Here is a 143,062-nt window from a genome sequence, read left to right as displayed (position 1 = left end):
GTGTGGGATATTCCAGGATCAGGGATTGAACCCATGTCTCCTGCATCAGCTGGCAGATTCTTTACCAATGAGCCACCACCAGGGAAGCCCCCAAGGCTGTTGTTTTTATATCACAAGGACTTTTCCTTTTGAATTTAGCTTTACTTCTTGATCCCAAGACTGCTTTACAGATGCAACATGCTCCATGGAAAAAGTGGCCTCAGGAAAGTGTAGCCTCCTCTTCCTGCCTCCTTCTCCAGATGATCACGTAAGAGGATTCCGTGTTCAGTCACCTACCCCTGCCTTGTTGTGTGATTTCTGGCCCAGGGCTACAACCTCAAAAGCTTCAGTTGCTTCCTCCATAAGGTTCAGTTCGTTCAGTTGCTTGGTTGTGTCCAACTTTTTGCAACCCCATGGACTGCAGCACGCCAGGCTCCCCTGTCCATCACCAACTCCTGGAGAGAGTAGCTTCCAGTTCAGTCGCTCAATTGTGTCCAACTCTTTGCGGCCCCATGGACTATGCAAGTCCATGGAATTTTCTAGGTCAGAATACTGGAGTGGATAGTCTTTCCCTTCTCCAGAGGATCTTCCCAACCCAGGGATCGAAGCCAGGTCTCCCGCATTGCAGGTGAGTTCTTTACCAGCTGAGCCACAAGGGAAGCCCTCCTCCATAAAGAGGGGACAGTAATAGTGCCTGCTGGGTCTGGGCCAGGATAAGAAAATATGGCTGGTGAGCACAAAGCACAAAGCGGAGCACACATCTGGGAAGGCCCGTCCTTCCCCCTTCCCGAGGGAGGAGACCATGCCTTCTTGCTCCCCTTGAGAGCCTCTCAGACCCTCCAGAGGGCAGACGGTGTGTGGTTCTGCACTCTGCCCTCCGCCCTCTGGGAGGGAGTCCTCTTCCAAGTCTCTGGATTGCTGCTGGAGGCAACATGGCCAACTTGTGCAAACGTGTGTGTGACTTGGGAGGAGCTCCAGGGATACTCAACCCACCTCAGGGAAGGGCCCTGCCAGTCAGCACCTCCTAGAGCTCCAACCTTCTTCCTGCTTCCCTCTTGGCAACCCCAGCCTCCAGCGCTTCAAGTCTGAACAGTTCTCTTCCCCGCTTCCCTCTCCCTTGCCCACCGTTTCCCCCGATCCCTCCTCCCCTCTCCTGCATGCCCACTCCGTCAATAGTCTGGTATGAAGTGGTGTGGCTGGGGTCTGTGATGCCTCTGAGTCTCTACCCAAGCTGGGTCCCCTTTTGGCCTCTTCCCAGCTCCTCCGTGTGGCCAACTCCCAGTTATCCTTCAGCTCTCAGCTCAGCATTGCCCCTTCTGGGAAGCCTTCTGGACGTTCACTGTCCTCACCACGTTCCTCACCCTAGAGGATTTCCCACTCCTGCCTCTTTGTCACCTCTGATGTGCCACTGCTACGCCCCTCCCCGAGGGAGGCACTCTGTACTTGTGGAACAGATGAATATGTGAGTGGAGGGATGAACGGACACTTGGGCTATTTGCATTTTTACCACTGTGAACCATGGGTTTCTCTGACCCTTGTACCCTCCATACTGGCTTGTTGTGCAGTCATACCTGCTTCTGTCTGCCCGAGTCACATATAAATGCCATCCTCGCAGCTCTCCAGCTAACTCAGCGCTGTCAGAAGAACTCTCCATGATGATCGGCACTGTCCAATACGGCAGCCACCAACTGCACATGTCTACAGTTCAGTTCAGGTCAGTTCAGTCGCTCAGGCGTGTGTTCAAAGCCCAGTCCTGTGTATTAGGAAAGTTACTTAGCTCCTCTGTGCCTCACTCTCCTTTATCTGTACCATGGAGCTAAATACCTGTACCTAGGGTTATTGTGTGGAGGACATGAGTTTTTATGTACAAAAGTTTTAGAAGAAAGCCCAGTACACAGGAAGCTCTCAATAAATGGCACTTATAGTTAGTATGTCTTACTATGTCAGTGACAGGGTCATCCATGCTTCCTCACCATCCACCAGTCCTGGGTTCAGCCTTAACAGAGACTGGTATCTTTGGCTTCCTCTCTCTTGAAGCCTTTACCTTAAGGGGACTTTTGCTGCCATGGAAGAAGTTCTGGCTATCTTGATAGATCTCAGGGAGAGGGTGAGTGACGGGCCCTGAGACCACATGGAGAAGGAGAGAGGTCCAGGCCCAGCGCTCCTGGGGTCCCAGTCAGCTGCCAGCAGATTCCCAACCACGCCCGAAACCACACACAGTGAAAGCGGAGGACTGACCCACACAGCACTGCAGACCCACAGAGCTGAGCCCACTGAACCTGCAGACGTGATCAAAATGGCTGTTGTTTGAAGTCACCAAGTCTTTTTTTTCCATTTAATAGTGTTTTTTTAATTTAATTTTTATTTTATATTGGGGTAGAGTTGATTGACAATATTGTATAAGTTTCAGGTGTGCAGCAAAGTGATTCAGTTATACAGATACATCCATCCATTCTTTTTCAGACTCTCTTCCCATTTAGGTTAGCACGGAATATTGAGTAGAGTTCTCTGTGTTGATTTTCTACTTTGTATATAGTAGTGTGTATATATTAATCCCAAACTCCTAATTTACCCCTCTCCCACCTTTTCCCTTTGGTAATCATAAGTTTGCTCCCTATGTCTGTAAGTTTGTTTCTGCTTTGTAGATAGATTCATTTGTTCCATATTTTAGATTTCACTTATAAGTGATATCATATGGTATATGTCTCTGTCTGACTCACTTCACTTAGTATGATAATCTCTAGGTCCATCTATGTTGCTGCAAATGGCATCATTTCATTCTTTTTTATGGGTGAATAATATTCTATTGTGTATATGCACCACATCTTCTTTATCCGTTCATCTGTTGATGGACATTTAGGTTGCTTCCATGTCCTGGCTATTGTAAACAGTGCTGCAATGAACATAGGGGTGCGTATATCTTTTCAAATTACGGTTTTCTCCAGATACATGCCCAGGAGTGGGATTGCTGGATCGTATGGTATTTTTATTTTTAGGTTTTTAAGGAACCTCCATACTCGTCTGCATAGTGTCTGCACCAATTTATATCCTACCAACAGTGTAGGCGGAGGGTTCCCTTTTCTCCACACTCTCTCCAGCATTTGTTTCATGCAGACTTTTAAATAATGGCCATTCTGACTGGTGTGAGGTGGTACCTCATTATAGTTTGATTTGGATTTCTCTAACCCACTCCAGTATTCTTGCCTGGAGAATCTCATGGACAGGGGAGCCTGATGGGCTACAATCTGTAGGATTGCAAAGAGTCGGACACAACTGAGCAACTCACGCACACACACACACAATAATTAGTGATGTTGAGCATCTTTTTATGTGTTTTTTGGCCATCTGTATGCTGAAGACACTGAGTCTTAGAGTGGTTTGTTACATATCAATAAATGATCTTTTTATGTGTTTTTTTGGCCATCTGTATGCTGAAGACACTGAGTCTTAGAGTGGTTTGTTACATATCAATAAATGATCTTTTTATGTGTTTTTTGGCCATCTGTATGCTGAAGACACTGAGTCTTAGAGTGGTTTGTTACATATCAATAAATGACCAAAACTCTTGTGTATGAAGAGCTGCTTCCCTTCATATTCCCCTTGCCCTGTTCGCTTATGCATTGGCCAGTTTTTGTCCCATTTTAAAAATTGTGAAACACCTACTTTTTGGATAACACCTACTTTTGTTCTCACATCTACTCTGTTCCTCAACCAACAGCTTCAAAAAGTGGGCAGCATTACTGGGTACTGGGCGAGAACATGCGCTGACTAGCTGCTGACCTTACGAGCGGTGTTTACCAGAGGCTGGAGGGCCGGCCAGGAGACAACTTCTACTTGTCCGCTCTTCCATATTAGCAAGGACATAGAAAGCAGGGGGTCAGGCTTTGTGGTTCCAGAGTGATGCCAGAGCTTCTTGTTAAATAGCACTGTTTACTAAGAGGGAGGGTGGAGGTTTGACATGAAGACAGCCCTGTGAACCACTGCACCGCCTCTAACTGCCTTAGTAAATGTATGTCCTGTGGGGTATGCAGACTCAGCCCCCAAACCGAAAGAACAGAATGAGAGCCTAAGAAGGCAGGGACTGACTCTCATTAATCACTTCTGTATCCTCAGAACTTGGCATGGAGTCAGTGTAAGTTCCAAGAAGGCACAGAATAGTTTTCCTGTTTGGCTCACTGCTGCATTTTCAGCCCGTAGTTGGTGCTAAGGAAATGTGAATTTGAGGATGCAGGAACATTGTACTGCCTGCAGCCAACACTGTGGGTTGCCTATTACAAGCCATTCCCTCCTTTTTCCTTGCTCATGGAATCCTGGTATGATTCAGATGGCAACATGCTCCTCAGGGGTGACTTTTGATGGATTTAAGGAACTTGGGGCACTGCTGTTCCTCCTTGCCAGGGACTGGACTAGGGGAGATCATGGGACACGGTTCCACCAATGAGACTAAGAAAAATCTGCTCAGATCATTACAGGAAAGAGTTTTCTCTAGCACAAAAAGAGAGACAAGTGTTAAAAAAAAAAAAATGCCTGCTATGTCCCCATCTTATCTACTTACTTTTGTGGTTATTCTGCAAGGACATGATTGCTGGAGGGAAGGCAGTCGTTCATAAGCAAAACTGAGCAAGCCCCAGAGTGAAAAACTAACCCTGTGAGGAAGGCACTGTGGGAGGTGGGAGCCTGGCGAGATGACCCAGGTGAGCTTCCGAGCCCCCACGCCCCCCCAGGTGACTTGATGTCTGACATAAATGCACGTCTTTGGTGTGTCAGCAGATATTCTGTTATTTTCGGCCAACACATCCTGTATTAACATGTCATTGTGCCTTCATGATATTGTGGCAGGCTCGGCTGTGCCCCTCCCCAATTCATATGTTGAAGTCCCAACCCCTAGCCCCTCAGAATGTGACAGTGTTGGAGGTGGGGCCTTTGAGAGATGATTAATGTAAAATGAGGCCATTGGGGTGGGCCCTCATCCGAACTGACTGGTGTCCTTTTAAGAGGAAAAGTGGACACACAGAGACGCTGGGGGGATGCACACATCCAGAGGGATGACCAAGTAAGAAGACTGTCTACAAGCCAAGAAGACGTCTCAGAAGAAATCAGCCCTGCCGACACCTGGGCTATGGAGCTCCCAGCCTCCGGAACAGTGAGAAAATTACCTGCTGCGCTACTTTGCGACGGCAGCTCTAGACAATGAATATGGAGCTCTATTGTAATGATCAAGTTATTATCACCCTTGTAAAAAATCCTTTGTTTCACCATAACATTGCCCTGAGGAACAGTTGGAACCTGAATGAAGGTTCAAGAACTGGGGTTCTTCAGTGTTCTGTATCTAATAAGGCCAACATATCAACCCAAGATTGGCCCTCTTGGGGTCCTCTACCCATTACTTTGTTCAGTAGAAACCTAGCAAACATCCCTCACTCACCGGAGCTGTGTGAAATTGTCAAGAGTGTGTATTTTGAAGTCAGACTTCCTAGTTTTGCTTCGATCTCTTAGTAGTTATGTGATCCAGGGCAACCTGGTTGTCTTCCCTGAGTTTTCTCATCCCCCAAATGCTGCTAAGAACACTTATGTCACTAGATTATTATATAAGGCCAGAGCAAGCCAGTACATGCAGAGTGGTTCACCAAGTGCTTGACTCAGAAAATATTCTCCATGGATAGGGGCCATTGCTTTTCTGAATATACAAAATGGACAAGGAGAACATGCTCATGTTTTCACTTTATAGCTTCAGTCTGATCCTCTCAACAAACCCCATGACTTGGGCATTGCCAACCCTTTTGGCAGAATAAAGTGAGGCTCAGAGGGGGTCGTGTGACAAGTTACAGTTTTTAAATCATAGAGCCCAAGTCTTCTGATCCCCATAAGCCCTGAGCTCTTTACTTCTGCACCAGAGCTGCCGCCTTTGGCAGTGTAATTTTTTCCCAAATGCTCAATGTATGCCAGACATTCTCCTTTATTCCTCACAGGAACTCAGCGTTCACAACCTAGGAATAAATAACTCTGACATGGATACACGTGTTTAAACCAGACAGCAGAATAAACTGGCAAGTTGTTGTGGGACTGAATGGAAAATGTGGGTCAAACAGAAATGCCTTCGGAGACAGTGGGGAAGAAAGGACCCCCACATTGACTGGGGGACAGGGGCTTTTGCTAGACTCTTGACTCTGAATAACCTTGAGATTTTGATATCACTATACCTCCATTTATAGATAAGGAAATGGAGGCTCCAAAAGGGTACATAATGTACCCCAGAAACAGAAAAGGGAGGAACATGAATCTAACATCACTGGAAACATGTAGCGTCTTTCCTTGGTCCAGAGTTTCTTAGCAGCTGCTGCACAAGTGAGAATCTTCTGGAGAAGCTGCAAGACTCCTGAGGGCTGGGCTGCACCTTCAGAGACTCTGGGTGGGCCTGGAGTGGGGCCCAGCATGGGCACTGCTAAAGCTCCCAACCAGGTGATTGGAACGTGTGGCCACGGTGGAGCAAAGCCAGGCCAGGCTGCTCTCAGAGCTGAGCTCTGCGATCCTGAGACAATCTGGACCCAGCCCTGACACTGCTAGACCCAGCTGGTTGTACAAAGGCCAGTGCCTCTCACTTTTCTCACTCCACCCAGAGAGGGAACAGTTGGTTCTTTCTTGAAGCAACGTAAGTGAAGGTGAGGTCAGTACTCATCATCCAACATTCATAGCAACCTGAGTGTGGATTTCCGGTGATAGCATCACCTCGAGATTCAGAAATGCAGAGGAACCTTCAATACTATTCCTTACCGTTCGTGAGTAAAGTTTTTGGTTCCCAGTATTTATCGTTTAAAAGGGTACATGAAACATTTTACATTTACTTCTTCAAAAAATGAAATATAATTAAGTTGCTCTTTACATATGATTCTTTTTCTTGCTGGGAGGTAGGGGGTGGTGAGGAGACTCAGGGACCTTTAGTCAAAATAAAACAAAACGGTTTTCCCTAAATGACCTTGCCAGCTTTTTTCTCTCATTTTTATTGTAGTATAGTTGAGTTGGGACTTCCCTGGTGGCTCAGTGATAAAGAACCCACCTGCTGATGCAGGAGATGCAGATTTGATCCCTGGGTCAGGAGGGTCCCCTGGAGGAGGAAATGGCAACCCACTCTAGTACTCTTGCCTGGGAAATCCCATGGACAGAGGAGCCTGGCGGCCTACAGTCCATGGCGTCGCAAAAGAACTGGACACAACATAGCGACTAAAGCAATAGCGTAATATAGCGTTATGTTAATTTCAGGTGTACAGCAAAATGAATCAGTTATACCCATACAATATAGCCAATCTTTTTTTTAGATTCTTTCCCATATAGGCCATTATAGAGTACTGAGTAGAGTTTCCTATGCTATACAGAAGCTCCTTGCTGGTTATCTATTTTATATATATTAGTGTGTATGTATCAATTCCAATCCTCCAATTTATCTTTCCCCCGATCCCACCAGTTTAAACCCATCAGGAAAGTTGTTTGTTTGCTTGTTTCTTTTGGTTCAGCCAAAAGTGGAAGTGGAAAGGGAGAGCTGGGGACATAATCGGAGGATTAAAGATTAGCTGCGACACAGGGCCGGGGAACTGACCTTTGACCAAACATAAGTCACGCCAGCACAGCTTCTCTCTGTGCAGGAAGAGATCCCGGGCCCTCCCAGAAGGGACAGCACCGGGAGAAGCCAGTGCCATCTGAAGGGAAGGAGACGTAGAGGAAGCTGCAGGGAGGGAAGACAAGGAGGGGCCAAGAGCAGTCCCTGAACACGGACGAGCATCTGTTCACTGTTTGCATCGCTCTCGCTCAGAGCCCTGCACGATGGAAATAATATTTGGCAGAAATAAGAAGGAGCAACTGGAGCCTGTGAGGGCCAGAGTAACAGGTGAGCGTTTTGTTTAAACCACGGGTACTTATATGTTTAGATGTACACTTTTTTTTTTCCTGCTTATAAAAGTAATGCTTATTGTAAATCATTTTTGGAAACTCTGGAAAACTGTAAATAGAGGAGACATGATCCATATTCTAGGCATATTCCCTGTGAAAATCTCGGTGTGCTTTTATGCATTATAACTCAGTTTTCAAGAGGAGTCGGTGGTTCTCACTACTTCCAGAAGAAAAGTCCCAGGACGACTGCTATTGGCTCATAGCCAGTGAGATTATTCTGCAAACTGTGCTCTGTCCCCAGGGTTTGGTATTTGTAGAAGTGTCTGCATCCTAAATTAATTTCAAAATGATACGAGAAGTGTGTGCGAGGGCCCCATTCCTACGCATGTGCGATGCGGGGTGGGCACCGCAGAGCCAGATGAAATTTCCTCAAAGGTGTGGTTTCAGGGTGCAAGCACTGCAGAGCAGATGAGACAGCTCCAGGGTGGGAGCTGCCACATAACCCTCCTTTCGTAGCTTTCTCCTCCTCTTCTGCATGGCCACTTTCCTGGGACCATCTTGTTTAGACTCTACAGGGCAGAGAGTGGTCTGCACTCCGGGTCCCAGGAGCTGTGCTGAGAACAGGGAAGGGGGTCAGCTCAGGCACACCACTGTTTTGGATAGATGGGCAGTTTTCACAAGGACAAGACAGCAGTGCCCTCTGAGAGGCAAGTCACATTGGAGCTTTACAGCAGACGAATTGCCTTGGAAGGCTTTTGGAAGAAAGAAATAGCGTCTATGTATATTTTTTCTGATTACAGAGGTAATGTGCAACCTATATGTGTATGTATATTACACAGTTATAAAACTTGGAAGTGCAAATGAGAACCCAGAGGGAAATAAAAATCAGCTGTATTTCTTCTGTCTCTCAAGGACTATTAATATTTGAGTCTATTTTCTTTAAGTTTTTAAAAGAAACATCAATATAGATAGTATATGCATGCGTGCTCTGTCTCTTCAGTTGTGTCTGACCTTTGCAACCATATGGACTGTAGCCCACCAGGCTCCTCTGTCCATGGGATTCCCCAGGCAAGAATACTGGAGTGGGTTGCCCTGCCCTCCTCCAGGGGATCTTCCCGACCCAGGGATTGAACCCGTGTCTCCTGCATTGCAGGTACCACTGAGCCACTAGGGAAACCCATAAGATAGTACAAAGATAGATTAATCTGTTGATAGGTAGACTTTATATATAAATACTTTTTCAAAAAACAAATGTACATTTACTATTAACTTTTTATTTTTTAAAAAGTGGATCTGTGATACCCATCATTGTATGCTCTGGGGTACGGTGGGCATTTTGCCATTATACTCCCTTACAGCTCATGTTTATTGACTGCATGTCAATGCTTGGAAATTTTAGAGAACAAGAATCCCAGGACCTGAGATGCTGAATGAACCTTTAGATCTAAGTCAGTTGTTTTCAAAGGATGGTCCCCAGCCCTGCAGCACGAGCACTCCCCAGGCTCTTGTTAGCATCTCAAATTCCTTGGACCTGCTTCAGACCCTCTGAATCAGATGCCCAGGGGTGGAGCCCAGAAATGTGTGTTTTCAGAGCCCTCTGGCTGCATGCAGGTGGGAGACCACTGCTGTAAACTGGGCCTCCTTCCTTGACAGGTGTGAAGCTGCGGGACAGGGAGAAGCAGCAACTTGCCCGAGGCCAGGCGGCCAGCAGAGGACAGGCTCCAGCCCAGAGCCGGCCTCCCTGCAGGGTCACGTCTAATCCACCAGGCAGGCGGCTCACTACACACGGTGCTGTGTGGCCACATCTGTCCAGGGAAGCCAGGCCAAGGCTCTGGCCTCACATCTGGCTGTGCACTCATGACTGATTCTTCCTTTACAAGACACTTGAGCATTTCCTGACTCAGTTTCCTCGTATGGCTAATAAAGTCAGCACATACCTACCACGTGGGATTGCTGCAATGACTACATGATTTAATCTACTGCAGCACATAGTGCTCAGTAAACCTTCTTCTTAGGGCTTCCCTGGTGGCTCAGCTGGTAAAGAATCCGCCTGCAAGGCGGGATACCTGGGTTTGATCCCTGGGTGGGGAAGATCCCCTGGGGAAGTGCATGGCAACCCACCTGGAGAATCCCCATGGACAGAGGAGCCTGGTGGGCCACAGTTCATGGGGGTGCAAAGAGATGGGCATGACTGAGCGGCTAAGAACAGCACAAATGTTCTTCTTTTGACGTCTGGGGCTTTACTTTTAAGCTGAGATTCATCTTTCCCTGCTCTGCCTCAACCTGCTCCTTCTCCTGTGTCCCAGGTCGCTGTGAATGGTCACACCCAGGGCAAGAGACTCGGCTGGCACTTTTTCAGTGTTCCCCTCCTGGTTCCCCTACAATTCGTCAAACTCTAAGTCCCTTTGTTTTATCAGTTTCTCCCTGTCCCACTGCTACTATCTTCCTCCTCTCTCAGGTCTTCCCACCTCTCTTTAGCTTCTCCTCCCACCCAGAGTCCACACCATAGCCAGAAATAAATTTTGGTACCCCAAATCTGATCACATTCCATTAGTATGAGAAGAAGTAGGTCCTTAGAGACAGAACGTGGATTAGGAGTTGCTAGGAGCTGGGTGGTATATGAGGATTAACTGCTAATGGGCACAGGGCTTCTTTCGGGGGTGATAGAAATGCTCTTGGGTTAGTGGTATGGTTGCGCAACATTGTAAATATACTAAAAAACAAACAAACCAACCACATCCTGAACTGTATACTTTGAAATGATGGATTTATGTTATGTGAATTTTATCTCAATTTTTTAAATTACCAAATAAAAAAAATTAATCCTATTATTCCGTGTTACACCATCAAAAGTGTCCCTTTCTTCTAAGCACCAAATCAAAGCTAGGTATGGTCTTATCGACCTTGGCCTCTTGGCCCTACTTAAACTTGCAGCCTCAATACTTGCTATACTCTCACTTGAAAGTTACAGGCCAGCTCTTACTAAACAGCTTGCACACTTCTTGGTCTTTGAACCAGTGTCTGGTCTCTGGGTTCAGGTTTCTCCAGAGCTAAGAATTCAGGAGTAAGTCATTTATTTGGGATGTGCTTCCCAAGGAAAACTGGGAAGGCAGCGAAGGAGGCGTTGTCAAGCCATTGACCACCAGGAGTCACTGGAGCTGGATCCTCCGGGCAAAGTATAAACCACCCCTCACATTGTGTCCACCGAATGCAAGGAAGAGGTGACCTTGGGCCCACAGCACCCCATCTATCGTCGGGTGAGAGCAGCTTCCAGGGGCATTAACACTCCAACGTGGTTCTGGCTTGTCCATGTGTGTGCAGAGCTGCTCCACAGTGAGAACAAAGCCCTCAGGTGAAGAGCTTTAGGTATTTGCAGAAAGCAGCCTTCAGGGAGAGATGAAAGCCAAGGGGACGTGGGCAGGGCGCCAAGAGCATGTGCAACACTGTCCCAACAGCCATGGAATGCCTGCCTCATGTGTGATTTAAACTTTTCCAACAGCCCCGTACCAGAAAGTACAAAGAAACAGATGACGTTAATTTTAATAGTGTTTTTCATGTAATGCCACATATCCAAAATGTTATCAGTTCAACATATAGCTAATGTTTTTAAATTGCTAATGAGATGTATTACATTTTTTTCTCATCCTACGTCTCTGGAATCTGGTGTGCATTTCACAATTACTGTACATCTCAGTTGGGACTAGCCAAGTTTCCAGGACACAGTTCTCCTACATGGGACAGCACAGCTCTAGAATGTTCTTTCCTCATGCCTTTGCAAGGCAAACACCAACTCTCTCTCAAAACTCAACCAGGCCACCTCCTCCAGGAAGTGTTCCTCACCCTCCTGCTCTCAGCCCGCCTTGGAGTGGAGTTCTGCTCCCCCAGCACCCTTGCTGAGTCTGTTGCATTGCCTCTATCCCAGTGTATTTTGGGTGTTTTCCTTTGTCTCTGTCTCTTAACGGAGGAGGAGTTCCTTGGAAGAGGTGTGCATGGGTCGTGTCCAACTCTTTGTGTCTTCATGGACTGTAACCTGTCAGGCTCCTCTATCCATGGGATTCCAGGCAAGAATACTGGAGTGGGTTGCCATGCCCTCCTCCAGGGGTCTTCCCAACCCATGGATGGAACCTGTGTCTTTCATGTCTCCTGCATTGACAGGTGGGTTCTTTCCCACTAGCGCCACCTGGGAAGCCCCACTTGAAAGCAGGGATGATGCCTGTTCATCTCGGTATCCTCAGAGTCCCACATAATGCCAGGCACATTCTTTCTGGAAGTGAACAGATTCCGTGAGTGGTACAGGGGCTGTATGGCTACTTCTGTGAGCTTTTTGGTTTAGGTCCAGAGCTGGAAACTAAACATTCTTTCTCTCGTCAGGCAAGATTCCAGCCTGGCTGCAGGGAACCCTGCTCCGCAATGGGCCTGGGATGCACACGGTGGGCGAGACCAGATACAACCACTGGTTCGATGGCCTGGCCTTGCTCCACAGCTTCACAATCAGGGATGGTAAGAGCACTGCATGGTTTGCCGTGGGTGCTGTAACAAATGAAAACCGATGGAGTAGCTTAAAGCAACACACAATTTTAATTCTCTTCTGGTTTAGTAGCTAAATCATGTCTGACTCTTTTGTGATCCCATGCATGGTAACCCACCAGGCTCCTCTGTCCATGGGATTCTCCAGGCAAGAACACTGGAGTAGGTTGCCATTTCCTCTTCCAGGGGGTCTTCCCGACCCAGGGGTCCAACCTGCATCTCCCGTGGCCCCTGCATTGCCGTTGGAGCCCTTTACCATTGAGCCACCTGAGAAGCCCCTAAAAGTTTCTAGTGGGTCTCAGACTAAAACTTTACTCTCAGAGGTAAGCAGCTGTTTTCTGTTCTTTTCTGAGATGGTCAGTCAGGTTGCCAGTGTTGGTGCAGCACAGCCTGGCCTGGTCTCTCCTCTCCTCTAGAGCTCTCAATGCCTCTCTTGTATCTAACAGTGGAAATATAAACAAAAACGTTAAGTACTTCTATACACAGTTTAAGAGGGCACACATAAGGTAATCAGGGCCCTCTGATTTGCAGGTAACATAAAGGCAGTACTTCTGAAAAGGTGGTCTGTGGATTTCTGCATCAGAATCCCCCAGGACGCTCATTTAAGCTGTGCATCCTGAGACCCTGCCCAGGGCTCGAAGGGTAAAGACAGAGCATCTACGTTCCCAGATGACCCCGAGCACACTGGTGGTGTGGGCCTCAGGCCTCCGTGATCTTTAAAACCAGGCGGTTCTAGTGCAGTTAGCATGAAGAATGGAAATTAGTGCCAAACTGGGAAGGAAAGAACCGGAGTAAGAAAGCAAAGACAGAAAAATGGCTCATAGCCCTCAGCAGAGGCCACTTGAAGATAACACTTTCAAACGTTAACAGAGATTTCAATAATGAAGTCCTAGTGGAGATGCGGAAGAGTTATACAGGAGCGCTTTCTTCAAGTCTAAAATTCTTTCAAAATTAAATTTTTTTATAAAGCAGATATGGAGATGAGTCAACCCAGGTCCCCCCTTAGCGATAGATTTGATTGATTTCCAATAAGAAACAAAGTCATCATCCCATGAGGATTCGAACGTGTGAATTCCAAGAGTCAAAGTCACAGAGATTTTTTTTTTAAATTATAGCTGATTTACAGTGCTGCGTTAGTTTCAGGTGTGCAGCAAAGTGAATCAGTTATACATATACATGTGTCTACTCCTTTTTGTTTTGGAGAAGGAAATGATAACCCACTCCAGTACTCCTGCCAGGAGAATCCCATGGACAGAGGAGCCTGCTGGCATGCTGCAGTCCATAGGGTCGAAAAAGAATCGGACACAACTGAGCGACTGACCAACTCTTTCTTTAGATTCTTTTCCCATATAGGCTATCACAGAGTATTGAATAGAGTTCCCTGTTCTGAACAGTAAGTCCTTATTAGTTATCTACTTTATATATAATAGCGTATATATGTCAATCCCTGGGCAAGAATTTCCTGAGATGCAGTCTCTCTTTTAAGCCCATCATTGTGACAGTGGGTATGTGATGGGCATTTCTCTAATGGGAACGAGGTGTCAGTATGTCTTGGGCCCTACTTTTTGGCATATTGTAATTGCACCAACCATGGAAGCATAGGTTAAACCACAGCTAGGAATGTGAAAAGTCAACATAATTTCATGTGCTAATTAATGGCAAAAAACCCCCACCAAACTCTAGAGGTTTCAAATTATCCACCAAAATGAAGGTCCCAGGCCTAAGTATTCACAGCCCTGAAGACCTAGTGGGGTCCCCACGGGTCCCCCCAGCCTCATCCCACTCCTGCTGCTCTCCATCAAGCACCTAACTGGTGCTTCAGCCGGTGCTGACTCAGCCCTTACAGGAAGTGGGCTGTGCTCCCCAACCCCAGGTCTTGACTTACAGACTCTGGGGAGACTGACTGGGAACATCTCGCCCTCTTTCCTAGCCCACCTCCCCGATTCGTGGTTCAATTCCACTCATCCTTCAAGGGCTTTGAAAACCTGTGGCAAGGGAATCAGAGATCAGAGTGACGCAGCCACAGCCAAGGAAAACAGGCATCTCCTAGACTCTCCCCGAGAGCTCCAGGAGGAACCCGTCCTGCTGACACTTTGATTTTTGCCCTGAAAAACCCACTTCAGACCTGTCTTTCAAAACAGATAACAAATTTGTGTTTTGTGAAGCCACTACATTTATGATAATTTGTTACAGCAGCCACAAGAAATTAATACAGGTCTAGAACCATCTAGTATATTTTCAAGTTGGTCTTGGCAGACTGGTCAAGCGAGGGTCCATGCTTTTCTGGAATGAGTGAGATTCTCTCCAGTGTCATCAGCACATGTGCTGACCTTCTCCTGTGTGCAGAATGGGAATAAGAGTGCTCCCTGGTTGCAAACAGAGTACGGCAGAAGCCAACACAATATTGTAAAACAATTATCCTCCAATTAAAAATTTTTTAAAAGATTTGAAAAATAATTTTAGTAAGAGCAAAAAGTCTTCTGTACCATTAATAATTAAAAATAAAACCATGTTTATTTCAATTACAAAAATGTCACTCCAGGGGCTAAATTGTTAATGTAAGGCTCCCAGAACTGAACTGGGTCCTTGGGAAACCCAGCCTGAGTATGGGGCCTTCTGGATCAGTCCTCCAAACCTGGACCTTACCTGGAGGGATTCCAACATGGTAGAAAGCATGGTCAATGGCCTGGGCCAGCAGGTCTCTGGGTGATGCTGGACAAGGCGATGGAACATTTCTGAGCCTCAGTTCCGTCATACGTAGCTGGAGCTGGGACTAGGAATACTTACCTTGCCAAATTGTTGTGAGTCAACCTTGCCAAAATGCGTGTGAGAGTTCACACCAGTGCTTGTTGTATCCAGCACACACATTAAAGGGACGGTCTCAGTAAGCCAACCCCACCCCATCACATCCCTGGAATGGCTGAAATAAGTTCAAATAAGTTTCAAATAAGCCTGGGATGATTCTGCTGCTTCTCTTTCAGGCGAAGTCTACTACAGGAGCAAATACCTGAGAAGTGATACCTACATTGCCAATATCGAAGCAAACAGGATTGTGGTGTCAGAATTCGGAACAATGGCCTATCCAGACCCCTGCAAAAACATATTTTCCAAGTAACTGTCCGTTTTGTATCTAGTCCTGCTTTCCGATATCCCTGATGGTTGAGACAACCAGCGTTTGCTCCTCTGACGGTGTGTTTAGGGTGGATGAAAAACTTCCCGTGATGGCCTTTGACCATGCAGCCTACGTTCTTCTGGATCACTGATAGCAGCGAGGCAAAGAGCATCTGGCAGATTGTCAGATATTCTTCCATATGGCTGCTGGGAGAGCACTTTGAAATCACCTATCAATATTACAAACACACATTTCCTTCAGTCCAGAGAGGTGCTTGCTTGTTTCTGAAATGACAAATGTACAAGGTTACTCATGGCTGAATGATTTGTTATGATGAGGAACTGAAAATAACTCAGGTGATCACTAACAGAAGAATGTTAAATAAATCGCAGTAACACTATACAGGGAAACACCAGGCAGATATAAAAGCCCTGAGGATGGTCTCTATGTACTGAATGGGAGATTTCCAGGATATACTGCTAAGTGGGGAAAAAGGAAAAAAAGTAAAGTGTAGAAAGAGCATATAATATGCTGTGATTTGTGCCATAAGGCAGGGGATATCTAGGTTTGTTTTCGAATGTGCAGAAAGCCTGGGAGAAGGCATGGGCGAGGTAGGGAACCAATGGGAGGAAGGATGGGGGAGATTTTCAGTTGTATACATTTAACATTATCTGGGTTGTGATGCATATGAATGCTTTACACGTTTTGAATTGTTGGCCAGGGAATCAGGCCAGTGGTCATCATCTCCTTTCTGATACGCTTTAGACTTAGAAGCGGTACATCAGGGGTAGACTGGCCTGGAGACGGAAGCTGGTTTCTACTTCTCCAGAACTGACATCATCTCTCCAATCCCAGCTTCCAGCGCTGGGGGTCCGGCAAACAGCAGGCTGGAAACACCCATTGCAGACGGGGGAGGAGCCAGGGGGCAGCGGGAGGGAAGGAATTGAAAACCGCAGCTTGTGCGGCATCCTCGCTGTTACAGTGATTGCCAGTAGGGGGAGCACTCACCAGTACACGGGGCCAAGTCTTCCTGCTTTTGTGTTTGCCTGCTTCCCTGGTGGCTCAGAGGTTAAACCGTCTGCCTGCAATGCGGAAGACTTGAGTCTGATCCCCTGGAGAGGGAAATGGCAACCCACTCCAGTATTCTTGCCTGGAGAATCCCATGGACGGAGGAGCCTGGAGGGCTACAGTCCATGGGGTCGCAAAGAGTCACACACGACTGAGCGACTTCACTTCACAATAATCAAATGATCAGTTCTTAACTCAGTTTACTTTCCTTTTTCAAAGAAACGAATTTCTTGGACAAAGTTGAGGTAACGAGGGTGGACTCTCATTCCTGCTCAAAGCAGAGATCAGCTGCTTTTCTAGTTTTGGGGGAGCCATTATGCGTATGTGTGTGATTTCTATAGAGCTTCTTAAAATACTTGAGAACCGTCCACCAGCTCTTGATGGCTCTGGTGGGGGAGACCTTTGGATGTGGGGAGCTGGAGAGGGCTCAGTGGGCAGCCTTGCTGTCCCAGCTGACTCCCTTCTTAGCTGATTGGATGTGGTGGTGCTTTGGGTTAACTCGATCTCTGGACTGTCAGATTCCTCAAATGACCGGTTGTGACCCAGCACTTTCCCTCCCTTAGTTGAAGTAGAGTGTTTTAAGTGGTAGGCAAACTAAAGCCATCTGGAGTAGAACCTTCCAGCTGAGTGGACACAGTGGTTGACTCGCTGACTTGCTTTCCTCCCCAGAGCTTTCTCCTACCTGTCCCACACCATCCCCGATTTCACAGACAACTGTCTGATCAACATCATGAGGTGTGGAGAAGACTTCTACGCGACCACAGAGACCAATTACATCAGGAAGATCAACCCCCAGACCCTGGAAACCCTGGAGAAGGTATCAATGAATCTACAAGCAGGCTCAGTGCCTGACTTAAGGAATGGACCCTCTGCGAGGAGGCCAGAAGGCTGCAGGCACTCAGAGAGGAGCCCCCTCTGATCCCCTCGTCTCGGGCATCTTAGCACTAGATTCTAAGCTTCCTGATGGCAGGACTCTGCCCTGTCATCTCTGTGTCTGAATTCGTTCCTAGTACTCCCGTGACAAAGGAACACAAACTAGGTGGCTTAGGTCAACAGAAATGTATTCCCCCACAGTTCTGAAGGCTGGAAGTCTGAAATCAGGTGCTGGCAAGCCCTGTTCTCTCTGAAGCTTCTAGGGAAGGAAACTTCTTTGCCTCTTCTTGCTTCTGGTGGTCGCCCCTTGGTTTACAGATGCCTTGTTCCAATCTCTTGTAAAGATACAAATCACCCACCCTATTCCAGAATGACCTCATTTTACCCCTGTTTCCAAAATACAGACACAAGCGGTTAGGACTTACTTCAGCTTGCCTTTTTGGAAACTCCAGTTAGAGCCTTGACAGTGTGGACAGCCCTCAGCACTGAGTGGACCCGCAGTGGAAATGTGAATGAATGACAGTGCTGGGCTGTCCAGGACTCCCAGCAGCCCCGAAGAGGGATGCGTGGGGCAGAGAGCATGGGTGCACGTCAGCGCCCACACGGAGGCCTTTCCTGGGCAGAAGCGGGTCTACATTTTTGTGAAGATCAGTAGACCCACTTCAGTTTTCTCCAGCTGCCTGTTCAAAGCCTTGATGTCTTTGCAACACATCTTAACGATCTGTTAGAGGGAGTGCTTTATCTTAGCCATGAAATCACATCCAGCTCCTCTGAAGCTAGGCAGGATAGGCCCAACTAAGGAGCATTTTCCACAAAGCTGCAGAGAGGAATCACTAGGTGAGAAGGAGGTAGCGCCCGACTTTCGGCTGAAGGTTGTGCTGTTCTCAGGGAGGAAGGGCGGACAGCTGGTTTCCTGGCCACCCCATTGTGCTGTGGTTGTGGCCTGTTTGGAGTCGGGATCATTACTGAGGTTGTTAGTCAATGTTTCCCTTTGACCAAATGCTTTTTGTAACCTCTCTGTTCCCAGAATAACCCTAGGAGAGAGGCCTGGGGATTTATGCCTCTGTGGGATACAAAAGGGGAGGATTTAAATGACTTCACCAGGGCCAGGATTAACACTCAGGCTGCCTCTCTGCCCACAATGTTACTTGGAGCTCTCTGTGGTGAGGCATTGGGTTTCCTCACCGAGGCCACCCGGCGGGGCCAGAGAGGAACAACTGTCAGAGAACACACGTAGCTCACCAAGCCTCCTGCAGCGTATGTGCTGTGGGAGCCCCCACAAGGTTACCTCAGGTCACAAGAGGAAGCATCTCCTTTAAAGGCAATGTCTTCCTTATTTTCAGGTTGGGAGATGTGCAAAAATAGCCGTCATCTCCCTGAGCCTAGAGTCAGGCAGCTCTTGGCGGGACTTCACCCACTCCCCCTTTTAAAAGCAGCTGACTGTTGTGTTTTGCAGCTTGATTATCGTAAATACGTGGCTGTAAATCTGGCAACATCACATCCTCACTACGATGCTGCTGGAAATGTTCTCAACGTTGGCACATCTATCGTGGACAAGGGGAAGACAAAATACGTGATCTTTAAGATCCCTGCCACAGTCCCAGGTGGGTCATTCTGGGGCTGTGATGAGGCATGAACACCAAGGGTGGCTCTTTGGGAAGAGTTCTGGTTTTGGTTGATGGCACAACACTCATCCTGATACATGCCCACATCGATGACTCAGAGGACCATGGACTCGCTTTTCTCCTTTAGGAGAAAAGGGACGATGCTACATTTCCTTTGCTGTTCCAACCTCCTTTTCTTTCGATTCCTGTCCATTATCTCATTAATTTACCCGTTAATCATGTGTCTATCAATCTGTCCCCTGATGTTGCCATCCATCCATCATCCATCATCCATCCTTCCTTTCATTCATTCGTTTTCAGTTTTCTGACAGACCTCCATCCATCAGGGCTGTGGTGCTCTCTCTCATCCCAGCCCCCAAAGCCAGGCTCCCTGTGTTGTTCAGGGAGCTCAGGCCTGCTGGCATCCACTCCAGACTCCGCCCTGCTCCCTGGGCCTTCTAGACGTTCTTCACTCAGGCCCAGGAGTCTGGCATGGCGCCCAGGCTGATTGTGATTGCGCGTTCCTGTGGGGGAGAAGGGTGGGACTCCTAGCCCTTATTTGGGCAGGACCCTCTCGAAACCACACCCAGGAGACCAGGCCTCCAAGGGCGGCTGTGCGGGCTCCAGGGACAGTGCAGAACTGCGAGGGTGCTCAGCTAGACCTTCCGGTTTAGGAGGACGGGTTTCCATCCGAGATTGCTCCTGGCCCCTCCCTTATCATTCTGTAGAGCACCCCCAGTCCAGCAAATTCCAGGCTCCACTGGCAGACGGGAGTCCCTGGGTCACACAGTGCAGCGAGTGCTTTTGTTAAATGGAACCCCGGTTAATTAAGCCAATAAAGGGAAGCGGGGTCCGGCTCGGGACCCTAGAATGTCACACCTGAGGGTAGACGAGCCATTTGAGTTTCCACTTCAGGTTCCTGAGGACCGGGAGCCCCAGGGGATCGGGTGACGTCCCCACGGCTCACAGCAGGTACCTCCGCACCTGCTCCAGGCTGGCGCTCCACCAGGATTCACACCTGCCTCCCGCCTCCCAGGCCAGGGTGCCTTTCCTTCCCGTTTGTTTTGTGTTCCATTTGTTTAGTGAAGAAAAGACCTACCCCACAACCCGACAGCCTGCCTCCCACCAGCCAGCTGTTTACAGGGTGCACAGGTGGCCACGGGAACGGCAAGGACGCTTGCGTGTAACTCATTAATGTAACTCATTATAACCCAGCCCCAGGCCTGGGTGGGGAGGCCTTTTGGCCAGCGGGTGACTCATCTTTGCAGATGAATAAGGAAACCGAGCAGTCCCGAGCACCTTCGCGCTGGGTGCCGGGCAAGGTGCTTGGCCTCCTGCAGTATTTCCTTCAGTTACCCCCCTTCCCTCTAAGGGTTGTCCCTCCAGGAACAGAGGAGGTGGCCAGGCTGAAGGGACTGTGTCCTTTTGGCTTAACCCTGTGCTTTTGGCTGTCCCGCCAAGCCTCAGTTTCCCATCTGTAAAATGGGAATCATACAGCCGACTTGACTGTCACACTCTGTCACATCAGCATAGGCACTTGGGCTCACTCCTAGGTGTTTCAGAACAGGCAACGCCAAGAGAAATTCATAGAAACTCTGTGAAATGCATGTCAGACAATGGACCTCAGCAACATGTCAAAGCTTAACCTTGGGAAGCTAGCCCATGGCCCCGGTGTGGCTCTGCTTAGTCGCTCAGTCGTGTCCGACTGTTTGTGATCCCGTGGACTGTAGCCCGCCAGGCTCCTCTGTCCATGGGGATTGTCCATGGGGATTCTCCAGGCAGGAACACTGGAGTGGATTGCCATGTCTCGCTCCAGGGCATGGCCTGGGAGACTGACGGAAATACAGAGCCGTGGGCCCCGCCCCACAGGCTGAGTCAGCCTCCACACTTTGTCGTGACCCCCCAGACGATCTGCGTGCACGTGGAAGCTTGAGGAGCATTGCTCCAGAGCGGGGGTCAGCAAATGTTTTCTGTAAAGGGCCCCAGTGTGACTATTTGAGACTTTGCCGGCTGTGTGGTCTGGGCCACATCTGCTCGACTCTGAATCCTGAAGGCAAAGCAGCTGTGGACCCTGCAGGAGGCGGCAGCGTGGCCCACGCTCCAGATAAACCTTTATTTCGGAAGCAGGTGGAGGCCGGCTTAGCCCCAGGCCAGAGTTGCCGACGCCTGGCCCTGAGGACCAGAGGCCCAGGGGCCTTGAGCCTGGGGAGGTTTTAGACTAAACCAGCCCCCCGGGGCGGGTGGTGGGGAGGTCCGGTCCCTGCCTCAGCTGGGCAGCAGCCCTTCGCCCGGTTTGCTGTCGACTCTCAAATGTTCTCCTCAGTGGGGCGGGCTGAGGGGCTGGGCTGTGGGAGGCAGTGGCCCTGTGGTGTCCTTGGGGGGCGGTCAGGTCCCGGCTGCTCCTGAGGCTGGCTTCTCCCCAGGGGGCAGGAAGGAGGGCCGGAGCCCCCTGAAGGATGCAGAGGTCTTCTGTTCCATCGCCGCCCGCTCCCTCCTCTCCCCGAGCTATTACCACAGCTTCGGAGTCACTGAGAACTACGTCGTTTTCCTCGAGCAGCCTTTCAAGTTGGACATCCTCAAGATGGCCACGGCCTACATTCGGGGCGTGAGCTGGGCTTCCTGCCTGGCCTTCCACGGGGAGGACAAGGTAAGGCCCGGCCGGGAACCACCCCCCTCAGCCCCAGGACAGCCAGAGCCAGCCGGAGGTCAGCAGGCAGGGGCGGGCAGCTCAGCAGGGGAGGAAGTGAGCTCCCAGGCAGTGTCCCCAGAGGCGCCAGCCAACCTTCCAGAAATTTCTGAGGCTGGGTGGGCCTTCACAGGGGTCCCAAGTTAGGGCAAGGGGCTCGGCATCATCTGTTCAAACAGCACACGAATGTAGAAAGCAGCGGCCAAGTCCCCTCCTCCTCCCCATCCAGCCCCGCCAGAGGGCCCTCCATTGAAAATTCAGCACCCTTCTGCTCCCCTTTCTGTGCTCCAGGAGCATCCTCAGGCACCGATACAGAGGTGTCTTTGTGGCCGCCCCCTCTTTAATGCCTGCATTCTCAGGGAGGAGAGGGAGCAAAGCAGCTCCCTGAGGTCCCTCCCCTGCTCAGAACCTTCTACAGGTTCCCCATCTTCCCCAGAATCAGACCCACAGGCCTCTCTCACCGGCCTGGGAAGGCCCTCATCACACTCAGCCCAGCCTCTGGCTCCCTGCTAAACCTCAGACCTGCCGCACATATGTTCCTGCCTCGGGGCCTCTGCACTTTCTGCCCCCTCCACTGGAATGCTCTTCCCCAGCTGGCTTCCTCCCCTTATGAATCCAGGTCTGGCTCTAAGGGCCCCCCACCAACCCTGAGGTCCCCCTAGCTGTCACAGACCCCTCCCCACTACCAGGCTTTCTCCACCTCCCACCTCATTTTCCCGGCCGTGCTCCGCCATCATCCTTCACATACTGTACATTTGGTCACTGACCCTTGGCCTCACCCTGACTGGACTATAAACTGCATGAAAGTGTCAGGGGTTTATCTCTCTAGTTCCCCCCAAAATGTGTCAGTGTTTGTGGCATGAGTGAGCTGGGCAAGGGGGCCGTCAGGGGGCCAGCGGAAGTGGGTTTGCTCTGGGGGACCTGGAGCATCAGGGACCCATAGGCCTCCAGGCTGCAGGGATCCCCCGGGGATCTCTGGCCCCAGAGAGTCCCGCAGTGAGAGCCTCCGAGCCCTGGCAGGGCTTTGAATGCATTTGGAGAGTTTTCTGAGCAGTCCCTGCAGCTGACCCTAGGATTGGGTTTATGGGAAAGAAGTGCCTGTCACTTCACCCTGTGTTCATCTCCCAAACCCACTGTCCCTCCTCCTCTGCAACACTCAGCCCTCATCACCCCCACTTAACTTCAGAGCTTGATTTTGGGGAAAGAGACAAAGGGACGATGAGCCAGAGGAGGTGGCTGGAGCTGCCCCTCCCTCCTTTCAGAGGAAGATGGTTAGGCCAGAGCTGCCAACAGAAAGAAAACACCCCTTCACCCTCGGATTAAGCAACTGGGGCTGCAGACTTGGCTAATTGCCACCCAGAGCAATACTGCCTGTGATACCCAGAGGTGTGTGCGGAGGCCTACTGGGCTGATATCAGCTTGACTAGGCTGGTCACTTGGCACCTTAGCCCTCCAGGGCAGCCCGGTTGCTGGGACAACCTGCAGTGGGCTGGGGTCAGGGGAGGGGGCCCAGGATGGGGCTTCAGGGGCTCTGGCCATGGGTGGGACCTGAAGAAGCTGAGAAGGCTGGCACTGACTGGTTCTCCCCAACTTGGCCATTGCCGGGGAGCTGGCCACTGCCGCCCACCTGGATCTCAGTCGAGTGAAGGTCAGGGAGAGGCTGCACTTTCAGGGGCCTCCCTGAAAGGTCTGGTCCTCCAGGTGAGGCTGAGACCCAGTGCGGCAAAGCTTCCCTCCTCCCCGTGGTGAGGTTTGCCCCCTGGAGTGGGACAGAGAGGCTCAGAAAGGGCAGGGGTTGCTTCAGGGTCCCGAGCAGGTGAATGGTTGGCTGGGCCTTGTTCCCACCCAGTGCTGCAAGTGGGGCTGGCAGAGGGAGAGCTGAGCCCCGGCTGCATCTCCTTTCAGACTCACATCCACATCATCGACCGAAGGACGCGGAAGCCCGTGCCGACCAAGTATCACACGGACCCCATGGTGGTGTTTCACCACGTCAACGCCTACGAAGAGGACGGCTGCCTCCTGTTCGACGTCATCGCCTACGAGGACGGCAGCCTCTACCAGCTCTTCTACTTGGCCAACCTGAACGAGGACTTCAAGGAGAACTCCAGGCTCACCTCCATGCCCACCCTCAAGAGATTCGTGCTGCCCCTCCACATGGAAAAGGTAATGGCTTGAGTTCTGGGGGAGGTGAGCCCACTCGGGAAGTGGCTTTGGTCCTGATTTCATTGACACTGAAATTCAAAATGAGGTGTTCTTAGAGAAAGGCAGAAAATGCTTTCATTATTTTTCCAAATATTGAACATATTCATGGTAGAAATTTTAGAAAATATAGATTAAGTGAAAAGGAAAAAAATCACCATAAGCCCATTGCAAATATAGTTGTATTGCCTCCCAAGTCTCTCTCTCTCCGTAGATAGACAGGCAAATAGACAGGAAGATATACATACATATTAGTATACAATGATATATATGCATATAACATATGCATATTGTATATATACATCACAGCTGTTAAAAAGTATGTACAGTATGATTTTCTTTTCTAAAATTAATATATAGCATGTAAATATGTTTTTCTTAATTTTAGAGAGAAAATTGCACTGTGCATAATTTTTAACAGCTTCAATGAAATATAACTCCCGTACCATACTATTCACCCATTTTCACTCATTTAAAGGGTACAGTTCAATGGCTTTTAGTATATTCACAGAGTTACACTACAGTCAATTTTAAAGTATTTTCATTTCCCCCAAAAGAGCCTCCCCCATTCCTTCCGCCCACAGGTAACCACTGCCCTGCTTTTTGCCTCTCTGGATTTGCCTATTTGAGACATTTCATAGGAATGGAAGCACACCGTGAGCAGTCCTCTGTGGCTGGCTCCTTTCCCTTAGCACGTTTTCAGAGTTCATCAGTACTGTGACGTGTATCAGTGCTTCTTCTTTTCATGACTGAATGTGTACATACTATTTTTTGTGCTGCTTTCTGTCCTCCTCATGTAGCTAAACATCTTTCCATGACATTAAATATTCTTCTGTGACATAATTTTAAACATTTACCTGACAGTCTGCGGTGGGGATTCATCTCCTGATGTTGAACAGTCCTGTTCTTATATTCAAAATGACCACCGGGCCAGACATTACCGTCAATTAGGGTGCTGCTGCCTAGGCTCTGGGCTTGGTTTTAAAGGCTACAGAGGCTTCTGGCTCCAGAACTTCCTTACTTCATGACTTAATTAATTTAAATGAAACCCAATTGAGTTCAATTCAATTTTGATGGTTCATCTGTACTGAACACGCTCTCTGTACCAGGTACGTTGCTAAGCACTTAATGATCAAAACGTATGGGAGAGATCCACACGTTAGCCTCATTTTACAGATGAAGAAACTGAGGCTCAGAGAGGTTAAGGAATGTGCCCAAGGTCACATAGCCTGGTAGCAAAGCAAGACTGGCTCTGAGCCCTTCCTTGGAGCTGGTAAGGGGTATAACTCTGCAGATCTCCCCAGGGGGTCACCTTGACCCCTCACAGGGGCCCCCTGCAGGCCTAGGGAACAGGAGACACTCCTACCTGCCCAGGGAGGCTTCCGCCACCCCCCAGACCCCTCCCAGCCAGAGACCCTGGGGCCTGCACTTGAGCCCAGCTTCGTCAGACCACAGAGCCTGGTCCTTTCTCCTCTCCAGCATCTCCACCTGCAGTCACTTGTGTGTCTCTGTCATGATGCTCACTGTGTTTCCTACCACTTCTGTTAAATTTACAAAATCACGTTTTCATTTAAATCAACTCACCCTTTCCCTAACTCATTTGGAAGGGAACCCATGACAACCCAGGGCAAAGCCAGCGTTGCGTGCTGCCAAAGGAGGAAGCGATGAGCACGAAGTGCTGTGATGAAGCACAGGTCCTGAGCACTGGCCTGATGCTGTTGCTCTTGCCAAGACCCGCTCTCTTCCTTAAAGAGAACACTGGGAAAGTATTAAGTGTTAAGGGTATAGTGGCACCTAACTGAGACGCTCTCCTTGACCCAGTCGGGAAGATTGGAAGAGAAGGGATTAACTTTCTCCCGGTGTGATTCAGGGCTAACGAGTGAACGGCTGTGCCCTACAGAATCTCCACCTGAGCCCCTGGCCTCGGCGCTCCCCACTCTGGAAAGTTCCACAGTGCAGCACTTGGAGCATTTCCTGGCTTCAGGGTGCAATGGGGGCAGGGTGGGGGGCTGTCACCCAGAGGGTGAGGCCTGAGGCCGACCTTTCACCCTGCCTCACAGATCTCAGCCTGGGGTGATGCACAGAGAGGAAGCACTCTCCCCCCATGCCCCCACTGCAGGATTCTGCAACATTTTAACAAGCTCGAGAAACAATCTGCTTCCTTGGAACCAAGCTAAGAAGTTTAGCCTGTACAGTTTAAACAGGCGCTGCGTGAACCATCTGCAAAGAAAAGTGAGCGCTGGGAAGGGTAGCTCTGGTCACGCTTTTTAATTGCTATTTATTGTCCCTTAAAAAGTCTTCTTGCTTCACTACATGTGGACAGGGGAAGACTGAGCAGGCATACACGCCTGTGTGTTCAGATCCAGCAGCTCCGATTCCATCCCATCCTCAATCTACATTATGGAGGGGCCTTGGGGGCGGGCAATGCCACATTTTCTCAAATGCCCTTCATTCTGGTGCCTTTGCACGTCGCTGTCCCTCTGTCGTCCTCTTTCCATGAGTCCTCCATTCTCGTCCCGGCCGCAGGTCGGACTGGCCTGGGGCCTCCGGGACCACCAGTCCAGTGAAGGCAGAAACTCCAGGGGAAGGTTTGGGGTGGGCATGGCTCCCAGGCACCCCCAAGACCCACCCCAGGATCCTAGTTCCTGCTCATCCTTCAGGCCTGGCGTCCTGACTCCCTCAGTGGGTTTGTACATTCCAGTGGCACCTACCGCTCTTTGCTCACATTGATCTCAGGAGTAATGAGCTTGTTGGGTCACCTCTTCCTGTGAAAGCTCTCAGGGGGCCCGGACTCTTGGTCTTGTCAGCCATTTATCCCCTGCACCCATCACAGGGTCTGGCTCTCAGTGGGTTCTCTTGAAGCCCTTAGATATTTTAAATGAATGAATGAGAAAGGTGATGCAAGTTCTCTCAAAGGACACAAGGCTTTCCTTTAGCATTTGGAACACTTCCGAAGTGGAAAGCGCCTTCCATGTAGAATGGGCTAAAGTGAATGAAGTGTGTTCAGAAGTCTGAGGCCTCCCAGCTGTCCCAGATTCTCTGGCATTTGGGCCAGCTGGGGTCAGAGGAAGGAGAGGCCTGTTGGTACCCTTGGCCTGTTTGTTAGGGTGGCGTGGGGGTTGTCTAAGGCAGGGCTGGGCCTCCCGGGGTTTGGGTGGTGTGGCCTGTCTGTGCCAGCTGCCCTGCCCTCACCCTGCAGGGCTCTGTGTGCTGCCATGGGGGTGGCATCTTCGACCTCAAAGGGGTGGCTCCAACTCCTGGCTCCGTGGATTTGGTTTGTTTTGTGTTCAAATAGCAAGAGAAGCCCCATTCCTCGAGGGCCCCTTTTGCGCTGGGCCCTCTGTTAGATGCCTTTTCTTCTCTTAGGCCCAGGCCAGAGGGGCCCCTGTTCTGGCTTTTCTCCAGTGGCCCTTCTCCACAGGGTGAGGAACCCATGGGGCCACAGGGTACCCACCCAGAAGGGCACCCTCCCGACCCCAGCCGTAACCTGGGATCCCTGAGTTCCTTGCCCAGATGTCCCACACCTGCCTCCTGCCTGCCTCTGTCCTCCTGAGGGCAGACAGAGCTGCCAGTGTGTCAGCCTCAGGCCCACGAGGAAGGCAGGGAGGCCAGGGCTTCCATGCAGGGAGGAGAAGAGGGGGTGGGGAGCCTGGGCCCAGAGGCCGGCCTTCATTCTCCCCTGCAGCCCACTCCAGAAGGCCAAGGAGTCCTGGAATTCTAAATTCACATGCGTCCTTCCAGACCCAGCACTGTGCACTAGAAACCTGCCGCGATGAAGCAATGCTCTCTGTCCAACGCAGTAGCCAGTAGCCGCTGGACTGGATGCCTGGGCTATTGAAATGCAGCCAGTGAAGCCAAGGAATATAATTTTAAATTTTACTGAATTTAAATTTAAATAGCCACCTGTGGCCGGAGGTGGTTGCCTCACCCGGGCAGCACAGTTCCACAACATGTTGAATCTCTGTGTATAAAGGAAGGGAAGATAAAATGGTATTTGACTTAACCATTCAATATATGTGGACACAGGGTTGGCGGGCCTCTGTGCTCATCCTGGGTCCTGCAAATGTTGCATGAGTGCTGAGTCACTTCGGTCGTGTCCGACTCTGTGCGACCCCATGGACTGTGGCCCACCAGGCTCCTCTGTCCATGGGGGTTCTCCAGGCAAGAATACTGGAGTGGGTTGCCATGCCCTCCTCATGGGGCTGTGTAATGGTCTGCATGCTCCTCACCAAATCTGCATGTGAGTGCTTGAAGTTATTTGTCATCCCCATAACAACAGATGAGAGAGAAAGTAATGTGCCCAACGTCGCAGAATCATCGTAGGATTTGAGCTGGGATTTGCATGCTTGTCTGTCTCATTCCAAGTTACTAACTACAGTGGGTTTGGCCCTGGACCAGGTGTTTTCATAACCATTATTTAATTTAATCCTAATCACGGTGTTCAGACGCCAGTCGAAGGAACCTTCGCTTGCACTCGCCATCTGTCCAGAAGTTACAGATTGTCCCCAGTTTTACAGACGAGGAAGCAGGCTCCAGTTCACCTAGTCTCAGGGAGGCCTGCTCGAACTCACGAAGAAACCTATAGAGTCAGATTTCACACCCAGGACTGCCAAACTTCAAAGACAGTGTTTTTGGGGGATGACTGAGATTAACTGCTTTTCCTGGGAGGTCTCCCGCATTGAAGAATTTCAAAGCCAGTCTGCAAGATTTTATTGAATTCTGGCTGGAGAGCGATTTCTTCCCAAAGTCAAGCACACTGGTCACAGAAAGCAGCCGAGTCATGCTCGTTACTGCTGTGTGTGGAAAAATTCACGGTCCATGCCTCAACCAGTCTGACCAGTTTCATGCTGGAGCTAGAAAACATGTCTGCAGACCGCCTCCCTGAGAATCAAGCCCAGGACATGCACCAGAGGCCCGTGGCTGCTGCCTCGTGACTGCAAGGCAACGGGCAGGGCCTCTCACTGTCTGTGAGGCTGTGCGCACAGGCGGAGGCAAACAAGAGCTGCTCCCAACAAGACGCCCAATGTGCTGGGCGCTGGACGGCTGTTTCACGCCCTTTGTCTGATTCTTACAACCACCTGCAAAGCACATGTTCTGCCTCTCGAGAGTTGAAGGAAAAGCTCATTAAGGCATACATTCACACATTCCTTTAGCAGTTGCTTCTTAGGAGCTGCCTGTGTGCCGTGCACCGGGTGAAATGTGGTCACTATCTTCACAGGGAAGACAGCATCAGAGAAGGAACCAGGTCCCTAAAGGAGACGATTACAGTGTGGGACAGTGCACCTTGGAGACACTGCATACTGGGCTGTCAGGGAAAGGGACGTTGGAGCTGAGACCTATGGGAGGGGATGGACCAGCCTCAGGGCCTTTGCACCTGCTACGCCTGCTGCCTGCAGTTCTGCTGCTGCTGAGCAGAACTGCAGTGTAGAGGTCTGGGCTCAGCTTCTGCTCCCCTACTGTGACCTTGGGCAAGCCACTTTCCTACCCTGGGCCTCAGTTTCCTCCTCTGTCCACTGGGATTGCACTAAACACATCTCAAAATTCAGCTTCTAAGATGCAGTAAATGTCCTGCCTTCCTAGCAAAAAGCTGCTGTTGTTCAAATTTGTTGTTTTTGGGTAGTCGCTAAGTTGTGTCCGACTCTTTTGTGACCCCATGGGCTTTAGCTCACCAGGCTTCTCTGTCCATGGGATTTTTCCAGGCAAGAATACTGGAGTGGGTTGCCATTTATCGATTTGTTTTAATTATAAAAACTTGTTTGGAGACATTTGGAAAGTCGAGAAAAGTTTAAATGAGAAGTCAGGCATGACAGTAATTCTCCTCCTGGAATTTCACAAATCCTGGTGGTCTTGTTCCTCATCCCCCTCCCAAGTGCCCAACCTGAACTCACCTGCCAGGGGTAGTGGCAATAACAATAATAATATAATAATACAATTATGTGATCAACAGCAGTTAACATTTATTTAGCACTTACTGTTAACCTGGCCTTCTTGTAAGCCAACAGCTAGGGTTATTTTAGTTAATTTGCATGATAACTCAGAGATGCATATACTATTTATACAATGCTTGTGCTATACCTCATTATACAGGTGGGGAAACTGAACTTCAGAGATGTCAAGTAACTTGTTCAAGTACCATAGCAAGTGTGTGGGACACAGAGAGTAACTGCTGCTCGATAGATATTTAATTGATTGTGTTATGTCACTCTCCCAGGTTAAAGTACTAAACCAAGTCTTGACTGTCACTTAAGAGCGAGAGATGTCCTTCATAGATCTTCTTTCCTCCCAAGTAATTTTTATCTCATGTTTGTTTTTCTTTCCTGCTTGTTTTTCTGCTATTTTTTCATAGAAGAAATACTGAAAATCTAAAAAAACATAGACAAAGAAATTAAAGTCTCCATCACCCACCGCATGCTCTATTGTTACTATTTGGCACATTTCTCCCAGGCTCTTTTCAATGTGATTTCTTTTCTTTTTTAACACAGCTGAGCTCAGACCGTGTCTGCAATTCTCTCTGCTGCTCTTTCACTCGGTGTTTCCCGTGTTATTATGAACTCTTTATAAACACCTTTTTAATAACTGATGCAGCCTTTGACAAGTGAATCATACAGTATTTAAAAAGCGAGAACTTATAAGAACTTATAAGTACATTATTTCACTAATAAGTACATCCATTTCACCTGTGAGTGATCAGGCAGCCCAGAGCAGAAGAAAAGTTCCAGGGTTTCGGAGCCCCCTTCCACAACCTACCAGCTTTGCCTTCTTCAGGGAGTCACCTCCAGTCCCCGATTCTCATTTTTAACTGAGAGCACCAATCATGTGATAGCTGCTTCTGGTGGCTAGTGTGAGGCCAAAACCAGATGACAGACACTGAAGCATTCTTTTAAACATGCGCACATAGAGCAAGTGTTTGCTCCGGACAACGTTTTGATTTATTTGGAAAAACTGATCTCTTTCAGAATGCAGAAGTGGGCTCCAATTTAATCAAACTGTCGTCTACAACAGCACGAGCCCTAAAGGAAAAAGATGACCAAGTCTACTGTCAGCCGGAGCTGCTCTATGAGGGTAAGACGCATCGCATCTTCTCTCGTGCGTTTAGAGGAAGGGGTGAGTGTCGTCTTTACGGAGCTCCTCCTTCCAGTGCAGAGGAGCTGTGTGTGGACAGGGAGGGAGAGGAAGGCTGTAGGGCATTAGGCATTGTATTGGAGACCCTTCTCTCTCAAGCACCTTCACACCCCTCCCAGCACTGGGGTGGTCTCTAGACCCAGGAACTTTCATGGCTGGCCTTTTGAATGCTGCCATGTAATTTTTTGCTTTCTTTTAAAACATTTATTTATTTATTGCATTTAAATTTTTGTACACTTTTTAGAGGTTACTTTCCACTTAGTTATTCCAAAATATTGGCTCTGTTCCCCATGTTGTACAATCGTCCTTGAGCCTGTCTTACATCCAATAGTCTGTACTTCCCTCTCCCCACCCCTGTATCACCCCCTCCTCCCCGCTCCCTGGTAACCACTAACTTGTTTTCTGTCTCAAATGCTGCCGTGCATTTACAAAAAATGCTCGACATCGCTCATTATTAGAGAAATGGAAATCAAAACTGCAGGGAGGTATCAGCTCACACCGGTCAGAATGGCCATCATCAGCCAAAAAAACACAAATCTATAAAAATAAATGCTGGAGAGGGTATGGAGGAAAGAGAACCCCCTCTTGCACAGTTGGTGGGAATGTAAACTGATTCAGCCACTGTGGAAAACAGTATGGAGATTTCTTTGAAAACTAGGAATAAAACTACCATGTGACGCAGCAATCCCACTGCAGGGCCTACACCTGAGGAAACCACAGTTCTGAGGCTGCCGTGTGCTGGACAGCACAGCATACGCGGCTCTCCACCTGGGCGCACTGAGAGCGCCCTGCAGAACAGGTGCTGTCTCCTCTGGTGGCCAGAGGAGAAAACTGGGCCTCAGAAAGGCTGTGTGACATGCAGAATGTAAAGCCCCTCGGAGAGAAGCCACAGCCCCCGGAGCAAGGCTTCCCAGCCCAGCGCTGCGGACGCGGGGCGGAGGGGGCGGCACTGGGCATTGCAGCTGTTGAGCAGCGTCCGGGGCCTGCAACCCGACTGAGAACCACTGTCTTAGAGCAGAAGTCTGTGGAACAGGGCCTGCGCCCCTGTGCTCAGGCTTGTCACCAGCACGAGACAGGAACCTGGCTCAGAGTAGGCTGTGCTCAGTACGCAGGTGAGGATTGAACTGGCCTGCTCAGGACATGGCTGGGGAGTGGAGGGGTCGGGCTCCAGGGGCCCGGCTCCCCACATCGCTGCCCCATGCCACGGGGCGGGGACTTAGAAATTTAATTTGACACAGCAGACATATGTAAATATGTATACATGGACATGGGTGAAATGTGAAGGCTTTTTTGGATTACAAAAGTAACAGATGTAATGAAATTTTCACATGAGAAACTTAGAATGGAAAATATAAACTATGAGCCACAATAAGGAAGTTATCAGCCCAGCAGCACTCCTAAACTTTTCCTCTACATTTATAACATAGTGGTGATGATAATTCTCTAAGCAGCCTTTTACATCTAATGTTATGATGGGGACATTTCCCCATGTTACTAAAATTCTTTGTAAACATTACTTTTTATTATATGATTTCATGAGATTTATTTAAATATTCCCCACTGATGCTTCCTCCACGCTTCAGAAGCTTCTGTTCACACCCACAAACATTTGCATGCACATACTTTTTTTTTAAGAGCTTTTAAAAAGTTGCAGTGGCCTCTGATTTTAATCATGTAATTCTCTTTGATTTCTATCTTGGATAATTAAAGATGTTTATACACTTAAAAACCAAGGTCTATCTTACCTTGCTCCCGAAGCTTCTAATAGAGCTGGGGTAATTATCCAAGGTTCCCTCCTCCTGTCCTTTGACCAGCCTTGATCCAACTCAGGGCCTGACAGGAGTTCAGGGATCCTGGCTTGGGAGCCATTTTTGTAGAAAGGGTGCCACAAAGGGCGGGTGGTCCCAGCCCTCCTGAAGGGGGCTCTGTCAGCCGTGTCATCTCTCTCCAGGCTTAGAACTGCCTCGGATCAATTACGCCCACAATGGGAAGCCATACCGCTATGTCTTTGCGGCTGGAGTCCAGTGGAGCCCCATCCCAACCAAGGTACTGGTCCCCGGCGGGTGGCAGCCTGGGATGGTCATGTCTGTCTGCAAAGCTGAGTTCTCAGGGATGTCAGGACTGAGATGCCCTTGGGGATGGGGGTAGGTCAGAGAGTGAGGTCAGTTTGGGACAAAATACGCTTGAACCAATGACGGAGCATCCAGGAGATGGAACTGCACCTAATGGGCTTCACTCAGGTAAGATGTGGTGGCCGGAGTTTATCCATCGATTTCTTTATCAGATGCATGTTTGTTGAGCACCAGCTTAGGCACCCAGGAAAAGCAAGTGAACAGGAGGATCCTGCTTCCTGCCCTCAAGGAACTCTTTGTCCCAGGCAGGGAAGGTAGAGCTGAAACTTGGAGGATTTATTTTGCTTTTTAACATTTTTTTATTCAAGTATAGTGGCTCAGTGGTAAAGAATTCACCTGCCAATGTAGGAGTCGAGGGTTCATTCCCTGGGTCCGCAAGATCCCCTGGAGAAGGAAATGGGAACCCACTCCAGTGTTCTTACGTGGGAAACCTCATGGACAGAGGAGCCTGGCAGGCTACAGTCCATGGGGTCACAGAGTCGGACACGACTTGGCAGCTCAACAACTGTAACAACGGGGCTGATCTACAATATCACGTTAGTGTCAGGTGTTCAGCACAGGGCTTCATATTTGGTTCTTAAACTGCTGTTTGTTGGACACTTGCTGTTTCCCAGGGACCATGCTGAGTGCTGTACAGACATCACTTTTCCTTAGTAGCTACAGGTTTTAGTAAGAAAGTGGGAAATCTTTTTTTAAAAAACACAAGCAGTGCAGGAATGGACAATGAGAAAAATTAAGGTTCCCACACGCACATCCCCATGCCCCGAGTCACTCCCCATTAATCCCACACCCTAAGGGGAAAGAGGCTTGTTAGAGACAGAGAGAAGGCCAGGGACTCGAGCTTGGAAAGCAATAAAGAAAGCACATTATGCTTTAAAGGCTGGGCATTGAATATATCAGATTATCTGATATGTATAAAATTTGCAATATAGTGCCCAATACCAGATAAATCCAGGGTTCTTATTTCTTAAAGAATTCAGAGTGTATATCAGCTCTGCTGTGGCGGGAAGGCCTTAGCTTAAAGTTGGAGAAGGAAGGGAGCTGCTTTCCTTTCTGTTTTTGTGCTGACCAGAGGCAGGTGTCATCTGGGGCGTATGCTCGCTAGTGTGAGGTCCCCATCTGAGGCGCTCACCCCTTCTCTGGGGCCTTGATACCTTCCTGTTTGCCAGGAATGAGCACGCTCTGCACCCATTCATTTCGCATTTCTCCGCTTTGCATGCGCAGATAATAAAATACGACATTCTCACCAAGTCCTCCTGGAAGTGGGGAGAGGAGCACTGCTGGCCGGCGGAGCCCCTGTTCGTGCCCACACCGGGTGCCAAGGACGAGGATGACGGTAAGGCCCGGGAAGAGCAACCGACCTGCTGCACTGTGCGTGTGGTCACCCCTCAAACCGAGACACCGTCCGGGGGCAGCGACTCCGCCCTCATCACACAGCTGGTGCGGCCATGCTTTGAAGTCCAGGCGGTTCTGAGTGCAAAGCGGTAGGGCGAGGGAATCCCCAAGCCCACCCCCACTTCTGACATCAGCTGCAAGTTCAGGGGTCCCCAAGACCACTCTCAGCTTCAGTAGGAGCACCCACAGAACACACTGAAAGCTATTACACTCGCGGTGACGAGTTATCTCAGCGGAAGGGTACAGACTGAAAGAGAAAAGGCGAGTGGGATGGAATCCGGGAGAGTCCCATGGGTGGTCTCCGGTGGTTCTCCCTGCGGGAGTCACGGACCACTCCCACTTCCCCAACGACCCCCACGGAGCGAGGCCAGCCAGGGGTGCTCCCTCAGCCTCGGAGCCCGTGTGGGGAGTGGTCGCGCGGACCGTGCTGACTTCCAGTCTTCGCCACTCTGGAGGTCGAGCTGACGGCTGTGGCCCAAGTGCTAAACTGCTTCCGGCGGGTCCCACTCTTTGCGTGCCCATGGACGGTCGCCCACCAGGCTCCTGTGTCCATGGGATTCTCCAGGCAGGAACCCTGGAGTGGGTTGCCGTGCCCTCCTCCAGGGGACCTTCCCGACCCAGGGACCCAACCTGCACCTCTGATGTCTCCTGCATTGGTAGGTGAGCCCTTCACCACTAGTGCCTCCTGGGAAACCCTGTGGCCCAAGGCCTCCTCTGAATCACTTTGCTAGGCCGGGTTGGATGGCACGGCCTCGGGTAAACAAAGACTCTCTCATCAGACCAACAGTGCAAGGACTCCGGCGACATCTCCCAGGGGCAGAAGGAGAGACCTCCTTTTGGGGGAGACTAACACAGAAGCCCACTTCCTTTCCACAGGGCAACACTGCCCTGGCCCAGAGTGTGGAATCTTGGTTTTAAAATTCATTGCGGTGGCTGGGTCAGAACTTGTAACTCCTCTGAGCACATAAACTTTCCAGAAAGTGAAAGTGAAGTCTCTCAGTCGTGTCTGACTCTTTGTGACCCCATAGCCTGCAGCCTGCCAGGCTCCTCTGTCCATGGGATTTTCCAGGCAACAATACTGCAGTGGGCTGCCATTTCCTTCTCCAGGGGATCTTCCCAACCCAGGGATCAAACCCAGCTCTCCCGAATTGTAGGCAGATGCTTTTTACCGTCTGAGCCACAGGGAGCCCCTCGAAAAGCTCATGGGATTCCTCTCCTGTACAGGTTTCCACCTGACCAAAAGGTCCTTTCCCTCCTTGATTTTGCCCCAGAAATGCCCTGCCCATCCCCCTGGGGATGCCAAGGGGGGTAACTAGAAGCTTAGGTGGGGCTGCCAACTCTTGGGGGGAGGGCAGGCTGCCCGCTGAGCCTGCCAGCTGCTCCCCTCGGGCGAGAAGGGAGTGGTTTTCTACCTGGGAGTGTCTTCCTATTGACCTGCACGGCACCGTGTGCCAGGCAGGGGACCTGTGTCAATGTTGCCTCTAGGGTGGGGGCCGGTTGCTGCCACCTCCTGCCAAGGCTGGCCTCCCCCGGGTTGGGCGTGTACGCCCTGCATATTCTCCTGTGGACAGGAAGCAGCCTTGTCTTCATTCCACCAGAGGAAAGGCTCGGAGCCTGAGGTCACTTACCCACGGTTGCACACCCAGTACGTACACAGGGGAGGGTTTGAGTCCAAGCTGATTTGACCTCAGCTGTGCTCAGTCACTCTGAAACCCAGGAGGCCTTGGGAAGAATCAGGAATATTTGCTGGAAGTTTATTGCTCTATTTTGTTTAGCCCTCTGTCCCTTTGAGAGTGAATATTTAGACTATTCTCATTTCACAAAGGGGAAAGCTGCACACACATGAGGTGGATTGGACTTATTCAAATGCCACTTGAATGCAGCTGGTCTGAGTTTAGGCTAAGTGCAATGTTGAAGCTGATTCACTGTAACTGGAATTTCTAAATAGTAGGAAAATAGCCATTCTTCTGTATGTGCAATAATTCACAAAGTGCTTTCATAACTGACCATGCAAGATCCTCTCAGCAACCCCCTGAGAGTGGGGAGGATTATCCCCACTCTACAGATGAAGAGACTGAGGCTCAGAAAGGTGAAGGGACAAGCCCACCCAAGCCTTCTGATTTCCCTGGCCTTTCCCTTCAGCTCACACAGAATATCAGATTCACTTCCCTTCTGTTTGGATTCAGTTCAGTCTCTCAGTCGTGTCCGACTCTTTGCGACCCCATGAATCACAGCACACCAGGCCTCCCTATCCATCACCAGTTCCTGGAGTTCACTCAAACTCATGTCCATTGAGTTGGTGATGCCATCCAGCCATCTCATCCTCTGTCGTCCCCTTCTTCTCCTTCCCCCAATCCCTCCCAGCATCAGGGTCTTTTCCAATGAGTCAACTCTTCGCATTAGGTACAGTCAAAGAACAGGGAGACAGAGCTGAGAAACTTAGCCCCCGCCCCGGCTGGAAGAGGTTCGAGGCTGTGCTTTTACAAAATGTCTCTCTTTGTTTCCCCAAAGGGATTATCTTATCGGCCATAGTCTCTACCGACCCCCAGAAGCCGCCTTTTCTGCTGGTTCTCGATGCCAGAACTTTTACGGAACTGGCCCGTGCGTCCGTCGATGTGGAGATGCACCTGGATATCCACGGGCTGTTCATCCCAGACGCAGGCTGGGACCTGGGGAAGCAGGCCCCTTCCCGGGAGGCGCCGGCCAGGGCTGCCGCCGGACGAGAGGCCCCACGGACCTGACGAGCCTGGAGGCTTTGGTCCTGGGGACCAGCTCTGCCCAGCTCATGGCTGGTCCCGCCCCGGGCGAGGTGCAGGAGAGGTGGTCCTTCATTCCATTTCGCACTTACTCTTTCCGCAGCTGCTTTGAGTCAACATTCTGAAAACAGAACTTGTCAGTATCTTTTATTTTATTTTGTCCATGAGGACCTTGCTTGAAAGTCAATCAAATAGTTCTTGATTAGCTCTAGCCCTTCTAAGAAAGCCCCCTTCCTTGAGCACAAAGACCGTGGCCATGAATCAGAAACTGTATTGTCGCATAACCATTGTCCCTAGAATGGGCACATATGACCCACTGGAGAAGAGACCCAGAAACATTTATCATTGCTCCCCCTTCCCTCTCCACTTTCCAGCGGACCTGGTCGTGAGTTCTAGCTTTCTCAACCAGCTGACCCAGAAGGCGTGTGCTTTGTGGTCATTCCATGCAAGGCATGGCATAATATAAAATAAAACTTTAAAAGCCCTTTCAGACCTAATTTTATTTTTCTATATGGCTTCTTCCTCTGAAGATCTTCTAAGGCAGAAAAACAGAGGCAAAGACAGGCGCCTCATGGTACACGCAGGGGGCCAGAGGGCTGGTGTGGGGGTCCCCCACTGCAGGAGGGCGTGGAGGGGCTGGGGTCCAGGACTGAGTCCTGTCTTGGCTGACTGAGAGCCAGGGCATTGAGGTGCATCTGAGCCATACAGGACAGGAGCCCCTCGGCAGTGCTCCCTGGAGACTCATGCACGTCGTTTGTTTTCATCCAAGTTGTGTCCTGTGTTGGATGTGTTTTATTCACTACTCTACCCTCTGCACCTAGAAAACTTCCTGGTGGATCAGGCTCTCAATTAAATATTTGTTGGATGAATGAATTCCGCCAACAAAGAAATCCAACTCTGTAATGTACCAACAAGAAATGGGTACTTTTTTTTTCTTTTAAAGAAATGCATATTTTACTGAAGGTCTCCCAGGAAGACCAGGAAGGTGGTTCACATAGAGACCAACGATGACGCCCCAGGTTCCTCTTCCAGCCATCCTTGGTCTCTCTTTCTTCCCCTGTTGCTCCCTCAAAACCTCGTTTACCATTCCATCATTTCCATTTCAGCTCAGCTCATGGAGCCCATCAGACAAAAACCCAAACCCTGGGGATGGCAAAATAAATAAATAAACCTTGGGGATGGCAGAATGAAGACCATCTGCTCTTCTCCTCTGGGGACGTCAGCATCTCCAGTATTGATAAGATGGATTGGGAGGAAATGTCAACCATGGTGGCCTAAGAAACATGTGATGGAGGCCTGCATCTGGGTGGCAGGAACGGAAAAGAGTTAACAGATGGGACAGTTACTCACCTATTCATTATTTTACTTTAAATATTTGAGAAGAGGGTGGTATTTAAAAAATGCTTCCCCACCTCTATTCTACTCAATTCTCATTGCCAAACAGTACCCAGATGTGGCCATGAAAAAAGGGCACAGTTCGGCATGGAAGAAAAGTATGTCATGGTTTATTTGCCTTGCTTAGGAAGACAGGTGAAATACCAGACCGATGAGGAAGCCTGGCACACCACGTCTTTTCTCAGTTTCAAAAACACCAAAGGTCAATGCTAGGACATCCGATTTATCTCGATCCTGAATTCCCCTGTGTTTCAGACACAGGCCAGGGTGATTAGCTCAAAAGGCTGCAGGAGTCAAGACGCACGCACCTTTCTTGAAGCCGAGACCGTCTGTCTTACCCTGGGAGCCTTCCTTGTTATGCTTCATGCGGGTGTAACGCGTGACCAGGAAGTTCTGCAGGAAAAATCACCAGGGATTTGCTCATTGCTTGGATAAAGCCACAGCATTTCACAAGCCCTCTAAGGGTGTGTCAGGTACGTGGTAAGCCTGCAAATGTTTGACCACTAACTTTTTCCTTCCAGGTTTTCTCTAATCTGATCCCACCCCAGGAATAAGCTAGGTGTGTACATGGACATGTCCTTAGTCGCGCAGTTGTATCCAACTCTTTGCATCCCAGGGACTGTAGCCCGCCAGGCACCTCTAGCCATGCGGATTCTCCACGCAAGAATGCTGGCGTGGGTAGCCCATCCCTTCTCCAGGGGATCTTCCCGACCCAGGAATTGAACTCGAGTCTCCTGAATTGCAAGCAGATTATTTAGCAGCTGAGCTACCAGGAAATATCAACTCACAAAAGATATAAGTGCATTCCAGCTCTATCCACATTACTGGGTTGTACTCATTTCCTCTGAAAGTCACCAAGCATCGGACTGACTGTTGAGATGGCTGCGGGTCCAGGTTACATGAAAACACCTTTGATCACTTCTTTCACTGTTTAGAGACAGTTTGGATGGTTTTTAAATGGCCGGGAGAAGTCTTTCTCACGGCAAATCAGGACATGCAGACAGAAAAGTCACCACCGACTTCCTCTTCATCCAACAACGGTGAGCCCTGGGGCCTCTGCTCTTCAGGTTCCTTCCAGGAGTGGGAACCAGGTGCAGACACAGGGCCACCTGCTGCAGCTGGAAGTGGACTCTCGAGGTCAAGCACCAGCAGGAGGTTGGAGTTTCCTTGCACACGGCGAGCAGGCAGTGTGGGAGCCCTGTGTTGGGACAGGTGGGGATGAGCCAGCCTGCCTTCCTCCTGGGGACCGGGAGGGACGTGCTGAGTGGCCTTCGGGAGCACCTGGCAAGATGCTGAGGGTGCAGCTCCCGATGAGGGTGTGGAGCCAGAGGTGGGTTGACTGAACAAAGCAGGTGCAGAGTGAATTCCCCAAGAGAGCAGTGGAAAGAGAGAGAATTAAGGGGATTGCTTTCTTCATTGTAGAAACCCTCTTGTTGTTAACCAAGAAATGAAAAAGATATCCAAAACTCCATTACCGAAAGAAAACCCCTGAACCAACAAAGACCTACTGAACGCACAGGGAACTCTACTCAGTGTTATGTGGCATCCTGGATGGGAGGGGAGTTTGGGACAGCATGGATACACGTATATGTACAGCTGCGTCCCTTCCCTGTTCTCCTGAAACTACCACAACACTGTTAATTGGCTATACCCTAACACAAAAAGTTTCAAGTTAAAAAAAAAGAAAACCCCTTAAATCCTTCTGGTGTATTTTTCCCCCATTTAAAAAAATTTTTGATGCACAGTTTACATATTGGCAATAGGTTTATAACCCACCAGTTTATAACCTGCTTTTTTCCCTGGCTATACAAGTATTTTCCCCAGATCACTAAATTCTTCTAAGGGATGCAAATTATTCCATCTCTGGGATATGGTGTGATGTGCACCAGCCTGCAGGTGGACATTTTGATGCAAGATCTGTGGCCTCATGTGTGTATTTCCAGGGCCCACCCCACATCTCTCTATATATTCAGGTTCTTGTTATTGTCATTTTTTTTTTTTTTGGCTAGATTAGGCTTCCCAGGTGGCTCAGTGGTAAAGAACCCGCCTGCCAATGCAGGAGAACTAGGAGATGCAGGTTCGATCCCTGGGTTGGGGAGATCCCTTGGAGGAGGAAATGGCAACCCACTCCAGTATGCTTGCCCGAGAAATCCCATGGACAGAGGAGCTTGGCAGGCTACATGGGGGTTCAGAGAGTCAGACACAGCTGAGTGACTGAGCATGCATGCATTGGCTAGATCCCCAACTTTGGATTTCTGAGCCAAAGAGTAGAAAAACAAGGTTTGGATGTTCTTTCAAAGGCCAAAGGTTTTGATTGATTCATAGGAAACTGAGAAGCCATTCTACAATCTGAGAGGCTCAAATGGCTATAGAGCTGAGAAATCCAACCTTCTCAGCCAACAGGGAAAAAAGCAGGTGCATGTGAAAAAACCACTGTGCAGATTCTCCCTTCTTCCTTTCCTCCGTTCTTTCCTGTGCTCTGTATCTTTCCACTCAGTTCAGACACCTGTTCTTCTCAGGCACATAGTCACTCATTCACTCACTCACTCATGGACTCATCCATTCCCTCAGTGATGACCAGGATCACATTGGCATATAATGATCAGCAGAACCAGTACCTCCTCGGTCCTCAGGGATCATATAGCACAGTGAACGACACAGCACCAAGGAACAGACCAACACAACTCAATGGAGTAGCAGTGGAAAAGGGACCCCCAGGGACCCCTAATAATGTCTTGGGAGCCAGAGATGGCTGATGTGTGAAGGATGGTAGTAGGTAACCAGGTAAAACGGGCAAAGCAGATAAAGAAAAGGGCATGGAGTCAGGAGAGAACTTCTGTGGCACAGAAGAAGAGGGACAGAAAAGACAAGTTTCAGCCAGAACCCCAGTTTATCCATATTCAGGTATGGAGTGGAATTGGCATTAACTAGAGAGAAGTCTCTGATGGTTTCCTCAAGGACAATCAAGGACTGATAGCAATTTTTTTTAATAATAGCTTTTTTAAGATCTAATTCATATACCATAAAATTAACTCCTTTAGGATACTCAATTCTGTGGCCTTTAGTATATTCAATATTGTGTAACTATTACCACTGTCTGATTTTAGAACATTTTCATCACCCGTAAAAGAAATCCTATACCCATAAGCAGTCACCCCTTGTTCTGCATCCTTCCCCGACCTGGTTCTAGGCAGCCATAATCCTACTTTCTGTCTCTATGGCTTTGTCTAGTCTGGACAATTCATACCAAAGGAATCATACCATATGTGCGTGTTTTGATATAAATGGAGTCATATGGTAACATGGGCGTGTTTTGGTAACTGATTTTTCAGCATGTTTTCAAGCTTCAACTATGTTCTCGTATGAATCAGTACTTCATTCCTGTTGTGGATAAATCATATTCCATTGTATGAACAAACCACATTTTGTTTATCTGCTCATCAGCTGAGAAACATCTGAGTTGTTTCCTGTTTTTGGCTGTCATGAATAACACGTGTGTTCAAGTTACTAATGTGGACATATGTTTGCATTTCTCTTAAATGAGTGAAATTATTGGATCCTAGGGTGAATACGTCTAACATTTTGAGGAACTGCCAAACTGTTTTTCAAAGTGGCTGCACCGTTTTATAGTTTTACCAGCAGCATCTGAGAGTTTCAGTGTGTCTACATCCTCCCTAATTTGTTATTGTCTGCTGTTTTTATTTCAGTCATCCTAGATACAATGAAGTGGTATCTCATCGTGGTTTCAATTGGCACTTCCCTGATAACTAATGATGTTGAACATCTTTCCCTGTGCAAATTGGCCATTTGTGTATCTTCTTTGAGGAAATATCCACTCACATCCCTTGCTACTTTTAAACTGGAGTATTTGGAGTTTTTTTCTTTAATTATTATTGAGTTGTAAGAGTTCTTTATATATTGTAGAAGTAAATCCCTCATCAAATTTATGCTTTGCAATATTTTCTCTCATTCTTTGGGCAGTCTTTTCACTTTCTTGATGGCACCTTTTGAGGTACAAAGGTTTTAAAATTTTGATGAAGTCCAATTTAATCTAACTTTTCTTTTATCTCTTCTGCTTTGGTGTTGTATCTAAGAAACTGTTATTTAATCTATGGTCCCAGAGATGTATGCCTACGTGTGGTTCTGTGAATGTTATGGTTTTAGTGGTTATATTTAGGTCTGTGGTCCATTTTGAGTTAATTTTTGTAGACAGTGTAAGCTAGGGGTCCCACTTTGTTCTTTTGCATACAGGTGTACAATTGTCCAAGTATAGAAGTCACCATTTAGGGTTGATAAATCTACACAGAGAAAACAAAAGTATGTCCTTTTCCTCCACCATCCCCTAGAAGAGGATTTCTTCAGCTAATGAGAAGAGACTGCAGGACAGCTCTCTGCTGGTGCCAGCAAGGCCCTGGTCCAGGGACGAGGAAGCCAGACGGAAGCCTCAGTCAGTGGAGACGTAGCATCTTCCTCCCTCTTCACCTCTGGGGCCTGGCGAAGTTCCCGGAAAGTCCAGCATATGCATGTCCAACTCAGAATCACATGCCCTGGTAGGATTTTCTAGCTCACTCTTTCCTTAAGGGTGTCCACTGTGTTCCTGGAGGGCTGAGGGTCACTGGTGTTTTTTGAGATGCTGACCCCCTCCAGGAGGTTGGGACCAGTGGAAGGCCTGGGGGCCCTGATTTTGTCTTCAGTCTGCCATTTGGGTTGGACAGGCAGGAGGTCTCAGCCTAGTTCAGGGTTCTTTAAATTATCATCTGAATTAATGTGGGAGGAACAGTGATGGCTACACTGTGCTTCTTCTCTAGTTAAGGGCAGAAATGGAGCTTATTATGCTGATAGCAACAGTATAACATTAGCTGACATGTATTGATACCTACAGGTGCTGGTTCCCACATCATCCTTACAGCAGCCCTGAGGTCAGTCCTGGTACCCTTCTCCTATTATGGACGAGAAAACTGTGTCTCAGAACACTTACATGATTTGCCCAAGATCACACAGGTGGTTCCTCGGACCCCAAAGTCAAACTGCTTAACCACTGCTTTTATTGTCTTAATTTCATTCACTTCATCACCCTCGGGACTTCGTATATTGCCTGGGACAAGGTGGGTGCGTAATTAAAGGACAGTGCAAGAGGTGAGAACAGGGGCTCCAGCCTTACCGCCGGCATTTTGATCCTCTCTAGCCTGATGACGCCATGGTTTCATCATCCATAAAACAGAGACAGTACATGTCCCTCATCCAGAGTTGCAAAACTTAAATGAAGGTTGCCTGACACACAGCAGTTGTTCAATAAGTTTTAGCTCCGATGAGCCTTAAAAACAGTTAAGAGGTTGAATCTTGGCTCCCAAACCTTGTGAGTCATAAGACCTTTGATAAATTGTTTAAACTCCCAGTGCCTCTGGTTCCTGCCCTGTGAAATGGGGATGACATTGAAACAGACTTCACAGGGCTACAGTGAGGATGAAATAATGTCCTTGTAGCCCTTAGAAGAAGTGCCTGCCTCTGAGCTGTCACTGTTTGACTTAACGAAGATTGTGGGGGCAGTTCGGGGCAGTTCATGCAGAGGATGCTACCTGTTGCTGGTCCTCCTGTCTTTGGGAGGGGCCTTACTCATGGTCTGGGGAGAGAAGAAGGGGACCGCATCCCAGGCACCCAGAGTGACCAGTGGCATCAGATATGACAGAAGCATATCACTGGCACACCCAAAATAGCCATCACACAACAAACAGTCTAATCCAGCATGACCAGAACACCATCTGGTGGGTAAAGAACAGGGTCTCCGAGTTACAAGGTCAAACAGCAGCCATCTCCTAGGACGGATGTAATCATTAAAAGAATGCTATGTATCGAAGACCCAGGCCAGTGCCAGGCACAGAACGAGTGGCCAAGGGATCCACGTGGCAGGGATTTTCATCAGTTTTGATCTTCACTATATCCTCGTCTAAAATAGTGCTGTAGTAGTTTCCTGTGGCTTCTGTAACAAATCATCCCAAACTTGGTGGTGTAAAACAACACAGATTTATTTTTACAGCTCTAAGGGTCACAAGTCTAAAATGAGTTTCATGGGAGTAAGTTCCAGGTGTCAGAGGGCAGCTTCCTTCCGAAGTCTCCAGGCAAGAGTGCCTTTTCCAGCTTCCTTGGCTCGTGGTCCTGCCTCCCATCACCTTTTTCTCTCTGCTGTCTCCCTCACCTCACTTTTTCCCTTCTATAAAGTCAAATCTCCCTCTACCTTCCTTGTATAAGGACCCCCATGATTGCATTTATGGCCCACTGGATAATGCAGGACCATCTCTCTGTTTTAAAATCCTTAACTTCCTGACGTCCAAAAAGCCCCTTTTGCCATATAGCTGACAGACACAGACAGGTTCCAGGGGTTAGGACCTGGGTGTCTGTGGGGGCCTTTATTCAGCCTACTGCAAGCAACTAGCTCTTAACGCACTCAGTAAATTTTTGGTGAGTGAATGCGTGAATGTTAGCCACTTACTGTTTTCACTGGCATCGTCTGGGCTTCAAGATGTGTGTGGTCTCCTCACCGTCAAGTTTTCTCAAATGTCACCTTCAATACACATTTCCTGTACATAATTTAACATTGCAAATTGATTTCTCCATCACCCCACACACCCGATCCCTTCATTCTGCTTAATTTCTTTTTCCCTGTAGCACTTTTTGTGTTCTAGAATGCTATAAAATTAACTTATTTATTATGCTTATTGTAACAAATCATCCCAAACTTGGGATGTTGCAGGAAGCCCTGGGCACCCTGAAGCCCCTCCACCATGCTCCCTCATAGAGGAGTCAAGGCCGTCGCTCAAGTCCTCTACAGCAACCATTCGGAACCTGATCCACTGCAGAAATCACAGACTCATTTCCTCCAGCAGACCAGCCCTCACTAGAATGTAAACTCAGAGGTTACATTCAGGGCAAGGATTTTTTTTTCTGTTCTAGTCTTTGATGTTTCCTGGGTGTTTAGAACAGGGCCTGGCATGTAGTGGGCGCTTGATAAACAAGTGCTGAATGAACACACAAACTTAACGCCCTCCCAAGCTTCCCTCAGCTGCAGGTCGAGTTCTTATCTTCCGTGCTCGATCTTGACTTTCACGACAAGGAAGGCACTGGGCTGTGATGCAGCCAATCAATTCTAGGTAACCTATGTATTATCCCTGTTCTCCACCCCCTTCTATCAACACACTGGCAATTCTGATTTCTAAAACTCAGGTGACCTCAATTCTCATCTCCACCAAGACTTGTGAAAGTCTGGGAGGGAAATGGATGGTTTGACTTTGGCCATTTTTGAAGGATAAACTTTCTGGAATCTGGATGATTGCAGAGTTGGGAGGGCGAGCTGTCCCTGGCTGACACTGCCAGGGTTCGTTATGTTGGATTAGACTGTTTCTACTGGTCTGCTGGAGGAAATGAGTCTGTGATTTCTGCAGTGGGTCAGGTTCCGAATGGTTGCTGTAGAGGACTTGAGTGATGGCCTTGAGTCCTCGTTGAGGGGGCATAGTGGAGGGGCTTCAGGGTGCCCAGGGCTTCCTGCAACTGTATGTGGGGTTTTGTACATCTGTATGTCCATAAGGAGAGAGGAGTCCATCGCTTGTACCAGCTTCTCAGCAGGGACAGTGAAGGACTTGTGTGCTGCCTCAGCCATGCGGGTTCTATGGCCCTGTCTCCAAACATGTGGATCGGGTTAACAGGCCGTACGTGGCTCAGCAAAGAAAGGCTGCAGCTTGAAAGGCAGGCCCCCTTTTCCCCACCCCACCCACTAACAAGTCCCCAGGCTCCTGTGTAAAATATACCGAACCAGGCACTAGTTCAAATCTCAAGATGACCAGTCCCGATTCTTGCAAGACTCTGGGCATTTCTTGAGGCTTCAGCTTTTCTCATAGGTAGAACTGGGATGGCTCTTTTTTCTTTGATTTTTGTTTAATTATGAAAGTGCCTCAAGAGTACAAAATGCTACAGAATTGCCAAGTATTCATGTCAAAGGGAACCTGTGCCTTTTTTGCTGTGGCAAGACTGGCCTGGTCTCTACTCCATCCATCCATCCATCCATCCCACACCTGCATTCTCATAATGAGCATAAAAGCTACTGTGTATGTGACAAAAGCTTTACATAAAACACTAATCCTCATAAAAATCATGAGAACTGAGGTTCAGAGAGCTCAGGCCACTTGCTCAAAATCACACAGCTAGAAAGTGATGGAGCAGAGCCTGAATGAAAACCCAATTCTGTCTGATGCCAGTGGCACTGTTCAACATCATGCCCACCATAACATTCCCAAAGGAAGGCGGGGGCACAGGTCTACCAAATAAAGCACCTTGAAACCTGTGGTTTTACCAAAATGCATATACATGTTAGGTTGTACTCCACAGTATTTCCCTGCTTGCTTTAATAGCAAAGAATTTCTCATCAATCTTTAGGTACAAGCAACGCTTTGGGTGTGTATGTTGGGGGGGGTACCCCAGTGTAGTGGGTTAGGCTCTCAGTCATGTCTGATACTTTGCAACCCCATGGACTGTAGCCCACCAGACTCCTCTGTCCATGTAATTCCCCAGGCAAGAATACTGGACTGGGTTGCCATTCCCTTCTCCAGGGGATCTTCTGACCCAGGGATCAAACCTGGGTCTCTCGCATTGCAGGCAGGTTCTTTACTGTCTGAGCCACCAGGGAATCACTATTACAAACACCATTTTCCATATCAGATGCTCATTATTTATGTTTGAATCTTATCTCTTTCATTGGACTAGAAGCTCCTGGAGGGTAATCCCTGAATCTGATTCTTCCTTTCTCCTTTCCAAGGCTTAACCCAGTCTTCAGCATGAAATAAGCAGACAGATAATGGGGTCAGCAAATACTGAATTCCTGCCTAACTGAGTCAGGTGCCATGGGAGGTACAGACAAATATGAGGTGGTTTCTGCTCTCATTATATTTACAATTGAACCGGGGAGGACAAGCTTCCAGAATTTGCTTGAAAAGGATCTTCCCAAGCCTCTTGGAACAGCAATTTAAAAGCTTGGTACATTTCCACTGTAATAGAGTAGTAGGTGAGATGGTAGGTAATTAAGACAGCAAACAAGAAGTTTCGTTAAATAGGACAAATTTTGTGAAAAGCAACAACCTGTTCCTCTGGAAAGGCAGCACTGTGTCAATTGAAGAGCACACCTTCAAGCCACAAAGTACAAATTACTGATGTTGAAACCTCTGTTTCCCAAGAGGGAAAGTTGAAAACTGTCACCTGTTCCAGGAGCTGTCTGTTTTGCCAGAAGGGTCTCAGTCCCTGATTGCTTGACCTTTGAGGGTCATGTTCAGAACTTTAGCCACACAGATAAATCCAGGTTCCTTTCTGACAAACTTGGGTAGATTGGGGCTTATTAGATTCAGTTCTATTCATCAGATGGTTACCAAGTTCACTGTGTAGGTGCCGGGGACGTGGAGGGAAGGGCAGGATAATGAATGGCTCAAAACTTTGCAGTGAATCAGGGAGTGAAAATCCTGGCTCCTCCACCATTCAGCTGAGGGACACGGCTTTGTGAACCATGGCACGGAGACCCTAATATTTACCTTGCAGTTCCTTGTAAAGATCTGTTGGGGAAATGTATGTAAACCTCCCTGCACAGTGAATTGCACTAAGGACTCCACAAGTGGGTCCTAGGAGAAGTGGCAACTGTAGAAAAATGAAGGAAATGACTATTTCTGATTTCAAGAAACACCCAGTCTAGAGAAAAAAGACCAATATGTTAACAGATAAATGTCATTTGTGTGTTGGGTATGACTGTCTTATTTTGTTTGCTCTTTTTTAAAAAAGTGAACCTTTACGGAGCACTTAACTATGTGTCAGACTCTGTGCTAGACAGTTGTACCTGGGTCATCTCATTTATTTGCACAAAACCCTATATAACAGGAACCGCAATTTTTCCCAATGAGGTGTCAGAGTTTTAGACAGTTTAAGTAACACACTCGGGGTGACAGAGCTGGCAAGTGACAGAAGGAGTATTTGAACCCAGAAATCTGGCTCCGGGGACTGATTTCAAGGCACAAAGAGACAGAAAAAAGCCAGGAGATGCTTCACAGATGAGGTGCTGGAGCAGCGAGCAGTTTTTCAGGCATCAAAGCGGTGGGAGAGGGAGTCCAGGCAGGAGGGAAGAGGTGGCAGGACCAACGGCTGGGTCTGCGCAGAGGGCCTGGGACAGAGGACGGTGAGGGTGAGGAGGGAGGGGTGGGCCAGACAGTGGGATGCCTCGCAAGCCAGACACAGGGACTCGGGGGACCAGTGAAGGATGAGGAAGACAGCATCATGGCCTGTAGAGAATGGAATTTATGCTGACGTTCAAAGGGGAAATTACTCTGGGTGGTATGTCTAAATAACTAGGCCGTATCATAATTTCCAGCTAAATTACTACTTTCTAAATATTGTTTATGTGCAAGTCTAACCCTTTCTCCTACTAGCTTGTAAGTTCCTTAATGTTGATTCTAATTGCTTTTGTTCTCCCGCAAATACCTGGCATATGGTAGGTGCTTAAAAATTCTGTTAAATGGAGGAGTGATTAAAAGCATGAATGAGTGAGTTTCTGAAGAAGTGAATTTTAATCTGGATTTAAGAAAAATGCATGGAGCTGACATAGGTCATAAACCTAAATGTGAAAGAGAAATAAACAAAATAAAACTGCTACAAGAGAGCATAGGAGAATGTCATCATGGCTTAAAGATTTTAAAACAGAACATGAGAAGCACTAGCCATAAAAGAGAAAACTGATCAATCGAACTTCATTAAAATTGAGACTATTCATCAGAGACAAAGAGAGTGTACAGACAAGCCACAGGGTGGAAGAATACATTTGCATTCCCACATTGAGAAACCTATATACAGGTCAGGAAACAACAGTTAGAACTGGACATGGAACAACAGACAGGTTCCAAATAGGAAAAGGAGTACGTCAAGGCTGTATATTGTCACCCTGCTTATTTAACTTATATGCAGACTACATCATGAGAAACGCTGGGCTGGAAGAAGCACAAGCTGGAATCAAGATTGCCAGGAGAAATATCAATAACCTCAGATATGCAGATGACACCACCCTTATGGTATTAAGTGAAGAGGAGCTAAAAAGCCTCTTGAGGAAAGTGAAAGAGCAGAGTGGAAAAAGTTAGCTTAAAGCTCAACATTCAGAAAATGAAGATCATGGCATCTGGTCCCATCACTTCATGGGAAATAGATGGGGAAACAGTGGAAACAGTGTCAGACTTTATTTTGGGGGGCTCCAAAATCACTGCAGATGGTGACTGCAGCCATGAAATTAAAAGACGCTTACTCCTTGGAAGGAAAGTTATGACCAATAGATTCCATATTCAAAAGCAGAGACATTACTTTGCCAACAAAGGTCCGTCTAGTCAAGGCTATGGTTTTTCCAGTGGTCATGTATGGATGTGAGAGTTGGGCTGTGAAAAAAGCTGAGTGCCAAAGAATTGAAGCTTTTGAACTGTGGTGTTGGAGAAGACTCCTGAGAGTCCCTTGAACTGCAAGGAGATCCAACCAGTCCATTCTGAAGGAGATCAACCCTGGGATTTCTTTGGAAGGAATGATGCTAAAGCTGAAGCTCCAGTACTTTGGCCACCTCATGCGAAGAGTTGACTCATTGGAAAAGACTCTGATGCTGGGAGGGATTGGGGGCAGGAGAAGGGGACGGCAGAGGATGAGATGGCTGGATGGCATCACCGACTCGAAGGACATGAGTTTGAGTGAACTCCGGGAGATGGTGATGGACAGGGAGGCCTGGCGTGTTGCGATTCATGGGGTCGCAAAGAGTCGGACACGACTGAGCGACTGAACTGAACTGATAGATAATAAAATAACTGAAAATCCATGTGGAAATCCACTTTTAAAAAATGAAACAAAAGTTAAACCAGCCCTTACAAAAGCTATATCCAAGTGAACCAAGAGCATATAAAAAGGTGCTTGACATCATTATTCATTAAGGAAATAGAAATTAAAACAACAAGATACCACTACACCCCCTGGAATGGGTGTAATTAAAAGACAGACACCACCAATTACCAAAGGATGCGGAGCAACTGGAACTCTCATTCAAGACTGGTGGGAGTAAAATTTGGTACAGCCACTCTGGAAAACTGGCAGTTATCTGCTAAAGTTTAACACATGCCTTTCCTATAACCTGGCAACTGAACTAGGGCACATCCACAGGGGAAAACGTACATATGCCCACCCAAAGACTTGTTTGAGAATGTTCATAACAGCTTCATTGTAATAGCCCCAAACTGGAACCAACCAGTGTCCACCGGCAGGGAAACAGATACATAAATGGTAGCATGTGCACACAGGGGTACAGCTGGTTGACTATGGCTGCAAGCAACAAATGGAAGAATTTCAAAGACATCGTCCTGAGTGAAGTAAGTCCAATGCAAAGGTTCGAGAACAGGAAAAGCGAATCAACTGTGATAGAAATCGGAAGAGTGGTTTCTACTGGGAGGTTCTGATTAGAAGCAGGTCTGAAGGAACCTTCTGGGTTACTGGAAATGTTCTTTATCTTCATCCATCTGGTGAGTTCACAGAGGTATCCATATGAAAAAATTCTACATGCTTTACGTTATACCTCAATCAAGATGTGTTCCAAAGATAATAAATATATTAAAGTGTTAACTAAGTCAAACATTGCTCATTAAAGAGATCTAACATAGTTCAGAAAATACAAAAATGAATCTAAAGGTAAAAAAATGAAATTAAAGGCATGGAGCATGAAATACAGAGGAGTAGAATGGAATGTTTAAAGAATAAGAAGAGAAGATGGCAGATAGAGTCAGAAAATAATAAAGTTCACTATAGTCCAGCATTAACATCAGAGAGAAACAAGAAATGAAGCTGTCAATCCGGACCCGAGAGGATGAAGCTGGTGGGGCCTTGATTGTAGAGGTGAAGAGGCTAGACTTTTGACTTGAAAATCAACTAGAAGATAGTAATTCCTGAGCTGGGAAAGATGCCATTATAAACCAGGATGATGACTGTGGCGATGATCGCATTAGGAAACATAACAACACTTAGCGTTTGTTGAGCTCCTACTATGTGGCAGACCCTTGTGTCAGAGCTTCTCAACTGCTCTGGGAAGTTACTAAGGTTATGCCAGGGAAACTGAAGTAGTGGAGTAATGAACCCTGGAGCCTCCCAGAATAGGAGGAAGAGACCCACAGGGAGGTATAGAGGAAGCCCAGTGACTTAAAGGAATTCAGATGACTTTACATTTAAATAAGTCTAGTTCAGTTCAGTTCAGTCGCTCAGTCATGTCCGACTCTTTGTGACCCCATGAATCGCAGCACGCCAGGCCTCCCTGTCCATCACCATCTCCCGGAGTTCACTCAAACTCACGTCCATCGAGTCAGTGATGCCATCCAGCCATCTCATCCTCTGTCGTCCCCTTCTCCTCCTGCCCCCAATCCCTCCCAGCATCAGAGTCTTTTCCAATGAGTCAACTCTTCGCATGAGGTGGCCAAAGTACTGAAGCTTCAGCTTTAGCATCATTCCTTCCAAAGAAATCCCAGGGCTGATCTCCTTCAGAATGGACTGGTTGGATCTCTTTGCAGTCCAAGGGACTCTCAAGAGTCTTCTCCAACACCACAGTTCAAAAGCAGCAATTCTTCGGCACTCAGCTTTCTTCACAGCCCAACTCTCACATCCATACATGACCACTGGAAAAACCATAGCCTTGACTAGACGGACCTTTGTTGGCAAAGTAATGTCTCTGCTTTTGAATATGGAATCTAGGTTGGTCATAACTTTCCTTTCAAGGAGTAAGTGTCTTTTAATTTCATGGCTGCAATCACCATCTGCAGTGATTTTGGAGCCCCCCAAAATAAAGTCTGACACTGTTTCCACTGTTTCCCCATCTATTTCCCATGAAGTGATGGGACCAGATGCCATGATCTTCATTTTCTGAACGTTGAGCTTTAAGCTAACTTTTTCACTCTGCTCTTTCACTTTCATCAAGAGGCTTTTAAGTTCCTCTTCGCTTTCTGCCATAAGGATGGTGTCGTCTACACATTCCAGACATCCTGGAATGTGAAGTCAAGTGGGCCTTAGAAAGTATCACTACGAACAAAGCTAGTGGAGGTGATGGAATTCCAGTTGAGCTCTTTCAAATCCTGAAAGATGATGCTGTGAAAGTGCTGCACTCAATATGCCAGAAAATTTGGGAAACTCAGCAGTGGCCACAGGACTGGAAAAGGTCAGTTTTCATCCCAATCCCAAAGAAAGGCAATGCCAAAGAATGCTCAAACTACCGCACAATTGCACTCATCTCACACACTAGTAAAGTGATGCTCAAAATTCTCCAAGCCAGGCTTGAGCAGTATGTGAACCGTGAACTTCCAGATGTTCAAGCTGGTTTTAGAAAAGGCAGAGGAACCAGAGATCAAAATGCCAACATCTGCTGGATCATGGAAAAAGCAAGAGAGAAAACATCTATTTCTGCTTTATTGACTATGCCAAAGCCTTTGACTGTGTGGATCACAATCAACTGTGGAAAATTCTGAAAGAGATGGGAATATCAGACCACCTGACCTGCCTCTTGAGAAACCTATATGCAAGTCAGGAAGCAGCAGTTAGAACTGGACATGGAACAACAGACTGGTTCCAAATAGGAAGAGTTGACTCATTGGAAAAGACTCTGATGCTGGGAGGGATTGGGGGGAGGAGGAGAAGGGGATGACAGAGGATGAGATGGCTGGATGGCATCACTGACTCGATGGATGTGAGTCTGAGTGAACTCCGGGAGTTGGTGATGGACCGGGAGGCCTGGCATGCTGCGATTCATGGGGTCACAAAGAGTCGGACACGACTGAGCAATTGAACTGAACTGAACTGAAGGCTGTATATTGTCATCCTCCTTATTTAACTTATATGCAGAGTACATCATGAGAAACGCTGGGCTGGAAGAAGCACGAGCTGGAATCAAGATTGCTGGGAGAAATATCAATAACCTCAGATAAATAAGTCTAAGGAGCAGGCAAATTACTTACATGATATAAATGTTGCAGAAAAATCAGCTCATACACCTTGCAGTGTATTGGCTAGAATTCTACAGGGAGGACAGAAATTGAGTATCTTTTACATGCTCTTAGGTATGGTAACAATATATAATACTCAAACTAAATTTAAAGAGTACAAAGTGGAAAATGGCGTGGCTTGAAGGAGGATGTGTAGGTTCTCACACAGGACTTGGTTTGAAAGAAGTAATTGAAGCAACGTCTGTCCAGAGCTGTTATATCGTGAACTTCTGAGGTTTGGAAGTTTCATGTCCTTTGAATCTTCATCTTCCTTGACCATTTATCTTCCTCCATGTTGGCAAGGTCAGGTTAGGCAGCAAGGGATGAAAAGATCCAGGAATATTTTCTCACTTCCATCAGTTTGTTTCTTTCAGTAAATCTATATTTATTGTGCATCTGTTATTTCCTATGCATTGTTTTAGGGGCTAGGGAGTAACAGTGATAGATAAAATAGGAAGTTCCTGCCAGGCCTCATGAAGCTTAAAGTCAGAGGAGACGTATAATACAACAAATAAACATATGTTAGGTAGTGACTGGATGCAGTGAGAAAACATGAAGTAGTTGAGTGAGGCATTCATTATACAGGAAGATGAGTGAAGTCCTCTCTGAGGAGTTGGCATTTGAGCTCTGATCTACGTAGAAGGAAAGAACAAGGTCTGAGAATATGAGGAAGGACATTTCCAGCCTGAGATGAGCCAATGAGAAGCCCCTGGGGTGGGCATATGTGAGGCCTGTTCAGGGAACAGCGAAAGGGCTGGTTTGGTTAGTGAACATCAGAGGAGAGGAAAGTGATGGGAAATGAGGTTGAAGAGGAAGTACAAGGTTGATTAGACAGGGCTTTCCGCTTTGAATTTTTTCCCTCAAGTTTGATGGGAAGCCTTTGGAGGGTCTTGTTTTGGGAAGTGACTGGATCTGATTAACTTATGAAGAGAAAGAACTCAGAAGGGGGCAAGAGGAAAAGCAGGCAGCACAGCTAAGAAGTTGGTGCAGGAGTCCAGGGGGACTGACTAGTGGCTGGACAGGGTGGTACCGATGGGGGTCAGGTGAGGCTGGACTCAGGACAGAGTCTGCAGGGTTTTGCTGCTGAATTGGATGAAGGGCACGAGACAAAAGGTCAAGAATGTTAAGAAATCTCTATCTGTGGTTAAGTGAATAATGCTGCCACTTTATTTGGGGAATGATTAGGGTTTTATTTTATCTACATATTTATTTGGCTGCACCAGGTCTTAAATTTAGGCTTGAATTTTTTCGAATTGCATCATGTGGGATCCCGTTCCCCGACCAGGGATCAAAACCTGCTTTGATTCTTTGCCACTCGACCACCAGGGAAGTCCGGGAATGATTGAGTTTAAAGAGTCAAATCAGGAGCTTCTTTTCAACCGGAGCTGTTAGCCTGCTGTTGCATAGACTAGTTGGAGTTCAGTGTGGGACTGTGGTAAACAACTGAAGTAACCCCTTCAGTAGATAGAAAGATCCCAGGTCTCCCCACTTATTAACATTTATTCACTCAGCCAATATTTACTGAGTACCTACTGTGCCTCAGACACTGCACCAGGTGGCTAGCAACACAGCACGGATTTGGACAGAAACAGTCACTATCTTCATCACAGCTTGATTAGTTCACTGCTTCTGAGATTTCTCTGAATGTTGTGTAAATACGTAGAATCAACTCTCAAGAGTTATAAATACTGAGATGTTCTCTGACTCAGCAATTTGGAAGAGCTCAGATTTTCGTAAAGGAGCCATATATAGATTTGGACCAAAGACAAATTTACCTAATAAAATATCTGAAGACTGCCTTAAGATGAATCAGAAGAGACTGTCTCAACCAAATTAATGTTTACGAAGAGTCAACTTGGTGTAATGGAAAAGCTTACAAGGCTGGAGGGCAGAAGCTCGGGGCCGGTCTGTTCTGCCCCAACTAGGTCACATGTATGACCTTGACTGAGTCCTTTACTTCTCGAGATTCAGTTTTCACTTCAATAAAATGAATCCACTCAAGTCAGTGTTTTCTAAAGAACTTCTAAACTATTAATTCTTTTGCTTTGCGTTATCTCGTTTACTGGACTCTTATTCCTCTTTCTAACATTTATTTTAAAATAAAACCCCAAAGTGATTCTTTTCTTGGAGGGTTGATTTTTGGAAACAAAGTATTTTCTTTTTGCAAATGAAAATTGTTTTTTTCCTGATTGTAAAATGATACATGATCAGGAAAGCAGGAAGAGAGTAAAAGTCTCTTGGATGACGGCATGGGAGGAAAACGGCAGGGGAGGAAACTGTGTTTTCACCATCAGCACCTCTGCAACATGTACCATACAGCAGGTGCTCAATAAATGTTGAGTGGATGACTACTGTTAGTACCTTGTGAAAACATCCTTTTCAGTCTTCAGACCCAAAGAAGAATTCTTCCTCTGGGGCTCTTTAGCCTCTAAAGAGGGATCACTGATAGTCACCAGAGATGGAAACTGCTGGGACGTTTATTAAATCGCTCAGATTGCACGTTTCACAATGGCTTGATGTCTGATATACATGGAATGTAGGGAAACAAGAACACTAAATACACCACTCTGATGGCCGTAAACAATGTCAAGGGTGGCTCGGTTTGAGCAGTATCAATAGACTGCAAGACAGTTCGAGGTCTAACCAGGAGTGGCTCCAGCAGCAGCTGCCTGACAGATCCTCCCACACATGGGCCCTCTTCCTTCCCTACAGCATCAGGATGAGGCTTAGTGGGGGCACCCAAGTTCAAGTCAACAATTTTATTGAGGATCTAGCACCCTTTGGATTGTTAACCCCCTTCTCAGTAAACCAAGATGGTCTTCTGATTGCCTCTGGAAATGAACGGAAGCCAGATCTTATTTGCAGACACGCGCAGCATCTTTTTTTTCCTCTCAAATGGAATGTGTGGCTAATGTTGAAAAACTGGGCCACTGCACATGTGGATCTGAATTTTCAGATCTTTTGAAAAATTATTGGATTTGGCACCACTGGCCCCTTATCTCCTGGGGCCATCAGCTGGCAGTGAAGGATGGCCTCCCACCTGACCCGAGGGTGTGCTCTTCAGCTCCCTGTGGGAACACCTGCCCCTACCATGTTACAGCCTGCCCCCCATGCTCCTTTACCCAACTTGCCACCTCTGATTATGTGAGGCATTCAGGGGGCACCCACTAAGCACCAGGCACTGTGCAAGTCCCTTGAAATAGGTAAATACAACATAGCTCCTACCCTGGAGGAGCTCGCAAACCAACGTATCAACTGGTGAATTACAGTGCTGCCAGCTAAGGGCAGAACAGAAGAAGGCATAAACACGGTGGAGCATAGACAGGGAATCTGCCCCCAAGAAGCTGGCTGGAGGAAGTCACTGAGCTGGATTTTGAAGGATGAGCATGAGTGATTCAGGCAGGTGGTTGGTGGGGAATAGTGCAACGGTGGGGATGGAATGGAGAACATTCACATGGTCTTCGGTCCACCTGCTGCCTGTGCACAGGGGAATCTCTCAAGCCAGCAACTGCCTTTCTCCTGGCAGGTGTCAGGTGGGAGGCTGCCCTGATTGACGTTGGTCTGTCTACAACCCTCTGCCCAGGCCCTCCTATACCTTCCTTCTGTCAAAACATCAGAGAAGTTTCACCTCTACCAGGAAGAACCTGCCTGACTAATCCCCATTCACCTCCAGTTACTTCAACTAAGGCAACACTCCCATTCTGGGAAAACTGGTTATCTGAAGGTGATTCTGTTATTTGAGCTCTTTGTTTTGGAACCGCTGACATTTGAAGACTAGATGAGCATTCCAAGTAATTCTAAGTAAGTGTTTATCAAGTACCTACATATTTGATATGAAGGCTTTCTGTCATATGTATCATTTTTGACTCCAGCAACAACCCAGTTGAGAAAGAAGACAAACACAAATAAACTAAAAACTGATTGCAATTCAGAAAACATTTATTAAATGCCCGGTATTCACAATTTTTAAAATCCCTCCATCCATCCAACATCCACTGAGCACTAACAGGGCTAGGCGGTGTAGCTGGGATCTGGAAATGGAGATGCACTAAATTTACAAGCTAGCAGGCGGAGGAGGCGACGGCACCCCACTCCAGCACTCTTGCCTGGAAAACCCCATGGGCAGAGGAGCCTGGTAGGCTGCAGTCCATGGGGTCTCAAAGAGTTGGACACGACTGAGCGACTTGACTTTCACTTTTCACTTTCATGCATTGGAGAAGGAAATGACAACCCACTCCAGTGTTCTTGCCTGGAGAATCCCAGGGACGGGGAAGCCTGGTGGGCTGCTGTCTATGGGGTCGCACAGAGTCAGACACAACTGAAGCGACTTAGCAGCAGCAGCAGCAGCAGCAGGTGAGATGGACAAATAAACCCCTTACAGTAATTTTCCTGCCAGAGCAAAGTTCAAAGTACAGCAACAACTTCAAGGAAGAAGTGTTTTGACTGCTCCCAGGGATACTGGACAGATATTACAGAGGATATAAGCTCTAGCCGCTTATCTTGTTGACTTTGTATTATGGCATTTTACCACATACAAAGAAATACGGAGACTAGCACAACAAATCCCCACATATCTATGACCCAGCTTTAAAAGGAGTAACTCATAGCCACTTTGATTCATTTATACCCCCCCCTACTTCCCTCCTTCCCTTCATATTGTTTGGTAGCCAATCCTAGATGTTTTAATCATTTTATCCATAATACTGATCTAGAAATGTCTGGATTTTCCACTGTGCTTAATCATTCAGTCGTGTCCGACTCTTTGCGACCCCATGGACTCGTAGCCCACCAGGCTCTTCTGTCCATGGGGATTCTCCAGGCAAGAATACTGAAGTGGGTTGCCATGCTCTCCTCCAGGGGGATCTTCCCAACCCAGGTCTCCCTATTGCAGGCAGATTCTTTATCATCTGAGCCACCTGGGAAGTCCAAGAATACTGGAGTGGGTAGCCTATCCCTTCTCCAGGGGACCTTCCTGATCCAGGAATCCAACCGGGGTCTCCTGCATTGCAGGCTGATTATTTACCAGCCAAGCCACCAGGGAAGCCCTCTAGTAACTTCCTTCTCCCTATCTATTCTTTGGTCAGTGACTCCACCAGAGTTAAATACCCTGATTCCTGCCAGTAACCCCAAACTCCTGGCTGGTTCAGGGTAAAGATGCCAGACTTTATTGGAGCCTTTGAGTTGGCTGAAGGAAAAACCTAAGCTGATCCACTGAAAACCCTATCCCGGCCTATCTGGAATACTGACCATGTTCTTTGGGCCTTTGGCCCTGGTAAAACTGCTAATTCCTTAGGAGCTTGTGGAGTCCCTAACGTTTGGACAAAACGGGGGCTACATTTCACGTTCCCATGTGCCCTTAGCAGCCTTCCCAGAAATCTCTGACAGTACAGGGCTTGCTCTGTAGACAAAGCTGTCCCATATTTGCTTCCTGTCAGCCCCTTGATCCCCACTGGATGGGGAGCCTGGTCACACCTGTACAAAGCCCACATCTGTCTGGGCTCTCTACCTTCCACTCCTTCAGCGTTTCTGTCTCTCTCTGAAAGGTACCAACATCACGCAGCTACTCAATCCAGAACATTATCCAGGACTCCCTCCCCCTCCTAATTCTGCCTGTTCTTTTAAAGCCATCCGCTACTGCCCACCTCCATCATCACCCTTCCATCTAGGCCACCAGTCCCTTCCCTCAAGTAAGGCAATATTTAACCACGTTTCTACCGTTGGCATCCAATCTGAGTGATCTTCGTGAAAAACCCTATCACGGTTCCTAACATCTATGGGATCAAGACCAACCTCCCGACCAAAGAGGTCTCGCTTACATCTTCAGCTTCATCGGCTGCCTCTCCCTCCCGGGCCCGCAACCCAAACGCTCTTTTCGGGGATGGCTTTCTCGGATCTCTGTGCTCTTACCTGGGAAGCGCCTTTTCTCTCGTAAATAATCAAAGCTACACCTAGTGCGCCCTCTTTTACGCGCGGTTATCTCACACCAGCCAGCGACAACACCTAAGAAATCATCTTCATTTTGCAGAAAGACAAACTGCGGATGGGACCTTACCCATGGTCACACGGCTAGTGAGCGGAGGAACCGAGGCTCGGATTCAGATTCACGGCGCCAGAGCCACGGACTTAACCCTAGAGCGCCGGCGCGCGCGCACACCCCTCCAGCGCCGCAGAGACCGCTCTCAGCCTCGGACCTGCGCCCAGGCAGCGCCAGTTCCGGGATCTGGGCGTTCGGGAAGGGGACGAGGCTTCTGATTGGCCGCCTCTGGCGACGGAGGGCGGGACAGAGAGAGAGGAGGGAGGGCGCGGGGGCGTCGCGGAGAAATGACGCAACGCCGCGGCTCCTTAAAGGCGCCGACGGCTCGCGGGGCTGACGGCGCAAGCGCGTTCCGGAGGCTCGGGGTGGATCTCGCCTCGCCGAGCGCGGGGCCGAGCGGGCGGGGCGCGCGCGGGCCGAGCGGACTGGGAGCGCGCCGAGCGCAGGCGGCTCGCGAGGTCCGGCGGGGCGGCTTCCAGAGCCTCCCCGGGCGGGCGGAGGAGCGGGTGCCGCGATGGCCGAGGGCAGCGCCGTGTCCGACCCTCAGCACGCCACGCGCCTGCTGCGCGCTCTGAGCTCGTTTCGGGAGGAGTCCCGCTTCTGCGACGCGCACCTGGTCCTCGACGGGGAGGAGATCCCGGTGCAAAAGAACATCCTGGCGGCCGCCAGCCCGTACATCAGGTGAGCCCCGGGCCCAGGGGCAGGGAAAGCCGGGCGGGGCGCGGAGCCCCGGGTCCCGAACCCCCGCCGGCCGCCGGGGTCCCAGTGGTCAGCGCTCGGCTCGGCGTGCCTCCCGGGAGACGCCCCGGCCGCCGGGCCTCACCCCCGGCCAGGACAGCCGCCCCGGGGCCCGGCCCTGCTCCCCGGAGGGGACCCTGAACCGCAGTCCCCCCACCCTGCCGTCCCTCGCTCCTCGGGTCTCCGCCGCCCGGCCCCCGAGGCCCCCAGACGCCGTGCTGGGCCGGACCCGGGGCCGCAACCGCGCGCAGGGCGGGGCGGCGCCGGGGAGAGCCTGCCCTCTCGCCTGGGGCCCGGCCCGCGGATCCCGGCTCAAGTTTGCCGGCCCGTTCGCCTCGGAATCGACGCGCGGTGGGCCGGGCCCCGCGCAGCGAACGCGGCCAGGGAGCGCCCCTCCCACGGAGAAGCCGAACCCACGCCTCCCCTCCGGTGTGGGCAGAGGGAAAACCCATCGGATGTTTTTCTTAGGAGGGACGGCCCGCCCCGCCCCCCCAACCCCCCACCTCCCACCCCCCCACTCCCCCACTCCAGGCCCGAGCTCTTCGCAAAAGTGACTTTGCCACCCCTTGTGGGTCCTCCGTTTAAATAGAAGGACAGTGTGTTATAGACAGACATTACAGTAAGCTGTCGCACATTTCGAAAGACTTACTGTAATTCTCAGGGTGCTGTTGTACAATCCGAGGACCATGATGAGATTTTAGCGATTTAGAGAGGCATTTTAAAACGAAGATCAGCCTGTTTCGTCAGCTCAACTAACGAGGTGATTTGAAGGTGGATAGGACAGTGTTCATACAAGGGTATCACATCTTGCAGGGGCTGGTATGTTGTAGGAACTTACTTGCAGACTGAGTTGCTCTTTTAATAAAAGAAGGGGGAAATGCTAAAAGCTGGAGAAACTGCCCAGTAAGCTGGTTAAATATAGACTAATAGTAGAGAATGTCACCAGAATTGACAGGTCAGAAAAAAACCAAAATGATGTGTGCTGTAGTCTCAATACCTTGTCCTAGCAGACCTCGGCACACAAATTGCTTTTTAACCTGTGCGTTAAGAGACATCTGCGCCTAGTCAGAAGCATTTCAACTAATTTCTGGTAACTTCTCCTGGCTCTTCCTGGCTCTCTTTCTTAAAATCTATTTGCACTCTGTGGATTTCCAAGGTGGGCTTGGGGTGACTTGATGTTAGTGTGGGGTTTAGATTGCTCACGTGACAGATAGCTCGCAGCTGGCAGTTTAGAGCTTTTGAGCAATCAATATAAAATTGGAATCAGCAGGCTTGCATCTTCCTGTGTACAGAGAATTCCTTGTTTGAGGAAATGCTGAGGAAAACTACTTTAGATGCATTCTTGTAGTTCTCTAGGTGGCATCCAGCTGGCTTAAAAGAAAATCGTGAATCACCAAATACATGCTCTCTGTTCCCTTGGCAGGCTTCGTTTTTCTCCGTAGCCCTTAGCCCTTACCGTGATAATATACCCTGCATTTTACTCATTTACTTTGTGGTTCTTCCCCAACCACAGAGTAAGCTCCATGAGGCCAGGGACTTGGCTTTTGTTCATTTCCACATCTCTGGCATGCAGAAAGACCAGTGCCTGGTGGTTAGCAGATGAGTGGAAGCAGAGACTGCCTTCCTTTTTGCCACAGCAGACTGGACACGAGGGGACCGGTTCTGGTGCATTTCCGTCTCAGACGCTCAGTTGTCCCTGATGGAGAAGAGCCCTGCACCTGCTTTCTGCTCCCAGCTTTCACTCTTTTTCGAGTTGTCAGTAGCTGACTTCATCTCGGCTTCCGCTCACTAGTCTGATCAATGAGGGATTAAAATGTGTCTTCCTCTCATTTAATCTTGGACCAACCTTGTGCAGAAATAGGTAATTGGGCCTAAACCCCTCCCAGGTCTGCACACAGGTCTCCAGAAGTATCACTGGCAAGGTACCACTGCTATATCTGCCAAGTTAGGAAAGATGGGGTATCTGCTTGTGATATAGTGGCACAGATGAGAATATTTAGTAATATTAGTTTATACTAGTAGTAATTTAGGTGTGAAATATTAGTGATCATAGTAGCAGAGCCAAAAGGGACTTCAAACCCTCTAGTCCAGTTCTGTTAACCTTCCAATTAAAAAAATGGAACACGGTGGGCATTAGTGATTTATATTAAAGTGAGGTTACTAGCACTTAGCGGTTCAATTAGGATTAGACTCCAGGTTAGTGATGCCTAGTCTCCTTCTTGTTTACTATACCAAGTTATAGCATTACTTGCGTTTAACTAGTCTTTGTGTAAACTCTCTTACTGACTTTGTTTATTGAGTACTTTCACATACTGTCTTATTTTGATTTTTATTTTCAGCCATCTTGCACAGTAGGTAGGGCACTTATTTTTGACATTTTATAGGTAAATATGAATTGGTCAGTATCTGTTTTTTCAGGGACTGATTGACTGCTGTAGGTTTATTTGGTCATTGAAGCTGTAGATTTGTTCCTGGGGTTCTTTTAAAATTATCAGTCTCAAGGCTTCTTCAAAGTAATATGACTAATTTTTATTAGTATTTAGAAATGAACTGTTTAATTTTTGATGCTGATTATATTGTGCTTTTATAATATCTCCATTTTGTTTGAGTGAAACTTTAAAGAGTTATAGTGAAACAAAATGAATTTGTATGTTCTAAGGCAATGGCACCCCATTCCAGTACTTTTGCCTGGAAAATCTCATGGATGGAGGAGCCTGGTAGGCTGCAGTCCATGGGGTCGCTAGAGTCAGACACGACTGAGCGACTTGACTTTCACTTTTCACTTTCATGCATTGGAGAAGGAAATGGCAACCCACTCCAGTGTTCTTGCCTGGAGAATCCCAGGGACGGGGGAGCCTGGTGGGCTGCAGTCTATGGGGTCACACAGTCAGACACGACTGAAGCGACTTAGCAGCAGCAGCAGAACTTGGTGTTTCTTACTTTTCTCTTTTGAAGCGTAAACACTTAGGCCTGTGATGTCATTAATGTACGGATTGCTGCTAAGTCGCTTCAGTCGTGTCCGACTCTGTGCGACCCCACAGATGGCAGCCCACCAGGCTCCCCCGTCCCTGGGATTCTCCAGGCAAGAACGCTGGAGTAGGTTGCCGTTTCCTTCTCCAATGCATGAAAGTGAAAAGTGAAAGGGAAGTCGCTCAGTCGTGTCGGACTCTTCGAGACCCCATGGACTGCAGCCTACCAAGTTCCTCAGTCGATGAGATTTTCTAGGCAAGAATGCTGGAGTGGCTTGCCATTGGGTGTTTGCAAATTTGGTGGTCTGAGTTTTGTTTAATGTCTCCAGTTTGCCTGGTTTTAGTAAGTGTTATAGGTGTCTGAAGTTGTGTGGCTTAGAAACAATGTTATATATTGTTTCTGTATCATCAGCCAAGGGAACCAATCCAACTTTGTGGCACTAGGAATTGAAGCAAATCATTTGGCATACTTTTTACTCCATATAAAAAGTCTGTTAGCCTAACTTGGTTTTAATCTTTTCCTGTGCTTTATCTTTGGTTTAACGTTTGTTTTTCCTCCTGATCGTCTTAGCACCAGAGGACTTTCATTATAAAAGGAAAAAGCCAAGAAAACCTAAATTCAGCAACAGACTCCTAATGATCACCTGAAGGAAGGCTGGGTGGCACCTGTCACACCGCTGAGGATTGAGGTGCTCCAGGGAGGATGGGCAGAGACTCCCAGAGCTCGTCACTCCCCGCAGCTTACCGTGGGATGCTGCTTTCCCGGCATGCCCTCTGCCCAGAACTTTCTCATGATCCCTGAATGACATTTTCTTTTCGGTTTGTTGGCAAAAAAACAATCTAAACGTAGCTGATGACCTTTAAGAATGATGACATTGAATTCAGAGCTATAATGACGACCCACAGCAACCCTTTCCTTTCTCAGCAAACATGAGACCTTCTGGGAAAGGTTCCCTGAGGCTTGTAGGAAATTTCCTTTTCTCCTGAGTATTGCAAAGTTGCACAATTCCCTTGATCTGGTGTGGAGTTCGCCCTCCTCTCTTTCGTGAGCTGTGGCTCTTGGAGCATGATGTCTGTGAAAGAATTTGCAAGTGAATTGCCGTGTGGTTCTGTGGTGGTGTAATAGGGCTCTGTACAGGTTCCAGTCCCATATCCACTTTGGGGAATTTTGGTTTTTCTAGGGAATCTGTTGGAACAGGACTTTGTTTAGCTTTTAGTCCCAGAGAGTAAAGGAAAGAAAGATTCCCAAGAATTTGGACCCTGTAATAAGTTAGCCAACAGTAAGAATGGCGATTTCTGTCACTTGTGTTTTGAGAAAAAGCTGGTCTAGTGGGTGTGGAGTGGAGCCATTGGGCCTAGACTCCAGCCTGGATCATCTTGGACAGTTCTGTGGGCCTTAGTCTAGTCTTCTCATCTGTGAAGTGAGATTGATTGGGCTCTGGGCTGTTTTCGCTCTGCTCTGTGTGTCTTTGTCGTGAGGAGGCAGAGGTCTGTCTCTGTCTTACAGCTTTATTGTACCATCTGTAGTTTTCCCTGGTGGTCCAGTGGTTACAATTCAGAGCTTCCACTGCAGCAGGTGCAGGTTCCATCCCTGATGGGGGAACTGAGATCCCTCATGCTATGCAATGTGGCCAAAAAGATTTTTTTTTTTTTTTTTTAAATTTGGTGGCACATTGATGTTACAGCCTTCCCTTTGCCTTGTCATGCAGGACTTGGTTGCATATTCTGCTGCATAAATCTAGCTCTGTAGAGTTCTTTTGTTACAAGCATTTATTTTATCCTGTTAATTTGGATGCGTTCCAAGGCCTAATTATTGATGAGCCTGTTTTGCCATTTAAATCTAAAATTTGACTCATAGATGATGCTGATGAAACTTCTTAACGAGACTAATATGATGATCCTTGTGGGAGTCCAAGTTTCATGGTAATGTAGAAATTGTTGTCATCCTTTCCTTGGGTACTTGAAACCCGCCCTTTAATTTCTGAGCACTGATGTCTATTAGTTTTGTCTGCTGTGTGCAGAGCAAGCTTTCAGTCCTGAAGTCTCTTTTCTTTCACTTGCACTTGAGTTCTTAGTTACCTCAAAGCAGCTCATGAATGATTATCATAAGGGTTTTGCATAGTGATTGTAAGCTGTTCGGTTTCTTAGTCCTCACGGGTTCAGCTGGAAACTCCAGGTTCTGAGATGCTTACTGAGTCCTGAGCAATCTTTAAATCAACTGTACCTACTCATGGCTGTGCTCTGATGGTGATGGAAAATACACTGGGCTTGAATATCTTATTAATGGATCTAGGCCGTGATTGGCCTTGTTTGTTTCTATCCGTTTACTGTAAGGCATCCCTAACAACTGCTTAAAAAGATGAAATCTGCCCTGAACAGCTTACAGTCACATGCTTCAAAATGATCATCTCCATTCTCCTCTTCCTCCTCTCCTTCCCCTCCCCTCCTCCCCCTCTTCTCCCTCCTCTTCCTCTTCTTCCTTTAGTATTGGATGAAACCGTGTTCTTAATGTGAGATTTTCCAAAACCAATACTGAAGCATGTTCTCTTTCAGAAGATCAAAGAAAGATTTTCTCAGGGCTCCTAAGAAAACCAAGAGCTTGTAAGTTGGAGCTCTAAGTTTAACATAGATTACTCATTTCAGCTGAAAGATACACGTTTATTTTTACAAGGCAGCGGTTGCCACTCTTAGTAGCAGTGAATGCTCTAATTCTGGACAGGTTCTCGGAAGGTTTCAAATGATGCAACAGATCAATAAAATTCTTGTTGGGCTAAGGGATCTAACATTAAGTGAAGTGTTGAATGTTTAGACCTACTGTACAGCTTTCCCAGGGCTTGTTACTTTGAGTAAAAAGCAGCATAACAGAGGTGCATCTTTAATCTTAGCTCCACTGAATGCCAGCTGGGAAGCTCTCCCTGTCTTCACTGTGCCCTCTGACTTCTGCCTCTTCTTCCAGTTGGCATTTTCTTCTGCAAGTTCTCTTCAGTGTTCTTAAAGTAATTTTTATTATATAATTTAGAGAGTTGAGCGAAGTGCTTTTCCACATAGGAATTCTGGCTTTGCAGATTGGTGGTTGTTGTTCCGTTGCTAAGTGGTGTCTGACTCTGTGCCACCCATGGACTGCAGCATGCCACGCTCCTTTGTCCTCCGCAATCTCCTGGACTTTATTCAGATCCGTGTCCATCGAGTTGGTGATGCCATCCAACCATCTCATCCTCTGCTGCCCCCCTTCTCTGTCTGCCTTCAGTCTTTCCCAGCAGCAGGATCTTTTCCAGTGAGTTGGGTCTTTGCATCAGGTGGCCAAAGTATTGGAGCTTCAGCTTCAGCAGCAAGTCCTTCCATTGAATATTCAGTGTTGATTTTCTTTAGGATTGACCGGTTTGATCTCCTTGCTGTCCAAGGATAATATAGACCAAGCATCCAGATTATAAAACCACCTTATCTGTTGTTTAAACTGTTAATCAGTCTGTCTCATGATATCAAAGTGAGGCTTAAACTCTATTTATATTCCATAAAGAAAACATAATTAGGACAAATAAGGAGTCGTTTTGCTTCTGAGTCCTTTGGGGAGTGGCATCATCGTTTGGAAGAACACAAGTCTATCATTTTGTATGCTCGAGCTATGATATAAATGAATAATTTGTAAGTTGGAATTCTAGGTTAAGGGTGGAGATGCAGGGGTGTGAGCATGACAAGGGGCAGGTTACGGTTGCAACCTTGAATTCCAAGTGCTTCCCATGGGTCATCTGCCTCCTAAAACATGATGGGTTCAAAGAAGGAAGGCAATCACAGGCTCTAGTAAAGCTGACAACCACAGCTGTGTGGAGGGTGAAGGTGGTGTGTCCTTCTAAATGTCCTTCATCGCTCAGCTGGAGTTCCTGACCCCTGTGCTCAGAAGAGCAGAGACTGAAGTTGTCTCCCTAAGCATTTATTGCCAAAGAATGTCTTCACCGTAGAATGATGGTCTAATGTTTGCTGCTTTCAATTCTCTATGGGAATAAATTGTAATTTTTTTTACCTTCTTTTCAGAGTTTTTAGGAAAATAGGATACTCAGGGAAAATAAGATATCAGGGAAATATTTTGTTAGATAAAAGATTTGGCCTTCAGGCAATAAAGCTTTAAGAGGCAGCACATATCAAATGGAAGTGGGGAAGACTGGTTTTTAAAAATAGACTGTTGTAACGGGGTATAGACCAATACCATGTGCTTTGTTTTTCTTTTTACAGTTAATGTGCTAATGGATATAAAACTTTAAATGTACATTTTTGCTCATAAGTATTTTGTGATTCTTTTTAAAGATCATTTGGCACTTGCAATTTTTGTGTTAACATGAGTAGAAATATTGTAAAACATAGTTTTATAGTCACATTCACATTCATTAATAACCAAGTACCTCTGCCTCTGAATAATTCTAAATTGTCATGTGTTATTGAGCTCAAAATAGTTTCAGACCTTTGTCACTTGAATTGTTCATATTAGTCAGTTCCCTGAATTGGAGAAACCTCCCTAACCCTTAAAAGGTGTGAGTTTGGTCTGCGTCTTGCCTACCACTTTGAGCCCATTCACTGTGAGTGGCTGGCCGTGTGAGGAGGTGGGATTGGGAAGAGCAAGAAAATCCTTAGAAAGCAAAGTCAGTCATCACTGTCTGCTGCTGTCTCCTTGCTAGAGCCCACTTCTGCTTCAGGGATGTGAGTTGGAGGCCAGCAGAAGCCATCGTTGTCTTGAATGTTTCATCTGTTAGTCCTGGGAAGAGTTTCCCACACCCATCCAGCTTTTCCTCCTCCTGTGCTCCAGCTGGTGTGGGAAGTTCAGACTTACCCTCGCAGATTAGAGACCTCCTGCAGGTGGTTGGTTGGTTGGTCCTTACGTTTATTTTCCTGCCTGCCTCCTTAACACTGGTGCCCATGTGAACAGAGCTGCCTTTGCCTGAAAGGAATGAGGCCTGCTGCTTGCAGACACACCAGGACTCTCGTTTCTCTCACTCCTGCAGTGGAGCAAAAGCAAAGGAGAGGCTTTGCTTTCTTACTTCCTGGTCTTTTTACCTGTTGATAGGAAGGGGAGTTAGGAAAATAGACATCACCGTCACAGCAGTCAGTACATTCTTTAGAAATGTCATCACCCTTTAACCCATGTGCTTGTGAGCTTGTGCTCACCAGTGATAAAGTCCAGTTCAAGAATTAGCATTGTCTAAAATCATTGAGATGTGCTGTGTATTTAATTCATCAGAGTTCCCTATAAAGGGACCTTATATAACTAGTGTTGACCAATTAGAGATAGACATTCATTCAAAAACTACATCAGAGACCCTGGGTGTCCACAGCAACTGGGTGCTGGGTGGAGAGTGGGAGATCGGCAGGAGCTTGCAATTCACGGTTTATGGATCGTTACGCCTTCCCAGGCTCCACTGACTCGTGTACTGGGTGCCATTTGACTGTATATTCCGTGATCTCCCACAAACTGTCAAAACTGAGACTGAGCATGTGGAGCCTGAAGTCACTCAACTTATTTTTTCCACCTCTGGGGGGCCAGTAAAGGAAAGAAACATAAAACTAACTAGTGTTATCTTTGATGTTCACTTAATTTTTCACGATATTGTGTGGTATTTTATGATATTGTGGTAGTACCAGAATTTCAAGAATGGGAAAAGAGGAGATTGATTTTATTTTCAGAAGAGTTACTTCTGAAAGTCTGCTCTAAAAAGTATACTTAAATGACTCGTCTAATCATTCACGACTGTGTTTGTAACCCCCATTCATTACATTTACAGAAACAGCTGTTTTTAAGTAGAGAATATAGATCCTTGGTCAAAGGTTTCCTACATGCTTGATCATTCATTAAACTTTTCTTGAGCATTGCATTTATGCACGATGCTGCCATGCCCTGGGCCTCCGGGGCTCTGGATCCGTGGAATTCAGCTGGCGAGGCAGACGGTGAAGAGATCTCATTACAGAGAGATGTGAGGGGTGGACCCGGTGGGGGAGCACCACTCTGAGGAAGAGCTGTCTAACCTGAGATCTGGAGGGCGTGTGGAGGAGGGAGAGTCGGTGTGAGCAGAGCTGGGGGCCACAGGGAGAGCACAGGGGTCCAAAGTGCTGTGATCCGATTCAAGGTTGGATTGGAACACCAGCCCGAGGAGATGATCACAGTTGGTGGAGCTGCAGGAATCCAGATTGGGGCCGCAGGGCCTCGTAGCCCTGAGTTCAGAGTGGCGTGCACACTGCTCCCCCCAAGGCCCAGCTCCCACTGGAACACTTCCCAGAGAGCTGTATGTTGGGAGCTGGCTGGGCAGGTGGCAGATACAGGAAAGGGACCGCAAACCATTTTTTTCCAATATTGTTTAGTCTCTGTGAGATAGTTTAGATTTTATCAGAAGAGTTTAGGTCAGGCGTTGATGAGAGGCATTTTGGAGGGTGCTAGAATGGTTCATCATGCAAAATGCTGGGCTGGATGAAGCACAAGCTGGAATCAAGATTGCCAGGAGAATACGCAATCAGATATGCATTTCAGATACACAGATGATACCACCCTTACGGCAGAAAGTGAAGAACTAAAGAGCCTCTTGATGAAAGTGAAAGAGGAGAGTGAAAAAGCTGACTTAAAACTCAACATTCAAAAAACTAAGATCATGACATCTGGTCCCATCACTTCATGGCAAATAGATGGGGAAACAATGGAAACAGTGACAGACTTTATTTTCTTGGGCTGCAAAATCACTGCAGACAGTGAGTACAGCCATGAAATTAAAAGACGCTTACTCCTTGGAAGAAAAGCTATGACCAACCTAAACAGCAAATTAAAAAGCAGAGGCATTAGTTGCCGACAAAGGTCCATCTAGTCAAAGCTATGGTTTTTTCAGTAGTCATGTATGGATGTGAGAATTGAACCATAAAGAAGGCTGAGTGCCAAAGAATTGATGCTTTCAAATTGTGCTGTTGGGGAAGACTCTTGAGAGTCCCTTGGACTGCAAGGAGGTCAAACCAGTCAATCTTAAAGGAAATCAGTCCTGAAAATTCATTGGAAGGACTGATGCTGAAGCTGAAACTCCAATACTTTGGCCACCTGACGTGAAGAACTGACTCATTGGAAAAGACCCTGATGCTGGGAAAGATTAAAGGCAGGAGGAGAAGGGGACGACAGAGGATGAGATGGTTGGATCACATCACTGACTTGATGGACATGAGTTTGAGCAAACGTCAGGAGTTGGTGATGGACAGGGAAGCCTGGCATGCTGCAGTCCACGGGGTCACAAAGACTTGGACACAAATGTGCGACTGAACTGAACTGAGAATGGTTCAGACAGGAGATGAGAGTTCCCTGGGCTTGAGTTCATCAGTGGAGGTGGAGTCCCTTTAGAGGGATTAGCAGTAGGACTTGGTGAGAAAAAGGGAAGAGCCAGGAGAGCCCAGGTTCACGTCCTCTTTATCGGTGAACAACGCTGGTTGTCACTTACTGGCATATGAAGGACAGCTTTCAAAGACTCTGTCAAGTACAGGCTCCGTCCTCAGAGGTTACAGCTCAGGTGTGAAAGAACAAAGTGTAGAACCGAGGCTGTTTTAATGGTACAGATACTTCCAGCCACAGGCGTTCCAAGGAGGAGGGGCCGCTTACTTGACCCTTAAGGTGCCAAGGAGGAAACAGTGGAACCTGGCCTTGGGCATGAGTCAGAGGTAGAGGGCTGGGTGGGGCAGGTGAAGAGAGGGGCAAAGAGAAGGGTCCAGGTTAGCACAGGTGTGCGTGCAGGGGCTCAGGTGTGTGCTCACGATGGTAAGCACGCCACACGGGCTGGACTGGGGGCTGGACTGGAGTGGTGGGAAGTGCGGGTGGACGGCCGATCGGGATGGTATTCTCCAGTGCCCAGCCAATTCGTCTGGAGTTTTACTCAGTCGTTCACCAGTATTACACCAGTAATGAGAAGGTAGCTCAGTGGTGGTTTGTTCCCAAGGCCACAGGGGGACCAGAGTTGCTGCCTGATTCAGGTCAGCACCCGGGCCCTGGTGTCAGTTGTGGCCACGGTAGACGTTACGGGAGAAATCAACCGACTGCTATTTGGATGCGGGAATTAGGCTGAAGGAAGAAGGAAGAGCTAACAGGTTTTGAGCCCGCTGCCTTTGAAGAGTGGGGAAGACTACGATCTATCTCTGAGGTGTCCAATTCAAGGTAGCATTGCTCTAGAAACACTTTAATTAGGCTCTTCCAGTTGTTGAAAATTCTACAGAGGGTGACACATATCTGTGAATATATGCGTTTCTCATCTCTGCCTCTCTTAACCTCCTGCTTTTTATTCCTTTTCATCCTTCAGGACCCAGTTTCTCTTCTTTTGTAATATTTTTTCCGTTCTGCCCGATAATCACTCCCCCCTACAGGCTTCTCTGTGGTGGATGGTGTGTACCTTCGGTGCCCCGTGTGTCTCTCTTATTCAGTAAGGAGAAACAGGACAGACAGATGGACTGGGTGCTCTTAAAGCGTCTTTTATCTCCAGGGCCAGAGGCACTAGATCCATTAGGAAGTCTGTAGGTAAGAGAAGCGAGTTGCCTGCAGTCTAAGTGCTGATGAGGAAGTAGGGGATGAGAGTTCAGGATGCTACGTCTTACTTGGAAGTGAGATGAAGCTTTTGGCCGAGGCGTTTTACTATATAGCTGAACGTGTATCGAGGACTTGGGGAGAGGGGCAGAATAAACCATCTTAGGACAGATTTTAACCCAGAAGAAAGTCTTGAATTTTGTACCGCTTTAGATGGCGCAGTCAAGCTCAACAAAGTCCCATTTCTGGTGCCAAGAAACCTGGGAGCAGGAACCAAATTCTTGCTTCAAAAGTAGTAGCTCCAGAGAGAGCTTTTGTCACAACATGACCAGAGAATTAATAGAGAAGCATTCATTCCCGTGACAACATTTTGGAAGGCTTTTTCGGCTTCAGGTTGTTTAGAGAAGTTTATAACAGATTATAAATGAAGGAGGCGCCAGAAACAGAAAGAGCATTTTGAGATGCTGAAGTGAAAGTCATCAGACAGAAAATGAGCCGTCTCACATTTATTAAACGGACTTGAAAGGGCAGTGGCGGAGTGCGGGGGTGGGGTGGGGTTGTATTTCAGGCCGTAGTGGGTTTTTGTTTTCCTACTCCCACTATCTTTAAAAAAAAAGAAAAGAAAAGTTTTTTAAGCATCGTGTAATGCTTTGGTTTAAACTGCTTTGAAAGGAAGAATACAAAGACATGAAAATACATCCATAGAAATTCTTACTTCTCCTTTGAATTTAAATCAGGAGTTCCATTTTGCCTTGGAAAAGGCAGACCTTCCTTCTGACTCTATGAGAAGAGGGAGTAGAAAGTGAGGAGAAATACGAACCTACGTCTGTGATAAGAAATTTCAGTGGTATTCAGTGCCATTTGTGTGCGGCAGCGAAGAAGAACCAGATCCGCCAGTTTTTAATTAGAGAAGACTTGTGAGAGTGCCCCCAAGAAACTCTCCAGTGGTCCAGTGGTTAAGACTCTGAGCTTCCAACACAGGGGCTGTGAGTTCGATCCCTGGTCGGGAACTAAGGTCCCATGAGCCATGTGGTGCAGCCAGAAAGAAAAAAGAGTGCCCCCAAACCAAAGGGGCTTCCTCTTGAAATGGCCATTTCCATGGGCTCTTAAGGTTACAGGAGGAGCCTCTTTTAAGCAGCACCTGAAAAATCCTATCTGAGTAGAAAATCTGGAACTGTTTGACAGGTTAAGGCATGAATGTCTTTCTTTTATTTCTAGAAGGCCAGGGTGTGACCAGAACAAGGAATCAGGCTTGTTTCATCCTAGAAGAATTTTCTGCTTCTCAAGTTGCTGCGTCATGGTCTGTCTTTGAACTCGTCTTAAAATTTTAACATGCATTTTCAAACCTTGTCTTTTAAAAGGTAAATTTTTATTGACTGCTTTACTTTGAAACATATAAGAACTGGATTTACATTTTAAGAATCTTTTTTTTTTATACAAAAGGTTTTATGGGAAACCACATCAGAGTTCAGTTATTTACGTCTCCCAGAGTTCCGGTTCTGAACAGTGCACTAATATATTGTCACGGTTGCAATTTCTCTGTATATATACACACACATATATATGTAATTTCTGATTCATCTTTTCATTTGAAGTCATTTTGTATCCCTCTAATATCTCAAGGTAATGCCCATAATCATTTTTAATAGTTATTTGTTATGACATCATTGCTGTTCCATATAATTTGCTTCATCATTCCCCTTTGACCTTTTAATTTTCAGTTCCTTTTTTTTCCCTCCTGAATAGTGGCACTAAACAAGTTAGAAAAAAAAAAATTCTTGTTTTTTTTTCTTGTATTTTCTGTGGGTAAACCCACTTTAAGGACTTTGTCCCAGGGATATCTGTATCTGAAGATAGAACAGATTTGTTCTTGTTATATGAGACCAGATTACTGTCCAGGAAGACTGGATTATCCTATCAAGACCCTGACAGTATGTATCTGATTTTTTCTTTTTTTCCTTTAGATTTATTGCCATTGCCTGGTCACTTTTCCAGGTTGTTTCTCAAAGTTATTACTGTTTTGCATATCATTACTATTTTGTTAGGCTGAATTTTTAAATGTTATATGTTTGCTATTGTGAAAATATTTAGAGCAGGGTTTGGCAAACTTTTCTCTAAAAGGTCAGAAATATTTTAGGCTTTCCAGTCTGTATCCGATCTCGGTCACATATTCTTTGTTTCTTGCTTCAACAACAATCTTTTAAAATATATTAAAAAAATTTTTTTTAGTTGAAAGGGCATACAAAAACAGGCTGTGGTTTGTAGTGTCAGCTGTGATCTAGAGAATCTGACTTTTTGAAATCTGGATGTGGAGTCTTTAACCCTGGAGATCGTCTTCAGTGCTGGTTGCATGTCGTGCGATGACCTGCACGGCAGTCTTCAGAGGGCAGAGGCTGACACTCAAGGCTAGTCTCCCCTGGCGCTCTCTCCCCTGCTCTCCTCCTGCTCCATATTCATCTCTTCCTTCTAGGACGTTCTGTAGTGTGTCCTCTTCCTTGTCCTTAAAAAAAATGGCAATCATTTTCATTCCTTTCTGGCTCCTCTTCCTGAGCATAAAAGTATGCTTAAGTCCTTCCCAGCACCCAGAACATAGGCAATGCACAAATGTTAAATAAATGCATCTGATAAAAGCAAACACACTCTGCATCCTCTTCCAACAAGTGCACGATTTTCTTGACCTTGTGCCGACAGTCTGTGAAGGAAGTGTGTGTGTATCTCATCCTTGGTCTCACCTCCTGCTCCCCTCTGCCTGTAGGCGCGTGTCTTCTCACTCCATTAAAACTGTTCTTCTAAAAACTGCTAAATATAATGGCCAAATCAGGTGAAAAACAAATTTTTTTTAGAGTTGATTTACAACGTTGTGTTAATTTCTGCCGTACAGCAGAGTGATTCAGTTACACACATGCACACGTTCTTTCTCACCGTGGTTTCTCCCGGGGTGGTGAGTGGAGTTCCCCGTGCTGTTCCGCAGGGCCTTGCTGTGTGCCCACTGCTCGTCCGCCAGCCCCCACCGCCCACTCCACGCTCCCGGCCCCTGCCTCAGCCCCCAGAGTCTGTGTAGAACTGACACCTTATGGCATTTCTCTTTCTGACTTAACTGAAAACGGTTAAGTGCCTGTCCTCCTCGACCTGTCTGCTGCGTCTGTCACTCTTGGTTTATCATGCTCGCGACCGCTCTCGTCCCGTCCCCCGTCTCCTTTTCTGGCCCCCGCCTGTCCCCAGACGTGGTGCGGCACCGGCGGCGTCCCCGGCCTGCTCTCTCCCCACCGCGGCCGCATCTCCTCCGGCTGAGCCCCAAGCGCGTCCATCTGACGGCCGGCCGCACGGCCAGCCCGAGCCCGGCCCGGTCCGGCCCGCTCCCTCTGCCCCCGGCAGGTGGTCCTTCATCTGCTGTGATGGCTGCTGTCCTACCAGGCTCTGCAGGAGGACCCGGGGGACTCCTCAGGGAGGCCACCTCCTCCCTTTCCCTTCAGCGTCAAGTTAACGCCAAGGCCTGTTTCATCCTCTCAAGTCTCTGGAAGCCGTCTCCTCGCTGCTGTCGCCGCCACTTGGGTTCGAGCTTCCACTGTTGCTGAGTTGTGCCAGGCTCCCTGCTGGCCTGTCTGCCTCTATGCTCAGGCTCCACCCGTCTCCCAAAGCTGCCGCCAGAGTGATGTTTCTAGAATGTAATTAGATAATGTTCGAAACTCCGGTGTCTTTGGGGATGTGGTTGATTCAGGCGCTGGGGCAGGAAATATAGACTGTGTGTCTGGAGTATTTGTGCCAGCAAGTAAGGAGGGGCTCAAAAGAACATAGAGGCTTTTAGCAGGAACATAGAGCTGCCCTGAAAGAAGTCTTGATGGCCAAAGCTGGAACAATTTGAGCAAGAAAATGAATAACAATAACATTGTATTATAATCCATAGACTAAAGAAACACTGATGTATCTGAGGATGGATAAATAAATAAATGGGGGAGAAGAAACAGTTCTTTCTTATAGAAGAAGCTCAATTAGTAAATGTAGAAGAAGGAATAAGAGAATCAGAAACCATCAGTTGAACACCGCGTTAATGTTGCCGGCAAGAGCTACCAGTGGCAACTAAAACTAGTGGGCAAGAGTTTGAGGAGAAAAAAGATATTTGCATGTTCTCATATTAGTTCCTCTAATGTACTTATTAATTACAAAGGGGAAAATGGTAACTTACAGTGGAGAAACCCAACAAACATCACCTAACCAGGTGGCCACGGTTAAGGTCAGCAGTAACAACACATTGACATCGTGTTCTCCCTGATGTGAAGGACACAGTGTCGCTCTCGTAGTGTCCCTGCCGGAAACACTCAACCTCAGTCTAGTCGTAAGAAATGCAGTTCAAGTTCAGGGACACTGTACAAAATAATTGACCAGGGCTCACCAAAGTGTCGGGTCTCGAAAGGTGAAGAAAGACTGAGGAAGAGTCTCAGCTAAGTGCAGTTTGGAACCCTGGGTTGGGTCCCAGAACAGAGAAAGGACATTAGGGGGAAAGCTGCTTAAATCTGAATAAACTTACTAGTATTGTGCCAGTCTTTATTTCTTAGCTTTGGTCATTGTACTAAGATTATGTGAGTTAGAGGAAGACAAAGATCAAATGATGTGGCTTATATGTGGAATCTAAAAGATAAGGATATAAATGAACTTATTTACAAAGCAGAAAGAGATCCACAGAAATAGAAAACAAACTTATGGTTACCAAAGGGGAGAGAAGGGGGGATAAATTTAAGAGTTTGGGATCAACGTATACCACTACTACATGTAAAATAGATAAACAATATGGACCTGCAGTATAGCACAGTATAGAACTCTATTCAGTATTTTGCAGTAACCCGTAAAGGAAAAGAAACTGAAAAAAATATATATGTATATATAACTGAATCACTTTGCTGGACACCCAAAACTGATACAAACAACATTGTAAGTTTGTTTTATAAAATCTTTTTTTTTTTAAGATCATGTAAGTTTATTAACGTTAGTAGATATGTTCCATGAAGGGTATACAGGAACCCTACAACTTAAAAAAAAAAGTTTGCAGCGAGTCTAAAATTATTTCAAGTAAAGAGGTTTCTCCATTTCCCCTCCAGGTGAAGTGCAGATTCTCTTGCATGGTCTTTCGACTTGGGTCTATTTGATTTCTTAAAATTCAGTTGAGGTTCAGTTTAGTTCAGTTCAGTCTCTCAGTCGTGTCCGACTCTTTGCGACCCCATGAACCACAGCACACCAGGCCTCCCTGTCCATCACCAACTCCCGGAGTCCACCCAGACCCATGTCTAGCGAGTCGGTGACGCCATCCAACCATCTCAACCTCTGTTGTCCCCTTCTCCTCCTGCCCTCAATCTTTCCCAGCATCAGGGTCTTTTCAAATGAGTCAGCTCTTCACATCAGGTGGCCAAAATATTGGAGCTTCAGCTTCAACATCAGTCCCTCCAATGAATACCCAGACTGATCTCCTTTAGGATGGACTGGTTGCATCTCCTTGCAGTCCAAGGGACTCTCAGGAGTCTTCTCCAACACCACAGTTCAAAAGCATCAGTTCTTCGGTGCTCAGCCTTCTTTATAGTCCAACTCTCACATCCATACGTGACCACTGGAAAAACCATAGCCTTGACTAGAGGGACCTTTATTGGCAAAGTAATGTCTCTGTTTTTGAATATGGAATCTAGGTTGGTCATAACTTTTCTTCCAAGGAGTAAGCGTCTTTTAATTTCATGGTTGCAGTCACCATCTGCAGTGATTTTGGAGCCCAGAAAAATAAAGTCTGACACTGTTTCCACTGTTCCCTCATCTATTTGCCATGAAGTGATGGGACCAGATGCCATGATCTTCGTTTTCTGAATGTTGAGCTTTAAGCCAACTTTTTCACTGTCCTCTTTGACTTTCATCAAGAGGCTCTTTAGTTTTTCCTCACTTTTCTACATGTTTTTGTCAAGAACAGCACAGGGGCGATGGCATGTCCTCCTGGGTGTGGGGCCCGGGATAGCCACTTGTCCCGACATCGTTAGTGTTGGTTTGATCACATGGTTAGAGATGGTGTCTCCTGGATTAATCTTGGGCCTCTTCTCTTTGTAATTAACATGTAACTTGCAAGGTGAGACTTGGAGGTTATGTGAACATTCTGTTCCTCACCAACTTTCCATCCCTAGTTTCAGCATCCCTGTGTAACTATTACTCCTTCTGTATTTATTAGTCAAGTCTCCTAAATTTTAGGGGTAAGCAGCTGGGCAGGAAATCAAACGATTATGATGATAAGGACAGCGGAGGGAGAAACAGGCTTTCAGCAGACTGGGACAAAGCATTTATTGTAGAATAAAGTAATGGGTACTTTATCCAGAGGTTTCAGATGAGGAAGTTTAAAACTCAAGACTCCTAGAGATGGCCGGCACCATTTCATTTCACTGACATTAAACCGTGGTTAGAAGTGGGGCTGGTCAGCTTCTCAAGGGTGGGGACCACCAGCTGGTTGAGGTCCAGTTTTTAAATCCACGCCCAGTGCTGTATGCTGTGCAAAACAGTCACCATTTTTATGGGTTTGGTTTTTGTAGTCTGTACACCTTTCCCTCTGGTGATTGCCGCATTGCTGCAGGAATAATTAATGTCCCGCACGGTCATGTACACCCACTGTCCAGCCCTCCCTGTCCCCCAGACTCACACCCTGACTCACACTCTGCAGTTTCCTTGAGCTGTCTCTGTTTGAGGGGTACTTCACACTTTTCCACATTCTCTTATTTCAGGAGACATCATCTTCCCTAAGATAGATTTCTCTTTTGTTCAAATCACACGACTCTGGAAGGCAGATATTTTGTGTTTTCATATTTCTTCCAGATATTGATGTCACTGGATGTGGTTACTCAGAGCAGATCTAAATATGAAACACTGTATTTCATCTTCAGAGCAGATGACGTGATAAGAGGAGGAAGATGGAAAGCGGTTTTGTGAATGCTCGCAGGCTCTGGGGTGGGGAGGTGGTCAGGGGCGGATGGAGACCGTGAGGCATCCTCTACGACGGAGTGGCTCTGCTTTGGCCTCATTACTGGGGGCTGGGTGGGTAGGCTGACACCTGAACAGTAAACCTTTGGTTTCCTGGAGCCCTTTCCTAAGCTTCAGACTTGCCCATCACTCTGTAGCTGCTCGTTTTCGGCGTGGTGCACCAGAGATGTGAGGGGACGGCACTGGAGCGGGCAGGATGGAGTGCCGGGCAATCAGGCTTATGCACAGAGGACAGGCCTCCCCTTCGGCCATTGTCCATTTGGGCCTCAGCACAAAGGCTGATGATTTCCTCGGGGGCCTCTGGGTGGCGGAACATTTGAGCTTTCAGTTCTTGAATTGCTGACTGCAGCACACCCGGGTCGGATGCCGGCGAGAGCGTTGCCTTCCCCCAGTGTGGACCAACCTGCGGGCGCTGTGTCGGGGAGCATCCAGCTGCGTGGCTGGGGGATAATGCCACTTCTGAACATTGGTGCTGCTTTTGTCTTGGAGCCAAACGAGCACAGTAGCTGATCACTGCAGCGCTGAAACCCACTGGCTGTGTGCTGTTACCAAGTCCCTGATGTTTCCCAAATCCCCATTCAGACGCTTGATGGGGTAGAGCAGGGAGCCAGAGTCCTTGCTTTCAGAGGTGCAGGCGTGAGACAAACACCATCTATTTGATAGTGGCAAATTCTAGGAAGAGAAATAAAGCAGGGAGGGGAAAGGGGTGTTATTTTAGATAACACAGTACCTGGGCCGCTCTTTGTGGTTGTTACCGGAGCAGAGACCTGAAGTCAGTGAAGAATTAAATCTTCCCCTAATCAGGTAAGTGGGAGACAGACAGAATATTCCAGGCAGGAGGGCACACATCAGACTAAGCTGGGAAACTTTGAAAATATACACTGTCTTGGACCTGACATCATTGGTCTAGGACCTGCTTTATCTGTAAAAGCTCTCCAGAAGATTCTGGGAAGCAGGTTGGGGAGCTGCTCTTAAAATCCATTAAAATTATGAGTCATGCCAGGATCTATATGAGGGGGAAAGTTTTGATGGTAAATAAGTAAAAACCACACTCTCTCTGGGTGAAAAAAAAAAAGAGAGACTTGGATGCAGAGAGAAATGAATAGAGGAAATTAAAGGAAATAAAGGAAAAGAAAAAGACTAAAAGAAAATCATTTGAAAAGTAGACTTTCTTTTTAGAGTGAAGTTCATAGGAAAACTGAGAGGAAGAGAGAGTTTCCATAGCCTCCTACTGGCACGCATGCAGAGCCTCCCTGACCAAAGGGGAACCTCGGTCACGAACGACGACCCTCCACTTCCCCATCACCACCCAGGGTCCAGGGCTGACACTAGGGTTCACCCTTGGTGTGCATGTTATGGGTTTGGGCAGACGCAGGATGATCAGAGTCCACCATCATGATAGCGTACTGACCAGTGTTGCTGCCCTGAGATTCCTCTGCCCGAAAGGCCCATTTTTGGTATGGCTTTTAGGAGTTCATGAAGACTTGAGGGAGGGCGTCCGTAAGACAGACTCCCCGCAGTGCAGGCGTCATCAGGGGGGCCTCCATGGGCACACGCACTGCTGAGCCTGCTGCCCTCTGCTCTTGGAGCTGCCGGTTTGACGGGAATCATTGGAAACAGTGTGAGTAATGCCCATGAATCGCCCTCCCTGGAGTTCCTGTGAAGCCTCACTCCCTGAGCATTGCTTTCTCCTGAGTCCTGTCTGAGTAGGTTTCTTTGCTCTTTTTGGAGACAAGCCTTTGCAGCTGAGGTGAAGGAAAGTCACTTAGATGTCTTCTGTGTCACAGTCACCTCAAATCCCAGTGTCAGTAGTGTCTGCGGTGAGGAGGAGGAACAGGCTTGATGATCCGGGTGCTCGTTAGGACATCTCGGCCCAACCGAACTCTCCCAGCCGTCGGAAGCCGGTGAGAAGAGGACAGTGTATAACCAGCAGGGGACTTTGCTCTGTTATTTATCACGGACCTCTTTCATAGATGTAAAACTGAATAATACCAGTTTCTTTATTAGGCAATGACTCTTTTCTTATTATACCTCTTTTCAGGGTTGTCAAAAGAAAGCAAAGCTGATTTTGTCTCACTTCTGTTTAATAGAACAGAAAATATGTGCTTGCCCAGAGAGTAGGGAATTGGAGGGAAAGGGAACTCCCACCGCGTCACCCACAGGAGGCGTGTTATACACCCTCGGAAACAGATTGAGTTGGCTGGACTGTGTCATCTAGGACTCGACAGATGCGTCTCCAGAGCAGAGTCTCCACAGTAACTCTTGAGTCTGTTTCAGCAGTTCAGCCCAGGAGTGTTCAGGGATGGGGAGCTCTCAAGTCACCTCATTTAACCTCTTCTCTCTACAAACGAGAACAGGGATGGTGAGGGGGGAGCGCCTGCCCTGGAAACAGAAAACTGGGCAAGAACGTGACAGGCGTGGATGTTTGTATCTCAGCACCGGAGGCCCCATCTTAGAATACTCCCACTCTTCCGTGTTGTAAAGAGTCTTATGACATTCTCAGGGGGATATTTTAAGACTACTGCAGCTTCTGGGAGAGTTTGTAAATTGATGTCACATGGTAATAAAAACAAGGATATTGTGACTTCCGATGAATTCATGTATGATTCTAAACCTGGGGTGGAGACAGAAAACGAGAGAAGAGGGAGAGCAGCAATATAGGTACAGTCCATTATCTGTAAAGTAATCTACAAGGAGATACTGTACAACACAGGGAATATAGCCAGTGTTTTATAAAAACTGTAAATGGACTGTAAAAACTGTGAGTCGCTCTATTGTGCACCTGTAGCTTATATAACATTGTGCATCCACTATACTTCAATTAAAAGAAAGAAATCAGAAGAGTTGATTCACTTCCCTGGTGGCTCAGTGCTAAACAAGCCACCCACCAATGCAGGAGACCTGGGTTCAGTCCCTGGGCTGGGAGGATCCCCTGGAGAAGGAAATGGCAACTCATTCCAGTATTCTTGCCTAGAAAATCCCATGGACAGAGGAGCCTGGTGGGCTACAGTCCATGGGGTCACAAAAGAGTTGGACACGACTTAGCAACTACACAACAACAACAAATATATGGACTAACTATAGAAACAAAACTGTCAGTTATTAGCTCTTTGGCTTAGCCTTTTCTTTTTTAAAATTAACTCAGTCCAACTCATTGAATTTTCAGTTATATGCGATATGTGGCAAGGGAGATAGAAACGATGTGAAAGGTGAGAAAGTTCTGGATAAAAAAGGGACAGTGTGGAGGAAATGTGCTGGTAGATATTGGGAAAATGAGGGTGCTCACTGGGGAAACAAACGTGAGACAGTGGGACAGAGACTGTGGAGATTGAGTTGGGAGGTGGGGAAGTGAAGACAAAAGGAAGAGGAATACGACAAGTTTATAAGGTTTATCGGTGAGAAAGGATGGTGACTAAGAAATGAAAGAAGGAAGTCATTGCAAATGGTCATGGGCTGTGAAGCAAGACAGTTTCACAACAGTTCTGAATGACTCTTAGCATCTCATGGGAAGGAACTAACGGCCAACTTTGACTACATTCCTGACAGACAAATGGAACCTGCAGGATGGTCTGTGAGTTGTCACCTGGCCATGATAATATAAGAGGGACAGGAAGGTGGGAAATTTTGGATTTGAATTTAAACCGTAATTAAAATAAAGTTTTGTGATTTGACCCTCAGACATTTAAAGACTTCAACAGTACAGTGTTTCAGTTTTCACCGACACTGAAAAGGGTCAGATTTTATAGACGTCTGAAATGGTCAATATTTAAGGAAGTCTTTTTTTTTCTTTCTTCTTAGCCACTGGACTTCCCTGGTGGCTCAGATGGTAAAGCATCTGCCCCCAGTGTGGGAGACCCAGGTTCAATCCCTGGGTTGGGAAGATCCCCTGGAGAAGGGAACGGCAGCCCACTCCAGTACCCTTGCCTAGAAAATTCCATGGATGGAAGAGCCTGGTGGGCTACAGTCCATGGGGTCACAAAGAGTTGGACACGACTGAGCAACTTCACTTCACTTAGCCAGTGACTATACCCTGCCAGCCGCTGAAATAAAACTGTACCTTTAAAATATATATATATTTATTTATTTATTCAATTTTTTGCTTTGTTTTGTGAGTCTTTGTTGCCATGCACGGGCTTTCTCTAGATGCGACAAGTGACGTGTGGGCTCAGTAGTTGTGGTACACAACAGGCTTAGTTCCCTCGCAGTTTGTGAGATCTTCCCTGACCAGGGATAGAACCCATGTACCCTGCCTTGACAGGCAAATTCTTAACCACTGAACCGCTGGAGAAGCCCCAGGAAACTGTACTCTCTCAAAGCAATTCTTTTTCGTTGTGAAAACACGCGGCAGTAGTTGACCCCTGAACAATGTGGGTTCGAACTGTATGGGTCCATATGTGCGGATATTTTTTTTTTCAGTATTGCATGGGTTTACTGATACACAGGTTAATTGAAGAAAATCTACACGTAAGTGAACACATGCACTTCAAACCCATGTTGTTCAAAGGTCAGTTCTACATGATCCATGGTTGGTTGAATCTGTAGATGCAGGTGCGAGGGGCTGGACAAAGGGACTTGAGAGTCTGCAGATTGTGGTATCTCTGTGGGTCCTGGAATCATTCCCTCAAGGATAGCGAGAGATGACTATAATCATCTAAAAAACAAAGTCCAGTCACATGGCTGAAAAGTAGAAAGGGGGCATGCCGATCAGCGTCTTCATAACCTCTTTCCTCATCAGCTCGGCCCCCCTCCCCCACACTGCCTGCAGCCCGTGGGCAAGCACAGCCAGCTCTGGTTGGAACCACTTGAATTCTAGGTGGCGCTCCTCGATGTGAACACATTTTGAAGCTAGTGCCTTTAAATATGTTCAAGACTGCATCTAGTTAGGATTAAGAAGCCACATAGTAATCTGAGCAACGAAAGTTTAAAAAATCTTTAACTATGAGATTATAGAGTAATGAGAAATTGGCCACAAAGAGGAAACTCTGCAAATTCAAAGCATAGCTGACGTAAGGAGCAGCTGAGATGCAGACTTGATCGGCCAGGACAGATCAACACGTGGCAGAGAAGCCACGCTGCTGGAATTTGCTTGAAGTCAGCCCTCTGGAACGCGCCAGAAATCTGTCCCCTGTGGTGCCGGGGAATGCCTCCAGGAGTTCAGGGCAAGCTGCCGGGCGCCACAGGCAGCCGCACCCCCAGGAGCCTGCCCAGCTGCGGGGCCAGGGCCAGGCGGCAGGCCCACCCCCTGCGGTGCCTCTCCAGCACCCTCCACTTCGCACGCTTCGCACCCTGCCAGTTCACCCTTTAGAAGGCTCAGATCGGTTTTCATGGAGCCTGCAAGAAGGGTGGACTCGGTGCCGCAGAGGCGATATGGTAATAGCCAGCACAGTGAGTTAGAAATACGAATACTGACACCATCCTCAGTGAAACATTCCCTGAGCGTCTGCGTACAGTAGATTGTAGAGCCCAATATTAGTGATTTCAGTGTGATTCTTACCACTTCTGCTGTCTTTCTTGATTGAGAATTGACTGAAAAATTTTTTCTTCACTTTTAATAAAAGTGTCACTTGTATAGATAGACCTAGAGTGCAGCAAGCAGAAAAGACATGCCTTTTGTGTAAAATTATTAGTTGAGGGGAAACTACAGAGACAGGAACAACAGACACGGAATATAGGGGGAAGCAGAATTGTCTAAATATCCTCTTTCTGCCTTCAGATGCGGCATATATTCCATCGATTTCACCTACCTAAAGGCCTTCCAAGGCCTCCTGTTGGACCAGAATGAGCCAGCTTCCTTCTACTGGTGCAGGGCTGTTACCCTAGGGTCATCCCTCACCATTCCCTTCCCTGCTTTCCTGTGTTGGATCCTGTCTTTTTTTTTGTTCAAAGTCTTCCTCTTTCTGGATGTTTTCTGGGGCAGTTTTCGGGACAGCATTCTGAGAAATGTTGCATGGGAGATCATTTGTTTTGAGACTTTGTATAGATGAAAATATCTGTTCAGTCCTGATATTTGGTTGGCATTTTGACTGGTTAAACTACTCTCTCCATTGCACACCCTTCAGAGTTCATCAGTCTTCCACTGGAGCTGGGCAGCCTTCCTCAGCAGGGCAGGGGAGTTGTCCCTTCCGTGGAGCAAGGATCTGGGAACTCACCTGTTTGCTAAGACTTTGTCCATCCATTGTTCTGCACTTGGTTCATCCTTCACCCTCCTTCCACGGCTGCCTCATCCTGCCAACTCCAAGCCTTTGGGCTGCTTCCTAAGTGTGACTTAAGTGTGTCTTCACTTCCCTCGCTGCTAAATTAGGAGCATCTTTTAGACCTTGGGTAAAGGACCTGTTCTTAAGACCCAGAAAGCACTGACTGTGAAAAATTAGTCTTCAAGTTGTTTATCACCTTCAGTTCAGTTCAGTCGCTCAGTCGTGTCCGACTCTTTGCGACCCCATGTATCGCAGCACGCTAGGCCTCCCTGTCCACCACCAACTCCCGGAGTTCACTCAGATTCATGTCCATCGAGTCCGTGATGCCATCCAGCCATCTCATCTTCTGTCGTCCCCTTCTCCTCCTGCCCCCAATCCCTCCCAGCATCAGAGTCTTTTCCAATGAGTCAACTCTTCGCATGAGGTGGCCAAAGTACTGGAGCTTCAGCTTTAGCATCAGTCCTTCCAAAGAAATCCCAGGGTTGATCTCCTTCAGAATGGACTGGTTGGTTCTCCTTGCAGTCCAAGGGATTCTCAAGAGTCTTCTCCAACACCACAGTTCAAAAGCATCAATTCTTCAGTGCTCAGCTTTCTTCACAGTCCAACTCTCACATCCATACATGACCACTGGAAAAACCATAGCCTTGACTAGACGGACCTTAGTAGGCAAAGTAATGTCTCTGCTTTTGAATATGCTATCTAAGTTGGTCATAACTTTTCTTCCAAGGAGTAAGCGTCTTTTGATTTCATGGCTGCAGTCACCATCTGCAGTGATTTTGGAGCCCCCAAAAATAGTCTGACACTGTTTCCACCGTTTCCCCATCTATTGCCCATGAAGTGCTGGGACCAGATACCATGATCTTCGTTTTCTGAATATTGAGCTTTAAGCCAACTTTTTCACTCTCCACTTTCACTTTCATCAAGAGGCTCCTTAGTTCCTCTCCCCTTTCTGCCAGAAGGGTGGTGTCATCTGCATATCTGAGGTGATCGATATTTCTCCTGGCAATCTTGATTCCAGCTTGTATTTCTTCCAGCCCAGCATTTCTCATGATGTACTCTGCATATAAGTTAAATAAGCAGGGTGACAATATACAGCCTTGACGTACTCCTTTTCCTATTTGGAACCAGTCTGTTGTTCCATGTCCAGTTCTAACTGTTGCTTTCTGACCTGTATACAGATTTCTCAAGAGGCAGGTCAGGTGGTCTGGTATTCCTATCTCTCTCAGAATTTCCCACAGTTTATTGTGATCCACACAGTCAAAGGTTTTGGCATAGTCAATAAAGCAGAAATAGATATTTTTCTGTAACTCTCTTTTTCCATCACTTTAGGGGAAAAAAAAAGTATCAAGTCTGCCAAGGTTTACCAAGAGTTTACCAAAGAAGGCCTGCACCTCATTATGAGGAGGGCAGTGAACTCAATTAAAAATGAGACCTGAACTGAACGTGTATTTCATGAAGGAGGCCATGTGTGGCCATGGACCTGTGAAGAGATGTTCAGCACCTAGGTGGTGAGGGAAGACGGGTCACAACCACACCAGAGACCACACTTCACTCAAGGACGGGCAGGATTAGGAAGTGGGACAGAGACGAGTGTCGTAGAGTTTGCGGGTCCACACCAGATGAGGCCGAAAACTGCTCCAGCTACTGGGCAGAATAATTGAGTATTAGCTCATACTTTGGAAAAGAATTTAGCTTAATTCTACCCCCAGGGATAAGCCCAAGAGAAATTCTTTAGCATATCACAAAAGGAGACACACACAAGAATACCTAGCAGTACTGTTCCCAATACCATCAACAGGAAAGTGGCATATTATACAGCCAAAAAAAAGGAGAAAGTGTGATACTCAGCAAGATGAATGACTCAGCAATATTAAACGGGAAACTTGAATACAGCATTTGGTTTAATAGTTACTTCAGATGAGGAAGGAGGGGAATGAACCGATGGGGAGGATGATTTGGTTAGAAGCAGGGTATTGTCGAGGTCCTAGCTTTTATTTTGGGTGGTGGATGTGTGGGGTCCTTGTTACATCATTGAAAATAGCTGGATAATTAAATACAGGGAAGAATAAGCCTAAGGGGCCTGAGGTTCCCCAGGTGAAATAGAGACCCTTACTCGCATGCCCTTAGTGCTTTAGTTGTCTGTTTCGCTTGATTTTTAAGAGGAAGCACTGAACCCTTGAACAAGTACTTTGTAGTTGAAAGTCATAGAACATACGTTGCTCCAAAGTTAACAAGCCAAATGTTCTAGATAGGATTCATATATCGATAAGTATCATATACTTTGTAGAGTATTTAGTGCATAAATATTTCTAGCTATTTCTGTTCTTTCATAGAAATTTTACATTTTTTTCCCTTTCTTAGGACAAAGTTAAACTATAATCCTCCAAAAGATGATGGATCAACCTATAAGATTGAACTTGAAGGGATATCGGTAATGGTTATGAGAGAGATCCTGGATTACATCTTCAGTGGGCAGGTATGCTGAGACCCAGAGGAAGGACTGAGTAGACCCTCAGGCTCAGGGTGAGGCCGAGCAGCCCCGTCCCCTCCATCTTGCTTCACCACGGGCTTGACTTGCGTCTCCTGCTGAACGCAGCACCCGAGTGCTTTCTTCCGGGGTCTGCCCTTGAAAGAAAAGCAGGCTAATTTACCCAGATCCCAAGCTTTGTCTCTCCCGTTCTTAGCGCCGCCTTCCAGTCTGAGACCTGTCCACGTGGGATGCCCCCTCACTGCTGGCTGCTGGTGTTTAAACCTCTATTCCAGTCTTGCCCTGGACCCACACTCTCAGGGAACTTGTTGTCTCCGTGGCATGGACCCGGGAGCCTCTGTGGGTGGTGGGGATTATTCTCTAAAGGTAAAGACTTCAAGACTCAGGGGACGGCACCTGCGTTGTGTTCTCAATGCCTCGGTCCTGTCCCCCCTCGTTCTTTCCTGCTCATTTCCCTTTACTCTCTGTACCCACTTCCATTTCTGGGAATTTCATGAAACGCAAGGAAGGAAGTGATCAGTGGCTAGGGATCCTTTCCTTTTCTTTGCCCTCCTCTGTCCCCCCGTACCCCGCTATTCGTGTGGTTTAAAGGGCAGCATGAAGACAACGATCTGGGTTTGAATTAGGAGGATGCTGGTGTATTTTATGCCTGGTTATGCAAGAGTGCGTTTTCGCTCTGCTCCTCTTGAGGGTGCGTGTCCTGCTCTCTCTCTCTCTCCTTCCTTCTCCTCATTCTTCTGATTTTCCTTCTGTAAAGGCTCTGTCTCCTGCCTAAGTATTCTGAGTGCACTCCTTACTTTTCTCTCAACGTTCATCCTGTCCAGAATCACACTCGGTAACCATCATCCTCTTTGAAGCTTTCTATTTCATTTCACGATGTTACCACTTTCTCATTTCTCTAAACACTAGGTGGTGAGTGTGTGGAAGTAAGGTTATGTGTATGATTATTTAAAACAAAGGCACTTAAATCAGTTTGGGGACAGCCCTTAAAATATTGGAGATGCTCTGTAGCATCACAAAACCAGACATAGGACCCAACTCTTACCTAACTTGTAAAATCAGTTCAGCGACAGTTATGACAGGTTAGAAGCCAGTTAGAGCACATTCATGTTCAAGCTTGCATTTGAAACTTGGAGCCCTTACTTACCTGTGGTACCAAACATGTGCATCTCAAATCATGGTAAAATGTTTCTTGCTGCACTTCGCTATGAAATCCCTCCTTCACGTTTCCTTGTGGAGTGGACTGTTTGTGATCATGGCAGTATTTTAGGGGCCTATGTCTTTATGTTGCCTCACCATGGCATGGAAAAACTGTGAAGGGGGTGGAGGAAGAAGCATCAATCAGAAAACTGAAGAAAATTAAGGGAAAGTAAATGTCCACAATGGAATTGCGGGGGGGAGTTTATTCCAGAAGGTAGCTTTGAGACCAAATGGTATCTTTTGCACTGAGTGCGGTGTTTGGTGTCCCGAAGGCAGCTGCTCAGGCAGTGTGGCTCTCCCTCTCTTCAGGGGGGCCACATGGTGTCTTTCGAATACTGTGTGGCAAAAGGAGGGACCCTTATTTATTTGGAGGAAAGATTTTCATTAGTTGAAGTGCTTGCATTTATAGAAATCCCTTTCCGTTTACCGTAGAATTGCAGAACTTGTGACTTCCTGATAAGCATTTCAGTCATTTAAGATTTTCCTCCGAGTTAAGCATGAGCACCATGGACAGTTCACTCAGAAGGGCTGTTGGTGGTTCATGTGGGTAAAGCGAGGGAAGAGCTGGGAGAAGCTGACCAGCCACGCACGGTCTGTGTCGTCCCCAGGTACCTTGGGGCCCTCTGTCTGCTCTTGAAAGCAAAGTTGAACCGAGTGAGATCCGCCAGTCCTCAGACGCCTTTGACCTCCCAAAGTGGAGCTCCCGTGTGGTTTGGCCTGCTAGATTAGTGGTGTGGGTTCTAGACACACACTCTCAGATACAGACTGTCCCCTGCGGCCCTTCCAGATCCGGCTGAGCGAGGACACCATCCAGGACGTGGTGCAGGCGGCGGACCTGCTGCTGCTGACGGACCTCAAGGCGCTGTGCTGCGAGTTTCTGGAGGGCTGCATCGCCGCCGAGAACTGCATCGGCATCCGTGACTTCGCGCTCCACTACTGCCTGCACCACGTGCACTACCTGGCCACCGAGTACCTGGAGACCCACTTCCGAGACGTCAGCAGCACCGAGGAGTTCCTCGAGCTGAGTCCTCAGAAGCTGAAGGAGGTGATTTCTCTCGAGAAGTTAAACGTCGGCAACGAAAGATACGTGTTTGAAGCGGTCATCCGATGGATAGCGCACGATACAGAAATAAGAAAGGTGCCTTATAGCATGCTCTGACTTTGACATTCCACTTACTTATTTGTATTTGTCTCTTCTTCACCCCAGTTTTATATGTTTTATCTTTCTCCTCCAACTTGAAAACATTACAGAGTTGTGATCTAAACCATGACCTGTTAAACATCTTCCCACAGGCTCTCTAAAGTGGTTGGGTTTTTCCAGATCTGTCCACCAGAGTGAGTGTAACTCATCATATAGCAATGAAAATATTAGCACTTAAAAGTGACTTGACATCCTTCGAATGTTGTTTTTAATGGGAAATGTGTTAGAGGATATCAGGTTTGAGATTGTTAACACATTCAGGGAGGGTGCTTTAGCCTTCACATCACAGGGCTTTGAATCTCGTGTGTATGTTATAGAGGCTAGCTCCAAAATAAATATATTACATTTCGGAGAGGCTTTCAAAATGCGTAATTGTGTTGTTACTTGTTCTTAATAATCCTTGATTTACATGTTAATGATCAGCTTGTAATTTTTAAATTCTGTAGGTCCATAAGCTGTGCCCACTTGGAAACCGCATGCTTAGTCTCAGCTCGGTTGGTACAGTTAGTGTTCTGTTTTCCACACTGGTGGGTGGGGTAGCTTAGGAAAGAGGAAAGGAGAGTTTCTACGTTGACAACACCACTGAAACAGCTTCTCTGTGATCCTCTTCTTGCCTTAAAGTGATGAGGGTGTCAAAGGTGGAGTGGCTGCTGGGAAGGAAAAGGCAGTTCCTCATCCTTTGGTTAATCCCAGCTTAACGCTGTTAAGGACTGCTGGCCTTTACTACTCAGGGTATAGACAAGTGGACCTTAAAATGACGATTCCAAAGCCCAGAAAAACTAGTCGCCGTACACATGTAGAGTCCTGTAGTCATTTGGTTCAAATTTAATGATTGAGCATGAAAAGCATGTAATTCATATTATACATGTTAGATCATTTTTAGTAATAATTCCTGAAGAAATGATTACATAGTTGTCACGATTTTTGTTTTTGGAACCTGGACTTTTTCAGATTTTTCTCATAACTTTAATGTTGGTACATTTTCATTATCTAGTTGATATATTGTGTCAAGCTCTTTCTGTCACTAATATTTGTATAAATGGGGTATAATTCATAGCACATCCAAGTTAGTGAGGTAAAGCAAATCGTAGCAGAGTTCTTGTAGGTTTTCCTGTTGCGGTGGGAACCCTGTAGGGTGTAATGGAAGCTTCTTAAGACTTTGCAGTGATCCAGCAAATATGAATCTGAAGTGATGCTGTTTTAAGGTAAACTTTTGTTTATCGAGGCCAGAGGAAGTAGAAAGGAAAGGGGCCGCCTCACACGTTCAAGCAGCACTGGCCCTCGTGCCTTCTGAATGCACACTCTTCCTTCCTCTTCCCCGGGCTTTCCGCCCTGCTCTGCAGGTCCACATGAAGGACGTCATGTCAGCGCTGTGGGTTTCAGGGTTGGACTCGAGCTACTTACGGGAGCAGATGCTCAACGAGCCCTTGGTCCGTGAGATCGTCAAGGAGTGCAGCAACATCCCCCTCAGCCAGCCGCAGCAGGGGGAGGCCATGCTGGCCAGCTTCAAGCCCCGCGGCTACTCGGAGTGCATCGTGACCGTGGGTGGAGAGGAGAGAGTGTAAGCGTGGCCGTGAGCCGTGGTCTAAGTAAGGGAAGAGAGATTTCCGTGTGCACAGGAACTCGGGACAGTTCTCAGTGTCTAAAGCCCAAATAGCAGTCGAATTTTTTTTTTTTTTTTTTTAATGTTTGAAACATTCTTGAGAGCAGTATACTCGTCGTGGTTATTCTAAGCAGAATATAAACATATTAACTGCTAACTGTTCGTCTGCCTCCTCTTAGTTCGCGGAAGCCAACGGCAGCAATGCGATGTATGTGCCCCCTTTACGACCCCAATCGGCAGCTGTGGATCGAACTGGCCCCTCTAAGCATGCCGAGAATCAACCATGGGGTCCTCTCAGCAGGTACTGTGGCCTCATCTGCTTCCCTTAAACACAAGATTGAGGGAGATGTAATTTCAGTGCTGTGCAGGATGACTCAGAACCTCTTAATGATATTGCCCCTCTATGGGGACATGTTCAGCGTGGCTCTAGCTTTCAGGACTATGGTAAGAAGAGTGTCTTCTGACCAGTCTTTACTGTTCCCAAGTCTTAACTATGTAGCTGTTTTTAAGATGTCAGTAGCGGAGCATTTTTACTGGATGACTTAACTGCTGGAAGAGCAGAGCCCAGTGACTCTTACCACCCACTGGCCGGATATCACATCTGAGAACCAGATTTCCTTGAGCCATGCTTGTGCTCCATCTTGGAGAGCCTGGCAGTCTAGAGTTACAGCATGTAACACACATCCAAAGTAAGAATGTCATGTAAGAGCAGGCATTTCATAGGAGACTTGAGAAAATATTACCTAAATTAGTTCTGGCTTAAAGTTACTTTACTATAGAAAGAATGTTTTAGTTAGTTAACCTTTGCGAGTTTGGAACGTTATTGGAAGTTCTTACTACCTTGTGTAGTCTCTGTTTGCCCACTAACATTACGTTAACATTTTTAAGCTCTTCCACACTGTACTGTATTGTAGATATGGCTAAAGCTGTGGGATAGAAATGAAACTGTAGGTTCCACGATTATTGACGTTTCCATTAACGACAGTCAGCTGAGTGGAGTGGTGTAGGCAACAGAACATGGGTCTGATTTCTCTGTTCTTTTTCTCAGACTTACTTTCCTTAAGTTTCCCCCCATAATGTGTGTAGTTGTGCATAATTTTCACACATGCACACCTACCACAAAGGCTCCTGTATCACGAACTTTCAGGTTTCCTAGAGGGGTGGTGGTTTCAGAAACTTGAAACAGCGAGCAGAAGAATTGTTTCCAATCATGTTGACCAAAGTTGTGAAATGATTGAGTAGTTCCTATATGTCCAGCCTATTCCATGTTTCTTCTTTTCCTGCCTTTTTTCAAAAAATACTTGATCGACTCTTTTTGTCATTCAAGTTTTTCCCTCTCTACCAGATTAGAAGTTATATCCTATGTCTCTTTCCCTTTGAAAGTTACATAGCATCCTCAGCCTGTATTGTTAACAAAGTCTAGAGTTAATCAGTACATTTATACTATATTTTTCATCTTCCATAGTTTTACAGTATTAAAATATGTGGTTATTTACAAGTAAATATTTACATGTATATGTATTTTGTTAATCTATGTTATATACACACCTATAGGTAGTATTCATTTAGATTTATCTACATATTTACCAACTTCTTTGTTTTTTCCGTCTTACTACTCAAACTTTCCATCTGGAATCATTTTCCTTCTCTCTGAAGTTCATCCTTCTGAATTTAACATGGTCTAATGATGGCAAACCCTAAGATTTGTCTAAAGATGTCATTATTTTGCCTTCATCCTTAAAGGATATGTTTGCTGGGTGTAGAATTTTAGATTGGCCTCTATTATTGTTCAGCACCCTGAAGATATTTTTCTTCTGACCTCTGTTATTCCTAGTTGTTAAGTCAGTTGTCAGATATAAAATTCTGTCTTTTCTCTTACTATATTTAAGTTTTTTGTTGTTTTTTGTCTTTTTTCCCTGTCATTTCAGTATTAGGTGAACATTTTATTTGAAATTTTACCATATTGGGGGATTGTTGGGCATCTTGACTCTGAAGCTTGGCCTGTCATCAAATCTGGAAAATATTTATTATGTCTTCAAATGTTGTCCTTGCTCATTATCCTCTGTCCCTCTGCTTTTGTAAGTCAGATTAAACATGGCTAGACCTTTTTACTCTATGCCCTGCCTTCTGCCTTCTTTTTGTTTTGTTTTCTTTGTGATGAATCTGCCATTGAATCCATCCATTGAATGTTTTATTCAATCTATTTCATCTTTTTTTTCCCCCTCTAGAATTTTCTTTTTTTCAAACCTGCTATGTCCATCCCTTCATATAGAGTTATCTTTAAATAACATAGTGAGCATTTTTGTTTTATCTCTCTTATTACTCTAATATTTGAAATTTGCTGTCTTTTTCTAGATTATTTCCTGTTGTCTGTTTCTACTGCTTCCTCTTCATAGAGTCTAGTTCCTTTGTATACCTGAGTATCTTTGGCTGGGTGCTGATCATTTTATTAAAAATTATTTGTAGGAAAACTTTAATGATTTAAAATCTTAGAATGTTAGATTCTAAAACTTAGATAAAGGTACTGTCTTCCATAGAAGTTTTGCATTTGTTTCTGCCAGTTGCCTAAAAACACTAATTTGTAATTACTGTAAATCAAAATCAAATTTTGAGATTTCCTAGATAAGCAAGGATATTTAAATTTGGCTTCTCATTCTGGTTGGCCTTCATCCTGAGGGTTAGAACTTCGAAGAGGCTTTCCTGCCAGAAACCACACTCTCTGTGGGCCTGGGATGTAGATTTCTATCTTCTTCATGCCCTGAAAGCCACTAAGAGAAAGCTTGCGTTTTTCCCACATTGCTAATACCCTCAGACCAAAGTGGTTCCCATGCATGGAAACCTCTCCAGCCTACATTTCCCTTCAGTTTTACCAGTGTCTCTTTGGCTGTTTGTCCTTTAAGAAAACTATTTTATTTTAAAATATGGCTGGGGAACAGAATAGACAAACTGAGATAACTTGAGTCATTTGATGACTGGATGGGTGGGGTCAGTTTCCCTTTTAAGCCACAGAGAAGTGGGAATCTGCTCAGAGATTCGGAGTGACTGACAGATTAACTGTGTCATCAAGGATTGAGTGAAGTGTGACAAAGATCTCGAATCCCTTGTCATCAAAGAAGATGCCTCCACGTACTATCTCTGCCCTCACGGCATTTGCATTTGCCTGGGGATGGGTGTTGAAAACTTACGCTTCAACTTTCTTGTGTGTCTCCTTTGATTTTTTCAGAAGGGTTTTTGTTTGTATTTGGGGGCCAAGATGAAAACAAGCAGACCCTGAGCTCAGGAGAAAAGTATGACCCAGATGCGAACATGTGGACCGCATTGCCGCCAATGAACGAGGTAGATAAAGCATTGCTTCTTTCTGTTTGATGTTTCTTTCCACCCCGTTAGCACTTCGGTTTGCTTCTGCCTTTGAGTGTAATGACAGAGACAGTGGCCCCGCCGAGACCCCTGCCTGACGTGCCTGTGCCCTCCACCCCACCTCCTGGAAACACACTTGCTTCCGTCCTTTGCCAGGTACCCACGTGGCACGCTGCCCGCCTCCTTCTTAGCAAGGCCTCCCCACTGTCCCTCAGCTCCCCTTTGGCCTTCCTTGCTTTCTTTCTCTTCATACCACATCGCCCCTCCTCACACACTGGGCCTTTTTAAATTGTTCGCACAGACTTCTGGATGGCAGGGGCTTCTGAGTGGTCAGTGCTGTGAGTGGGTAAGTGTCACACTGCGGGCAGCCTTCGGGCAGGCCTGTTGCTGGGGCTCTTACACAATTTCACACGTCAGCTGGGAGCCACTACTACCCATGCTGAACAAAAATCATTTTATGGAATCAGGCGGTAATCGTTCTTTTTCTTGCCATGACCTGACTTGAGTGAAAGGTAAGAATTTTACCCAGGAGTCCACCTCGCGTGAAATTCCCTTGTTCTGGGAAATTCCTGGACTTTGGTTCTCTGTCTCTTGTGATAGAAGAGTGAGCTTCTGGGGAAAGCAGAACTGTTTGAGAGACACAGTTCTGGGTCTTGTATTTCTTTGCAGGAATGTAATGAAAACCTGTCATTTGTATTAAATGTGTGATTATCAGCTTTCAATATGATAGTTGGCCTTTTGTCTACAAAGCTCTTTAATGTTTTTTCAGGCAAGACATAATTTTGGAATTGTGGAGATAGATGGCATGCTGTACGTTTTAGGAGGAGAAGATGGTGAAAAAGAGCTAATTTCCATGGAATGTTATGATATTTATTCTAAAACCTGGACAAAGCAACCTGATTTGACCATGGTTAGAAAGGTGAGAACTATACCTCGTGATGACTAATTCACACACTGGATTTTAAAGTTAGTTTCTTCATTTCTCACAGATGCCTTTTAACGCAATTGATAGTGTTAAAGCATTAACATTAAAGAAGTCTGTCTTTCTGGTAGCTTCTTGCCTTCACTATTGCCAGTCACATACCAAGCTGGGGAGCTGTGTGAGAGAGTTCACAGGGGGCGGTGGGCTCTGGGCAGCGCTGTTGCGTCTGTGGCCCACACCTGATAAATGCTCCGTGAAGGCACTAACCTAGGCAGGAACCAGATCTCCCAAACCTGTTTTCTTAATCGTTGTGCACGCTTGGGAGGAAACATTAATCCATTGATCCAGAGGTAAAGAACTGCCATTGGTTTCTGAGAAGAATGAAAACTAAGGGCTCCCATTAGCTGTTCAGGGCTTGATCTGTTTTTCTGTTCCCTGGTGGAGACGGGCATTTCATCATCAGGCCAGAGCCTTTCTAGTGCCCTGGGTATTTCACACCTTGGTACTGGGACTCACTGGTAATATGATCACTCACTGTGTGTGTGCCCTTCCAGCTGACTTAATTTGGGGCAAGAGTTGAGTGACATCTTTCTCTGTGGACTCTGCATCTCGGACTCTTCAAATAGTGGTGAAAGAAGAGAGCTTGGAAAGCTCCTTTAAAAGCAAGGCTCGTGTGCTTATCTCACTTAGAGGAGTAGTGTTAGGTGGCGCTAACCCTTCCCTGGGGACAGTATGTGTATTACCCATGCTGTTCCCATTTTTGAAAGCCTCCATCAGACCCTTTTCCAAACATCTCCCAGGGTTCCAGCCAAGCTGGTGTTGACTCAGCCAACTTTTAATGATAAACGTTGCCTCCCCCTCTGTTGCTTCCTCCTTCCAGATTGGCTGCTATGCAGCTATGAAAAAGAAAATCTATGCCATGGGTGGAGGATCCTATGGGAAACTCTTCGAGTCTGTGGAATGCTATGACCCCCGGACCCAGCAGTGGACCGCCATCTGTCCCCTGAAAGAGAGGAGGTGAGAGAACGGGGGTGTGGGCTGCGCAGAGCCCCCTTCGCCTGGCTTTCACTTCTCCCTTCTTTTAAATGGATATTTTATTTGACTTGCCATTTGGTTCATATAACGCTAAAGGAATAATCCACACCCTGAAAAAGGAAGACTCGTGTATTTGTGAAACACTGAATGTCACAGAGCTAAAACAAGCAAAAGAGGAATTAGGGAACCAAGTCCTGAGATATATTAATGAATCCAATGCTTAGTATGTATACGTTGCGTGGCCTTTCAGGTTTGGAGCGGTGGCCTGTGGAGTCGCCATGGAACTGTATGTGTTTGGGGGAGTCAGAAGTCGCGAGGACATCCAGGGGGGCGAGATGGTAACTTGCAAGTCGGAGTTCTACCACGATGAGTTTAAAAGGTATTTATGAATGGTTTCATGTGGCTTCTGCAGCTTTCTCTTTATGCTTTCAAAGGCGTGTCTTCACTTCATTTAGTTTTGCTTTCAAATCATTTCACTGAACTTAGCTATTTATGTCTAATGCATACCGGATATTTATTTAGTGACTTCAGAAGTCTTGGTAACTCATAGGAAAGCCAGGGAAAAATGTTTCTCGAGTGCAGAGAAGACCTTGATGCTTTTGATAGCTTTTAGGAGAAAGTTTAAACTCCTTAACTTAGCAGATATGGCCTTTTGTGATATGACCTGTGTGTCCTCTTTCTGCCACTGTTCAACCCAGGTGCTTCACTTGAGTCCCACTGGGTGATATTTTCCCTGCACAGCATGGTATCATTGTCTCAGCTCTGTGCTTTCATACTTTTCCTTTTGCCTAAAACTTCCCTTCTCACATTTATCCAGTTAATTTGGCTTCTTCAAAACTTAGCTTAATGATCACCACCGAGAGAGAGAAGGCCTTATGTCTCCCAGTCTGAGTTAGGCTTCTCAGTCTGTGATCCCATGCCTGTCTTTCTTGGATTGTGACTGTGAACTGAAGCTCCTTCAGGGCAAGTTCCAGCTCAGCTTTGGGTCCTAGCTTCTGGCCTCACCCCTGGCCTGTATCAGACACTCAATAAACATGGTATCAGAGATTCTTAAATCATCTGACGGGCTGCCATACAGGTGAGGTGGAGTCGCCAGCATCGGTCCAATCCCCCTCACTTCGCTCCTCTCACCTGTTTTATTATAACCACCGAACAGCATTTTTCTTGCAGTAATATGTTCAAATCCTACAGGGAAATTGCTGTGCTAAAGTTAATCTTGTGATAGCATTTCCACTGTGTTGCCAGAAGGGGGTGCCAGAATATAATGTTTAATTTCATATTATTTTAGGGTAAACAATGCACAGTTGCCAAGATTTTAGAAATATGTATGTTATCTATTAATGTATTTTAATTTTATGATGTCTGCATAGCCTATTTGTTTTTTTCCCTTCAGTTACTGGGGGCAGACAATCTTATGAAAATTTTCTAGACAAAGTGTGAGAGCAATTTGAGAATGCTTGCTACTCTGGTTGGGACAGGGGCAGAATTTCAAAGAGTTTTCTACACCTCTCTTCCATAATGTATTACTGTGAGGGCTGACTGTTCACGGTACAAAGTAGTGTATGAATTTCCTTCCCAAATGAATCTCAAAACAGTTGCCCAAGTTCATTAACAAACAGGGGTCAGTACATTTGGTTTCTGATAAAATATTGATACAAGCCTTTCTCATAATGACTGAATTACTTTTTGGACAGTGTGAGCTAGAGAGCTGTATCTCACTTGCTGGAATAATCAAGGTTGCTTATGGTTTTGCCATTTCCTGTTCCTGTTTTGATTGTATAGGACTTGAAGCTGGCTGTGAAGTCTTCAGTCTCCCTTGATATGCTATCGTCATTAGAACCTTAAGATTTCTCTCAGGCTGTCTCCTGTTTATGGAGTATTGAGTAATAAGAGTGTTGGGCTTCCCAGATGGCTCAGATGGTAAAGTGTCTGCCTGCAGCGCGGGGGACACGGGTTCAATCCCTGGGTCAGGAAGATCCCCTGAAGGAAATGGCAACCCACTCCAGTACTCTTGCCTGGAAAAGTCAATGGATGGAGGAGCCTGGGTAGGTCCAGTCCGTGGGGTCGCAAAGAGTTGGACATGACTAAGCGACTTCACTTTCACTTTTCACTTTCAGTAAGAGTATTACTTGCTTTCATTTATAATTGTTACACATGACTATTACTTCTTCATTGCTGTTTAAAGTACTTCCCAATAAAATTCACTTATCTGTAGTTTGCTTATATTCAAGTTCTCAGTGTTTGTTCACAAACAGAATGAAGAAAGCTTGATTTCTGGTGTCAATATATAGGACTCTTGTTTAGATAAAGCTAAACATTAACATACAATACTAAGTGCCATGTTACCTCATTTAACACATTTACTCTTCAAAACAGCCCTCTGAGATACAGGTACTCTTTCATTCCTGTCTTGCGTATGAGGAAATCAAAACACAGAGAGGTTGAGTCGTGTGCCCCAAAACACACAGACAGCCTATAGCAGAGCTGGCATTTGAACTCAGGCGTCCTGGCCTCAGAGACCACCAGTTCAGATACCACACAATAGTGCCTGAAAAACTTAGTCTTTCCCATGAAAACCTATAGAAGGGGGAGAACACCTGTGAGTAGTTTCTCTCTTTAAAGCTCAGATGTTTCCAAGTGTGTGGTATTTGCATACTTTGGAAGGTGCTGCCAAGTGAACAACCTGCCTTAGATTGAAGACTATTTATTGTTTTTAAGTAATCTCTTGTCTTTCCTGTCTTTGTTCCCTATTTTTAGGTTAAAAGTTTCCTGGAAAAATGCCACATCTTACTATTTTCTGTGTTTCTGACTAAAAGCAAAACTGTTTGAAGGAAAGCAAAATTTTTTTTTAAATTGCCCTTATTTATACCAAGTCACAGTAGCAACTTCGTATATCCAGAAAGACAAGTGTATCTGTCTGTTCTTTGCATTCCTAGTTCTAATACTGTACTAGACTAGTACTGTCGTCCTCCCGGTGGTCTATATTTTTTTTTAAGTCATCTTTGATTCTGTCATGCTTCACATCTCATGAGTTGCCAAATCTTATTTTTTTTAAACTCTATAGTGTTTTTCACACATACCCACCTATATTTCTCTGCCACAACTCCAGTGAGTTCCCTGTCATACGTGTGGTGTACTTGGCCTTCTAACCAGTCTCTCTGATACATTTCACCTACTTGTGCTTTTGAAAGATTAATCTGCCTTTGGTCATTTCATTCAGATGGAGATTATTCCTAGTTACCCCTTGCTTACCAAGTAAAGACATTAGTATTTAGCCTCCTCCTCGGGGCCCTCCTTGATCTGAGGTTGAGAAAAACGCCCGGCCTTTTCCACTTTCTTCTTTTCCCGTGTTCTGGAGTGCAGCTCACTTCTTACAGCCATCCTGTGTCTTGCTGCCTCTGTGCATTTGCTCAGCCCATGTGCTCTCCCTTTCTTGTTTTTAATAGATAAATTAGTTAACTATTCTCTGAAGTCAAGACCTGTCAGCTTCATCTCTGGATGAACGTATACTTGATAGACATCTCTGACCCTGGCCACATCCCCATATGGTTCTCTGAGCTGCAGCTCAGGGACCATTACGGGAGCAAGGGTTAAGTGGACGTCACCGGAGCGTTCCTCCCCTGCCAAGGTCGAGAACCAGGGGCAGCAGTGCGTGCTGAGGAGCATGCAGACCTCGGTGCCACCATCAAAGGCTCGCAAGTACAACGGTGGGGCTCATCACACCCCACGTAATTCACTCAGAGTAAGTAGAAAAGTCAGCTGCAGTTTCGAAAACAGCTCTCAGCTTTCCATAAACTTAAACAGGTGGTTAGGTGGTCACCAACCTAATGATTAACTAGTAGGAGGAGTTAACTGCTAACCTGTGAGAGGAGACTCTGATGAAAGCAGAAATAGCCAAGAAAGAAGTGCAGCTGCAGCCTTTAGGACCGAGGGAAAATGTCCCAGGAAGGAACAAACCTGGAAGTTTGCTCCCCACCCTGCAGGGCTGGGATTCACCTCTGTAGAGGAGCGGGTGCAGTGGCCCAGAATATAGCAGAGCCCTGGGACGCCGGGGCCAGAGCTGGTGCGCAGGAAGCTGCTTGCTGGCTAGCAGAGCACCTCCCCGCAAGTGAGCACCTCCGGGTCCCCTGCACACTGGAGACGGCAGAGCAGACAACCAACACCAGGAAAGAAGCCTCTCCGAGCCTTGCAGTCCCTCCAGCGCCCTCTGTTGACAAAGTTTAGCATTGTACTTACCTTCTCAAAGAGCCCGCTCACATCAGTGTTCATTTTCTCCATTGTGTATTGTTTCATTAGTTTCTCCTCTTGTCTTATTTCCCTCCTTTTACTTACTCTGGGTTTATTTTGTTTTTCCTTTTCTACCTTCCTCAGGTAGCATATTAGATTTTTAAAAGCTCTCTGCCGCAGTCTCCTACCTTTCCATCATAAGCCTATTTTCCTCTCTCACTTACTGAGCATGTTGTGCTAGCTGTGTCCGCATCCCTGCCTGGTAGATAATCCCATCATCTGAGTCATCAGAGTTGGCGTCTGTTAATTGTTTAGTGCCTGGAGAAGGGGCTCTCATTTATCTGGCTCATTTGTTGAGCACGTCTGGGTTATGTCCGGGCTACGTCCGGGCTTTGTGAGCAGGACACTCTTGTGGACCTGAGGTCTCTTCTGGCACTCCAGGGAGGTGCTCCCAGCATTCTGCAGGCAGTGGGCGTGCTCAGACTTGCTGAGCCTCAGGTGCAAGCATTCGTGGGTTCAGTGCCCGTAAGACATGAGGTCAGCGATCGCCTGATTTCATTTGCAGGGATAGCTCTTAGTTTTTCCCTTTCCCTGTTTATTAGAGGCAGCTGAGAGGCAGGGGCCACGCTGTATTCCCAGTCCCACAAACTGCTTGATACCAATCAGCTTTCAGATATTAGAGGAATCAGATCTTCACTTTATAGCAGCTTGGTCTCTGAGTTGTTCCGTGATCTTGGACAACATTCTGCTTCTACATTTCTTGGGATTCAAAATAGGGAATGTACCACTCTGTAACAGTCTGGGGAGAGTGTGCATTGGGAAAAAACAAAGCGCTGCTCTTAGTGAAATAATTTTACGTGCCCCAGTAGTGAGTGGAGACCTGGACATTGGTGGTGCTAAAGGGCTTACATACCTCTCCTCTAATTGAGGTCTGCTCTGACCTGGCTATGCTGTTAGCTATGAAAGGGAATTGATCAAATTTACTTAAGTGAACATTATTATATAGCAGAGTCTAGTTTGTTTTGTTTTAAAGTAAAAAAAACAAAAACCTTTTATTTGGGAATGATTTTAGACCTGTAGAAAAGTAGCAAAAATAGAGTTCCCATAAGCTATCCACCCAGCTTCTCCTACTGTTAACATCTTACATGCTGTAGTATTCACTTTGGTACAGTATTATTAAGTAAACGACCGCCTTTATTCGAATTTCACCAGTTCATCCACTAATATCTTTTACCCAGACTGCAGCTGACGTTTCTAGTTGTTCTAAGTGAATTAAGTGGGGATGTGATGGGGCACCACCCTTGTGCTTGGGAGTCTTTGAAGGTTATTGGATGGTTTTTACTAGGATGTCTCCCCACCTGGGTTTGTCTGATGATGTCTTGTGATGAGGCTGAGGTTGTGCGTTTGCGGTGGGGATCCCTCATAAGTGCTTCTGGGCCCTTCTCTGCGTGGTGTCAGGGGGAGAGACACCTTGTCCCATTACTGGTGATGCTAATCTTGATGACTTGGTTAAGGTGCCATCTGTGGGGTTTCCCGCACTGTAAAGTCACTGCTTCTCCCTTTGTAATTCATGAATATCTTGGAAGAGATAATTTGAGTATATGCAAATACACTATTTTTCCTTAAATTTTCCCCACTAATGGAGCACCCTTGATGGACTGGCCTCACGGAAGTTAGAGCCGTGGTGTTTGCCTCCTGGGGATCTTTCTGCTTCCCTCGTTCCTTCTCCCTTTGTCAGCTGGAATTCTGTAAAGAACACCTGTCCCTTCTCCCTATTTTTTTTAACGGATTCAGCCATTTATTTATATCAGTATGGACTCACGGGTACTCTTATTCTCTGAGTTGCCCAGCCAGGACTGTCATTGGCTGTGTTGCTCCAGCTGCGGCCGTCAGGAGCTACATGCTGGCCCTGGGTCCTCTGACACACCTCATCCTTTTTGAAGCACTTCTCCATGGCAGCGCAAGATGGTCAGGCTCATCTTGTGTTTTCTATCTCAGCTGTGGAATCAGCCACTTCTTCATGGAGCTTTGGCTCCTTTTCATGGTTATTAAATTGATTTTCAATAGAAGAGCCAAGGCAGTTCAGCAGGGAAAGAAATGTCTTTTTAGCAAATGATGCTGGAAAAACTAGCTATCTATATGCCTAGATATAAGGATAAAAAGGACTTGACCCTTATACCTCACACCATATACCAAAGGTAACTTGAAATGTATCATAAGACCTAAATGTTAACACTGAAACAATAAAATTTGCAGAAACTTTAATTTAAAAAACTTCTGCAACTTTGGAATAGGCAAAGATTTTCTAGAAGGGCATAGAAAGCATGAACTATAAAAAGAAAAAAGATAAACTGGAATTCACCAAAATTAAAAAACCGCTGTTTTCAAAAGCCCCCATTAAGATAATGAAAAGACAGTCTCCATGCTGGGGAAAAGGATCTGTGATACACATATCCAACAAAGGACTTGTAACTGTAAAATAAAAAAGAATGTTAAAATTCAGTAAGACAGAAAACCCAGTTTGAAAAACGAACAGATCTTTGAGCAGACATTTCACCAAAGTAGATACACACAGTGTCCAGTAAGCACACACACACACATGCTCAGCACCATTAAAGTGAAAAAAGACCGACAATACCAAGAGCTGGCAGAAATGCCCAGCAGCTGGAATTTTCACATGTTGTTCATTGACGTGCAAAAGGACACAACACCCTGGAAAACAGTGGGCATTTTCTTATCAAAGGAAATATACCTTTAACCATATAAACAAGCAATTCCATAGCATAAGCCCACAAAAGAGCTTTGCCCTCTAATGTCCAAAATGGTTTCACTCAAAATAGCCAGACACTGGAAAGTTAGTTAATCCCACAGTAGTGTCAGACTCTGATTCCACGGACTGCAGCCTGTCCTGCTCCTCTGTCCACGGGATTTTCCAGGCAAGAATACTGGAGTGGGTTGCCATTTCCTTCTCCCAGTGATCTTCCCGACCAGGGGATGGAACCCAGGTCTCCCACATTGCAGGCAGACTCTTTACCAGCTGAACCACAAGGGAAGGTTGACGCTAGAGGCTGCCCAAATGAACCTGAACAGGTCAATGATTGACAAATTCTGCTACACCAGTGTAGGGCAGTCCTACGTAAAATAACAAGAAATGAGATAATGATAAAGCCACAGCATGGGTGAATCTCAGGAACACTGTGCTGAGGGACAGGAGCACATTGAATAGTGGTCTGTGTGATTCAGTACATGCCACCTTCTGGAACAGACATGCCTCAGTCTTCAGTGACAGGAGGGAGATGAGTGCTTCCCCAAGAGGGGGTGTGGGGGTCGTGCCTCCTCCTGTTGGCGGCGCCCCTAGTTTTGTCATCTCAGCCGGCCCAGAGTCACGGGCCATCTTCTTAGCCTCCTCCATCCTGTCCCTCTGTTTTCAGATGGATCTATCTTAATGACCAGAATCTGTGCATCCCGGCCAGTTCCTCTTTCGTGTATGGAGCCGTCCCCATAGGCGCCAGCATCTATGTCATCGGAGATCTCGATACAGGTCAGCGTTTAAGAATGATCTCACGGGAGCCGTTTCCGGGGCGGGGGGCGGGGCGCGGGGGGTGCTCAGGGGCCCCAGGGGCCCTAGGCACGGTATGTCACCTCCGCTTGTTCTCCTGGGGCGCAGGCACCAACTACGATTACGTGCGCGAGTTCAAGAGGAGCACGGGGACCTGGCAGCACACCAAGCCCTTGCTGCCCTCCGACCTGCGCCGCACGGGCTGCGCGGCCCTGCGCATCGCCAACTGCAAGCTGTTCCGCCTGCAGCTGCAGCAGGGCCTCTTCCGCATCCGCGTGCACTCGCCGTGACGCGCGGCCGCGGGACGCGCAGCTGCTGACCTCGCGCCGGCCTCCGTGCGGTAACGCGGGTGGTTTTCTAACGCCTTGAAGCCTGGGCTTCTGCTCTTGTTCTGGAGAAAACGTAAACTGCTGGGAAAAAAACTACCGAGGGGAGGAATCCGTTTCTCCCAGGTGTGTCCCTAGACCAACCGGGGCTAGTCAGTGTCCCAGGAAAAGGGAAGTGGGAATCCTATCGTGTAAAATATGGAAGTTAAAGCCCTAAGGTGCATTTTCCCCGAGGGGATATCATATCTGACTGACCGCTGTGTTCGAGTACCTGGCTTTGGTTGGGGGAAAAAAAAAAAATCCGTATATGCAAATCGACATATCCAAACATACCGGGATTGCTTTTCCACTGCACTTGGAAGGAGATATTCTGCCTGACTCTGCCCAACCATTTAGGGGTTTGTGCCTGAAAATGTTAGTTTGGACTCAATGCCAGTTAGTCTCCACTTAACTACTAGTTCTCTATCCTAAGAATCTTTTTTGAACTAAATTATGATGAATCAAAAAACTAAGATAAAATTTCTCTTGTATGACATTCTATCTTAGTAATCTAAAGGGTCAGTAAATTAAGGAGTCAGGTGGCAGCCCCCCTGTGACTTTAAAGGAAGTTGTAACTTCTGTGTTAATTGAGATGAAGATGCCTCATGCTGTCATGTCTGGGGTTGAGAAGGATCTCCTGCAGTGCCATTCTTCCTTTTCAACTAAGCAGAACCATTTTATAAATCTGAGGACATTAGTAAGTAGGAGATTTTATAAAAGGAGGACCCGAGTCAGACAAATAATAAAGGTCTGCTATGACCAAAAAAGAAAAAAAAAAAAGGTCCAGAGAAAACTATATAGGGATCAAAAACTTACAAAAAAAAAAAAAAAGCCTGAAAGCACACAAAGTCTTGTTTACTACTGTCTAGGGTTTGAAAATGTCTAGAATGCGAATCCATGTTAAGAATCAAGCCTTTGTAGCAGAATTTTCTCAATGCCGTTCACTAGTACAAGTTTCTGACAAATTACATAACAAGTAAAGTTTGGCTGGTAGAATAAACTACCTCAACTTAATTTCATTCTGTTCATAGTAGAGCAAATTAATCCTTTCCTCCTTTCCTCTCTCTCCATGTCAACCCACATTGACCCCACTTCCCATGGGGGAAAAAAGTCTGTCATTAGTGGCACTTAACCTTGTAAGATACTTTGTTTTCCATTTGAATTATGCCACTTTCATGTGAAACCAGGGACTTCAAAGTGCTTGATGACTTTATCATTTGAAATTTATGCAATATCAGATTTCTAATCAATATAGAGGTCTTTATTTCTAATTGTTTTCTACAGCTTTTTTTCCCCCTCCCTCTTAGTATATGGCTGTAAGAAGCAGCATTGGTTATAAATTTGAGAATAGGAATTTCTTCTGGAAACTTCCTGCCTAGAATGTTCCTATGCTTTTCACATGCATATGAAACATCACTTGTGTTCTTCCACCCAGAGACAGTAGAAGGGGGCCTATGTGCAGTTTTGTTTCTTCTACTTGTTAGAAGTCAATCCAATGCTAGAAAAGGTCGCTGAGCAGCCTTGCCTGTGTGGATTCTGAAGAATGCTATGTGTGCACATTCGCTCTCCATCCGGACAGAAGACGTGGGTCACAGACGCACGGGGTTTCCATCTTCTCTGTTGGAGGCACTAGGCCACTCAGTAGCAGATCTGACCCCTAAGTCAAAGCCAGCCTCTTTGCTTTGTGCCGTGTACCAGTCACCTGTTGTCTGCACGCTTTCCCCAGGATGTCTTGGATGTCTTTTAATCAAGACAAACTACATGGCCACTGCAAAGAAAGAAAACTTTCTTTGTACAACTAGATATTAATTTTATGGGAAATAAACTGCCGAAAGAGTGGGTTTTCTTTGGTAAAATGCCCCGTACAGAACAGAACCTTGGCCTTCAGAAGCCACCACTGAGGTACATTAAAGTGGTAACCGATGTCCTGTTAAAGCTGTGACAGTCAGCAATTCTCTTTTCTTTAATTTCTGAAGTTTAAAGTTCTTTCCAGGCTACGCCAGGCCTCTCCAAGGAGACAGTTCATTGTTCAGGAGTGAATGAGTCCCTGTTGCAATACTATCAGTGCCTGCATGACTTGGTCAATTCATTTTATAAAAGTTTTATTATTATTATTATTATTATTTAGTTCGTTGACACTGTAGCTGCAAAAGTTAGGTAATGTTTTCTAAAAGTAAATTTGCCACATAATATGGGATGCAATAACCAACAAAAGCTGCTAAGTGCCAAACTGTTCTTTTAATATATATAAATATAAAAATATTACATTGAAGTGTTGGGATGTATTTAATTTTATGTTCCAAAATTAATCATGACTTTCTTTTAAATCACAGTTACGTCAGTATTGTGAAGTAAATTTGAACTCATTTCACGCAAGTTTGTGTTTTAACCATCCACTTATGCCTTGAAACATCCTTTCTTGGTAAATTTTTGATACTTCTTTTAACAGAAGGCACTTTTACCAAGTGTATGTTGAAATTAGCGGCTAAAGATAGATCTTAAAATTGTAAATACAATATCTTGGGGGGAAGTGCAATTTATTTTCATTATTCAAGTTGTCTCAGGTTAGAGTAAGTGAATATTGAAAGGATTTCTTCTAGGCTACAGTCTAAAGTAGATTTGTTTGTTTCTTTGTTTAATACATCCAAACATAGTTGTTGGTTTTTTTTTTTTTCCAAAGATTTAAGTGTTTAATTTAAAATGAAGTTAAAAAATTTTTTTGATAGTGCTTATATCCTGTGAGAGATAAAAGTGTGTGTGTGTGTGAGGGGGAGAGAGAGAGAGTATGTGTATGTGTGATGTGATTTGGTATGTCTGTTTATATATGTTTACTTTTGGAATTGTCATTCCAAACTACATATATTATTGTCTCCTGGTGCTTCAGAGAAATTCTTGAGCCTCTGGCCCTTCAGCTTATACTACTGTGTTAAACTCATGTTGAGTGAATCTATTGATGTATTTGTAGTTTGTAGTAAGTTTTACTTGGCATTTGCATTTCTTTTCTTTAGCTTAGTAAAAACAGTACTTACCAACTCATAGTTGGTATACTGTAAAAATTTGGCCTAAGAAATTTCTAAATTCATCATTTGTTTCACTAATCCGTTCTTTGATCGCCGTCAGGAGTTGATAGTTAACAGTAGGCTTTTTTCAAACTGTGCAGCAACCAAAAAGGAATATTTGGGGGATGTTGGACAGTATACTGTTTGTCGTGAAGTATTGTCTCACCTTGCACTACCACTTTAGTGATGGCACTTTCTTCAGTGACACTTTGGAAGTGCCATTTTGTCCTTTATGAGCGGGGAGTTCCCTGGGCGATGCACCAGAGATACAGCCTTTGTATTGAGGTGGTAAAGACAGGGCTCCTTTGCCTGTAGCACTGCAGTTACTCAGGGTAGCAGGTTAGGGTTCTAGAGAAATGTGTTAGCTGCCTTGGTCCATTGGGTTTCTGCCTGGTGTGTTCTTACTACGGTGCGCCAGACCAGGGATCCCCAAAAATTTTCCAAGGAGCTCTAAAAACACTACAGTATTACCTTCTAGAATGTTGGCTCTCTTGATTCAAGAGGAGGCTGCCTGTGGTCAGATGAAGACATGCAACTGTCCAGGGAAAGAATGAGGCGGCACTTCCACTGCTTCAACTTTGAAGGTGCTGGAACCCCTCACAGAGCGCTCAGGGGAAGGGAAGGGAAGGGTGAAGCTGCTTGGATTCAAGGGCTGCCCTTTGTGCTCTGAGAGAAGTGATCCTGCTTGGCACAGAAAAGCCCGCCCTGGGTTTAATCACCAGTGTTGATTGAGCTCCTACTCAGGATTCTGCTTGGGCTTCTGAGGAGCATCACAGCGAGGCAGGTGAAATATGGCCCTCCCTCTAGACTGTAAAGTCCTTGTGGGAGGGACCCTACCTTAGTCTTCTGCTAATCCCAGTACTTGGCACACAGTAGGTAGTCATTTATTATGACCCATGCATATGGTGTCCTTGTGATCCAAGTGACATTCTTCACAGGATTGAAAGTGACTTGCTGTTAAGTGAGATTTTTAAATGAGAGAAGCTTTGTACACAGATGGGCCGGCCTCCTAACATAGAGCCGGAAACCTGTACAGAATAAAAGCAGCAAAGTGCCTGACCTGTATTATGCACAGCTCTGTGGTCTCTGTTTGTGCCATAGGATTTTTGAGACCCTATCTTCAGCATACCTAATAATGTCTATCACATTTAATTTTTTTTTCACTGCTTTTTATTTGGGGCTCAGAATCTTCCCAGAACATACTCTTTGACCCTGACTTGCCTGTGATAAGTGCAGTGCTCTCTGGCGGACAGAAAGCATCACCATAGATACAGCTTCATTCCCCACTTCAGATGTGAATGGAAACCAAAAAGTGGGACCCAGTCTTTGGACTATCATTTCACTGTTCAGCCCATTAGAATATCACTTAATATTATAGGCAGGCAAGTATTTTAATCATATAAGAATCACTTATAGTGTAACTTAAACTCTCAAACATGACCTTTACAGGTTACACAAATATAAACTAAAAGATCTTTGGTTTTCTTTGTCAGTTAGCTGTGGGAAATTTAAGAATTTACTAAAGTCGTAAGAGCAGAGGTAATAAGTATTTGCGTTTGAGAGAGAAGCTGTTTTTACTTTGGAAAGCTGAAGCTTCACTTACCCTTCGCTTTCTTACCACATTTAAGGGAAAAGATACTGTGTCTTAGAATGCTGAGGAAAGCATTTTTCTAGTTTTCTAGCAATCCATGAAGTATTCTTTGAGGCTGGTTCAGAAATGATAGAAGTTCTTGCTACAGTGGTGAGGAGTGTGCACACGTGCTACCATCTGAGGAGAGCGTGAGTTCGGGGGAGCCGGCCTTGCTGTTGCCAGTGAAATTGAGCTGGCGGCTTCAGCTATTCTTTTTTTTTGGTGGGGGGTGGGGGGGCACACCACCTAGGAAAACTTGTAAATGTTTTGTATTTTTTCAGAGGTAATTCTATTATTTTAATTTTAAACATGTCTCAACTTTGTCACATTGTGATATGTGCCATGTGAGAACCTCCCATGTAACTCTTATCTCCTCTGGTCTGATTCATACCCTTTAGGAAAATTAGTTCTTGCTCAGTTCTCCCTTTGAAGCTCTCTAAGTGGAAGGACTTTTCAGTGCCTTCCCTTTCTTATGAAATTAAATGTCTACTTTCTTGTTGCTCAGTCACTAAGTCTTGCCCGACTCTCTGCAACCCCATGGACTGCAACAAGTCAGGCTTCCGTCTTTTACTATCTCTCGGAGTTTGCTCAGATTCATGTCCATTGAGTTGGTGATGCTGTTTAACCATCTGTCTCATTCTCTTGCCCCCTTCTCCTCCTGCCCTCAGTCTTCTTCCCCAGCATCAGGGTCTTTTCCAATGAGTCGGCTCTTTGCATGAGGTGGCCAAAGTATTGGAACTTCAGCATCAGTCCTTCCAATGCACACCCAGGACTGATCTGCTTTAGGATGGCCTGGTTGGATCTCCTTGCAGTCCAAGGGACACTCAAGAGTCTTCTCCAACACCACAGTTCAAAAGCATCAGTTCTTCAGTGCTCAGTTTTCTTTATAGTCCAACTCTCAAATCCATACATGACTACTTGAAAAACCACAGCCTTGACTATATGGACCTTTGTCAGCAAAGTTTTGTCTTCACTTTTTAATATGCTATCTAGGTTTGCCATAGCTTTCCTTCCAAGGAAAAAGTATCTTTTAATTTCTAATAACATTTAATATATAATAACATTGCTTAATTAGCTAGTGAGACATATCTGTTGCCTTTTCTTTTTCCTGTTGAGATAAAAAATCTTCTAAAATCGCTACTCAACTGAAATTTGGGCTGATTTTGATATTGGTGTCCCCAAGGCCCAACAGAATTGTTGCAAATTCTTAAATCACTGTGATTTGAATTAGAGAGGGTGCAGGGGATGACAGCCCTCAGAGTCTGGGTACGCACTGCATAAGATCACGTGGGGAAGACTTAGCCACTTCCTGTGACCCAAGTGAATGGCCACTTCAAATAATTCAGACCCCAAGTGGCTATAGGTTCATCTCTCTGGTTGATGAATTATATTTATTATAACTTCATTTTTAGCATTTCAGTAGAAGTTTTTAAGGACTTTATTTGTATTCCTCTCACTCATCAGTTACAAGGAGTACCTTAGAACTTTGACGTACATTTTTTCAGGTTACACGGAGGAACTTGGTTCAAAGATGACTGTACAAATAGTTTGCTTCATCATGTTTCCTGTTTAATTGGATGAGAATCACACATGCACTTATTCCCTTGTTCTTCGTGTTTATAGGAAAAACTGTTCTCAGCTACCTCATTATGTAGTGTTGTGCTTGATCCCCTGCCAATTGAGAAGAATTCAACACATTCTGTCCTTTAACAAAAGCCTGGAAGCAAGCAGTAAGCGGCCTTGAGGAATACAATTCTCTCAGGCGCAGTTTCCATTTTACTTTTAATCAGGAGGAACAATAATTCTCCTAGAGCTGCTGCATAGTGACTACTTGAAACTTGACTTGAACTTAAAGAATCTTTACAAGGCTATGTTTTCGTAGCATAGAAAAGTAGTATGTTTAAACACCACTGCTATGTAAAATAGTAGGCTTCATTGCCATGGTCATTCACAGCAGATTGCAAAACATGTCTGTCTGTCATTTGACCCAGTGGTTGGGATTCAGATGCTTGGGTTACTGTTCTTCCTATTCTATAAGGTGCTAGTGGGAGCAGTTTAAGGATCTAATAGGTGTATTTTCATGAATTTATTTCCCAAGATTCTTACCTTTGATGAAAGTATAGGGCTCCTCATGAAGTTCCTCTGTTCTGATAACCTGGGGTTTTACAATGAAACTGAAAGTGCAGAGTTGAGTTGACCAAACAACACAGAACTGCATTATACTTAAAATCACAAGTGATCGGATTTTTCTGGTGTGTCAGTGGACTGTCCCCAACTTCCTCCTGTACAGGGTACACCTGGGCGCTGTCCTCCCCAGCACCGGTCAGCTTACCTGGCTGGTGAGTTAGGGGCAGCTCCCAGGTCCTTCAGTTCTTGTAGACAGACCTTCCCTTCCGGGGGTGATTTCTTATTAAGAGTTACCTAGGACCCCTGATGGCCAAAAAGTTATGCCCGTTCCTGGCATAATGGAATAACTTACATACCAGGTAAAATCTAAAACCTTCACTGTCCCTGTGCATTAATAAGATATAATGGTTAGGCTTGTGCTTTTCATACTAAAGGGCTTGCTCCCCTCAGCAGGATTCTGGCAAAGTTCTTCTCAGGTGGATCTAGCTGAGGGCCGTGCCCTCTTTATGGTTTGCAAGAGAGCCAAGGTTCACCCCGGGACAGCCCCAAACTTCCCTGGTTGTAATGATTTTGAGGAAATTGTAAACATCTCAGTAGGGCGCCAGGTGAACCCGGGGTTGTGAGCATGCGTGGGCGTCGGGGGCCCGGTGCATGCTGGGTTTAAAGATGGCTTCCACCGCCTCGTGCCCCTCGAAGCCCGTCACCCCGGAAGCAGAGGCTAGTTGTTCACCTGCCGGGGATCCTGTGGAGAGCCAGCGGAGTGAGAAAGGTGAGAGCTTGGAACCTCGCGCACAAATTGGGCGTGGTTGAGGCCTCGGCTGCAGTTGCCGCCCGTCTCAGCCGCAGTCTCCGCCCCTCGCTCAGTATCCCGGCCTCAGGGCTTGCTTTATGCTCTCATCTGCCGCCACGTGATACACAAGCAAGCATACGTTTGCTTTTACAGGATGCATATTTTTTGGATCCGGGATCCCGCTCTCCTGCTTCTCTAAAACCTGGAATTCAGGATAATTCTAGACAGTGGAAACACCCCAAGATACGTGTTCAGGATATTTAGAGTGGTTATAAATATCCTTTGTTTCAGGGTTTGCTTGATGAAGTACTCTAATAATATTTAAAACTTTCTGGAAGTTGAATTTTTCTTTTTTCCCTAAAATATAAAAGGTAGTAGTCAATGCTACTCTAATAAATATTTTCTAGGTCTCAGTTTGAGATCACTAGACCTAAACTACTTCTCTGAACTTGGATGTTGTGTGGAACCTAAAGACAGACTTTGTGGTGTGTGTGTGTGTGTGTAGAACTTACATACCTTCAACTAAAGAAGGGTTATTTAACAGAGCGATATCAAAAGTGAGCTACTTAATCCTTTTATAAAGTCACTTCCTTTCCGGTTCAACTTATGGACTGCTGGATTTAGTGGTACGTGACTTATTTTATAAAGTCATTCTTGATATTTTTGTGATTGAGAAAAGGAAGTAGAAATAGGTTTAAAGGAAGTGAGAAATAGGCGCTATTGATGAGAATGGGTCCTTGTGTCCACACGGATGGGAATAATCTAACTGTGCATTCTTAATGTTTTCTTTAATAACATGTATAAAAATATAGATGACAGATGCATTGGGTGTTAGGCACATATTTTACAGTCTAATAACATGGTTAAACATAGTCTTATGTCCAGATTCACAGAAGACAGTTCCCAGTTGAAAGGGAAAGAAACAAGCTCGGGGATGGGGTGGGAATCATTGATAATTTGAACATAAGCCACCTGTTTAAAGCAGTGCCCTTGTCTGTGTGTAGGGGTTGGTAGTCAGACGAGGAAGTCTGTTTTGTCCACCCCCTGCACTGATGGGCCCTGGGAACCAGCATCCAGGAGGATGAGAGCCAGGCTGGCGGGCGCTCTGGAAGCTCTAACAAGAATCTCTGGAGCCCCCAGGCTCTGGCCTGCTGGGCTTTAGAAGGAGCAGTTGTGCGTGTCCCAGAGCACTGCCTCCTGGCTCAGGCCAGGAAGCAGAAACTATAAGAGGTAGAATGTTTCTGTCACTTTTAGAACTTTCTAAAATTGCCTCATAATATACTGGGTGCCTCCTGTGGTCCTGCATGCTTGGCTCTGAGGATCACCCCAAAGCTGCCCTCTGCAGCTGTGTCTCGCGAGAATGACAGAGTCAGCCAGGGGAGTCTTGTACGGTGTGCAGATATTGTCACAAGCTCCAGAGCTTGGAGGTTCTGTGAACAGTTTAGTTTAAAAGAAAAAGGAGGGGGGAAATGTTTGTGCTTCAGCTTTCACATTGTTTTTGGGGGAGAAGGGTCTTGTTCCTCTCATGTGTGCCGTCTCCCATCCTCCTCCCTGCCCGCCACCTGCTCACCATCTCCTGACTGTGGCCGCTGGCCTGAGGCACAGCCAACTTGAGCAGAACCTTCATAAACAGACAAATCTCTAGAGACTTCCCTAAAACCATAATTGTCAACTAGACAGTGATTCTTGCTCTTTCTATACTTTTTGTTGTAAATCTCTCAGTATCTCTGCAGAGTTAAGAAAGCTAATAAGTCAAAATCGTATTCTTTTAAGCAGGGCTTAGGTGACCTATGGCCTGGGATGCCATCGAGGGGACCGTGTGGTGGGGAGAGTTGGGTTGGCCGACCTCTTCCAGCACCTTCTGACTCCAGGAATGGGTCCCCTCACTAGTGGGTAACTTTGTCATCCCTTGGGAAGTGTCTCCAGAGGACCTGCCTCCTCCCAAGCTCTGTCTATCCCTCTTCCATGAAAGCCATGCAGCAGGGGCTCCACTCCCTCTGTGTGTCTTTCCCGATGCCACCTGCCCCAAAGCGCAGGAATGGAGCAGAGGCTGGGCTGGGCACACAAGCCCAAGTTGTCGGGAAGGTGCCGTCCATGTTGTTCTCCAGATCTGTGTCTTCTGCCCATGCCCTTGGTCATCTTCACTCACTAATAATCCTTGGTTTGACCCAGTGTTGATTTACCTCCTGTGCCCATTGTGCCTGCACGGGCTGCGGGCAGGATCTCCAAGGACGCAGGCCCTTCCCACAACTTCTCCCTGGGCAGTTGAAGAACTTTAGTCAAGGTAGAAGGAGGCTATTTTGGTCACGTTCTCAAGTGTACCCTTAGTCATGTACTTTTGCAGTCGCATCTCCACCCTGCCCTCTAGTCTCATCCCATAGCCTCTCCCAGCCCGATTTGTTTAGCTGCTTGATTTAAGTATCCAAGAAAAGGGCGGGGGTGGGGACGGGGCGCATGGTGGTGCTGGGGGCGGGAGGGCGGGGCAGGTGGACTCTTCTGGTTCCCCAGACCATTAGTCTAACAATATGTGTTGAAAAGGCATTCTTCTGGGAGCCCCTGACTTGGCCTTTATGACCAGCACTTTCTGCAGCCAGAGAGCCAGAGTGGTCATCCAGGCTGGGCAGCTTCCAGGGTCTGCACCATTCTGCGCCTCCCACTTGACAGCCAGTGGGGGTGTGTGTGCAGGGAGCAGAGCCTCAAGTCCCCCCGTCATGCTGCCCCAGGCGTGGCCAGGCGTATCTCAGCGGCTCCTTAAGCAACTAGACAAGAACAGCCTCCCTGGGGCCCGGGTTGTCCCTACCTTCCACAGCTGCCCTGGAGGTTCTCAGGGCTCCTCCTGGAGCCCGGGGAAGGGGTCCTCGTGCCGCAAGTTCTACCTCAGCACCCAGCCACCTGGCACCATGCAGGGCCCACCTCTTCCTTTTCGCTTATTTAGCTCTGCTTAGAAACACACTGCACTCCAAATGGTGAATAGGATTGGAAATTAGAATTACTCGTTTACAATAAGAAAGAGACCCATCTCTTCATATTGTTGTGTTTTTTTTTAAGGAATTTTTGCTTCAGAAGAAACTCCAGAACATAAATGTATTCTTGTTAACCTAGGCATATGCTCATTGAATTTGACTATGCTTTGTAAAAAAAAAATAATATGTAGTAACATGGGGCAAAAGGGTATCATCAGCTTAAAAACAAACCTTCAGTGTCGGTGAGTTTAGCATTGTTTTCCTGTAGAGGACTTCAGAAGTCAAGTGCTACATGAAAACCGAGATCAGCCACGTTCCACGGGGTAGATGATTTTATGGTGGGAAATGTCTCAAGTGGCCTTCAGTTGAAAAAAGCACAGGCTCTCCTAGCAGCACTCAGTTTAAAAAAAAAAAAAAAAGGCAGTATCAGTGGCTTTTTCTGCTGATGGAATTCTTTTCATTTTGACTCATCTGTAACACTGCTTTTGTCTGGTTCCTCATTCCTGTGCCCCTTCAAGTCGCCGGTGACATAGAAACACTTGTTTTGTTTTTACTAATACCCCTTGTGAATTGGTATGACCATAAAAAAAGGAATCCTGTTCTCAGCAGAACTTCTGAACTCCCATCACAGCCCATTCTGCAGTTGCACCAACAGAGCTGAGAGTGATAAATGGATTTAACCAAAGCACCTCCCTCCTCCACCCACTCCCCCCGATCCTCATCAGAAACTGTATTGCAGAAGCACTGCGAGCAGGCCCCCGGCAGACTGCTTTCTCACTGTGTGTTCCTGGTGACGAGAGATGCTTGTCCCTGTCTGTGGATGGGGCCCATCCATCACTCATCCTAAACATGTAGACTCACGTTTTCTCTCACTGACCCCAGTCTCCCACTGTGAGACAAGACTGCCAAGAGAATTCCTTGAAACAGGGCCACAGGTTCAGTGTGACTCTCCCAGACTCAGGGCTGACCCTCACAGTGGGCCCTGGCCCGACAGAACGACCAGCAGACACACCTGTGACCAGTTCACGTTGATGTATGGCAAAAACCCATCACAATATTGTAAAGTAATCCTCTGATTAGATTAAAAAGCAAAAAACACTTCTGTTGGCTGGTTGCCTGCGCAGTACCAGCCACCATATGTGACAGTCACCCTTGTCCAGAACCAGTTTGTAGCACACTCCTGATTTGTCATTCTGATGCTTTTAATGCCACAAAGCAGAGTCCATGAATACCAAATTCCCAAGATACCATACCAAAATTCATCCTGTTCTAAATGCAGATCTTTGTTAACGTAGCTACATTTTCTGACATGGTACCTATAGTAGAGTTTTTTATTTAAACCCTGCCGCTTTTATTACCTGGTAAGCTTCCAAGTTGACCAGTCTACTTAGACGTGTTTTCAGATGAGGTTACATTGTGTGTGATAAGGTATCCTGATCTTTAGAGAGAGACCTACTACTGAAAAAAACTAGAGATTTGCAATGAAACATATATAAGCTAGACAAAAAACATTCTAGAGAAAGTTCAAAGTATTTCAAGTACCGGGAAGTTGCAACTTGTAGAATTATCCTCCCCGAATTCAGTAGGCTAGCAGAGAAATTGTGCTAATGTGATTTCATTGAAATGTCACGTCTCAAACATTCTGTGGTCCAAGTGTACTCGTTTGTTCCGTGGAGTAATTTTCTATTCCGTTGCTGGTATGAAATTTTAGTGAACTTGAAGTAAATTTGAATTAGTAACCTTTCTTACGAAGTTGCTCTATGGTTCACAAGTAATCCTCATGCAGAGAGGCTGTGTTAACTTTCTTAAATTAAGTAGCACGCACTTTGTTTATCTGCTTCAGTTTATTGTTGGGTAGCTACGGGGTCACCCCGTCTCACGAGCACAGGATTTGTGCTTTGGGAGCATACTGCAGTTGTGCTGTCCTCTTGTACTAAGGATCAGTGAAAGTGTTTTATCTTTTTTATGTAGTTTGTATTGACTGGATTTTATAATTGTAAGAAAACAGAAACAGAGTGTTGTATTTTGATCTGAAATTTGTCTATGGTAAAGTAATTTTGTTTTATGTATTGGAAGTTCATTTAAAACTTGAAATATTTTCTAGAAGGGTACCGAACAAATGAATTGTCTTTAAGCTGTTTAATTAACCTAATAAAACAATTTGATGGGGAAGGCATTGTAATTGATTCTCATTTTTACAGTGGTTCCTGCTAAGTTAGCACTGTCGGTACAGCTTGGCTTGACCTGGCTTCTGAATGGAATGTGGTCTTTTTACACCGTATCTTGCATGGTCTGAGTGTCAGAATCCTGGATCCTGGCTCACAGCGTAAGCTACACTCTCCTTGCCCACACTCCACAGTCTTTGCCTTGTGTCTTCCATTCTCCATCAGGGTAAGTCTCCTTTCGGTCTCCCAAAAGACAGTTTCAGATTTCCTTTCCTTGGAGGAGAGAAAGACATTAGACTTAACAAGGAACAGAGGGTCTTGACATCAAGGGTCTAGTCATAGGTTGGAGAATTCTATGACAGGATTCTCTGTACTTTCTTGCTGTCCTGCCCAGAGACTGCACAGCTGCAGAGATCAGGGAAACTGTCCCAGGCAGATCTCCACCGAAGGTGTGAGGGGGAGAGACTTCCCAACAAGGCCAAAGGTACACATGTAAAGTCTGCCAGAATTGCTCCCGAAATCAGGTGGAAAGAAGAAACTGAATGTTCCTCCTCAGTTGCACAGTGTAGCGTCAGGTAGGTTTGGAAGTTGGCTTAAAGTTTTTCCACCTCCCATAATGACGGGAAGGTTCTATGGCCCCGTGGTCTGTCAGCCTTTTTATCTTTGGTGGGTGGGAAGGTTGCTGTGGAACCTTTTATTTAAACAAAGCCTTGGCCAGAAACCAGTGCCCAAGTTGGGTGGTTGTGGAAGGGTGTGGTCAGGGCCATCAGATCCTAAAGCCCGGCCATTCGGTGTCCAGGCCTCTGCCAGCAGCTCCGAGGGGTCCATGCTGTGCCCACTCACTCCTGGGAAACCTTGGCAGTCTCTGCCCTCTCAGAGCCTCTGTTTCTTGTCTGTAAAAAGAGACTAAGTCACTGGATTTCCTTGTCTGGAGGGCAAGGACTTAATTCCTCCTCATATAAAACCCTGGACTAGATCATCACCAGGTCCCTTTTGTATGTATGTTACCGGAGGTGTCAATCTGCTCACAGCCTGCCTTACAAAGGAACCCAATTCTGGGGGAATATACCCCGATTGCCTGTTCTTGGTGAGGGGAGGGGCACTTTGCTAGTTTTCATACAGATGAAGATGGGACATCAGGGGTTGACTGTGTCACCCTCCTGATACTGTTGCTAGTATCAGAGGGTAACACATCTTGTTGACCAGCTGCGGACAGGGGCTGCTTCAAGCGCCTCACATGTTAACTCACTTCATCCTCAGAACAACTCATTTCACAGCAGAGAAAACTGAGGCCCAGAGATCGGCACTTGGACAGACTCCACAGATTCAGTGGTGAGAGGGCAGAACTGGATTCAAGGCCAGACGGTCCAGTGGCCTCTCGCTAAAAGGGGGACAGACCTTGAAAGCTGCTCATGTGTTTGCTTAATGGCCAAGGGTGGAAAATTAAATAATTTCGTGGCCAAAGGGGTCAGTCAGGGAAGGCTTCCTGGATAGGAGGCACATTAGGAGGTCTGGTGATACTGCCACTATTTGTTTAGCTAGAATAGAAGCTGAAGAGCGCCAAGACCAACTCTGAGTGAAGGGGGGGCGGTGTGTGTGTGTGTGCGCGCGCACACATGCACATGTGTTGTTTCGTTTTAAAAGAAACCTGTAGCTTTCTAAAGAACTGAGTTCATTCATTTGTGTTCACTGCCTGTTGGGTTTTGGAGCAGCTTCTGAAATTTGGGTGTGAGCAGGGTATGCTCCTCATTACCCCTCTGAAAACCGTTCACACACACTGCGATGCTGTCGTGAAACAACAGCAACAGAAAATGGCAAGTGCTGCTGAGGGTGTGGAGCAACCGGGACCCTTGTGCACTGCTGGTGGGAGGGACAGCGGTGCAGCCACGATGGGGAACCGTTTGGTGTCTCCACCACAAGTTCGACAGGTTTACCATGCGCCCCAGCACCTCTACTTCCAGGTGCGAGCAGCCAAGAGAGATGAAAACGGGCTCAAACCAGTGTTCACAGCAGCACTACTCACATTAGCTTACAGGTGCAGACCACCTACAGGTCCACACAGAGATGAGTGGATTCACCTCCTGTGGTCTGTCCATAAAACACGCCAAGTGAAGGGAGCCAGTCACAAAAGCCCACCTATTATACCGTTTATCTGAAACGTCCAGAAAAGACAGATCCCTGGAGACACGCAGCAGATTCACGGTTGCCAGGGCCTAGGAGGGAGGCAAGGGGAGTGACTGCCTACGATGGGTTCCCTGCAGATGAAGAAAGGGTTTTGGAACCAGATAGAAATGATGCTTGCACAATGTTCGGAATGTACTGAATGCCACTGAATTGTGCACTTTTGGATGGTTTGTGTTGTGTGAAGTTTCCCTCAATTAAAAAATGAGGGATCGAATATGGGGAGCAAATAAGAGAAAAGATCACCACTACATGCTGGGTTGTTGGGAAGATTGAGGAAGAGGAGAACCCACTTGCCAGCCCCGGGTGGTGTGTCCTGTAGACGCTCCCAGGGCAGGCAAGATTCAGGCTGGGGGGCTGCGTGTGTGGTGTGTGCAGAGTCAGCCACCTGTGTGTGTCCCCTGGTATTTGAGGTGATCCACCGACTTCTTCCTCACCATCAGGAAACTGAAAATCTGAACAGATTTTCTCAGATTCAGTGGGAACCGGTCTGTCTGTGAAACACCAGACCGCTGGATACAAAGCCAGTTGGCACCACCTTCCCCTCCTTGGGGTACTTTCTTATCCCTGTGCCTAGGGGACAGAGGCTTCATCCTGGCATGTGGTGGGAGCTGAAGGGACCGCGGCGTGGTACCCCACCCTTGCCGATGCACAGCACGACCCTGCGCTAGAAACAGGGCTCTCACCTCAGCTCTGTAGGGGCTGCTGCTTGTAAACAGGACGCCTGCCCCGCTGCCTGGCCTGGCCTGCTGCAGCCCCAGCGGCAGCCCCAGCCTCCTCCTCCCCCTCCTAGAGCCGGGTAGGCCTGTCAGACCCCTCGCCCAGGAACAGTGGCCACTCCTAAAATGTTTGCAGGGAAAGGCAGCAGGCGCTCCCTCGGGCTGGAGGCGGGGTGCTCAGAGAATTCCCAGCCTGAGGATCTTACCGTAAGGGTGGGTGTATTTTTATCCAGCAGGATATACTTATCAGCTACAGCCAGGAAAGGGGAAACTGACTTAACAATTCCAGCCCCGCCAGATTCGCCATCGCTGCAATTGCTGTGTTTCCCCAGTGCTGCTGGGAGGCAGGGAGGGAGGAGGGAGAAAGAGGTTATCACCTGCCTGGGGTGCTGGTGCCCCTCAGCTGCCTTCCCTCCGGTCCTCTAAGCTGCCCAGAGACTTCTGGGGGCCAGCATCCATCAGACACCTGCCGTCCAGTGGCAGGACCTCTGCTGCTGGTTACCCTCACAACGTTCTGAGAGCATGACCCTCACCTAACAGATTAGAACATCACAAGCCATTTGAGTCACATGCTGCAAGTCACGTGGCTGGTCTGAGGCCAGGCCTGGATTGGACCCAGGCCTGTGTATTAGGCTGCTTCTGACAGTTGTCCTTTCACCGTTAGGCTGTCTCTCTCTGTCATTAGACACAACACTGGAGGCTCTGCACTAACACGGTCTCCACTCTGATGGGTCCGCACAGCACAGGCCTGGCGACATGGCCAGGAGAGCCAGCTGTGCTCTGGGGCCTCCCTTTGAGCATCCTCACCCTGCAGAGAAATCAGTGCTGCTGCTGCTGCTGCTAAGTCGCTTCAGTCGTGTCCGACTCTGTGCGACCCCATAGGCGGCAGCCCACCAGGCTCCCCCGTCCCTGGGATTCTCCAGGCAAGAACACTGGAGTGGGTTGCCATTTCCTTCTCCAATGCATGAAAGTGAAAAGTGAAAGTGAAGTCGATCAGTCATGTTCGACTCTTTGCGACCCCATAGACTGCAGCCTACCAGGCTCCTCCATCCATGGGATTTTCCAGGCAAGAGTACTGGAGTGGGGTGCCATTGCCTTCTCCGAATCTCTCAGATACCTTAACTCCTATGGCCAATGGAACGATGCTTCCTGGGCCCCCAGGTATATCAATGTCCTAATCCCCAAACCAGTGAATCTGTGACCTGACCTGGCAAAAGGAACGTGGCACATGTGACCTGAGTTATCGATCTGAGATGGGAGATGATTGTGGATGGTCCCGGAGGGCCCTGTCACAGCCAGGGTTCTTATGACAGAGAGGCTGGAGGGCCACAGAGAAGAAGTAACAACAGAAGCAGAGATTGGAGTGATGCAGGCCCCCAGGCCAAGGACTGTGGCCAGCCTCCAGAAGCTCAAAGAAGAAACAGATCCTGCCCTTGAGCCCCCAGAAGGAGGACAGTTCTGTTACAGCTCAATTTTAGCCCAGTAAGACCACTTCTGACATCCAGAATTGTGAGGTAATAAATGTGTGTTGTTTGAAGCCATTTGGCATGTGGTGACTTGTTACAGCAGCCCTAGGAAACTCATTCAACCCCACCCTCCAGAAGTTCCACCTTGATTGATGGTAGAGGGGCCCAGCCACAAGACCCAGGTGACTCTAATGATCAGCCAGCGCTACGACCGACCCATCTCCCAGATGTCTTTCTTGCATCTGCCTCGATGATGCATAGATCTTGCATTTGCGTAAATGAGGCATCTGCTTCCAGTTAGCTGGACACTGCCAAGGCTTTCATTGACCAGAGCTGGCCAGTCCTATGCCTCGAGATCTGAGCCATTCCAACTTCCTGTCCTGTACAGGCTACAGCAGCAGGCCCTGGGCCACCCGAGTCACTGGTGGTCTCTCTCTTTACCCAGGTGTCCTTCAGACCGACAAGAGTCTAGACAGACCTTCTTGTCTTCAGCAGTGCCCTCTGCCAGTAGTCCCTCTCAACTTCTATAAAAACCCACCCCCAAATTGCAGCCCACACCTTCCACAATGTGCTTTCTCAGCCTTCAGGAATCCCACCATGTTACTCCCCAGCTGAAAAGCCCGTTGCTGATGTTCACTGCCTTGAGAATGAGACCTGACCATGCCATGGCCTCTGAACCACTGCACGGGGCCCCTGCCCGCTGCTACAGCTTCATTCTGTGTCACCTGACGCCTCACCCTTCAGCCCCAGGGGCCCTCTGTGACCACAGGGCATTGGTACCTGCTGTGCCCCCTCCCTTCACTCATCCTGGCTTCTCATCCTTCAGGTGCAGCATCAGTGGCTCATCTTTATGGAGAACTTTTCTGCTTGTCTCCTCCAACTCTATCAGAAAGGGTGAAAGACGCCAAAAGGGTCTAAGAGCTAAAGTGAAGCAGAAGTGTAGAGAACCAACTGCTGATTCTCTGCAAATAACAAATAACATACACATTACAAATAACCAAGCCTGGGCTCTTCGCAGTGCCATAGTCTCAGAAAGCGTATCATTTTTCCACAGGTAGAAGCAATGTTGCACTTTCCTCCTTAGCCCAGCCCTACTGTCAGAACCACAATAGCTCAAGGGCCCTAAGCAGCCACAGACGCTTGACCTCAAGGTTAGAAATCAATAAGGAGGGATTTCTGTGGTGATCTAATGGCAAAGACTGAGCTTCCAATGTAGGGGGCCTGGGTTCAGTTCCTGGCCGGGGAACTGGATTCCACATGCCCTCAGCTGAGAATTGGCATGCTGCAACTAAAAAAAAAAATCCAGCATGCTACAGCTGGAACCTGACATAGCAAAATAAATAAATATTTAAAGAAAGAAATCAATAAGGAGAGGTGAGAACTTTGGCACCCCATCTGATGGAGGCCAGACTATAACACTATGGAGACCAAGCAAATGTCTATGGGCCTGATTTCTGACTTTTGCCCTATTTTATCACCTGGTTTATATCTCTTCTAGCTTGGAGTAGATTGAAAAACGTGGCCATATCATTTTGCAGCTGCTCCCACAAAAAAGAGGGAGGGAGTTAACTTTCCCAGCTCCTGAATCTAGGCTGGTCTGGAGAATCACTCTGCCAAAAGGAGGCAAAAGTGACCGCACTGGTTCCACTCCGAATGGCCTTACAGCTCTGTCTTTGCCTCTTGAAACCCTCTGGCCACCGTGTAAGGAAGCCCTCAGGCTAGACTGTTGGATACTAAGAGACCGCATGGAGAGAGAAGACAATCGTGGGGCCAGCTGAAACTCTCTAGTTCTGGTCAAGCCACACAGTGACACCTGAGGCTACAAATGACCTCAGGAGAGACCAGCAAAAGAACTGCCCAGCTGCCCCTGGCCTGAATTGCAGAACGGGGAGGAAGTAGATGATGGTCCTTTACGTCATATGAATAGGAGTGTTTGTTAGGCGTGGGTGCTGTGTGTGCACGCTCAGTCGTGTCCGACTCTTTGCAACCCCGTGGACCACAGCCCGCCAGACTCCTCTGTCCATGGGATTTCCCAGGCAAGAATACTAGAGTTGGTTGTCCTTTCCTTCTCCAGGGGATCTTCCCAACCCAGGGATCGAACCCACTTCTGTTGCTTCTCCTGCATTGGCAGGCGGATTCTTTACCACTGTGCCCCTTGGGAAGCCAGCAACAGGTAACTGATACATAGCCATTATTAGAGTCTTTCATCATTGATGTTTATTTACCTTTTTGTCTCCCATCTTTGCTTATCCAGCTCCCCCCACACACCCTGTAACCCCGGCTCCATCAGCCCATGGACCTTGTCTGTTTTGTTCCCTGTGGGGTCCCTAGTGCTTCATGTCATGCCCAGGAGGTGCTCAACAAATATTTGCTCAAGGAATGAAGAAATGAATGTTTAAGTCAACAAAGATTTGTGATGCCAACCTCTTGTCACAAAACACCAAGCTGGAGATGAAAGTGACCTGTTCCCCCAGTTGGGAACTCAGCATCGTAGACTTGGGGCTTATCTTCCATCATATAATTTTAACCAGGAAATGTAGGGAGGTCCCTTAGACTTCTGACTGATATTTCAGCCACATCCAATTCTGGCATGCAGAGTAGAAATGGTATGGCTTCACACTTGAGCGAATTTAGGTGTGGATTCTGGAGCATTTAACCCTTCCGAGCCATGGATGACTTTAAATGGGAACAGAAGCAGGGATCTCCCTGAAAGGCTGCTGGGAGACTTCCCTGAGCTGTGCCTACTGCCTGTGAGGGATATTGCTCCATGCCTAGAGGAACTCAGGAAGTGTGAGTCCCTTAACATCTTTGGGGAAACGTTGTGTTGGGGTTGGGGAGCATTTTCTGACTTGCTTCCCAAGCTTGGGGTCTGCAGCTGGGGCCCGAAGAACAGAGATGAGGATGCTCAGCTCCAGAGCTGCAAACAGAACCCATGCTGGTCCCTGAGTATGTTCTCTGTCCGTAGTCAGGTCCCAGTTAGGAACGTTTTAGGCAGCGGAGGTTGGGTGCCAGGTTCACTTACTCTGTCTGCTGTTTGCCAGCCTCTGGCCTCCCCTCTCAGGGCCAGACCTGGGTCTGTAACCTGCACGGCCCTCTCCAGCTCAGCACAGCCAGCTGCCTCTCATCAGGTGAGGCGACCACAGTCCACCCTCCAGGAGGTCACTCTGGCCACTTCCCAGGCCACCCCCGACCCAACAGCCTGTGACTATTTACTGTAACCACCACTCAGTGAAGCTCTGCTCTGTGTCTTCAGTCATTTTAATCCTCACTGAAACCTACAAGATGTTTTCAGACGATGAAATGAAGGATCTAGAGAGTTGCAGTCATTTGTAAAATGGTTTAAAGGAGGCCAACATGTATCAACCTCCTCTGCAGGAGAGGTATTTGGGCGCAGGGGGAGTGGGGGTGTGGCTGGGACCTGAGCCCCGGGCTGGGATTCTGCAGCCTCTGCCTGCCCCCTCATCCTTGCTGGACCTGAATTTCTCCTGACACAACCCAGGGAAGCCAGAGGCCAGCAACATGTGGCTTAGGGGCGGGTCCCTTCTCAGAAATTCCGGGGACTCAGTCCAGGCGGAGCTCACACTGCCCTCGGCAGAGGCAGGGCCGAGATGACTTCATGTTTGGGTTAGGGACTTTCAGGACGGGACAAAGCTTGTCTTTATTTCAGAGCTGATGACCTCTTGTCTGAGTGGGTGACCTCCCTCCTAACTGATGGGAGATAAGATCCAAACTCCTAGTGACATAGACCCACAAGGCATCTGAGCAGCCCTCCAGCACTTCCTGACACCTGCTGGTCACCACCCACTGCTCCGGGTGCCTGGGACGCCGGCTGTACTGTGGAGACCCTGTCCCGATACATCTTACCTTTGCCTGAGCGTTGGCATCGCCTGGGGAGCTCTGACAAACACCTGCACTTGGCCTCCACCTGAGACCAATTAAATCAGAATCTCTGGGGTGGAACCCACACTTTGGCATTTTTCTAAAGCTCCCAGGTTGATTTGCAGCCAAGGCCAAGAGCAACTACATCAGTGATTAAAAGCCCATGCCTGTTGAGCTTTTTTATCTTGCATCAGACTCTTAATATGAGTTTTACATATGAAAATGGTAACTGATTTACTCTTCATGTGACCTTTGGAGGTAGATACTACAGTCATTATCCCTGTTTCACAGATGAGGAAACTGAGGCTTCCCTGGTGGCTCAGACGGTAAAGCGTCTGCTTGCAGTGCAGGAGACACTGATTCGATCCCTGGGTTGGGAAGATCCCCTGGTTTTAGAAGGAAATGGCAACCCACTCCAGTACTCTTGCCTGGAAAATTCCCTGGACTAAGGAGCCTGGTAGGCTACAGTCCATGGGGTCGCAGAGTCGGACCCGACTGAGCGACTTCACTTCAGCTGAGGCAAGAGTGCCTGGTGCTAGAGAGTAGCAGGCCCAGGAGTAAAGCCCAGACGGACTGATCCCTGGGCCCGTGCACTTGAACACCACAGTGTTGCCAGGTGGGATAAGCCTGGTCTTGCCAGGATGTGGAGGAGAAAAGGATCTGGAAGTCAAAGCGGGCCATGGGCCAAAAACATGTCACTTTAGTGACATGGGTTTTTTTGGCGTGAGAAAGACTCTAGTTCAAGTCCAAGGGCTTTCACGCCTCCTTTGCAGGACCCTGGGCCAGGAAGTCATTTAACATTTCGGTGCCTCAAGTCTTCCCACGGGTGAACACCGAGCTGTTCTGAGATGGCAAATGAAAACACCCAGCACAGGGCCTGGAAAGCGGCGTCGGCGGCGTCCAGGGTGTTCAGTGAGGGCTAATTCTGCTAATTCCACCGCCCCCTGTCTAGCCCGAGAGTCTCAGGAAAGAGCCCTGAGGGGCCCCTTAGGACCGCCGGCAGCCTGGGGCGCACCCCTCCCCACACACACACTCAGGGCCGAAGTGGATTAGTTTTGAAAGAACGTCCTTACAAGAGACTGTTCTCGCCCAGCCAAGACGTGAGCTCTCTCTAATCTACACGCCTGATCACACGGCGGGACTCGGCCAAGCCCTCCTCGCGCCCACGCAGCGGGGGCTGACGGGAGCCCCTCAGCCTCGCCCCGCGCGGGAGGCCCGCGAGCGGCGTGCGCATGCGTCAGGCCCAACCGTCGCCTCAGGTGCGGCCTCGCGGCGGCGGCGGCGGCGGCGCGGGGACGGCAGGCGCTCCCAAGGGAGCAGGAGCCCGGCGAGGGCTGCCCCACCGCCCGGGGCAGGTGCGCGGGCGCGTGTGGGGGCGCCGGCCGCGGCGTAGGCATGGGGCTTTTTGTTTTTTATTTACCTCTTCATTTTATTTCTTGTCGGCCGCACTGAGTCTTCGTTGCTCTGCGGCCTTTGTCTCGTTGCCGCGAGTGGGGCCCGCGCTCTAGTCGCGCCGCACGCGCCGCTCTTGGCCGTGCCTCCTCTTGTGGGGCGGGATCTCTGTGACTGAGGCTCGCGAGACTCAGCTGCCCCGGACACGTGGAAACTCTGAACCAGGGGTCGAACCTCTGTCTCCTGCATCGGCAGGCTTCCTCGCAACCACTGGACCTGGGCATGGGACTTAATCTTTGAGGGCCACAGTTTTCTCCTCAGAAAAGGGGGCTTGATAACAGAAGTGCAGTTGAGACTCCATCTAGGTGATGCTACATGGGCATATCATGGCCTCTCATTGAGTGGTAGCTATTAGCAGTAGCGGGTCTATCCTTTCAAATAATATGCAATAGATAAGAGGAGTGGCTCTAACCATTAAAATGAGTTTAGTGCTGTGATATCTTGAGCTACTGCAAATCCAATATATATCTGATGAACAGTAAGTTATATCAGTAAATTTCCAAATCCAACAATAATATTGAATAAAATATCCATAACTAAGAATTGGTGTATCCATTCAAATAATATCTAATAAATAAGTAGGGATAATTATATCCACTAAAATAATTTTAATACTGTTATCATGGGCTATTGTGAATCCAGTAGCCAGTAAATAATACCCACTGAAATAAAGAGTAGCAGTGATATTCATTAAAGCAATTTTTAGAATTTATTTTTGGCTGTGCCAGCCTAGGTCTTTGTTGCTTTTCTCCAGCTGCAGAGAGCAGGGACTGCTTTCTAGCGGCAGGGCGCTGGCTTCTCAGTATGTGACTTGGAGTCTTACGTATGAAAATGTTATATCCTGTGGAGCCTGGGCTCTCGGGCACAGGCTCAGTAGTTGGGGCGCACGGGCTTAGTTGCTCCAAGGCATATAGGATTTTCCTGGGCCAGCGATTGAACCTGTGCCTCTTGCATTGGCAGGTGGATTCTTTACCACTGAGCCTCCAGGGAAGCCCCTCATTAAAATAATTTTAACACCGTGATTATCGTGGGCTACTGTGAATCGGAAAGGAGAGATGTGATCAAAGGCTTCCTGTGAGAAGGGTGGAGTCGGGGAGGGTCCCAGTCTGGCAGACCGCTATTGATGGGGACACAAAAATTGAAATGAAAAGCAGGCCCTTGTGCCCTGGTCGGCTGGGAATCAGCCATCTCCCCCCTGTGACTGGCTCCCCTTCCCGACTTGAGGAGAAAGGAGGTATCCTCTCCCCACGTGCGTGGCATTCTTGCTGCCCCAAACACCCTAATACCCAATCCAGAGACGGGTCCGGCCTCACACGGCGGACGATGGGAAACGACCAGCAGAGGGCGCCCCAAACCCGCAGGGCCGACGGCTCTGCTCTTGCGGGTTGCCCAGGGAGGCGTGGGGGGAGGGGAGGTTCTGGGTTTTGGCCTCGAACTGGGTGTGGCAGGTCTTCTACAGAAGGACCTCCGGACTGTGGACGAAGCTAAGGTGACTCGCTGGTGACGATGGAGCAGCAGGAAGGCAGTGAAGTTCTGCACCCTCTCTGGCCCCGATCAGAGCTGCCCATGAACTTGGGGGTGGTGGGAGGAGGGTCTGGTCCTTCCTCTGTGTGGGGGAGCTCTGTCTACAGACAAGAAGCTCTTGGCTGCACCCTCCCAGCTCAGCTGCCCTCCAAGAACACGCTTCCACCCACTTCTCAAGGAGGCAGTTCTGCAGGGTGGCCTTCCCAGTGTGAGCAGGTTTGAGTTAGGGGCTGCGGGCTGGACAGAATATCCTGCATTCTTTGTTCCTGAATGAGGCTGGGCAGTGCCCTCTCCACCACCTCTCCACCCCACCCCCACCCCGCCCTGATCAGTCCATCCAAGCAGACAGCAGCCATCCTTAGCACAAGTCAGTCATGAGACCTGGCCTTGCTGCCTCCAAAAGAGTCCTGGAATCTGAGAGTAGGGTCACTGAGGGGGGATCCCACACAGGTGACCACCACAAGGGCTTAAGCTGTCTGTATATCAGTTCCCTTGTCTGTAAAAATGACAGAGATAATCCTAATGGACCTGCCATAGAGGTGTGCTGGGAGGATGGGTGAGCAGTACCTGGCTCAAGCATGGGCTACAAAACGGCTGCACGTGCCCACTGCCGCTGTCATCTCCCTCCTGATCAATCAGGCCACCTTTCTACCCCACACTCTCCGGAGTACTTAATCCACCTCATCTCCTGTCTACATGGCCCCCACTGTCATCTCCTGCCCCCCAAACAATCTCCCCCTGCCAGACTCCCAACCTAGTCTTGAACCCTCCCACCCACCACCTACCCTGTGGCCAAACTGACTTTCCTAAAATGCAAATCTAGTCCTGTTGCTCCCTGCTCAGTATCCACCAAAGGCTCCCCATTAAATTTGGGATTAAGTTTCAACTTGTTGACATGATTTATGAGGCCTTTGGTCATCTGGCCAATGCCTGGGCTCCAGCCTCATCCCTGTAAGGGACAGCCAGGGTCCATCCATGGGGGTCCAAGGCAGGTTGGAAATTTGACACTTGATAGTTTGTAAATATTTGCATGCTTTCCCAAAAGGAAACTGGTGTTTTTTTTTTTTTTTTTTACTTTACAATTCTGTATTGGTTTTGCCATACATTGACATGAATCCACCACGGGTGTACATGCGTTCCCAAACATGAACCCCCCTCCCACCCCCCTCCCCACAACATCTCTCTGGGTCATCCCCGTGTACCAGCCCCAAGCATGCCGTATCCTGCATCGGACATAGACTGGCGATTCGATTCTTACATGATATTATACATGTTTCAATGCCATTCTCCCAAATCATCTCACCCTCTCCTTCTCCCTCTGAGTCCAAAAGTCCGCTATACAGAGGAAACTGCATTTTTAATGAGTATTAAAGGCCTTCCCTCTCTCTCCTGGTGAACCCAGCGGCTTTAAATGCTGTCCTCTGAAGTGACCTGCCAGCTGATCTCGAGGTGTCTCATTTGATATTTCCTGCCCTCATTGGTGTGTCATTCACCCTCCTTATAGGCTGACTGTACCTCAGGTGGATTTAGTCTCAAAGTCTTGTTTGCCATAGGGAGCCTCTGCCTTGCCTCTCCAAATTAGGGCAGTGCTCAGAACCACTGTCCTTACCTAGGTCATATGAGAACACAGATGGGTCAGCACCAGGCACAGGTCCTTTTGAAACCTCCACCTGAGGGCACTGTTTGGAGAGGATGGTACAAGGTTCTGAGCCCCCATCCTGACTCATTCCCACATCACTGACTCATTCCTGAGGTCTGCATGCTCCCTGGTGGGTGCCCCAGGCGGGCTGGTCCCTTCACTCAGCCTGGATGACACCATCACAAAACCAGTTCCCCGTCTGTCTCCTCCTGACTCAGGGGCTCGCAAACATTCAGACCGGATGCTTCTTTTGTAAAACTTTTTGTTTTGTAATGTGCCTCTATTTCCTGAAGTTGAATTCACAGATATGTAATTCACCTGTACCTGTGATTTCCAAAACAGCAATACAATTCCCTCATTATAATACAAAGGAGGAGAATTAAAAGGAAGGTAACTTGTCATAAAATCACATGAAGAGAATCAGAATCTTGTCCTATACCAGGATCACCAGGAAGGCAACAGCCACAAGTGCAGACGGTCCACAGGTGTGCCCTGTGGGTGAGGCCGTTGGTGACGCATTTTTCCAAAATGGTGACCAGCTCTTGGTTACCATCCAAATGAAACAAAGAACAGCCTTCCCTCGATTGACACAGTGGTTGCACTCCTGGAAAATTCAGTGACTATTAAAATGGGACAGGAAAAGAAAATTTGTATTTACATGTTAGGTGAAGTTAGATTTTAGATGCAGATAATTTCAAGCCAGGTTTTCACCTACATGAGTGCCAGATGAGACTTTGGACTGTCATGGGGTGCGTGGGCTCATCTCTCTCGTGGAGGCTGCAGGACAGTGCAGGACATCTAGCCTCCCCACCCACTGCCGCCGCCAAGTGCCAGTGGCTCCCCACGCACTTTCTGAGGATGCATGTCCAACAGAGGCAGGGGCAAGTCTGCCCCCAGGAGCACGATGGGCTAGGGGGATAAGCCCTCCCCGCCCAGGTCTTGGCTTATGTTGTTTTTTCCTCCTTCCTTCTCACGGAGGGAACATCTACTCTTCCTCCAGGAAGCTCACCTTGATGCCACCAGGCTGGGGCAGTACCCTTTCCTGCCCTAAGGCACCACCCATCAGACTTCGAGAACCTTGATAACTCCCACAACCATCCCATTCAGTCAGCCACGGCAACAGCTCCCTGGATATTCTGTATCTTTTTAAATTTAATTTTTAGTTTACAAAATATAAATATATTTTGTAAAATATAAATATATTTTGTATTAATGATTTTACATTATTTTTATTTAATTTTTATTTTATATTAGCGTATAGTTGATTTACGATGTGTGTTATTTTCAGGTGTACAGCTAAATTATTCAGTTACACATATGCATATATCTATTCTTTTTCAGATTCCTTTCCCTTATAAGTTATTAGAGAATATCGAGTAGAGTTCCCTGTGCTGTGCAGTAAGTCCTTGTTCGTTATCTATTTTGTTTATAATAGTGTGTGTAGGTTAATCTCAAACTCCTAATTTGTGCCCCCTCTCACATTTCCCCTTGGGTGAGTGTAAGTTTGGTTTTGAAGTCTGTGAATCTGTATCTGTTCTCTGGATGAGTTCTTTGTAGCATTTCTTCTTCTAGATCCCACACATAAGTGATATCATAGGATCTGTCTTTCTCTAGCTGACCTCACTTCACTCAGTGTGGTTGCTGCAGGTGAGACTGCTTCAGTCTTCACTATGGCTGAGTAGTGTTCCCTTGTACATATGCACCGCATCTTCATCCACTCTGTTGATGGACATCAAAGTTGTTTCCGTGTCTTGGCTGTTGTGAATAGTGCTGCTCTGAACATAGGGGTAAGGTTTTCTCTGAATATATACCCAGGAGTAGGATTGCAAGATCATATGGTAGTTCTATTTTTAGGAAGGAACCTCCATGCTATTCTCCTCAGTGGTTGTACCAATTTACATTGCCCCCAGCAGTGTAGGAGGGTTTCCTTTTCTCCACACCCTCTCCAGTATTTATTATTTGTAGATTTTTTGATGATGTACATTCTGACCTAGGTAAGGTGATACCTCATTATAATTTTGATTTGCATTCCTCATAATAGGTGATGTTGAGCATCTCTTCATGTGCTTTTTGACCATCTGTGTGTCTCCTTTGGAGAAATGTCTGTTCAGATCTTCTGCCCATAATTTGGTTGGGTTGTTTGTTTTCTTGATCTTGAGCTGCCTGAGCTCTTGTGTATTTTGGAGGTTAATCCCTGTTGGTTCTTTTGTCTGCGAATATTTTCTACCATTCTATAGGTTGTCTTTTATTTATGGTTACCTTTGCTGTGCAAATACTTTTAAGTTTAACTAGGTCCCATTTGTTTATTTTTGTTTTTATTTTTATTACTCTAGGAGGTGGATCCAAACAGTACTATGCTGTTTTGATGACTAGCTTTGTAGTATAATCTGAAGTTAGGGAGCCTGATTCCTCCAGCTCCATTTTTCTTTCTCAGGATTTGGTTTGGGTATTCTGGGTCTTTTGTGTTTCCATCGATGCAATGGACATGAACTTGGGCAGACTTTTGGAGATGATGAGGGACAGAGAGGTCTGACGTGCTACAGTCCATGGGGTTGCAAAGAGTTAGACACGTCTGAGCGACTGAACAACAACAACAACAAATTTTAAAACTGTGTTTGTTCTAATTCTGTGGAAAATGCGCTTGGCAGTTTGATAGGGATTGTACTGAGTCTGCGGATTGCTTTGGGCATCTGCATCTCTCTTGTTTTCTCCATACTCCGTGCCTTTGCACATGTGGCCCCCTTTGCCTGGGAAAACCCTTCCCTAACCCTTCCTTTCATGCTTGGCACATCCCTGTTCTTCCTTCAAACCTTAACTCCGACCACCCTGCAGTGTCCTGGACCCCACCCACTCTTGCATGGCGGCCCTGTGACTGACCAGGTGGTGCCTGCTCTGTCCACCCGGCTGGCTACTCCCGTGGGGCTCCTGTGCCCACAGAGAGGTTGCTGTCCTCCTCACTGCCGTAGAGGCAAGGCAATTCAAGGTCAGCCCCAGTACCAAGGACCCATGGCAGGCATGGATGACACAGGCCCCCAGCTGGGAGGCACACAGGCCGGCTGGCCACCAGCTCCTGGTGAGTGACCTGCTGTAGAATGTGGGCATGTCACTGCCAAAACCCCATGTGCTTCTGGAAAGTTCCTGGGAGTTTGTTGTACTGACTTTTTGTGCTGTACACAGATCTTTTTTGGTTACTCCTCATCGAAGCGCTTTAAAATGAGGTGTCTAGCTCTTTATATGGGATCTCTTATTCCCCCATAATTTTTAATCTTTGCTTTTAATTTTTTTAAGTGAAAGTTTAATTTATATTCTATAAAACGAACAACTCTTAAGGGTACAGCTCCATGACTTTTGATACATGCTCACTCTGAGAAACTACCCTTGAGATCAACATGTGGAACTCTACCCGAAGCCCCCCCAGCCCCCCTCCAAGTCATCACCCTCCAAGGTAATTGCTCTTCTTGCCTTTACCTCCACAGATCATTTTTGCCTGTTCTTGAACTTCAGGCAAATGGAATTACTACACTGGGTGTCTTATGTTTGTCCGGCTTGGTGTTCACTCAACAATCATACTGTTTGTGAGACTCGCCCATTTTGGTGGATCACTAGTTTGTTTGTATTCCTGAGTATGTTTTATTGTATTAATGCACTACAGTTGATTTTTTTTCTACTCTGCTCTTGACAGAAGTTTAGGTTGTAATTTGGGGCTGTGAGAAGAATGAAGAATGGTGCTGTGAGTACCTCGGGGGCGGGACACCATTTAACCCACTCCCCATACCAACTGTGTGGAGCGGAGGGGAGCGCCCTCCCACCCTTGTCATCAGGCCCCATAGCCCTCCACCGAGTTCCTTCCTGAAACAGTCTCTGTGTGTGCAGGGATATAGATGTGTCTGTATGTGTGAGTCCTTTCGACACAAAGTCACATTCTCTACACATGTCTTCATCTGGCCTTTCTTACACAGTGCATCTGAATGATGGTCTCGTAACTACAGCTACCTCATTCTTTTCAACAGCTATTTGAACCCCACTGTGTGGATGTACGAGTTTTTATTTAGCTGTTGCCCTCTTGATGGATAGTCAGGTTGTCTCCTACCATCTTGCTAGTTTTACCAGTGCCATAAAGACCACCTTGGTGATGTTTCTAAGCAGTAATATGCGCCTATCCGTGTGGAAAACTGCATCTTTCTTGCTTTTGAAAAGATGATACAAGGGATTAAAAACTAGCTTTGATTTTTAAAAATCTTCCCTTATCCCCACCACACCCATCACTCTGCATATTCCCTTCCAGCCTGATCCTCAATCAAGCATTTTGCCAAGTTGTAGACACATCTTTAGTCCCTCTCATAAAACACAGAGAACGTTGTTCGAGTTTTCCATGTTACTGCACAGCCCTCAATGTTACAGCTCTGTGGTTCTGCAACAGTATCCCTGGGCAAATGGATCATGATGTACGAAGCCATTACCCTCTATGGACTGTTCAGGTTTATTTTCTCTTCTAGATAATATTGCAGGGAACATTTTCTTTGCAGTAGCTTTTTAATAATAATAACAAGAGGGATAATTTCCTTAGAATGGATTTCCCAGCATAGTATCATTCAGTCAAAGGCTAGGAACAGTTTCACAGCACAAACTGCAAGTTGCCAAATTGCTTCCCAAGGAGACAGTCCTCTAGACGCCGACTCGGGTGGCAGCTGGGTCTGCCTGCCTCACCAGCCCTGAGCCAGTGTTGAGCCTTAGCCACTCTTGTCCAAAAAAGCGTATTGTGGAGCCTCAGATTTGCTCTGATCTGGCTGCCCTTGATCTCTCTGTGCTGTTGTGGATTCTTTGAACCCTGTCTTGGCAGTTGGGCCTGGGTCTGACCACTTTACCTCTCTGATCAGATTTCCTCACCTGGAAAGCGTAGGGTGACCCAACTGTCCCAGTTTTCCCAGGATGTGAAACTTTCAGTGCTGGCGTCAGGCATGTCCCAGGCAAACCCAGACAGGCTGGTCAGTCCAGTGATAGTTGGATCTTGCCAGGGCCCTGCAGAGACTTGCTCTAAGTAGGAAACCAGTCGATTGAACGCACGGGCCCCGCAGGTCCCCAGAGCTGACAGGCACACACTGTGTGTGATTCACGGATGGTTCAGATCCTGTGTGCCCAGGAGCTCTGCTTTTCCCGATCCCCATATTCCCAGGACTGGGCGTTTTTGAAAGCTGGAAATAGAATAAAGTGGTGCTTTCATTGTTTCTCTGACAGTTACTCTGCTGCGGCTGAGACACCCACAAGTCATCTATGCTTGAGACAGTCTCTGGGGAGCCCCTGGCCTTCCCTACGTGGCCCAGTGTCCCCCACCTTCTTGGGCCTGCTCCCCATCTCTCACTCTAGACACCTGGCCTCTCTGAAGGTCCTTTGCTCCCTGTCATTTGTGAAGCCAGTGGGTAGGAACCCCCAGACCCGCCTCAGCACCCAGGAGTCCCCTCAACCCCTTCCCCCATGTGTGCAGGGGTGGAGGGTGGGAGTGGGGATTCCGGCTGCTCCTGAGGTTAACCATTTTCCATACGATTGTTTCCTGTTTGAATTTCCTCCTGGGCCTTTGTGGGTTTATGGCTTTGGGATTTGCATACCTTTGCCCGCTGGAAACTGGGTTTCTCTTGTCTTGCTGGTAGCTTTTTTCTTGGTATATTTTTGTTCTTTTTTTTCCTCTTATCATCCTGTGAAAGATGGATCTGAATTCTTCTGTTTAAATTGCTATGTTGTTTTGTTCCTTTTGAAGTCTGTGTTTGCGTGCATGCGTACTCACAGATGTGGGTAAGAAGCCGCCGTCTGAAGCTCACCTTGTGTGCTGTGCACTGTCTGCTGGGGAGAAGGTGGGGGTGGATGCCAGAGAAGGGTGTGAATCAGGAAGCATTTCCCCAGACTCCTGGGTGTACTGAATGCATGACTCTTACCTGATTTCTCTTGATCCTTGTAAGAAATACTCCAGATGTGACTGAAGCTCCCGTCTTCAGGAAGCCCTTTTGTATCCAGGTTTCCTCTTCCCTCCCGGAGATGTATCCCCACTGTCTGTAGTTTCTCTTCCTATGCCTGTTTTCATACTGTTGGTGTTTATTTATGCTTGCAAAAACTAGATCTAGCGTTTTGCATATTTCCCGACTGTATGTAAATGGTGTGATGCCTTCCGCTTCACTCTGCAGCTAGTTGGTGCTGACTACTTTTCATTTCATATAGGATTTCATTGGGTGGGTGTCCCACAATTAATGACCTATTTTTTGGGTTGGTGGCAATATGCCAGCAAATTTGGAAAACTCAGCAGTGGCCACAGGACTGGAAAAGGTCAGTTTTCATTCCAATCCCTAAGAAAGGCAACGCCAAAGAATGTTCAAACTGCCGCACAATTGCACTCATCTCACACACTAGCAAAGTAATGCTCAAAATTCTCCAAGCCAGGCTTCAACAGTATGTGAACTGAGAACTTCCAGATGTTCAAGCTGGATTTAGAAAAGGCACAGGAACCAGAGATCAAATTACCAACATCCACTGGATCATCAAAAAAGCAAGAGAGTTCCAGAAAAACATCTACTAATGCTTCATTGACTACGCCAAAACCTTTGACTGTGTGGATCACAACAAACTGTGGAAAATTCTTCAAGAGATGGGAATACCAGACCACCTTACCTGTCTCCTGAGAAATCTGTATGCAGATCAAGAAGCAACAGTTAGAACCGGACATGGAACAACGGACAGGTTCCAAATTGGGAAAGGACTACGTCAAGGCTGTATATTGTCACCCTGCTTATTTAACTTCTATGCAGAGTACATCATGAGCAACACCGGGGTTGAGGAAGCACAAGCTGGAATCAAGATTGCCAGGAGAAGTATCAGTAACCTCAGATATGCAGATGACACCACCCTTATGGCAGAAAGCGAAGAAGAACTAAAGAGCTTCTTGATAAAAGTGAAGGGGGAGAGTGAAAAAGCTGGCTTAAAACTCAGCATTCAGAAAACTAAGATCATGGCATCTGGTCCCATCCCTTCATGTCAAATAGATGAGGAAACAATGGAAGCAGTGAGAGACTTTATTTTGGGGGGCTCTAAAATCACTGCAGATGGTGATTGTAGCCGTGAAATTAAAAGACACTTGCTCCTTAGAAGAAAAGCTATGACCAACCTAGACAACATATTAAAAAGCAAAGACATTATTTTGCTGACAAAGGTCTGTAGAGTCAAAGCTACGGTTTCCCAGTATCATGTACAGATGTGAGAGCTGCACCGTGAGGAACAGTGAGCGCCGAAGAATTGATGTTTTCAAATTGTGGTTTTGGAGAAGACTCTTGAGAGTCTGTTGGACTGAAAGGATATCAAACCAGTCTATCCTAAAGGAAATCATTGGAAGAACTGATGCTGAAGCTGAAACTCCAATACTTTGGCCACCTGATGCAAAGAACTGACTAATTGGAAGAGACCCTGATGCCGGGAAAGATTGAAGGCAGGAGAAGAAGGGGACGACAGGATGAGATGGTTGGATGGCATCACTGACTCGATGGACATGAATTTGAGCAAGCTCCAGGGGTTGGTGATGGACAGGGAGGCCTGGCGTGCTGCAGTCCATGGAGTCGCAAAGACTCGGACACAACTGAGTGACTGAACTGAACTGAACTGTATGGGTTTTCCAGGGCTACCGTAATGAAATATCACAGGTTGGGTGGCTTAAACAACAGAGATGTATTCTGTCACAGCTCTGGAGGCCAGAAGTCTCAGGTGAAGGCGTCAGCAAGGTTGGCTCCTCCTGAGGGCTGGGGGCGTGCATCCACTCCAGGCCCTTTCCCCCAGCTCCTGGTGGTCTTAGGCGCCCCTGGCCTTGCACATGGCATTCTCCATGAGTCTTCCTGCCACTTTCTGTGCTTTTCTGTCTCTGTGTCCAAATTTCCCCCCTTTTATAAGGATACTATTCCTATTGGATGAGGGACCTCATTTTAACATATTTACCTTTTTAAAGAACGGTCTCCAGACACCATCGCATCTCCCCCTATGTCACCGTCATGGAAATGCTGTTTTATATTTTCTACTAAATAATTTCAAGCTTTGTTTCTCACATTCTGGCCTTGGTCAATCTGGGCTTCATTTGCGATGGATGAAAAAAAGATCTAATTTTGTTTTCCCTGTTGAATTGCCGATGGCTGGACTCATCCCTGGTTTCCCTGGTGTGCCGAGGCCCCAGCATCCTGACCCCTGATGTCCACATCCATGGCACACCAGGATTTTCCTCTGAAGGGCTCAGTGCTCAGAGCGGGGCCGTCTGTGCCTGCTCCCAGGAGGAGTTGAGCTGGAGCCCGCAGCAATGGCTGTGCCCTGCTGGAAGGGGCTGCAGAGATGGATTCTAGTTTCCTGGGGTGGCCATAACAAATGACTGCAAATTCAGTGCCTTGAAATGACAGACAGGTTTTCCTCTCATAGCTCTGGAGGCCAGGAGTCTGAAGTCATGGCATCAGAAGTGTTGATTCCTTCTGGAAGCTGCAAGAGAGAATCTGTCCCGGGCCGCTCTCTGAGCTCCTCGTGGCCTTTGGTGGTTCTTGGCAGTCGTCGGCCTATGGACGGGTCAGTCCAGTTTCTGCTTCATCTCATGTGGTCTCCTCCTCCATGTCTGTGTGTTTCCCCTTCTCTCCTAAGCATGGTCAGTGGATTTAGGGCCCACCCTAATCTGCAAGGGTGTCACCCGAGATCCTGTATTATGTTTGCCAAAACGTTTTTAAAAGTCAGGTCATATCCGCAAGTTCTAAGAGGACATGGCTTTTGGGGGGCACTATTCAGCCCACTCTAGGTCTTATCTGCAGTGGGAAGGTGAGTTTCTACTCACTGGGGCAGCAACAGTGACCCTCCTTCAGCAGTCGCTTTCTCTCACCGACGTGCACTGCCTTCTGGCTCCCTTGCTGGGTGATCTGGGAGCCCAGTCTGCAGTTTTTCTTTTGTTCCTCCACGACTCCCCAGTCCAGTGATGAGTTATCCCACTTCTGGAAATGTATCTTAAGGAACTGACTCAACAGCATGAGAAAAAAGATCTTCTTGTTGTTGCCTGTTGATAACACTGAAAAGTTGGACGTAACCCCCAGGAGAGGAGGTAATTACTTAATTACTTCAATAATTACTTCAATAACACTTGTTTCTCATCCAGACTGACTGAGAGACTTAGAAGCAGCTGGGGAGAGGACCGAGCAGGATAAGAGGGGACCGTTGCCGCCTCCCTGGTGAGGGGGATGTTCCACTTGTGATGGCCTGGAGGGTCACATGATGTCAGCAAGGAAGTGGACACCGAGGGAAGTCTTGGCTGTGATAAGCTGGTCTGAATCCATGAGACTAAGCCATGAGGGATATGTTTTCTCTGGTGGACCAGGCTGAGCCAGGAAGGAGGCTTCAGGAGGAGGGCAGCCTGACGAAGTCTGCAGGAACCTCCTTACTTTGCTGGGACCCATGACCGGCCACGAAAATCACAAAAACATGGCAACACGGAAGGGTGCCTGATTAGGTGAAAAGTACGGCATAAAAATTGAGTCAGAGAAGTGCCTAGAAAAATAGAATTGCCCTATGACCCAGAAATCCTACTTCTGGACATCTACCCATAAGGAACAACAGGGATTCAGAGAGATGTGTGTCCATCTATGTTCATAGCAGCATTGTTCCCAATAGTCAAAAGGTGGAAAGAACCCAAACGTCCATTATCCCCAAATAAATAGATGAACCAAGTGTGGTCTATCCATGCAGTGTAATATTATTCAGCCTTAAAGAGATAGGAAATTCTGACACACGTTACATCGTGGATGAACCTCGATCATTACTTCTAAATGAAGTAAGCCAAACGCAAAGGACAAATACTATCCTTGATATGAGGGACCTGGAGCAGTCAGATTATTCATAGAAACAGAAAGCAGAATGTGGTCGCTGGGGCTGGTGGGAAGGGGAGGGGAGTTAGTGTTTAATTTGGGAAGTTACACAGTTCTGTACATGGATGGTGGTGACGGTTGTGTCACGAGGAAAAACACAACACTGCAGAGCTTTGTGCACGTAACAGGTGGTTAAGATGGAGTACATTATGTGTATTTCACCACAGTTTTCTTAGGGAAAGGATGCCTAAAATAGTAGCTGACTGGCTGGGGGGAGGGGGTGTTCAAATCCCAGCCACGCCTCTTTGTGTGTTCTTTTGTCTCTCTGGCTTTATTGCTCCTGCTCAGACGCTGTGTGGTAGTGAGGGTCCTCTGCTCTGTGAGAGGCTCCGGGCAGCAGGGGCGGGCAGCAGGCCTTCACCAAGTCACATCATCAAATACGGGCATGGATTTCCTCTGTTATTAGGTCTGTGACCTTGCACAAGCTCTTTTCTGAGCCTCTCTTTTCTGAGCCTGTTTCCTTGTCGGTAGGAACAGGGAAAGTCACATGACTGATGATAAAGCATGAGTGTCCTCTGAATGGCCCAGGCGGGAGTCCTTAGCTGAGCAGGCCCTCCACAGGGGTGAGTTCCTTTTCCGGAGCTCCACGTCAGAAAGAGATGCCTGTGGACAGTGCTGACATGATTCGTGTTGCCCAGGATGGACTCAGGCAGTATATATCCAGGTATTTTAAGTCACGTACTATCCTTTTATATGCCCAGAAGGTCTGGCAGGATATTCACCAAGGTGTGAAGAACGGGTGATAGGATGGCAGCTAGGAATTTTTTCCCTTAATCTCAATTCAGGGAGATCTTGAGCAAATATCCTGACACCTCTAAACCTCAGTTTGGTTTTCTCAGATGCAAAATAAGAATGTTTTTTTCTTTTTAATGCTTTATTGTGGGAATGTTCAAGCCTTCACTAAAGAAGTAGAAATAGTCATGAACTCCACTACCCAACGGAGAAGGCGATGGCACCCCACTCCAGCACTCTTGCCTGGAAAATTCCACGGACAGAGGAGCCTGGTAGGCTACAGTCCATGGGGTCGCTAAGAGTCGGGCACGACTGAGCAACTTCACTTTCGCTTTTCACTTTCATGCATTGGAGAAGGAAATGGCAACCCACTCCAGTGTTCTTGCCTGGAGAATCCCAGGGACAGAGGAGCCTAGTGGGCTGCCGTCTATGGGGTCGCACAGAGTCGGACACGACTGAAGCGACTTAGCAGCAGTAGCAGCCACTACCCAAGAATCAAGAGATAGCAATAAATTGCCAATTTTGTTTCATCTCTGCCTCCCTACCTCTTCTCCTGCTGGTTATTTTAAAGCAAATACCAAACAAAGAAACTTTTAAAAAAAAAATCATCACAATACCATTCGGTTCAGTTCAGTCCCTCAGTCGTGTCGAGTCTTTGCGACCCCATGAATCACAACACGCCAGGCCTCCCTGTCCATCACCATCTCCCGGAGTTCACTCAGACTCACCTCCATCAAGTCAGTGATGCCATCCAGCCATCTCATCCTCTGTCGTCCCCTTCTCCTCCTGCCCCCAATCCCTCCCAGCATCAAAGTCTTTTCCAATGAGTCAACTCTTCGCATATGGTGGCCAAAGTACTGGAGTTTCAGCTTTAGCATCATTCCTTCCAAAGAAATTCCAGGGCTGATCTCCTTCAGAATGGACTGGTTGGATCTCCTTGCAGTCCAAGGGACTCTCAAGAGTCTTCTCCAGCACCACAGTTCAAAAGCATCAATTCTTCGGGGCTCAGCCTTCTTCACAGTCCAACTCTCACATCCATACATGACCACAGGAAAAACCATAGCCTTGACTAGATGGACCTTAGTCGGCAAAGTAATGCCTCTGCTTTTGAATATGGAATCTAGGTTGGTCATAACTTTTCTTCCAAGGAGTAAGCGTCTTTTAATTTCATGACTGCAGTCACCATCTGCAGTGATTTTGGAGCCCCCCAAAATAAAGTCTGACACTGTTTCCACTGTTTCCCCATCTATTTCCCGTGAAGTGATGGGACCAGATGCCATGATCTTCATTTTCTGAATGTTGAGCTTTAAGCCAACTTTTTCACTCTCCTCTTTCACTTTCATCAAGATGCTTTTTAGTTCCTCTTCACTTTCTGCCATAAGGGTGGTGTCATCTGCATATCTGAGATTATTGATATTTCTCCCGGCAATCTTGATTACAGCTTGTGTTTCTTCCAGTGCAACGTTTCTCATGATGTACTCTGCATATAAGTTAAATAAGCATTATCACACCTAAATATAAATATAAATATATATATATATATTGCTAATTTTTTGGTCACACCACATAGAATGCAAGACCTTAGTTCCCCAACCAAGACTGGAAGCCACACTCCCTACAGCAGAAGC

General features: G+C 47.0%; 2 protein-coding genes and 1 long non-coding RNA gene across 3 annotated transcripts; 2 read left to right on the top strand and 1 right to left on the bottom strand.

The window, feature by feature from the left end:
- Positions 1–7,357: 7,357 nt before the first annotated feature.
- BCO1 (beta-carotene oxygenase 1) lies at positions 7,358–37,824 on the top strand. The gene is made up of 11 exons (XM_040253565.1): positions 7,358–7,858; positions 12,232–12,360; positions 15,369–15,498; positions 17,237–17,384; positions 18,897–19,044; positions 21,468–21,691; positions 23,636–23,893; positions 30,886–30,991; positions 33,003–33,097; positions 34,408–34,519; positions 37,090–37,824. The coding sequence occupies exons 1-11, from the start codon at positions 7,795–7,797 to the stop codon at positions 37,317–37,319; spliced, it is 1,644 nt and encodes a 547-aa protein (XP_040109499.1). The 5' UTR covers positions 7,358–7,794; the 3' UTR covers positions 37,320–37,824.
- Positions 37,825–60,256: 22,432 nt separating this feature from the next.
- GAN (gigaxonin) lies at positions 60,257–116,182 on the top strand. Its single transcript, XM_040253564.1, has 11 exons — positions 60,257–60,500; positions 87,599–87,713; positions 89,713–90,063; positions 91,470–91,687; positions 91,909–92,030; positions 94,953–95,065; positions 95,856–96,005; positions 96,889–97,025; positions 97,294–97,422; positions 104,702–104,811; positions 104,938–116,182. The coding sequence occupies exons 1-11, from the start codon at positions 60,334–60,336 to the stop codon at positions 105,117–105,119; spliced, it is 1,794 nt and encodes a 597-aa protein (XP_040109498.1). The 5' UTR covers positions 60,257–60,333; the 3' UTR covers positions 105,120–116,182.
- LOC120872885 lies at positions 62,829–87,183 on the bottom strand. The gene is made up of 3 exons (XR_005723365.1): positions 87,099–87,183; positions 76,126–76,130; positions 62,829–62,839 (listed from the first exon to the last, which is right to left on the bottom strand). It is a non-coding gene; the product is annotated as an uncharacterized LOC120872885 (long non-coding RNA).
- Positions 116,183–143,062: the final 26,880 nt, after the last annotated feature.

Source organism: Oryx dammah, unplaced genomic scaffold, assembly GCF_014754425.2.
Source record: "Oryx dammah isolate SB20612 unplaced genomic scaffold, SCBI_Odam_1.1 HiC_scaffold_13, whole genome shotgun sequence".
Taxonomy (NCBI): Eukaryota; Metazoa; Chordata; class Mammalia; order Artiodactyla; family Bovidae; genus Oryx; species Oryx dammah.
This window is presented reverse-complemented; position numbering and strand designations above follow the sequence as displayed.

What these genes read in the sequence shown, in the direction of transcription:
- BCO1 (XM_040253565.1), top strand. Translation starts at nt 7,795, where the DNA reads ATGGAAATAATATTTGGCAGAAATAAGAAGGAGCAACTGGAGCCTGTG. An exon ending in CCTTCCACGGGGAGGACAAG is followed by an intron (nt 21,692 to 23,635) that starts GTAAGGCCCGGC and finishes ATCTCCTTTCAG; the next exon opens with ACTCACATCCACATCATCGA. An exon ending in TGCCAAGGACGAGGATGACG is followed by an intron (nt 34,520 to 37,089) that starts GTAAGGCCCGGG and finishes GTTTCCCCAAAG; the next exon opens with GGATTATCTTATCGGCCATA.
- GAN (XM_040253564.1), top strand. Translation starts at nt 60,334, where the DNA reads ATGGCCGAGGGCAGCGCCGTGTCCGACCCTCAGCACGCCACGCGCCTG. An exon ending in ACGATACAGAAATAAGAAAG is followed by an intron (nt 90,064 to 91,469) that starts GTGCCTTATAGC and finishes CCTGCTCTGCAG; the next exon opens with GTCCACATGAAGGACGTCAT. An exon ending in TACCACGATGAGTTTAAAAG is followed by an intron (nt 97,423 to 104,701) that starts GTATTTATGAAT and finishes CTCTGTTTTCAG; the next exon opens with ATGGATCTATCTTAATGACC.